This window comes from Hyla sarda, chromosome 7 (assembly GCF_029499605.1).
Source record: "Hyla sarda isolate aHylSar1 chromosome 7, aHylSar1.hap1, whole genome shotgun sequence".
Lineage (NCBI taxonomy): Eukaryota > Metazoa > Chordata > Amphibia > Anura > Hylidae > Hyla > Hyla sarda.
In genome coordinates this window covers 26,059,887-26,204,065 of record NC_079195.1, presented here as the reverse complement: position 1 = coordinate 26,204,065, position 144,179 = coordinate 26,059,887, and the positions used below count along the sequence as shown (strand labels likewise).

At 43.7% G+C, this 144,179-nt stretch overlaps 3 protein-coding genes and 1 long non-coding RNA gene across 4 annotated transcripts in view; 3 read left to right on the top strand and 1 right to left on the bottom strand.

The window, feature by feature from the left end:
* The first annotated feature begins 39,581 nt into the window (after positions 1–39,581).
* LOC130281614 (transient receptor potential cation channel subfamily V member 6-like) lies at positions 39,582–114,720 on the top strand. The gene is made up of 16 exons (XM_056529029.1): positions 39,582–39,703; positions 89,007–89,114; positions 90,432–90,529; positions 92,550–92,672; positions 93,806–93,946; positions 95,358–95,456; positions 95,543–95,715; positions 100,982–101,128; positions 101,541–101,753; positions 101,958–102,044; positions 104,566–104,642; positions 106,540–106,705; positions 108,008–108,074; positions 111,560–111,860; positions 112,803–112,909; positions 114,585–114,720. Exons 1-15 carry the CDS (start codon positions 39,693–39,695, stop codon positions 112,825–112,827), a joined length of 1,836 nt encoding a protein of 611 aa, XP_056385004.1. The 5' UTR covers positions 39,582–39,692; the 3' UTR covers positions 112,828–112,909; positions 114,585–114,720.
* LOC130282160 (olfactory receptor 5I1-like) lies at positions 65,899–66,840 on the top strand. The gene has a single exon (XM_056530123.1). The coding sequence runs from the start codon at positions 65,902–65,904 to the stop codon at positions 66,838–66,840; it is 939 nt and encodes a 312-aa protein (XP_056386098.1). The 5' UTR covers positions 65,899–65,901.
* Positions 114,721–120,969: 6,249 nt separating the features above from the next.
* Positions 120,970–144,179, bottom strand: part of LOC130281630 (transient receptor potential cation channel subfamily V member 6-like) — a 32,860-nt gene continuing 9,650 nt past the window's right edge. Inside the window, exons 3-13 of the mRNA XM_056529060.1 lie at positions 142,432–142,530; positions 142,077–142,249; positions 141,788–141,934; positions 140,918–141,130; positions 134,223–134,309; positions 133,994–134,070; positions 130,327–130,492; positions 128,395–128,461; positions 128,005–128,273; positions 123,302–123,408; positions 120,970–121,837 (exon numbers count right to left, since the gene is read on the bottom strand). Coding sequence (XP_056385035.1) covers positions 121,384–121,837; positions 123,302–123,408; positions 128,005–128,273; positions 128,395–128,461; positions 130,327–130,492; positions 133,994–134,070; positions 134,223–134,309; positions 140,918–141,130; positions 141,788–141,934; positions 142,077–142,249; positions 142,432–142,530 — 1,859 coding nt within the window. The 3' untranslated portion in view covers positions 120,970–121,383. The remainder of the gene's footprint in view (positions 121,838–123,301; positions 123,409–128,004; positions 128,274–128,394; positions 128,462–130,326; positions 130,493–133,993; positions 134,071–134,222; positions 134,310–140,917; positions 141,131–141,787; positions 141,935–142,076; positions 142,250–142,431; positions 142,531–144,179) is intronic.
* Positions 139,965–141,940, top strand: LOC130281631 (uncharacterized). Its single transcript, XR_008846062.1, has 3 exons — positions 139,965–140,102; positions 140,388–140,485; positions 141,805–141,940. It is a non-coding gene; the product is annotated as an uncharacterized LOC130281631 (long non-coding RNA).

Here is a 144,179-nt window from a genome sequence, read left to right as displayed (position 1 = left end):
CCATGTTGTTAGTCACAGTGAGCCCCATGATGATATACAAGCTGTGGTCCCATATTGTTAGTCACAGTGAGCCCCATGATGATATACAAGCTACGGTCCCATGTTGTTAGTCACAGTGAGCCCCATGATGATATACAAGCTGTGGTCCTATATTGTTAGTCACAGTGAGCCCCGTGATGATATACAAGCTGTGGTCCCATATTATTAGTCATAGTGAGCCCCATGATGATATACAAGCTACGGTCCCATATTATTAGTCACAGTGAGCCCCATGATGATATACAAGCTGCGGTTCCATATTGTTAGTCACAGTGAGCTCCATGATGATATACAAGCTGTGGTCCCATATTGTTAGTCACAGTGAGCCCCATGATGATATACAAGCTGTGGTCCCATATTGTTAGTCACAGTGAGCCCCGTGATGATATACAAGCTGTGGTCCCATATTGTTAGTCACAGTGAGCCCCATGATGATATACAAGCTGCGGTCCCATATTATTAGTCACAGTGAGCCCCATGATGATATACAAGCTGTGGTCCCATATTTTTAGTCACAGTGAGCCCCATGATGATATACAAGCTGTGGTCCCATATTGTTAGTCACAGTGAGCTCCATGATGATATACAAGCTGTGGTCCCATATTATTAGTCACAGTGAGCCCCATGATGATATACAAGCTGTGGTCCCATATTGTTAGTCACAGTGAGCTCCATGATGATATACAAACTGTGGTCCCATATTGTTAGTCACAGTGAGCTCCATGATAATATACAAGCTGTGGTCCCATATTATTAGTCACAGTGAGCCCCATGATGATATACAAGCTGTGGTCCCATATTATTAGTCACAGTGAGCCCCATGATGATATACAAGCTGCGGTCCCATATTATTAGTCACAGTGAGCCCCATGATGATATACAAGCTGTGGTCCCATATTTTTAGTCACAGTGAGCCCCGTGATGATATACTAGCTGTGGTCCCTTATTGTTGGTCACAGTGAGCCCCATGTTGATATACAAGCTGCGGTTCCATATTGTTAGTCACAGTGAGCCCCATGATAAAATACAAACTGTGGTCCCATATTATTAGTCACAGTGAGCCCCGTGATGATATACAAGCTGCTGTCCCATATTGTTAGTCACAGTGAGCCCCATGATGATATACAAGCTGTGGTCCCATATTGTTAGTCACAGTGAGCCCCATGATGATATACAAGCTGTGGTCCCATATTGTTAATCACAGTGAGCCCCATGATGATATACAAGCTGTGGTCCTATATTGTTAGTCACAGTGAGCCCTATGATGATATACAAGCTGTGGTCCTATATTGTTAGTCACAGTGAGCCCCATGATGATATACAAGCTGTGGTCCCATATTGTTAGTCACAGTGAGCCCCATGATAATATACAAGCTGTGGTCCCATATTGTTAGTCACAGTGAGCTCCATGATAATATACAAGCTGTGGTCCCATATTGTTAGTCACAGTGAGCTCCATGATGATATACAAGCTGCGGTCCCATATTGTTAGTCACAGTGAGCCCCATGATGATATACAAGCTGTGGTCCCATATTATTAGTCACAGTGAGCTCCATGATGATATACAAGCTGCGGTCCCATATTGTTAGTCACAGTGAGCCCCATGATGATATACAAGCTGCGGTCCCATATTATTAGTCACAGTGAGCCCCATGATGATATACAAGCTGTGGTCCTATATTGTTAGTCACAGTGAGCCCCGTGATGATATACAAGCTGTGGTCCTATATTGTTAGTCACAGTGAGCCCCATGATGATATACAAGCTGTGGTCCTATATTATTAGTCACAGTGAGCCCCATGATGATATACAAGCTGTGGTCCTATATTGTTAGTCACAGTGAGCCCCGTGATGATATACAAGCTGTGGTCCTATATTGTTAGTCACAGTGAGCCCCATGATGATATACAAGCTGTGGTCCTATATTGTTAGTCACAGTGAGCCCCATGATGATATACAAGCTGTGGTCCTATATTGTTAGTCACAGTGAACCCCATGATGATATACAAGCTGTGGTCCCATATTGTTAGTCACAGTGAGCCCTATGATGATATACAAGCTGTGGTCCTATATTGTTAGTCACAGTGAGCCCCATGATGATATACAAGCTGTGGTCCTATATTGTTAGTCACAGTGAGCCCCATGATGATATACAAGCTGTGGTCCTATATTGTTAGTCACAGTGAGCCCCATGATGATATACAAGCTGTGGTCCCATATTGTTAGTCACAGTGAACCCCATGATGATATACAAGCTGTGGTCCCATATTATTAGTCACAGTGAACCCCATGATGATATACAAGCTGTGGTCCCATATTATTAGTCACAGTGAGCCCCATGATGATATACAAGCTGTGGTCCTATATTGTTAGTCACAGTGAGCCCCGTGATGATATACAAGCTGTGGTCCTATATTGTTAGTCACAGTGAGCCCCGTGATGATATACAAGCTGTGGTCCTATATTGTTAGTCACAGTGAGCCCTATGATGATATACAAGCTGTGGTCCCATATTGTTAGTCACAGTGAGCCCTATGATGATATACAAGCTGTGGTCCCATATTATTAGTCACAGTGAGCTCCATGATGATATACAAGCTGTGGTCCTATATTGTTAGTCACAGTGAGCCCTATGATGATATACAAGCTGTGGTCCCATATTGTTAGTCACAGTGAGCCCTATGATGATATACAAGCTGTGGTCCTATATTGTTAGTCACAGTGAGCCCTATGATGATATACAAGCTGTGGTCCCATATTATTAGTCACAGTGAGCTCCATGATGATATACAAGCTGTGGTCCCATATTATTAGTCACAGTGAGCTCCACATCTCTATCACTGTGCGATCTCAGCATATACAAATGTGGTAGCCCTTGGGGGGTATTGGTAGTTGGGGTATTGTTTCGGTTGATGAGGGGTTAATGTTAACCCTATAGTTTGTGACGCCAGGCTGAGGGCTAGTATGCTGAGGTAATCCTCCGGCCTATCGCCGCCCTTCCCAGAAATGACAGGTGCATGTAATAAAATGACTGAAGGTCCACAATGTACTTGAACTTGAACTTGGGTAACTTTACTTAAAGGGGTGTTCCAGGCAAAAACTTTTTTTATATATATCAACTGGCTCCGGAAAGTTAACCTTCCTGGCGGTATGATTCTGTCTGGAAATGTGTACCAAAAGCGGTACAATTTTTTTTAACTGAATTTCACATCTCCCTCCGCCCATTTCACATCTCCCCCGTCACATTCCCCTCTCCCTTGTCACATCCCCCATCACATTCTCCCCCCCCCCCACCTTGTCACATCCCCCCTTCATGTCACATTCCCCTCCCCCCTGTCACATCCCCCCTTCATGTCACATTCCCCTCCCCCCTGTCACATCCCCCCTTCATGTCACATTCCCCCCTTGTCACATTCCCCTCCCCCCCTTGTCACATTCCCCCCTTGTCACATTCCCCCCAGTCACATTCCCCCCCTGTAACATTCCCCCCCCCCTTCATGTCACATTCCCCTCACCCCCCTTGTCACATTCCCCCCTTGTCACATTCCCCCCAGTCACATTCCCCCCCTGTAACATTCCCCCCCCCCTTCATGTCACATTCCCCTCACCCCCCTTGTCACATTCCCCCCTTGTCACATTCCCCCCTTGTCACATTCCCCCCCAGTCACATTTCCCCCCCCCCTTCATGTCACATTCCCCTCCCCTCCCTTGTCACATTCCCCCCTTGTCACATTCCCCTCCAGTCACATTCCCCTCCAGTCACATTCCCCCCCTGTCACATTCCCCCCCCTTCATGTCACATTCCCCTCCCCCCCCTTGTCACATTCCCCCCTTGTCACATTCCCCTCCAGTCACATTCCCCCCCTGTCACATTCCCCCCCCCTTCATGTCACATTCCCCTCTTGTCACATTCCCCCCCCCCTTGTCACATTCCCCCCAAGTCACATTCCCCCCCTGTCACATTTCCCCCCCCCTTCATGTCACATTCCCCCCTTGTCACATTCCCCCCCCCCCCCTGTCACATTCCCCCCTTTGTCACATTCCCCCCCCCTTGTCACATTCCCCCCCCCCCCCCCCCCTTGTCACATTCCCCCCTTTGTCACATTCTCCCCCCCCTTCTCACCTTGTTCTGCAGCAGGATACACTGGGTTTGCCGGCAGATTTCAAACCTAGTGTATTTCCTGCAGAACAAGCCCTTTCCCCTTCAGCCAATCACAGGCTTTACACCACTGCGGCCTGTGATTGGCTGAAAAGTGAAAGGTCCTAGAAGATGAATAGTGAAGAGAGGACACCCCGGACCGCACGGAGGGGAACGGCATCTGCAGGGACCGGGACTAGGTGAGCAAAAGTTTTTTTTATTTTACTACTTCTTCCTTTTACACTTAGCTCAGTGTTTTTCTACCAGGGGGCCTCCAGCTGTTGTGAAACTACTACTCCCAGCATGCCCGGACAGCCTTTGGCTGTTCGGGCATGCTGAGAGTTGTAGTTTTGCAACAGCTGGAGGCCCCCTGGTAGGGAAACACTGACTTTTAGTATTTTTCTTTACCTGCTCTGGCCGGCCCCCGCAACGGGAGCCGACCAGAGCAGGTAATCGCATGTTTTCCCGGGGGCTGCATCGCTATATCACATTGCTTTTGCGATATATCGTGCAGCCCGGCAGGGAACTCTGCAATTCTACCCCGAGCGTGACTCGGGGTTACCGATCCTGGCAGGGAAAATTAACCCCGAGTCACGCTCGGGAATACCGCTCAGGAGGTTAAACAGATTTGTAAATTACTTCTATTAAAAAATTTAATCCTTCCAATAGTTATTAGCTTCTGAAGTTTTCTGTCTAACTGCTCATTGATGATGTCACGTCCCGGGAGCTGTGCATGATGGGAGAATATCCCCATAGGAACTGCACAGCTCCCGAGACGTGAGTCATCAGAGAGCAGTTAGACAGAAAACAACAACTCAACTTCAGATGCTAGTAACTATTGGAAGGATTAAGATTTTTAATCAAAGTAATTTACAAATCTGTTTAACTTTCTGGAGCCAGTTGATATATAAAAAAAAGTTTTGGTCTGGAATACCCCTTTAAGTGCTTGCGATACATCCAATGAACAATGACAGTCTCAGGCAAACAGTCTCTATATATCTCAATGACTGACAATTGTTGCGGACCGTGAAATGAATTAAAGTCTCTGAATTTAGGGTAATTATTGCAGATCCATCCGGATTTAGGGGATAGATAAGCTCCGGTGATCCTGCAGAGTGCTTAGGGATTGATACACTCGTGATCCTAGATATATCAGCCGTTGCCGCAAGGCTCAGGCCTAACTCACTGCGATAGACAGCTGCGCAGATCCTGCTCGTTTGACAACCCGGGAACAAGAGAGAGAGCAATGGCCGCCACTCCCTTATATGGGCAGGGGGCGGGGCGGATCTGATTGGTCCGAACATCTGTCATTCACTGTTACACAGTGTGATGGGATTAACTATGTCACAGGGACCTCCAAAGGTCCTAAAGCAGAATTACCATAGAGTTCACTTAACCACGTGACCCGCAGGTCCTGCTACGCTACTAGACAGGTAATTAACTATTTATAAGGCACTGATATAATATTTACATGCTTCCTAAGTAAGCTATTGGAGCAATAACTATCTGGATGAGAGGTGACTAGGGGTGAACTAGACAATGGGGACCCCGACGTCCTAGGGACTCTGGCTAAGGGGACCCATAATAAAAGGTACTGGATAGGATACGGTACTGGGACACCACACAAAACATTGTCAGCTTGCAGATACTGGTAGATAGATATCCCTATTAGGGCTCATGCACACTACGGTTTTGCTATACAGTTCCCGTATCAAGTTTTTTAAGATTGACCAAAATCGGACTAAACCGTATAGAAACGTGTTCATCAAAATCAACCCGTATACGGTTTCAAACCGTATAATGTTAGAAAAATGAAGTGCGGTTTTATCAGGTTGCATCGTTTTTTTAAGAAAAAAAACCATAAACAATTAAACATTTTCTCCCTATTTTTGAATAAAGTTGTCCTTGAAAACCCTAGGAAAGGGTGTGGCTTGCCTATCTAGGCTGGAGTGAGAGAAGAGAGCAGTGTGTTTTTGTGACTCGTGCTTTTTCTGTGATTTTCTCTATTTCTACGATGATTATTACGTCAAATTTACGTATCCAGCTGCTGCAGTTGTGGGAGAGGGAGTGTAAAATACGGCGTTTGTCCCGTCATTACTGGGTTCACCCAGTTAATGACCTTAGGCCACGGCACGGAGCATTTCACATTTTGTATGCTCAGATACATGGGTATCCAGATAAATTCCAGGCCTACCTACGGATGTCTCCTCGGACCATTGATCTGCTCCTGGATCTAGATCGGACCATTGATCTGCTCCTGGATCTAGATCGGACCATTGATCTGCTCCTGGATCTAGTTCGGACCATTGATCTGCTCCTGGATCTAGTTCGGACCATTGATCTGCTCCTGGATCTAGTTCGGACCATTGATCTGCTCCTGGATCTAGTTCGGACCATTGATCTGCTCCTGGATCTAGTTCGGACCATTGATCTGCTCCTGGATCTAGTTCGGACCATTGATCTGCTCCTGGATCTAGTTCGGACCATTGATCTGCTCCTGGATCTAGTTCGGACCATTGATCTGCTCCTGGATCTAGATCGGACCATTGATCTGCTCCTGGATCTAGTTCGGACCATTGATCTGCTCCTGGATCTAGTTCGGACCATTGATCTGCTCCTGGATCTAGTTCGGACCATTGATCTGCTCCTGGATCTAGTTCGGACCATTGATCTGCTCCTGGATCTAGTTCGGACCATTGATCTGCTCCTGGATCTAGTTCGGACCATTGATCTGCTCCTGGATCTAGTTCGGACCATTGATCTGCTCCTGGATCTAGATCGGGACGATATTACATTTCAGGATATAAGGTTTCGACTAGCAGTGTCTCCGGAAAAACACCTGGTTGTTACCCCCAGGTAAATTTTGATTTGTTTAATGCAAATGCTGTAATTCCAATTTATCAATTTAGATTCTGTGTTCCTGATACTATGTTCCTCCAGCTGTTTGTTAAATGTATGGCTGTATGGGCACGCAGGTTCTGAAATTTAATCTCTAAAAGCATGCTTTTGAGCAATATAAACCTAAGTAGTATTATTGCATCCGATCTAGCAGATATGCATATCTATTTGGATCTTTTCACCCTTAAAGGGGTACTCTGGCCCTAAGACATCTTATCCCCTATCCAAAGGATAAGGGATAAAATGTCTGATCACAGGGCTCCCGCCGCTGGGGACCCCCGCAATCTTGCATTCAGCACTCACCTCAGGGAGCTGCACACCACGCTGCCAGCTCAGAATCTGCAGTGTGACAAACACGGGGCCAGAGTATTGTGACATCACGACTCCGCCCCCCGTGTGATGTAACGCCCCGCCTCTGCTATGCAAGTCTATGGGAGGGGGCGTGACGAAGACCATATAGTGGCTGCACTGGCATCTCAAGGGGGGGCAGAGGGGGCCATGGCAGCCCCTAGATCAGGCCGTTCCCCCCCCTTGTGCCCCCCAATTTAAAATAAACTAAGTTATATCCAGGGCCGGTTCATCATTGGTGCTCCTGGAGCGCCTGCTCCGGGCCCTGTGCCAGCAGGTGGCCCCCACCACTTTCGGGACATCCCTGTGTCCCGAAAAATCTTTTCAGGACCGGAGGAGCGGTGGTCGGAACACTGAAGTGGGGCAGTACACAGGCATACAGACTCCAGCCATACACTGTATATGGCTGAAGGCTGTATGTCTGTGAAGGAGCTATACTGCACCTAATGTGGAGGAGCTATACTGCACCTAATGTGGGGGAACTATACTGCACCTAATGTGGGGGAACTATACTGCACCTAATGTGGGGAACTATACTGCAACTAATGTGGGGAACTGTACTGCACCTAATGTGGGGGAACTATACTGCACCTAATGTGGGGGAACTGTACTGCACCTAATATGGGGGGAACTATACTGCACCTAATGTGGGGGACTATACTGCACCTAATGTGGGGGAACTGTACTGCACCTAAGGTGTGGGAGCTATACTGCACCTAATGTGGGGGACTATACTGCACTTAATGTGGGGGACTATACTGCCAACCTAATGTGGGGAACTATACTGCACCTAATGTGGGGGAACTGAACTGCAACTAATGTGGGGGAACTATACTGGACCTAATGTGGAAGAACTGTACTGCACCTAATATGGGGGAACTGTACTGCAGCTAATGTGAGGGAGCTATACTGCATCTAATGTGGGGGACTATACTGCACTGTGGTGAGGAACTGTGTGGAAAGCCTTGTGGGGTGTAGGTTAGTTGGGGTGTTGCTGTTCTAGATATTGAAAGGGCGCTGTTAACCCTTGTCACTCGTGACGCCAGGGTGTGGGTTAAAACTCTGTAGTGATGCTGGGCCTATCGCCACCCTTCCCAAGAGCGATAGGTGAGTGTGAAATGAATAGATTGTCCACAGCAGTGCTGAACTTAAAACTTGCGGAATCTTTACTAAAGATTTTCTGTATTTGTAATAACGGTAACAGTCCAGATAACAGAGTCTATTGAAACAGCACAGCAGTGATTGACAGATGCTTAGGACCGGAAAGTTCGCGTTAGCTTTAGAGGATTGTATTTGCATAGATCCGCCGGATTTAGGGGTTTGATTAGGTCCGGAGATCTTGCGGAGGTAACAGGGAATTGTATTAACTATCCATCTCTAACGCAGGCTTAGGCTTAGTATTTGTCTTGTAAGCTGCGGAGGTCCTACCTCATCCAGAGTCAGCAACCCAAGAGCGAAGAGAGCGATCAAGATGGTGCAGCTCCCTTATATGGGCAGGGGCTGGCCGGTTTGGATTGGTCCAATCAGCTGTCACTCACCGTTACATTGCATTGTGGGTGATCACATGTCATGAGAACCACCAAAGGTCCTTCAGCAAACCATAGAGCTCTGAAACCCGGTCACATGACCCACAGGTCCTGCGACGCAAACAAGGTAGGAATCTTTTATAGACATATTTACATGTTTATTTACATAAATATTAACTGTTGTGTCCCTACCCGTATTGCATACGTTACCTATATAGAGGTCCCCATAGTCAGAGTCCCTAGGACGTCGGGGTCCCTCTTTTGCAGTTTTCCCCTTGTCACCTCTCACTTAGTCAATGACTATATAGCAGTTCTAATTAATATTAAGTATAAGTATAAATATGTTTATATTTAGTTATCTACCTGTTCGGAGCGTAGCAGGACCTACGGGTCACGTGATTAGTTCAGAACTCTATGGTTTTTGCTACAGGACCTTTGTTCACCCACAATGCAGTGTAACGGTGAGTGACAGTCGTTACGGACCAATCCAAAACGTCCGGCCCCTGCCATCTTGATCCCTCTCTTGGGTTGCTGACTCTGGAAGAGGTAGGACCTCCGCAGCTTACAAGACAATTTACTAGGCCCAAAGCCTTGCAGCCTAGGCCTCTAACCTAGCAAATAGACTAAGCAATTCCCGGCTACTCATCGCAAGATCAATGGACCTAATTACTCCCCTAAATCCAGCGAATCTCTGCTATATAATCCTCCAGAAGCTAAATTTTATCTGATCCCAACCAACTGTCAATCGCTGCTCAAGCTATATGCATAGAGACTCTGTTATCTGGACTGTTACTATTACTACATGCACGGAAATTCCTCAGTAAAAGTTCTTGCAAGTTTCCAGTTAACAGTGGTTGTGGACAATCCTTTATTTCTGCATCACCTATTGCTCTTGGGAAGGGTGGCAATAGGCCTATCAAGAAACACAGCATTTAACCCTCACCCTGGTGTCACGAGTGACAAGGGTTAACAGCGCCCTTTACTATTCTGAACAGCAACACCCTAACTACCCTACATCCCCACAAGACTTAATCCTCTCATCCGCCACCACATAACTAACTATGGGGTGACGAGGGGCTAGCTAAGGTAGCGGACCCCACTGTTCCTAGGGACTCTGTCTTTGGGGACCTCACCACAAGATAACGTATAAAATACGGTACCTGGACACCACAGCACCTAATGTGGGGAGCTATACTGCACCTAATGTGGGGGAACTGTACTGCACCTAATATGGGGGAACTGTACTGCACCTAATGTGGGGGAACTATACTGCCAACCTAATGTGGGGGAACTATACTGCACCTAATGTGGGGGAACTATACTGCCAACCTAATGTGGAGGAACTACAATCTACTGTGGGGGAACTATACTGCCAACCTAATGTGGGGGAACTGGGGGTGAAGTTGTTGAAGGAAAGTGTAATGGAGAAGGATCAGGACGGCATGGGGGGCTGAAGTGAGGTTGTTGGGGGTGAGGTAAGGTAAGTGTGGGTTTGGTAAAGGTGGCAGAGGAGTGTGAAGGGGACTGAGGGGGGGGGGGGGGTAGGAGGTGCAGAAAAGTGGAATAGTGGAGAAGGACCAGGGGAGGACTAAGGCTATGTTTACAGAGAAGGCAAAAGCACAAGAGAAAAAAATGCCAAAGCATTACCATAACACAGGAAAAAGCAGTAGCAGTTTTCCTGTGTTTTTGCAGGTAAAAAGAGAGGGAAACCTAGCCTTAGAGGTCTCTGGGAGCAGGAGTCTGGAGGAGGACTTGGGGGTCAAGGAGAGCAGAGGGGTCTGGGGGAATTAGGGCTCGTCCACACTAAAAATTTCCGCCAGCAGAATTTCGCTTTTTTTCAATGGGATTCTGCTGCTCTGTGCACACTACGGAAGACACAGGCCCTCATTTACTTAGAAAATCGGGTTGTAAGTCAATCTTGCTTTCTTACCCGACTGCTTTTTTCCCCTGGTATTTATTATTATGTCGCATCCTGTTTGTCGCACGTGGGTTTTGTTGGTTTTGGTTTCCAACTCCTCTGAGCTGTCGGGAAAAAATCCACAACAATACAACAAATTCGGGTTGGAAACCTTTATAAATACGTGGGAAAGCTCAGAAATGTCGGGTTACGCTCCTTTTTCGGGTTTGGGAGAATCCACATCGGGTCCGTCGGGAAAAAATGTTGCATCGTGTCGCAGACTGGCGCTTGATGTCTGCGACATGGCGCAGACAAAGATGCGACAAAAAAACCCGACAAAAGAGGTCGGGTTTAGAATAGTAAATGAGGACCACAGTGTGTGGTAGTATTATTTTTAGAGGGCATAATGTTTGGCAGTATAATAAACAGGGTTTGGCAGTATTATATTTAGGAAGCACAGTCTCTTGAAGGGTTATATTGATTGTTGTCTTTATACAGAGGATGAGGATCGACTGGCAAAGTGAGGAACCAATGATGTCCAGATGTCAAACTTTACAGAGGAAGATGGAGCTGGAAGAAGTCCTGGCGTCTGGACCAGATGAAGAAGAAAAGAAAAGGAAAAACAACAGAGAAGACGTCTCCTGTGAGTAATTTTATGTTTGGAATGGATACATGATGGAGGGCTCTTAATGTTATATATTCAGTACGAGGCCTATTATAAAATTGTGATATTAAAGAATAAAAATCCATAAAAGTTTAACAAGTCTAGACCCCTAAAAGGAATTGGATAATCAAAAATTGTGAAATCTCCAATGGTATTAAATTAATAAAATAAAAAATGAAAAAATTATTAATAAATAAAAATAAATAAATAATAAATAAAATAAAAAAACAAACAAAAAAAAGAAAAGCAAAAACTAATTAAATAACATAATAAATTATTTAAAACATTTTTTTTTAGAAAACGATAAATAATGAAAACATAAAAAATACAAATAAATATAAATATTACACATGGGTTGTAGGACATAGCCCTAAGAGTGAACTTATACAGGTGGTGGCAGCCACTCTGTTGCCATTCTTGTACTAAAACCCTCTACACTGTAGGACACCCACTTCTCTGCATCTCTAGGATACACGACAACCGGGCGTCAAAGGGGGAGCAAAGGCAATCGGTCACCTTGGGTCACCTCATATGCCCAAAACATCCCCTATCCAATCATTTTTTACAGTTTCACAACAAAGACCCATTGGGGTTATTCTTTGCGGGGATTATGGTCATTAGACAAGAATGGCGGGGGTTCCTATATGTTACATATGTCAAAGGCCTAGAGCCAAAAGATTTTTGAATTTGACAGTATGGAGCCCAGAGGCCTCAATTCCAACTTAGAACTCTTTGGTTTATTTTCGGCTGTCTTCTGGTTCCCATATGCATTGATCCATATGTGCCTTTAGGGTCTCATCCTCTGTGTACTGCCTCTCCTTTTTCCAATTTCCAAAATTTCTTTTTTTTGGTTTCCTTTGGTCCCTATATTCCAGATCCTTTAAGGTCCCACCAACATCTGCCCACTGTCTTTCACTATTCTTCATTTTTACTTTTATTTTTATTTATTTTTAATTTTTATTATTTCTTTTTCCTGATCCATTTTATTTTTATTTATCTTTATATCTATTATTCATTGTTTCCCTATTTTTGTATTGGCATTTATAATCATATTTTATTTTATTTTATATTACTTTTATTTATTTTTATTTTTATCTGATTTTCACCATTTATGAAATAACTTCATGTCCTATACAGCACTTTACGATACCATTTTCTGTCCCATATATATTATATGATGTCCTGCTATCTCCCTTTGCCTTTTTGGCAAATATCCCACGGGGTTTTATATCCTTCCCGAATCCATACCATGTTTTATCCCAAACTTGGTAAGAACACAGCTGTTAGATTTCCAGACCATATATAAACCCAGCATATTTATTTCTCAAATACTACTGACCACTGAGGAAGGAGTTTTGAACGAGTTATGTTCAGCTATATACCCCCCGAAACGCGTTTGCGGCTTTTATACTTAAGTTCAGACCAATACTTTTTTAAACCCTGGAGAGACTTTTTTTTTCATATTCATCATTCACAAGTTTGTTGTAAGCCAAATGGTGGTAAACCTGGGAAAACCTACAAACTCATGGGAATATTGGACTTAATCCCAATTGCCGTATTATCGGAAATTCCGGATTATTGGATGTGTTGCAACATTGGAGCTACCGGATTACAGTGACTCCTTTATCTGTGCGAAAGTATCTATCTACAACACGAGTACCCAGATCATCCTTAACGTAGAGTTACCTTACAGAGACTGTGCATAAATCCCCCCCGATCAGCTGACTGGAAGCCAAGTCACGTGACCATCCACGACCCAGGTCACACGCCGGGAGCTTGTGGTAGCGGGCAATCGCACTTGATTGTGCTTTCGCCGCTTCCAGCTAGAGCAAGAAGTTAACATCACTGGGATTTACGTGGAGTGGGTGAGTGGCACATAGTGCCTGTGATATTTACTTTCAGGAACTGCTATACCGTCAATTTGCCAACAGCCGGACTTCATTCAGCCAGGCTCCCAGTGTGTTAACTCCGTTTACTGGAGTTCCCCTTGGATAGGGGATAAGATGTCTAGGGGAAGAGTACCCCTTTAAATTTGAGCTTTATAGGGAGAAGCTACACAAAGCTTTTGACACAGCTTTCCAATAGCAAACAACTGCAAAACAGTGGTTAAGTCTCTGATTTCTCAATCAACGATCCACTCAATCTGCCAGTGCTATCCCTTCAAGAAGCAGGAGAAACATGACATGAATTGTCAATAAAGAAATGAACTGCTACTACCAGACAGGCCTTCACATACACAACCTGCTATAGTTGCAAAAAAAGGGAAACATTTTCAACTTTTCAGTGTTTACACTGAACACTGTCACCAATCCTGTAGCAACTCCCAACAAGGGAGAATTTTTGGAACGCTTGGAAATTTCATTGGCAATGATTTACTATTGTAAATTGTCGGGTTGTGCTCCAGATTCTGGCGTATTGTGCCAGAAATTATGTCTGCACCAGAATCTGCTCCAGAATTTTCACCAGAATTGAAAAAACCCCAACCTACTCTCAATTTTATGGAGAAAACCCGAAAAAAGTGTATGACCGTCTGGAAAAGGGGGCATGGTTACTGAAAAGGGGCATGCCCCTGACATTTTCACACAAACCCAACATATTTACTAAGGTTTCCACAGAAAATGTTGTGGATTTGAGCTGAGGGAAACCCTACAGATCAGAGCATGTGTAGAAAAAAGCAAATGTAGGGAAAAGTGCAAAATGTAGGAAAATCTTAGTAGATACTGTGAAAAAAAATTGTAGGAAATTGAAACCCAAAAAGAAAACTACACAACACCGTTAATAAATCAGGGCCATTGTGTCTTCTGCTACCTCCGTGTGCATCAGTGTAACACTGACGGTAGTGTTAGTAGCGCTGCTGGATGTGGATCCTCCAACCTGTGTGGCCGAATCGGGGAGCGGAGTCTAAGGTGCCGCTGGTCCTCAACAGAGCCCACCGCAAGGCAGGATGGGCTTGCTGCGGCAGGTGACACCCAGTTCGCTACCCCCGATACGACTCAACCACACAGGTAACGGCAAGATGAGGTACAGAAGGATGAGGCACAGGCGTAGTCAGACTTAGCAGAAGGTCAGGCGGCAAAGGTGCGTAGTCAAATAATGTAGCAGAAGTGTCAAATACATGGGCAAGGCAACAGAAAATAGGAACGCTTAATCTCAGGCTAGGGGCACTGAAGATCCGGCAGGGAAGTGTGGGAGGGGCAGGGACTTATAGAGTAGTGTCAGGTTTTACACATAATTATGGGCATACTGGCCCTTTAAATTTTAGAGCTCCAGCACGCGTGCGCCCTAGGAGATGGTGACACACGCACCAGAGCTGAGACACAGTGGAGGAGGTGGCAGAGGACCGGGGTAAGTGATGGGCTGGGTTTCGCATGCGGGCCCGTGCCGCAATGCGAATCCCAGCCACGCTGGCAGCAGAGGAGAAGGGGAGCAATGCGCTCACGGCCAGCACAAGTGGCCGGAGCGCATTGTGTATTAGTACCCCCCTTTGGTCTCCCCCTCCTTTTGCTGTTCAAAAATTTACTGAGAAGGTCACGATCTAGGATATTATCTAGAGATGAGCGAACCGAAGTTGACAAACCCGAATTCGTTATGAATTTCATGAAAAATTGGATTAGCAACGAATGCGAATATCACCGCGATTTTATAGCGCAAATCGCTTCATTAAACTCCATTTTACAGCGTTCCAGGCTATTGGAGACCTAAAATGGCGGATCCACATGTCAGTACATAGGGCAGGGGATTATGGGAGGGCGGGAAACTGCGGCGGGAATGAAGGTAGGCGGGATGATCCTGAATCACATGTGAGATGCAGCCTATCAGCATTCATTGACCCCTGTGATGTCACAGCCCTATATAATCGGCAGCCATCTTGCCTCTCTTCATTTCATCTATGCAGTCAGATGGAGAGAATGGGACTGCGTGTGTGAATAGCTCATACCACAGGACAGGAGTGCAGGAGTGCAGAGTGCTTTGCCATTCACACTGAGAAGGATCATTGATAGCTAAACCTCCTATTCACGTTATTGAGCATAGCAGCAGAGAGGGGCAGATAGCTGCCAGATGCCTCATACAGATCTCCAAGCTGCCTGAACTTTATCAATCATCTTATCTCCTTTATTTTTTGCTTCACAAATCATCTGCTGCTCAGAATTGTGTGACAGAGTGCAATTTAGGGTTTAATCCCAGTTTTTTTTTTTTTTTGTGTCGTTCTGCACTGTTGGGTCCTGCTGCTGTTCACAAATACGTTATTTTTCAGCGGACTGTAGTGCATTTGTCTGCCCTCATAAGTGCATACCACATGCCTACATCAAAGCAGTCTACTATTCTGTATCTGTAACAAGTCTAGATACAGGGAAAGTCCTGACCCCTGTCAAAAGTAATTACCTGCTGGTGTTTTTAAAAAATACAGATTTTTTTTCTGCGTATTGTTGTGCATATTTCTGCCCACATCAGTGCATACCGCATACGTACATCCAAGTAGTGTACCATTTTGTACTTCTTAATCTGTCAAGGGCCTACATACTGTGAAAGTCCAAACACTAGTATTCACCGGCTGGTGTTTTGCAAAAATACTGATTTTTTTCTGCGTATTGCTGCACATATTTCTGCCCTCATCAGTGCATACGGCATAGGCACATCCAGGTATTGTACCATTTTGTACCTGTTAATCTGTCACGGGCCTACATACTGTGAAAGTCCAAACAATAGTATTCACCGCCTGGTGTTTTACAAAAATACAGATTTTTTTCTTCGTATTGTTGCGCATATTTTTGCCCTCATCAGTGCATGCCGCATATGTACATCCAAGTATTGTACCATTTTCTACCTGTTAATCTGTCAAGGGCCTACATACTGTGAAAGTCCAAACAATAGTATTCACCAGTGTAACGCCGAGCGCTCCGGGTCCCTGTCCCTCCCCGGAGCGCTCGCGGCGTCCTTCTGCCTGCAGCGCCCCGTGCAGTCTCACTGTCCCAGAGCGCTTCTCTGATGTCTCTGGCGGGGATGCGATCCGCGTGGCGGGACGTGCCCGCCACGGGTCGCATCCCGATCATCTCACCTGCCCCGGCCTCCTTTGGCTCCGTCCCGGCGCGCGCGGCCCGCTCTCTAGGGCGCGAGCGCACCGGCTCTATGAAATTTAAAGGGCCAGTGCACCACTAATTGGTGCCTGGCCCAATCAGTTCAAATCACTTCCACACTATATAATCCCACTTCCCCTTCCTGTCCGCCGGATCTTGTTGCCTTTGTGCCAGTGAAAGCGTTCCCGTGTGACTATCGCCTGTGTATCCAGACCCTTGACTTTGCCCCTGACTATGATCCGTTGCTGCCTGCCCAGACCTTCTGCTCTGTCCGATCTTGCCCTTGCCTTGTTCTTGTGTACCGCGCCTATCTCAGCAGTCAGTCGGGGTTGAGTCGCTATCAGGTGGCACGACCTTGGGGTTACCTGCCGCAGCAAGTCCATCCCGCTTTGCGGCGGGCTCTGTTGAAAACCAGTAACCCCTTAGATTCCGATCCCCTGGTGCGGCCCACGCCATCGCCTCACTGACACAGAGGATCCACTACCCATGTCCTATCCTGTCCAGTCCTGAAAGTGGATCCGGCCATGGATCCCGCTGAGGTGCCGCTGCCAAGTCTCACTGACCTCACCACCGTGGTCTCCCAGCAATCTCACCTGATAGCCCAACAAGGACAACAGCTGTCTCAGTTGACTGCCATGCTTCAGCAATCACCTCCTCCACAGCGAGCTGCCGCTTCCACGTCCAGAATCCGCCTGACTCTACCTGACAAGTTTTATGGGGATTCCAAGCTGTGCCGTGGATTCCTGACCCAGTGTTCGCTCCATCTGGAGATGATGTCGGACCAGTTTCCCACAGAGCGGTCTGTTTCATGGTCAGTTTGCTATCTGGAAAGGCCTTGTCCTGGGCCACACCGCTTTGGGACCGCAACGATCCTGCCACTGCTACTATTCAGTCCTTCTTCTCTGAAGTACGCAGTGTCTTTGAGGAACCTGCCCATGCATCATCTGCTGAAACAGCCTTGCTAAACCTCGTGCAAGGAGACTCTACAGTGGGTGAATATGCCATACAGTTCCACACGCTGGCCTCTCAGTTGGCCTGGAATAATGAGGCTCTCTGCGCGACCTTCAAGAAAGGCTTATCCAGCCACATCAAGGATTGTCTAGCCGCACGGGAGATACCCTGCTCCCTGACTGAACTTATCCAGTTGGCTACCCGCATTGATATGCGTTACATTGAAAGACGCCAGGAGCTTCGCCAGGAAAAGGATCTTGTTCGCCCCAGGCGTAATCTGCGCCTGGTCCCTCTCTCAAAGCATCCATTGCAACCTGTTTCTGTGCCTTCCGCCGAGGAGGCCATGCAAGTGGACCGGTCTTGCCTGACCCAACCAGAGAGGACTCAACGTAGTAACGAGAACTTGTGCCTATATTGTGCGAGCTCCAAACATTTCTTAAAGGACTGTCCTCTTCGTCCTAGTGAATGTGGGACAGGCGTTACTAGGTGTGAATACTCCCTCTCCACGCCTGACTATACCATTACGGATTTCCTTGCCCACTAAGTCTTCCTTCTCTGCTAAGGCTTTTCTGGACTCTGGTTCTACAGGAAATTTCATTGAAGCTTCATTGATCAATAAATTCAATATCCCTGTGACCCGTCTCCTCAAACCATTCTACATTACCTCCGTGAATGGTCAAAATCTGGACTGTACCGTGCGCTATCACACTCAACCCTTGCGCATGGGCGTTGGTGTTCTCCATCATGAGGACATAGAATTTTTTGTACTTCCTAACTGTACCTCGGAAGTCTTACTTGGTCTGCCCTGGCTGCAGCGCCATACACCTACCCTAGATTGGTCCTCAGGGGACGTTAAAAGTTGGGGTCCTTCCTGTCACAACCAATGCCTGAAGTCTCTACCCATTCGTCAAGTTTCCATCACTACACCTCTGCCAGGCTTGCCTAAGGCCTACCAGGACTTCTCTGATGTGTTCCGTAAAAAGCAAGCAGAAGCACTACCACCACACAGATCCTTTGACTGTCCCATTGACTTGCTTCCTGGCACTACTCCACCTCGTGGCAGGATTTTCCCTCTATCCGCTCCGGAAACGCAGGCTATGTCTGAATATATACAAGAAAACCTTTAAAAGGGTTTTATCAGAAAAGTTTAATCTCCTGCAGGAGCAGGCTTCTTTTTCGTTGCTAAAAAAGATGGATCCCTACGGCCTTGCATTAATTACCGCGGTCTTAACAAAATTACTGTAAAGAACCGTTATACTTTGCCTCTCATCTCAGAACTATTTGATCGCCTGCGGGGAGCAAAAATCTTTACCAAACTCGATCTCAGGGGTGCCTATAATCGCATCCGTATTAGAGAAGGTGAGGAATGGAAAACCGCGTTCAATACTATAGATGGACACTTTGAGTATCTTGTCATGCCTTTTGGGCTTTGCAACGCCCCTGCAGTCTTTCAGGACTTTGTTAATGAGATTTTTCGGGACTTGCTGTATTCCTGTGTGGTAGTCTATCTTGATGACATCCTCATTTTTTCCTCCAACCTAGAGGAACATCGCCTCCATGTCCGTCAAGTGCTCCTGCGTCTACGCGAAAACCTTCTTTATGCCAAGATTGAAAAATATCTCTTTGAGCGCAGCAGTCAACCCTTCCTGGGATACATAGTGTCTGGTCAGGGTCTTCAAATGGACCCTGACAAGCTATCTGCGGTTTTAGATTGGCCACGCCCCACTGGTCTACGAGCTATCCAATGCTTTCTCGGATTTGCAAATTATTACCGCCCTTTACAATTTATTCCCCACTTCTCCACCATCGTTGCTCCTATTGTAGCATTAACCAAGAAAAATGCTAATCCGAAATCTTGGCCACCGCAGGCGGAGGAAGCTTTTAACCACCTCAAAGCTGCCTTTGCCTCTGCGCCTGTACTTTCCAGGCCTGATCTATAGAAGCCATTTATCCTCGAAGTTGATGCCTCATCTGTCGGAGCTGGTGCTATCTTAATTTAAAAAAAAACATCAGGAAAGACCCTCACCTGCAGTTTTTTCTCCAAAACTTTTTCTCCCGCAGAGAAAAATTACTCGATTGGCGACCGAGAACTCTTGGCCATCAAGTTGGGACTTGAGGAGTGGAGACATCTCCTGGAAGGATCCGTTCACATCATCATCATCTATACGGACCATAAAAATGTGTCCTATCTTCAATATGCACAACAATTGAATCCACGCCAAGCTAGATGTTCATTGTTTTTTGTCCGCTTCAATTTTGAAATACATTTTCATCCTGCCAACAAAAATGTCAGGGCTGATGCTCTATCACGTTCCACCGATGTCTCCGAATCTGAAACTCTTCCTCAGCACATTATTCCTTCTGAGTGCCTTATCTCCTCAGCTCCTACCACCCTTGTTCAAATTCCTCCGGGAAAGACCTTCGAACCTCCACGCCTTTCGCTCAAAATCCTTAAATGGGCCAGACATGCTGGTGTCTAGAAGTCCGTGCAGTTAATTTCCAGACACTATTGGTGGTCTTCCCTGGAGTAGCACGTGATTGATTTCGTTCGGGCTTGTACTGTTTGTGCCCATGACAAAACCCTACGTCAGAAACCTGCAGGTCTTCTTCTTCCTCTGCCTGTGCCTGAACAGCCGTGGTCTCATATAGCCATGGACTTCATTACTTACCTTCCATTGTCTCACGGCAATACAGTAATTTGGGTGGTCGTTGATCGTTTTTCTAAAATGACTCACTTTGTCCCTCTGCCTGGTTTGCCTATTGCGCCTCAATTGCCTATTGCGCCTCAATTTTTTCTTCATATTTTTCGCCTCCATGGGCTTCCCACGTACATTGTCTCTGACGGAGGCATCCAATTTGTTTCCAAATTCTGGAGAGCGCTATGTAGTCAATTAAAAATCAAATTACATTTTTCTTCTGCTTACCACCCTCAATCCAACGGTCAAGTGGAAAGAGTAAATCAAATACTCGGTGACTACTTGCGTCATTTTGTCTCCTCCAGTCAAGATGACTGGGTGGACCTTTTGCCCTGGGCCGAATTTTCATACAATTTTAAAGTTTCGGAGTCTTCTTCCAAGTCCCCATTTTTTGTGGTGTACGGCCGTCACCCGATTCCCCCCTCCCTATTCCCTCTTCCTCTGGAGTTACGGCTGCAAATGAATTGACTCAAGATTTTTCCTCCATATGGAACGAGACTCGTAATTCTCTTTTGCAGGCCTCCTCTCGCATGAAGAAACATGCCGATAGAAAAAGAAGACCTCCTCCTGTTTTTGCCCCTGGTGACAAAGTGTGGCTTTCAGCTAGGTACATTCATTTCCGTGTGCCTAGCTGCAAGGTAGGTCCTCATTTTCTTTTAAAATTAAAAAACAAATCAATCCTGTCTCCTACCAATCAACATTCTTGACAAAGAGCTCATCTGCAGATTCCTGGGCTCCAAAAGGAGGGGGAGACCATAGGGGGGGGGGGGTACTGCAACGGGTCCCTGTCCCTCCCCGGAGCGCTCACGGCATCCTTCTGCCTGCAGCGCCCCGGGCAGTCTCGCTGTCCCGGAGCGCTGCTCTGGCGTCTCCGGCGGGGATGCGATCCGCGTGGCGGGACTTGCCCGCTTGCGGGTCGCATCCCGATCCTCTCACCTGCCTCGTCCTCCTTCGGCTCCCGACGTGCGCGGCCCTGCTCTCTAAGGCGCGCGCGTGCCGGCTCTATGAAATTTAAAGGGCCAGTGCACAACTAATTGGTGCCTGGCCCAATCGGTTCAAATCACTTCCACGTTATATAATCTCTCTTCCCCTTCCTGTCCTCGCCGGATCTTGTTGCCTTTGTGCCAGTGAAAGCATTCCCGTGTGCCTATTGCCTGTGTATCCAGACCCTTGCCGTTGCCCCTGACAACGATCCGTTGCTGCCTGCCCAGACCTTCTGCTCCGTCCGACCTTGCCCTTGCCTTGTCCTTGTGTACCGTACTTGTCTCAGCTGTCAGTGAGGTTGAGTCGTTATCGGGTGGAACGACCTGGGGGTTACCTGCCGCAGCAAGTCCATCCCACTTTGCAGCGGGCTCTGGTGAAAACCAGTAACCCCTTAGATTCCGTTCCCCTGGTACGGCCCAAGCCATCGCCTCACTGACACAGAGGATCCACTACCCGTGTCCTCCCCGCATACCAGTCCGGATCCTGACAACCGGCTGGTGTTTTACAAAAAAACTGATTTTTTTTCTGCGTATTGTTGTGCATATTTCTGCCCTCATCAGTGCATACCACATACGTACATCCAAGTGTTGTACAATTTTGTACCTGTTAATCTGTCAAGGTCCTACATACTGGGAAAGTCCAAACAATAGTACTCACCGGCTGGTGTTTTACAAAAAAACTGTTTTTTTTCTGCGTATTGTTGCGCATATTTCTGCCCTCATCAGTGCATACCGCATACGTACATCTAATTAGTGTACCATTTGGTACCTGTTAATCTGTCAAGGGCCTCCATACTGTGAAAGGACAGTCATAAATAATCACCTGCTGCTGTTCTAGACAAATACTGTTTAAAGAGTAGATAAGCGTAATGTAATACCCTCATCTACGCACGAAGTATGTCAGGCAGAGAAGTGCCAGGACGTGCACAGAGGAGTGGCAAAGGCCTAAATACTTCAGGACGAGTTGGCAGCAGACTAGGGGAGAGTGGAAGGCAGGAGTCGCAGCGAGAGGCCTGAGCTCCTGTTATCAGCCAGCGGTCGTGTCTCGACCAGCAACCCATCTGCCGTCGTGGATTGGTTAACACGCTCATCCACTTCATCACAAGTGACATCTGACACCCCCAGTCAACAGTCTGTGGTTTCCTCAGACACAACCCTCAGATGGCATGGCCCGGGAGCAGTCCCTGTTCTCCCATTGCCTTTGTCCTATGCTTTTCCCTCTCCTAGAGAAGTATCTTATGCTGTGGGTTCAGCTCCACTATTCACTGAGGACGATCAAATAGAGGACACTCAGCATCTACTGCTCAGCCAAGAAGGGGAGGAGACATGCGCCACTTGCTCCGCTAGGCGGCCAAGTAGTGATGCGGAGAGTGACGTGGGAGGCGGTGTTGCCAGGGTTCAGGGTCCTGAAGCAGACACTGTTGGGGAACCTGAGGAGGACATCAGTGACGTGATGACACTTGACGATGGTGATGAAGCCGATCGCAATTGGGAACCGGGTGCAGAAGGGGCTTCATCATCATCAGGAGAAGAGAATTGCAGGTTGCCCTCGAGGCAGCAGCTGAGCCAGCAAGGCGGTAGCATGTATGACAGTCAGCATGGTGGCAGGAGAGGCAATTCTGGAGCCAAACGTGCCAGGGGGAGACCACCTGCTTCGCGGCAGCCTACCTTTCCGGGAGGTAGTGGAACAGGGGTTCCTGGAGACGGTGCCAGTAGTAGTCAATTAGTGCGGACTGTAGGTGGGAAAATCAGTTTTTCATCAGGCATCCGGAGGAGGTTCACGTAGCCACATGCAAGATATATTGGCAGAAAGTGAAGCGTGGCCAGGGTCCCAATGTCGGCACCATGGCCCTGCGTCAACACATGCTTCGCCACCATAAAGCGGCCTGGGAGAACCGTGGCTCCAATGTCGTGGTCCAGCCTGCTGCATCACCCAGTGGCCATCCGCTCCCTCCTTCATCCAGCAAAGGCTCTAGCGCCTCAGCCGAAGGGAGCTGTGTGTCAAACCCTCCTTCTGTCGCTCCAGATGCTCCTGCTTCTCTCGCTTTTAGTCAGCCATTCCGCCAACAATCCATCGGCGAAGCCATATCCAAGAGAAAACAATATGCGCCCACTAGAGATGAGTGAACTTACAGTAAATTCGATTTGTCACGAACTTCTCGACTCGGCAGTTGATGACTTATCCTGCGTAAATTAGTTCAGCCTTCAGGTGCTCCGGTGGGCTGGAAAAGGTGGATACATTCCTAGGAAAGAGTCTCCTAGGACTGTATCCACCTTTTCCAGCCCACCGGAGCACCTGAAGGCTGAACTAATTTATGCAGGAAAAGTCATCAACTGCCGAGCCGAGAAGTTCGTGATGAATCGAATTTATCGTAAGTTCGCTCATCTCTAGCGCCCACTCATCCAACGGCGCAGAAGTTGAATGTGCTCCTGTCCAAGTTGTTGGTGCTGCAGTCCCTCCCTTTTCAAGTGGTGAACTCTGCACCTTTCAGAGAATTGATGGCTTGTGCCGAGCCGAGGTGGAGAGTCCCAAGCCGTCATTTCTTTGCAAATAAGGCAGTACCAGCCCTGCATAAGTTTGTACAAGAAAAGGTGGGCCAGTCTTTGAGCCTGTCGGTGTGTTCAAAAGTGCACGGCAGCGCCGACGTGTGGAGTTGTAACTACAGGCAGGGGCAATACTTGTCTTTTATGGCCCACTGGGTAAATGTGGTTCCTGCAAAGCCACAACAGCAACTTTTACAGGTCACACCACTTCCTCCTCCACACTCTCGCTCTCAGGCAGTTGGTCCTGTGTCAGTGTGCGACTCCGCCTCCTCATCCTTCACCATGTCCTCAGCCTCCACTGCACGTAGAAATCTCGGTGGCCCTTCATCGTACCATGCGTGTAGGGCACGGCGGTGTCAAGCTGTTCTTCACATGCTTTGCCTTGGTGAACAGAGTCACACAGGGGAGGAACTGCTAAAATTAATTCCTAAAGATATCCGAGTATGGCTTACTCCACAAAATCTGGAAATGGGAACCATGGTGACCGACAATGGGAAGAACATCGTATCCGCGCTGCCACAAGGAAGTGTGAAACATGCGCCCTGCATGGCACAAGTGTTGAATCTGGTTGTCAAGCACTTCCTCAAGTCTTCACCCCATTTGCAAAACATCCTGAAAATGGCAAGGAAACTGTGCATGCACTTCAGCCACTTGTACACCGCCAAGCACACCTTTCTTGAGCTGCAGCATAAGAGCGGTATCCCACAACATAGTCTTATTTGTGACATTGCCACACGTTGGAATTCCACCCTCCATATGTTGGACAGACTATACGAACAAAGAAAAGCCATCACCAATTTCTTGATGATCCAAGCAGATAGGAGTACTCCCCTGTGTAACTTCAATGTGAACCAGTGGCAGCTCATATGAGACACCTGCCCTTTGCTGAAGCCCTTTGAGGAAGCCACATTATTTGTAATTCGCCTGCATTACGCCATGAACGACGTAATTCCATTCCTACATTTCCTACAACAAATGATTGAAACGATGGCTGGTCACGGCAATGGAGACGTTGCGCCTTCATCTCAAGGCTACATGAGCGCTGTGGGGGCTGAACTGGAGGAGGAGGGGCAGAGTGGAGCACAGTTTAGGTTGGATGAGATGGCTGGTGTTTCTAGTCATTGGACAGGAGAGGAGGAGCAGGAGCAGCCAGAGGAGTTGGAGGGTTATGAGGAAGGCGAGACAGAGGACCCAGACACACCATGGCAGTATGCAGTGGAGATGGAGGCAGGTAGTCCCTCCGAGTCACTGGCGCAAATGGCACGATGCATGCTCAGTTGCTTGCGTAGTGACCCCCGAATAGTCAAAATTTTTCAGCGGGATGACTTCTGGATCTCCACCTTATTGGACCCTCGCTACCGTCCCAGAATGGGGGCCTTTTTTACACCCACTGAGAGGGAGGACAAGCTGACCTACTACAGAGAGATCCTACGAAGTCAGTTGGCCGATGTCTATCGGCAACATGGTCCATCCTCTTGCAGGTCTGACTCGGGGGGGCCCTCTGCGCTCACCTTCCACTGCCATGGCTGCTGGGGAGGAGAGGGGTGGCAGGAGCAGTACCAGCTCAATCAGCAGCAGCTGAGTCTACAGTCGCTGATGAGTAGCTTTCTTCACCCGCATAGTGAAGCAACTCATCAGCAGCAGGTAGACATGGAGCAGGACCTGAACCAGCAGGAGTTTGGATACCTTGACATGGCCATGTCAACAAACATTGAAGATACGCTGGACTTCTGGGCAGCCAAACTTGATTTATGGCCGCAACTAGCAGAGCTTGCCCTGGAAAAGCTGTCCTGCACGGCCAGTAGTGTGCCATCAGAGCGGGTGTTTAGTGCGGCCGGGGCCATAGTCACCCCAAGGCGAACTCATATGTCCACTAAAAATGTGGAGAGACTGACGTTTGTCAAGATGAATCAGGAATGGGTCAGCCAGGATTTCCAGCCACCATTACCAGATGCCCCAGAGTAGATTGACCATGCTGCTACACCAACACTTCCAAATTATGGTTTTGAAACCCTCTTGGGTTATCAATTAGGGTTATGAAACCCTCTTGGGTACTGCGAATGCCTGCTCCTGACTCATCCTGTGTCTTTCAGGAACTACTTGCCTCACTGACGCTTCTGGCCTTGGCCCTTTAATTTTTGGATGTTTAGCAGTAGCTAAATACATGCTTAATGCAAATTTCAACATTGATCTTTACATGTAAGGGGTTATGAAACCCTCTTGGGTACTGCTAATGCCTGCTCCTGACTCATCCTGTGTCTTTCAGGAACTACTTGCCTCACTAACGCTTCTGGCATTGGCCCTTTAATTTTTGGATGTTTAGCAGTAGCTAAATATATGCTTAATGCAAATTTCAACATTGATCTTTAGTGAAGGGGTTACGAAACCCTCTTGGGTATGGCGAATGCTTGCTCCTGACTCATCCTGTGTCTTTCAGGAACTTCTTGCTTCACTGATGCTTCTGGCCTTGGGCCTTTAATTTTTGGAAGTTTAGCAGTAGCTAATACATGTTTAATGCTAATTTCAACAATGATCTTTAAATTCTTGGCACCCTGCCAGGGCCGTCGCATACCCCGCCGGGCCGATCCGAGCACCTCACTAAACCATCCAATCAGTAGTAGAAACAGGCAGTGTGTACAAAGGGCAGGGACTTAATGAACCCGAGCTTATGACCCGCACTTAGTTGGAATTCTTCTTTCATGGCAAATAATTGCAATCCCCGATCCCTATCGCGAACGGGGTTGAGCCGGTTACCCACACTTGTCGGTGAAGAATAGACACACGCTGGTCCGTTCAGTGTAACGCGCGTGCAGCCCCGGACATCTGAGGGCATCACACACCTGTTATTGCTCGATCTGGCGATTGATCGTGCAATGTAAGGGGTTATGAAAGCCTCTTGGGTACTGCTGATGCCTACTCCTGACTGCTCCTGTGTCTTTGAGGAACTACTTGTCTTCATGATGCTTCTGGGCTTGGGCCTTTAATTTTAGGATTTGTGAAATAGATAGATACATGATTAATTAAAATTTCAACATTTATGGTGCAATTTATGGGGTTATTAAACCCTCTTGGGTACATTTTTTTTCAAATATTCTGATAATTTTCTCAGTAATAAACTTGAATTTTCCAGAATAATAACCATTACACCATTGAACGCTTGTTGTGTGTGATTTTTTAATTAAAATTTTCAAAAATAATATGGAGATGTGTTATGCCGAGCGCTCCGGGTCCCCGCTCCTCCCCGGAGCGCTCGCTACACTCTCGCTCCCGCAGCGCCCCGGTCAGATCCACTGACCGGGTGCGCTGCGATACCGGCTCCAGCCGGGATGCGATTCGCGATACGGGTGGTGCCCGCTCGCGATGCGCACCCCGGCTCCCGTACCTGACTCGCTCTCCGTCGGTCCTGTCCCGGCGCGCGCGGCCCCGCTCCCTAGGGCGCGCGCGCGCCGGGTCTCTATGATTTAAAGGGCCACTGCGCCGCTGATTGGCGCAGTGGTTCTAATCAGTGTGTTCACCTGTGCACTCCCTATGTATACCTCACTTCCCCTGCACTCCCTCGCCGGATCTTGTTGCCATTGTGCCAGTGAAAGCGTTCCCTTGTATGTTCCTAGCCTGTGTTCCAGACCTCCTGCCGTTGCCCCTGACTACGATCCTTGCTGCCTGCCCCGACCTTCTGCTACGTCCGACCTTGCTTCTGTCTACTCCCTTGTACCGCGCCTATCTTCAGCAGTCAGAGAGGTTGAGCCGTTGCTAGTGGATACGACCTGGTCACTACCGCCGCAGCAAGTCCATCCCGCTTTGCGGCGGGCTCTGGTGAACACCAGTAGTGACTTAAAACCGGTCCACTAGCACGGTCCACGCCAATCCCTCTCTGGCACAGAGGATCCACCTCCTGCCAGCCGGCATCGTGACAGTAGATCCGGCCATGGATCCCGCTGAAGTTCCTCTGCCAGTTGTCGCCGACCTCACCAGGGTGGTCGCCCAGCAGTCACAACAGATAGCGCAACAAGGCCACCAGCTGTCTCAACTGACCGTGATGCTACAGCAGCTACTACCTCAGCTTCAGCAATCATCTCCTCCGCCAGCTCCTGCACCTCCTCCGCAGCGAGTGGCCGCCTCAGGCCTACGACTATCCTTGCCGGATAAATTTGATGGGGACTCTAAGTTTTGCCGTGGCTTTCTTTCACAATGTTCCCTGCACTTGGAGATGATGTCGGACCAGTTTCCTACTGAAAGGTCTAAGGTGGCTTTCGTAGTCAGCCTTCTGTCTGGAAAAGCTCTGTCATGGGCCACACCGCTCTGGGACCGCAATGACCCCGTCACTGCCTCTGTACACTCCTTCTTCTCGGAAATTCGAAGTGTATTTGAGGAACCTGCCCGAGCCTCTTCTGCTGAGACTGCCCTGCTGAACCTGGTCCAGGGTAATTCTTCCGTTGGCGAGTACGCCGTGCAATTCCGTACTCTTGCTTCAGAACTTTCCTGGAATAATGAGGCCCTCTGCGCGACCTTTAAAAAAGGCCTATCCAGCAACATTAAAGATGTTCTGGCCGCACGAGAAATTCCTGCTAACCTACATGAACTCATTCATCTAGCCACTCGCATTGACATGCGTTTTTCCGAAAGGCGTCAGGAGCTCCGCCAGGATATGGACTTTGTTCGCACGAGGCGTTTTTTCTCCCCGGCTCCTCTCTCCTCTGGTCCTCTGCAATCCGTTCCTGTGCCTCCCGCCGTGGAGGCTATGCAAGTTGACCGGTCTCGCCTGACACCTCAAGAGAGGACACGACGCCGCATGGAGAATCTCTGCCTGTACTGTGCCGGTACCGAACACTTCCTGAAGGATTGTCCTATCCGTCCTCCCCGCCTGGAAAGACGTACGCAGACTCCGCACAAAAGTGAGACAGTCCTTGATGTCTACTCTGCTTCTCCACGTCTTACTGTGCCTGTGCGGATATCTGCATCTACCTTCTCCTTCTCTACTATGGCATTCTTGGATTCCAGATCTGCAGGAAACTTTATTTTGGCCTCTCTCATCAACAGGTTCAACATCCCAGTGACCAGTCTCGCCAGACCTCTTTACATCAATTGCGTTAACAATGAAAGATTGGACTGTGCCGTGCGTTACCGCACGGAACCCCTCCTAATGTGCATCGGACCTCATCACGAAAGAATTGAGTTTTTGGTCCTCTCCAATTGCACTTCCGAAATTCTCCTTGGACTACCCTGGCTTCAACACCATTCCCCAACCCTGGATTGGTCCACAGGGGAGATCAAGAGTTGGGGTACCTCTTGTTTCAAGGACTGCCTTAAACCGGTTACCAGTACTCCCTGCCGTGATCCTGTGGTTCCCCCTGTAACCGGTCTCCCTAAGGCCTATATGGACTTTGCTGATGTGTTTTGCAAAAAACAAGCTGAGACTCTTCCTCCTCACAGGCCTTATGACTGTCCTATTGACCTCCTCACGGGCACTACTCCACCCCGGGGCAGAATTTATCCTCTGTCCGCCCCAGAGACTCTTGCTATGTCTGAGTACATCCAGGAAAATTTAAAAAGGGCTTTATCCGCAAATCATCCTCTCCTGCCGGAGCCGGATTTTTCTTTGTGTCCAAAAAAGATGGCTCCCTACGCCCTTGCATTGACTACCGCGGTCTTAACAAAATCACGGTAAAGAACCACTACCCTCTACCTCTTATCTCTGAACTCTTTGCTCGCCTCCAAGGTGCCCACATCTTTACCAAACTGGACTTAAGAGGTGCTTATAATCTCATCCGCATCAGAGAGGGGGATGAATGGAAAACGGCATTTAACACTAGAGATGGACACTTTGAGTATCTGGTCATGCCCTTTGGCCTGTGCAACGCCCCTGCCGTCTTCCAAGACTTTGTTAATGAAATTTTTCGTGATCTCTTATATTCCTGTGTTGTTGTGTATCTGGACGATATCCTGATTTTTTCTGCCAACCTAGAAGAACACCGCCAGCATGTCCGCATGGTTCTTCAGAGACTTCGTGACAATCAACTTTATGCCAAGTTGGAGAAATGTCTGTTTGAATGTCAATCTCTTCCTTTCCTAGGATACTTGGTCTCTGGCCAGGGACTACAAATGGATCCAGACAAACTCTCTGCCATCTTAGATTGGCCACGCCCCTCCGGACTCCGTGCTATCCAACGTTTTTTGGGGTTCGCCAATTATTACAGACAATTTATTCCACATTTTTCCACCATTGTGGCTCCTATCGTGGCTTTAACCAAAAAGAATGCCAATCCTAAGTCATGGCCTCCTCAAGCGGAAGACGCCTTTAAACAGCTCAAGTCTGCCTTTTCTTCTGCTCCCGTGCTCTCCAGACCTGACCCATCTAAACCCTTCCTATTGGAGGTAGATGCCTCCTCAGTAGGAGCGGGAGCGGTCCTTCTACAAAAAAATTCTTCCGGGCATGCTGTTACTTGTGGTTTTTTTTCTAGGACCTTCTCTCCGGCGGAGAGGAACTACTCCATCGGGGATCGAGAGCTACTAGCCATTAAATTAGCACTTGAGGAATGGAGGCATCTGCTGGAGGGATCAAGATTTCCAGTTATTATTTACACCGATCACAAAAATCTCTCCTATCTCCAGTCTGCCCAACGGCTGAATCCTCGCCAGGCCAGGTGGTCTCTGTTCTTTGCCCGGTTTAATTTTGAAATTCACTTTCGGCCTGCCGATAAGAACATCAGGGCCGATGCTCTCTCTCGTTCCTCGGATGCCTCGGAAGTAGAGCTCTCTCCGCAACACATCATTCCTCCTGACTGCCTGATCTCCACTTCTCCAGCCTCCATCAGGCAAACTCCTCCAGGGAAGACCTTCGTCACTCCACGCCAACGCCTCGGAATCCTCAAATGGGGTCACTCCTCCCATCTCGCAGGCCATGCGGGCATCAAGAAATCCGTGCAACTCATCTCTCGTTTCTATTGGTGGCCGACTCTGGAGACGGATGTTGTTGATTTTGTGCGGGCCTGCACTGTCTGTGCCCGGGATAAGACTCCTCGCCAGAAGCCCGCTGGTCTTCTTCATCCTCTGCCTGTTCCCGAACAACCTTGGTCTCTGATTGGTATGGACTTTATTACAGACTTACCCTCATCCCGTGGCAACACTGTTGTTTGGGTGGTCGTTGATCGATTCTCCAAGATGGCACATTTCATCCCTCTTCCTGGTCTTCCTTCTGCGCCTCAGTTGGCAAAACAATTTTTTGTACACATTTTTCGTCTTCACGGGTTGCCCACGCAGATCGTCTCGGATAGAGGCGTCCAATTCGTGTCAAAATTCTGGAGGGCTCTCTGTAAACAACTCAAGATTAAATTAAACTTTTCTTCTGCTTATCATCCTCAATCCAATGGGCAAGTAGAAAGAATTAACCAGGTCCTGGGTGATTATTTACGGCATTTTGTTTCCTCCCGCCAGGATGACTGGGCAGATCTTCTACCATGGGCCGAATTCTCGTATAACTTCAGAGTTTCGGAATCTTCTTCCAAATCCCCATTTTTCGTGGTGTACGGCCGTCACCCTCTTCCCCCCTCCCTACTCCCTTGCCCTCTGGTTTGCCCGCTGTGGATGAAATAACTCGTGATCTTTCCACCATATGGAAAGAGACCCAAAATTCTCTCTTACAGGCTTCATCACGCATGAAGAAGTTTGCTGATAAGAAAAGAAGAGCTCCCCCCATTTTTTCTCCCGGAGACAAGGTATGGCTCTCCGCTAAATATGTCCGCTTCCGTGTTCCCAGCTACAAATTTGGACCACGCTATCTTGGTCCTTTCAAAATTTTGTGCCAGATTAATCCTGTCTCTTATAAACTTCTTCTCCCTCCTTCTCTTCGTATTCCTAATGCCTTTCACGTTTCTCTTCTTAAACCACTCATCATCAACCGTTTCTCTCCTAAACTTATCTCTCCCACTCCTGTCTCCGGTTCTTCAGACATCTTTCCTGTAAAGGAGATACTGGCCTCCAAAAAGGTCAGAGGAAAAACCTTCTTTTTGGTTGACTGGGAGGGCTGTGGTCCTGAAGAGAGATCCTGGGAACCTGAGGACAATATCCTAGATAAAAGTCTGGTCCTCAGGTTCTCAGGCTCCAAGAAGAGGGGGAGACCCAAGGGGGGGGGGTACTGTTACGCCGAGCGCTCCGGGTCCCCGCTCCTCCCCGGAGCGCTCGCTACACTCTCGCTCCCGCAGCGCCCCGGTCAGATCCACTGACCGGGTGCGCTGCGATACCGCCTCCAGTCGGGATGCGATTCGCGATACGGGTGGCGCCCGCTCGCGATGCGCACCCCGGCTCCCGTACCTGACTCGCTCTCCGTCGGTCCTGTCCCGGCGCGCGCGGCCCCGCTCCCTAGGGCGCGCGCGCGCCGGGTCTCTGCGATTTAAAGGGCCACTGCGCCGCTGATTGGCGCAGTGGTTCTAATCAGTGTGTTCACCTGTGCACTCCCTATGTATACCTCACTTCCCCTGCACTCCCTCGCCGGATCTTGTTGCCATTGTGCCAGTGAAAGCGTTCCCTTGTATGTTCCTAGCCTGTGTTCCAGACCTCCTGCCGTTGCCCCTGACTACGATCCTTGCTGCCTGCCCCGACCTTCTGCTACGTCCGACCTTGCTTCTGTCTACTCCCTTGTACCGCGCCTATCTTCAGCAGTCAGAGAGGTTGAGCCGTTGCTAGTGGATACGACCTGGTCACTACCGCCGCAGCAAGTCCATCCCGCTTTGCGGCGGGCTCTGGTGAACACCAGTAGTGACTTAGAACCGGTCCACTAGCACGGTCCACGCCAATCCCTCTCTGGCACAGAGGATCCACCTCCTGCCAGCCGGCATCGTGACAAGATGGATGAACTCTGCTTCTTTATTTCAGAAAACATTACTTTAGAGAAGAATGTCTTTTTGTGGTCCACCGTCCTGCATTATAGAGTCTTCTGGTCTCTTGGATATGCGCTTGTTCTTAAACAAAAGTACAAATTAAAAAAAAAGGCCCGGTCAGGGCAATGGAGACGTTGCGCCTAAATCTCACGGCCACATGAGCCCTGTGGGGGCTTGTTGGATTTGGTCCTTTGTACCCACACGCTGGGGTCCGGGACACTCAAAGTTTGTTTTAAATTTCAAAACAAAGAATGATGGTGCTGCTGGGCCTGGGTTTGGAATTTCAAATTTTCTCATAGGTATCACCCGCTATCCAAAATCTTTTTCAAAAATTTCTAAAATTGTGGTGTTTTTTGGGGAGCGGATTGTGAAGCCCTGCTGTGTACTCGTGCATCAGCCAACTCCAGGCTGTGTCATTCAGGCAATATATGGTTTACTGATGGTGCTGCTGGGCCTGGGTCTGGGAATTAAAAATGTTATCATAGGTAACACCCGCTATCCAAAATCTTTTTAAAAAATGTTGAATATTGTTGTGTTTTTTGGCGGGGATTGTGAAGCCCTGGTGTGTACTCATGCAGCAGCCAACTCCAGGCTGTGTCATTCAGGCAATATATGGTTAACTGATGGCGCTGCTGGGCCTGGGTCTGGGAATTTCAAATTTTCTCATAGGTAGCACCCACAATCCAAAATCTTTTTCAAACATTTCTAAAATTGTTGTGTTTTTTGGGGGGGAATTGTGAAGCCCTGGTGTGTACTCATGCATCAGCCAACTCCAGGCTGTGTCATTCAGGCAATATATGGTTTACTGATGGCGCTGCTGGATCTGGGAACTTCAAATTTTCTCATAGGTAGCACACGCTATCCAAAATATTTTCAAAAAATTTCGAAAATTGTTGCGTTTTTTGGGGGAATTGTGAAGCCCTGGTGTGTACTCATGCATCAGCCAACTCCAGGCTGTGTTATTCAGGCAATATATGGTTTACTGATGGCGCTGCTGGATTTGGGAATTTCAAATTTTCTCATAGGTAGCACCCGCTATCCAAAATCTTTTTCAAAAATTTCTAAAATTGTTGTGTTTTTTGGGGGGGATTGTGAAGCCCTGGTGTGTACTCATGCATCAGCCAACTCTAGACTGTGTCATTCAGGCAATATAAGGTTTACTGATGGTGCTGCTGGGCCTGGGTCTGGAAATTTCAAATTTTCTCATAGGTAGCACCCGCTATCCAAAATCTTTTCCAAAAATTTCTAAAATTGTTGTGTTTTTTGGGGGGGATTGTGAAGCCCTGGTGTGTACTCATGCATCAGCCAACTCCAGCCTGTGTCATTCAGGCAATATATGGTTTACTGATGGCACTGCTGGGCCTGGGTTTGGGAATTTCAAATTTTCTCATAGGTAGCACCCGCTATCCAAAATCTTCTTAAAAAATTGTTGTGTTTTTTGGGGGTGATTGTGAAGCCCTGGTGTTTACTCATGTATGAGCCAACTCCAGGCTGTGTCATTAAGGCAATGTATGGTTTACTGATGCCGTTGCTGGGCCAGGGTCTGGGATAATCGAATTTTATCATAGGTAGCACCCACTATGCAAAATCTTCGGTTTAAATTTCTGAATTCATCTTTAAATCTTAGGGATTGGTAAGACCTAGGGCCTATTCATGCTGCTGGCAACTCCAGGCTGTGCCATTCATCCACTATATGGTCTCCTTATGCTGCCAACACCTCCACGCTGTGTCATTCAGCCACTACATGGTCTCCTCATGCTGCCAACACCTCCATGCTCTGTCAATCAGCCACTATATGGTGTCCTCATGCTTCAGCCTCATCCAAGCTGTGCCATTCAGCCACTATATGGTATCCTCATGCTGCCAACACCTCCACGCTGTGCCATTCAGTCACTATATTGTCTCCTGACACTGATGCCACCACCAGGCTCTGTCATTGTGCTGCTCTGCAGCAGTGATTCCAAAAGCGATGCCGGTAATCTGCATGTTATTCTGAATAACAGTATTATTTCACTACCCCAGCACATTCCATATGCGTTTTAGAACACAGCAAAGTGTTCTATACCCCTATTGAGGCTGTCTGTAGGCTAGAAATAGCCTTTTTTAATATAGATTCACCGCGAAAAAATTTGGATCGAAAACAAACTTTTTCGGAAAATTCGGCGAATTGGCCGAATCAAATTTTTCTATCCTCTAGCTCCCAAGATCTCTCCTATGGACCGAATCCTTCCCAGTCTACAAGAAAAAAGCATTTTCCTCTGATAAACTTGTAGTGCAAAATTCCTTCAACCTGTTGGGGACGAAGGGCGTATGCCTACGCCCTTGCGTCCTGGTACTTAAAGATGAAGGGCGTATCCATACGCCCGTGGGAATTGCGGTCCCCGCCGCTCGCCGGGCAGGGATCGGACCGGGGTGACTGCTGATATCGATCAGCAGGCACCGCGCGCAAATACCCAGGGGGGTCATCAGACCCCCCATGTCGGCGATCGGCGCAAATCGTAAGTGAATTCACACTTGCGATTTGCGCCGATTCCTGGTCATACGGGTCTATGGTGACCCAGTGACCTGGAATATAAGGGGGATCGCAGTTGTCCATGACACCCACGATCCCCCTGAAGGGATAGGAGTGAAGTGGCAGGGGTGCCACCCCTTCTATCCCTGCTATTGGTCATCAGAAGCGACGACCAATAGCAGATCGGGGGTGGGGGGGTTAACTTTAGTTTTCCCCGTCCTGCCCACCCACAATAGGCGAGGCAGAACGGGGAAACAACAGGGGACCGAACGCCGAAGTCCACTTACCCGTCCGGAGGCAGCGGGCAATGGTGATCGGCATGTCGTGCGGCAGAAGAGATCGGCTCCCTGGATCCTACGGAAGCCAGTAAGTTGCCTAGCAACATCTGGAGGGCCACAGTCTGAGACCACAATACAGTGGTCTCTAACCTGTAGCCCTCCAGATGTTGCAAAACTACAACTCCCAGCATGCCCAGACAGCTGTTTGTGCATGCTGGAATATGTAGTTTTGTAACAGCTGGAGGGTTACAGTTTGAGACCACTATAGTATACAGTAGTCTCTAAACTGTATCCCTCCAGATCTTTCAAAACTATAACTCCTAGCATGCCCAAACAGCTGTTTGCTGTCTGGGGATGCTGGGATTTGTAGTTTTGCAACATCTGGAGGTCCACAGTTTGGAGATCACTGTGCAGCCCTCTAGATGTTGTAAAACTGCAAATCCCAGCATGCCCAAACAGCAAACAGCTGTCTCAGCATGCTGGGAGTTGTAGTTGCGTACCTCCAGCTGTTGCATAACTTCATCTCCTTCGGCGATCAGTACATGCTGGGAGTTGTAGTTTTGCAACAGCTGGAGGCACACTGGTTGGAAAATACTGAGTTAGGTAACAGAACCTAACTGAAGGTTTTCTAACCAGTGTGCCTCCAGCTGTTGCAAAAGTACAACTCCCAGCATGCACGGTCTGTCAGCACATGCAGGAGTTGTAGTTTTGAAACAGCTGAAGGCACACTGGTTGGAAAATACTGAGTTAGGTAACAGAACCTAACTGAACGTTTTCAAACCAGTGTGCCTCCAGCTGTTGCAAATGTACAACTCCCAGCATGCACGGTTGTTTGCCCCCCCCCCCCCATGTGAACGTACAGGGTACATTCACACAGGTAGATTTACAGTAAGTTTCCTGCTTCAAGTTTGGGCTGCGGCAAGTTTTTCGCCGCAGTGCAAACTCCTCCAGCGGGAAACTCACCGTAACACGCCAGTGCGAATGTACCCTAAAAACACTAAACTAACACATAATAAAGGGTAAAACACTACATATACACCCCCTTACACTTCCCCCCCCCCCAATATAAATGAAAAACATATTGTACGACAGTGTTTCCAAAATGGAGCCTCCAGCTGTTGCAAAACAACAACTCCCAGCATTTCTGGACAGCCACTGACTGTCCAGGCATGTTGGGAGTTTAGCAACAGCTGGAGGCACCCTGTTTGGGAATCACTGACGTAGAATACCCCTATGTCCACCCCTATGCAATCCCTAATTTAGTCCTCAAATGCTCATGGCACTCTCTTATTTCGGAGCCCTGTTGTATTTTAAGGAAACAGTTTAGGGCTACATATGGGGTATTTACGTAATTGGGAGAAATTGCACTACAAATTTTGGGGGGCTTTTTCTCCTTTTACCCCTTATGAAAAGGAAAAGTTGGGGGCTACTCCAGCCTGTTAGTGTAAAAAAATTGAAAAAATTTACACTAGCATGCTGGTGTTGCCCCATACTTTTTATTTTCACATGCAGTAAAATTTCTAACGCAATTTCTCCTGGGTACGGAAATACCCATATGTGGATGCAAAATGCTCTGCGGGCGCACAACAAGGCTCAGGAGTGAGAGCGCACCATGTACATTTGAGGCCTAAATTGGTGATTTGCACAGGGGTGGCTGATTTTACAGCCGTTCTGACATAAACATAAAAACATAAATACCCACATGTGAACCCATATTGGAAACTGCACACCTCACGGAACGGGACAAGGGGTATAGTGAGCCTTAACACCCCACAGGTGTTTGACGAACTTTCATTAAATTTTGATGGGAAAATGAAAAAAAAAATGTTTTCACTAAAAGGGTAATTTTCACAAGGGAAAATAGGAAAAAAGCCCCCCAAAATTTGTAACCCCATCTCTTCTGAGTAAGAACATACCCCATATGTGGATGTAAAGTGCTCTTCTGGCACACTACAATGCTCAGAAGAGAAGGAGCGCCATTGGGATTTTTAAGAGAAAATTTGTCCGGAATTGAAGGCCACGTGTGTTTACAAAGCCCCCATAGTGCCAGAACAATGGACCCCCCCACATGGGACCCCATTTTGGAAACTACACCCCTCATGTAATGTAATAAGGGGTACAGTGAGCATTTACGCCCTACAGGTGTCTGACAGATTTTTTGAACAGTGGTCCGTAAAAATGAAAAATTAAATTTTTCTTTTGCACAGCCCACTGTTCCAAAGATCTGTCAAACGCCAGTGGGGTGTAAATACTCACTGCACCCCTTATTAAATTCTGTGAGGGGTGTAGTTTCCAAAATGGGGTCACATGTGGGGGGGTCCACTGTTCTGGCACCACAGGGGGCTTTGTAAAAGCACATGGCCCCTGACTACCATTCCAAACAAATTATCTTTCCAAAATCTCAATCGCGCTCCTTCTCTTCTGAGCATTGTAGTTCACCCGCAGAGCATTTTACGTCCTAACATGGGGTATTTCCATACTCAGAAGAGATGGGGTTACAAATTTTGGGGGGCATTTTCCCCCATTACCTTTTGTAAAAATTGTAAATTTGGGGAAAAACCTGCACTTTAGTGAAAAATAATTTTTTTTCATTTACACATCCGACACAACGAAAAGTCGTCAAACACATGCGGGGTGTTGAGGCTCACTGGACCCCTTGTTACATGCCTTGAGGGGTGTAGTTTCCAAAATGGCATGCCATGTGGGGTTTTCTGCTGTTCTGGCACCATAGGGGCTTTCTAAATGTGACATGCCCCCCCAAAACCATTTCAGCAAAACTCACTCTCCAAAATCCCATTGTTGCTCCTTCCTTTCTGAGCCCTCTACTGCGCCTGCCGAACACTTGACATACACATATGAGGTATTTCTTCACTTAGGAGAAATTGGGTTACAAATTATGGGGGTCTTTTTCTCCTATTACCACTTGTAAAAATGCAAAAACTGGGTCTACAAGAACATGCGAGTGTAAAAATGAAGATTTTGAATTTTCTCCTTCACTTTGCTGCTATTCCTGAGAAACACCTAAAGGGTTAACAAACTTACTGAATGTCATTTTGCATACTTTGAGGGGTGCAGTTTTTATAATTGGGTCATTTGTGGGGTATTTCTAATTTGAAGGCCCTTCAAATCTACTTCAAAACTGAACTGGTCCCTGAAAAATTCTGATTTTGCAAACATTTTTGAAAAATTGGAAAATTGCTGCTGAACTTTGAAGCCCTCCGATGTCTTCCAAAAGTAAAAAAAAACATGTCAACTTTATGATGCAAACATAAAGTAGACATATTGTATATGTGAATCAATATATAATTTATTTGGAATGTCTATTTTCCTTACAAGCAGAGAGCTTCAAAGTTGGAAAAATGCTAAATTATAGACGAAAATTTACCGCCACCTTAAGGTGGAATATGTCACGAGAAAACTATCTTGGAATAAAATTTATAAGTAAAAGCATCCCAGAGTTATTAATGCTTAAAGTGACTGTGGTCAGATTTGCAAAAAATGCTCCCATCCTTAGGGTCATAATTGGCTCCGTCCCCAAGGAGTTAACAACATAAACATCAGAGGTACCGGAGATGGGAGTTGGTGAGATGTCTTTTTTAGAAAAGCAGTTGTGGATGACAGACTTCAAGAGGGAAACATGAAAGGAATTTGGGATCCGGAGAGATGATGGCAGATGGAGAGAATAGGCCACAGGATTTAACTGTTTCTTTATTTTATAGGGACCTAGAGAGCGAGGGCCCACTTTATGACTGGGTACTTTGAAGCAAATATACTTGGAAGACAACCAGACTTTGTCACCAGTAGAGAACTCAGGAGGGGAACGACTTTTCTTGTCCGCTTGAGACTTCATTCGACTCGTAGCATGCTGAAGAGAGGAACGTGTGTTCTGCCAGATGGTGGAAAAATTCTGCACTTGCTCGTCAACAGAAGGAACTACAGAAGAAGAGGACAAGGGAAGAGGAGGATGAGGATGAAGTCCATAAACTTTGAAGAAAGGTGAAGTTTCAGTGGATTCAGAATCTTTAAGGTTGTATGAGAACTCTGCCAAGGAAACAAATCCACCCAGTCGTCTTGACGAGCAGAAGTAAAATGACAGAGACGAACAAGACATGATTCACCCTCTCAACCTGTTCATTGGATCGAGGGTGGTAGGTTTAGGAAAAGTCCAGCTTGACTCGGAGACGTAAGCAGAGAGCCTACCAGAACTTAGAGACTAACTGGACTCTACGGTCAGATACAATATGTGAAGGCAAACCATGTAAACGGAAGATGTGGCAAAGGTAAAGTTTAGCAAGCTGTGGTGCAGATTGAAGTCCAGGCAGCGGCATAAAATGAGAATAGAGGAATGGCCCCATTTCAAGACTCAGAGTCTTAAACCGTGAGATACGTCTGTCTTCCCAGGAGGCAGGTGATGAAGACTAGTGTTTAGCGGCATAGGCCATATTCGAATTCGCGATATTTCGCGAATATATGGACGAATATTCGTCATATATTCGCTAAATTCGCATATTCATAATTTCCGCGTTATATTTTGGCATATACGATAATTTACATATGCAAAAATTAGCCTAAACGAAAATCTGCATATGCGAAAATTAGCATATGTGAAAATTTGCATAAGCGAAAACTCGCATATGCGAAAATTAGCACATGCACATTCGTATGCCAGTCTCACACAGTAGTATTAGAGTCTTCTTTACACCACACAAGCTGGAAGCAGAGAGAGATGATCACTGTGATGTGTACTGGGAAAAAAAAAATGAATATTCGTCATTGCAAATATATAGTGCTATATTCGCGAATATGCGATATTTGCGAATAAAATTCGCATTGCGAATATTCGCGAGCAACACTATATATCAACTGGCTCCAAAAAGTTAAACAGATTTGTAAATTACTTCTATTAAAAAATCTTAATCCTTTCAGTACTTATGAGCTTCTGAAGTTAAGGTTGTTTTTTCTGTCTAAGTGTTCCCTGATGACAAGTGTTTCGGGAACTGCCCAGTTTAGAAGAGGTTTGCTATGGGGATTTGCTTCTAAACTGGGCGGTTCCCGAGACACGTGTCATCAGAGAGAACAACCTTAACTTCAGAAGCTCATAAGTACTGAAAGGATTAAGATTTTTTAATAGAAGTAATTTACAAATATGTTTAACTTTCTGGAGCCAGTTGATATGTGAAAAAAAAGTTTTTTCCTGGATAACCCCTTTAACCCCTTAACCCCTTAAGGACCGGGGTTTTTTCCGTTTTTGCATTTTCATTTTTTGCTCCTTGCCTTTAAAAAATCATAACTCTTTCAAATTTACACCTAAAAATCCATATGATGGCTTATTTTTTGCGCCACCAATTCTACTTTGTAATGACATCATTCATTGTGCCCAAAAATCTATGGTGAAGCGGGAAAAAAAATCATTGTGCTACAAAATTGAAAAAAAACCGCTGTTTTGTAACTTTTGGGGGCTTTCGTTTCTACGTAGTACATTTTTCGGTAAAAATAACACCAGATATGTATTTTGTAGGTCCATACGATTAAAATGATACCCTACTTATATAGTTTTGATTTTGTCGGACTTCTGGAAAAAATCATAACTACATGCAGGAAAATTAATACGTTTAAAATTGTCATCTTCTGACCCCTATAACTTTTTTATTTTTCCGTGTATGGGGCGGTGTGAAGGCTAATTTTTTGCGCCGTGATCTGAAGTTTTTAACGGTACCATTTTTGCATTGATAGGACTTATTGATCACTTTTTATTCATTTTTAAATGATATAAAAAGTGACCAAAAATGCACTATTTTGGACTTTGGAATTTTTTTGCGTGCACGCCATTGACCAAGCGGTTTAATTAATGATATATTTTTATAATTCGGACATTTCCGCACGCGGTGATACCACATGTGTTTATTTTTATTTACACTGTGTTTTTTTTTTATTGGAAAAGGGGGGTGATTCAAACTTTTAATAGGGGAGGAGTTAAATGATCTTTATTCACTTTTTTTTTTCACTTTTTTTTTGCAGTGTTATAGGTCCCATAGGGACCTATAACACTGCACACACTGATCTTCTATGTTGATCACTGGTTTCTCATAAGAAACCAGTGATCAACGATTCTGCCGCATGACTGCTCATGCCTACATCTCAGGCACTGAGCAGTCATTCGGCGATCGGACAGCGAGGAGGCAGGAAGGGACCCTCCCGCTGTCCTGTCAGCTGTTGGGGATGCCGCGATTAGCCGCGGCTATCCCAAACAGCTCGACTGAGCTAGTCGGGAACTTTCACTTTCACTTTTAGCCGCGCGGCTCAGCTCTGAGCGCGCGGCTAAAGGGTTACTAGCGCGCGGCGCCGCGATCGGCGCTGCGCGCTATTAGAGGCAGGTCCCGGCTTCATTATGACGCCGGGCCCGCCGTGATATGACGCGGGGTTACTGTGTAACCCCGCGTTATATCAGAAGAGCAGGACCAAGGACGTACCGGTACGTCCTTGGTCCTTAAGGGGTTAAGGACACAGGACGTAAATGTACGTCCTGTTGCGGTGGTACTTAACGCACCAGGACGTACATTTACGTACTGTGCATAACCGCGGGCATCAGAGCGATTTCGCGGGCGTCCGCCATTGACCCCTCAGATGCCGGGATCAATACAGATCCCGGCATCTGCGGCATTACGCGATTTCAATGAATGATCGGATTGCCCGCAGCGCTGCTGCGGGGATCCGATCATTTAGAACGCCGCACGGAGGTCCCCTCACCTGCCTCTGTCCGGCTCCCACCGTCTTCTGCTCTGGTCTGAGATCGAGCAGACCAGAGCAGAAGATGACCGATAACACTGATAACAAGATTGTAGATGTGCACCATGTCTGTTTTCTACCTGAATTCACACTGTGTTTTCTATCCCCTCCTTTTTTTTTTGTTTGAACATGTGCTGCACTCTTCCACACCCCCTCAGCCCAACCCTATATAAGTAGTAGTTAGCTACACAAGGGCCATTTCTTTTCTAGCTGCCTCCCAGTCTGACTGGGAGAGCATGGTAAGTGAGCTATTACACCTTGTTCACACTGGTGTGGTGCTGTGCGGTGTCCGTTGCTGCCGTAGCGCCGTGTCTGTGGGGAGGTGCGACCCAATGACTGGTTTGAGTGGCATTGGGGCCGCTCTGCCAGTGGGTCGTTTCCCCCCCATGGGCACTGGTGTCGCGGTGGTGGTGGTCGCCGCCCAGTGCTACGGTATTTTATGCTAGGGACGTTAGGGACCCACTCTAAATAAGTGGCCTTGACGTGGCGAGTGGGCTTGTACTTTTTGATCAAAAATGTATACTAACAACCTGTTAGTTTTTGATATTATGCTGAGAAGCAATCAGATCATTATACAAGATTGTAGATGTGCACCATGTCTGTTTTCTACCTGAATTCACACTGTGATTGCTATCCCCTCCTTTTTTTTTGTTTGAACATGTGCTGCACTCTTCTCCACCCCCTCAGCCCAACCCTATATAAGTAGTAGTTAGCTACACAAGGGCCATTTCTTTTCTAGCAGCCTCCCAGTCTGACTGGGAGAGCATGGTAAGTGAGCTATTACACCTTGTTCACACTGGTGTGGTGCTGTGCGGCGTCCGTTGCTGCCGTGGCGCCGTGTCTGCGGGGAGGTGCAACCCAATGACTGGTTTGAGTGGCATTGGGGCCGCTCTGCCAGTGGGTCGTTTCCCCCCCATGGGCACTGGTGTCGCAGCGGTGGTGGTCGCCGCCCAGTGCTACGTTATCTTATGCTAGGGACGTTAGGGACCCACTCTAAATAAGTGGCCTTGACGTGGCGAGTGGGCTTGTACTTTTTGATCAAAAATGTATACTAACAACCTGTTAGTTTTTGATATTATGCTGAGAAGCAATCAGATCATTATACAAGATTGTAGATGTGCACCATGTCTGTTTTCTACCTGAATTCACACTGTGATTTCTATCCCCTCCTTTTTTTTTGTTTGAACATGTGCTGCACTCTTCTCCACCCCCTCAGCCCAACCCTATATAAGTAGTAGTTAGCTACACAAGGGCCATTTCTTTTCTAGCAGCCTCCAAGTCTGACTGGGAGAGCATGGTAAGTGAGCTATTACATCTTGTTCACACTGGTGTGGTGCTGTGCGGCGTCCGTTGCTGCCGTAGCGCCGTGTCTGTGGGGAGGTGCGACCCAATGACTGGTTTGAGTGGCATTGGGGCCGCTCTGCCAGTGGGTCGTTTTCCCCCCCTTGGGCACTGGTGTCGCGGCGGTGGTGGTCGCCGCCCAGTGCTACGCCATTTTATGCTAGGGACGTTAGGAACCCACTCTAAATAGGTGGCCTTGACGTGGCGAGTGGGCTTGTACTTTTTGATCAAAAATGTATACTAACAACCTGTTAGTTTTTGATATTATGCTGAGAAGTAATCAGATCATTATACAAGATTGTAGATGTGCACCATGTCTGTTTTCTACCTGAATTCAGATTTGTAAATTACTTCTATTAAAAAATCTTAATCCTTTCAGTACTTATGAGCTTCTGAAGTTAAGGTTGTTTTTTCTGTCTAAGTGTTCCCTGATGACACGTGTCTCGGGAACTGCCCAGTTTAGAAGAGGTTTGCTATGGGGATTTGCTTCTAAACTGGGCGGTTCCCGAGACACGTGTCATCAGAGAGAACAACCTTAACTTCAGAAGCTCATAAGTACTGAAAGGATTAAGATTTTTTAATAGAAGTAATTTACAAATATGTTTAACTTTCTGGAGCCAGTTGACATGTAAAAAAAAGTTTTTCCTGGATAACCCCTTTAACCCCTTAAGGACGCAGGACGTAAATGTACATCCTGTTGCGGTGGTACTTAACGCACCAGGACGTACATTTACGATGCCCGTGTCATGCGCGGCTGATACCGGCTGCTGATCGCAGCCAGGGACCCGCTGGCAATGGCCGATGCCTGCGATTTCACGGGAGTCCGCCATTGACCCCTCAGATGCCGGGATCAATACAGATCCCGGCATCTGCGGCATTACACAATTTCAATGAATGATCAGATCGCCCGCAGCCCTTCTGCGGGGATCCGATCATTCAGAATGCCGCACGGAGGTCCCCTCACCTGCCTCTGTCTGGCTCCCGGCGTCTTCTGCTCTGGTCTGAGATCGAGCAGACCAGAGCAGAAGATGACCGATAACACTGATCTGTTCTATGTCCTATACATAGAACAGATCAGTATTAGCAATCATGGTATTGCTATGAATAGTCCCCTATGGGGACTATTCAAGTGTAAAAAAAAATGTAAAAAAATTTAAACGTAAAAGTAAAAAAAAGTGAAAAATCCCCTCCCCCAATAAAAAAGTAAAACGTCATTTTTTTCCTATTTTACCCCCAAAAAGCGTAAAAAGTAAATTTAATAGACATATTTGGTATCGCCGCGTGCGTAAATGTCCGAACTATTAAAATAAAATGTTAATGATCCCGTACGGTGAACGGCGTGAACGTAAAAAAAAAAGTCCAAAATTGATACTTTTTTAATACATTTTATTTTTAAAAAATTATAAAAAAATTTATTAAAACCTTTTTTATATGCAAATGTGGTATCAAAAAAAATTACAGATCATAGCGCAAAAAATGAGTCCTCATACCGCCGCTTATACGGAAAACTAAAAAAGTTAGAGGTCATCAAAATAAAGGGATTATAAACGTACTAATTTGGTTAAAAAGTTTGTGATTTTTTTTAAGCACAACAATAATATAAAAGTATGTAATAATGGGTATCATTTTAATCGTATTGACCCTCAGAATAAAGAACACATGTCATTGTTACCGTAAATTGTACGGCGTGAAAACGAAACCTTCCAAAATTAGCAAAATTGCGTTTTTCTTTTTAATTTCCCCACAAAAATAGTGTTTTTTTGGTTGCGCCATACATTTTATGATATAATGAGTGATGTCATTACAAAGTACAACTGGTCATGCAAAAAACAAGCCCTCGTACTAGTCTGGCGATGAAAATATAAAAGAGTTATGATTTTTAGAAGGTGAGGAGGAAAAAACGAAAACGTAAAAATTAAATTGTCTGAGTCCTTAAGGCCAAAATGGGCTGAGTCCTTAAGGGGTTAAAGGGCCAGGAGAAAGACCTAAATCACACTGACATAACAGCATGGGCACCAGACTCCCCCTAAGCCTTCTTTAGATCTTCTTCCAAATAGCGCAGGTATTGCCTACTCTAACCATAATTTGGTAGGAGTCATTTTTTCGGACCCTGCACTTTTAACTCATATCAATCTAATATTATCAGTTAAATAGTAAATAGAAAATAATCCTTACATTTACTACGTTCCTTACACTTGCCATAAATTCAGCTAGCTATCTCTCCCGATCCCCACATATACGGTATATGAAAGTCGCCTTTGCCTAACCAAATATGCTCAACATTTCTCTACTTCCAACATCTGCTATTGTCTGGAGGCCACCATAAATATTAGATAGTTGGCCTATCCTACTAAAATTGGCAAGTTAGGCTGACCTTTGAAAATGTTCAAAAACAAGTTGAACGACAAAAGAAAAGACCAAAAGGATGCAAAGAATAATACTGTGTTTCTCCGAAAATAAGACTGGGTCTTATATTAATTTTAATCCGAAAAAACACACTAGGGCTTATTTTCAGGGTAGTGCTTATTTATTTATGGGGGGCTGCAGGAGTGTGGAGGATGGGGGGCTGTGGGAGGATGGGGGCTGTTGCAGTGTGGAGGAAGGGGGACTGTGGGAGGATGGGGGCTGTAGCAGTGTGGATAATGGGGGGCTGTGGGAGGATGGGGGCTGTAGCAGTGTGGAGAATGGGGGGCTGTGGGAGGATGGGGGCTGTAGCAGTGTGGAGGATGGGGGGCTGTAACAATGTGGAGGATGCGGGTCTGCGGGCATTACTGGCATCCGCGGTCCAGATCTGGAGTAATTTACAATTCTGTATAACTTTCTGGCACCAGTTGATTTAAAAAAAATTTTTTTTCACAGGAGTACCCCTTTAAGCTGCCTTGCCAGGTATATTGTGATTGGCTCCTGTTATTTGCTGGGAATTCTACCCTCCTGTTTAGTTTTCTATGGTTATGGTCTTCTGTATCACTGATAATGCTTGTAGTACAGTTGTAATTTAGTCGTTCCCATGACTTTGCTTTACTCCTCGCTCGAACATATACTGTTCTGCATATTTGCTGTGTAGTTTATGAGTGACCTTTGCTTGTGTGATTCCTTTAGCCTTTCATTATTTTGTGTTTTTTTATAATTATATGAAAATTCCTTAATTAAATACACAGTTTTAAAAAATGGGGTAACAGGAGTCCCCTTGGTGATGCCCAGTATACATGGGTAGCAATGGCAATAAAGGCAGTCAAGGTATATTAAGACCTAAAGCGACCAGGATTACGTGGAACACAAACAGAAGACACAGACACAAGGGGAGACAGAGAAACAGAAAAAGGAGAGGGGGAGGGGAATAAGGACATAGGGACAATCCCACCATATGTGATGCATAGTTCTTCTATTCTAACATCTGGGAAAGCATAGAGGAGAGGCGTACGGAAACTCCTCGCTACTCTGACAGGGACCAGGTACAATCTTAGCAAGACCTTCCAGCCTTTTTGCAAGGCTACTTTAACTTTGGAAGTAACAAGAGCTATCTGTGCCCATTTGGTTTGGCTGACTTTAATGTGTATGGCCAGCTTCAGACTAAAGAGAGAGACGCCTGAAGACAATGGCTGAATCGAGATGAGTGAATCTAACCCTTTTGGGATTAGTTTCAGGAAAATCCTAAAGATGTCAGTGACATCTTAGCTGATGTCTGGTGTATGTATGGTTAATACAGTATGTACAGGAGCAGGAACTCCTATGAAAGACAGGAGTCCCTGCTCCTGTATACTGAGCAGCTGGAGGTAAGCAATGATGCTGTTATCATTGCTGCTTACATTCCCAAAATTTGCTGGGCTGGGCACTCTGCACCTTGCCTATCAAATGTGTAAATAGCTAAAAACGACAAAAAAACTAAGCGCTCCATGGTGTATTAAAAGAGTAACTTGTCAGGCAATTTATGAGGCTCACCTGGAAGTGTTGTGTACCCACATTCACAACAATGGTGAGCGCATGTAGTGTCTGCAGCCAGCCGGCTGAGCAGGAGGTGTATGGAGGCAGACTTCAGACAGAGGTGCCGGCTTTCAATGGCGCAGGTCACAGAAAAAGCATGGATAGGTAAAAGCAAGGGTAATTTATTCTCCCAGCATGCAACGCGTTTCACTGCAACAGCAGCTTCATCAGGCATGAATGCCTGATGAAGCTGCTGTTGCAGTGAAACGCGTTGCATGCTGGGAGAATAAACTACCCTTGCTTTTACCTATCCATGCTTCTTCTGTGACCTGCGCCATTGAAAGCCGGCATCTCTGTCTGAAGTCTGCCTCCATATATCAAATGTGTAAGGCCACTTAGTGAACATGTACAGGAACAGGGGACTCCTGTCTTTGTCTGGTATCCCTGTTCCGGCACTGGCTTTGTAAAATCCAGATCGGAATCTAAATTGGATTTTAATCCGAATATCGATTAAAGAGAACTGGAATCAATTGGCTAGATCAGTGTTTTCCAACCAGCATACCTCCAGCTGTGGCAAAACTAAAACTCCCAGCATGCCCGAACAGCCAAAGGCTGGAGGCAAACAAGCTGGGAAACCCTGAGCTAGATGGTGAATTGCAGTAAACAAGATTCAGGATGACCTCCGACTGGCATAGGATTTACCTCTCAGTAACCTATTGGTACTGGCATAGCGTTCACCTATCAGGCCCATGGGGAAGTCTTGTAGAAGAGCTTTAAAGCTGAACAATATTTTACTGTCTTTTCATTTATTATACTTTATCATTTTAATAAGAGGAGATTTTAACATGCACAAGCCGCACCTTATAAATGTGCTCTTTAAAGTTTTTAATCCGCATTTTTACATACCAGTCATTGTTAGCTGATAGGTTCAGTGCAAAACATGTGCGATTTATGACTGTTTTGAAAACCGCAGAACAAAGTTCTGTTCTCATTATCTATATCTCTACATGTTTAGGGGATTATACCAATTTTACCTGTTACTGAATAGACATGTGGGATTCTTATGTGATTTTTTTTCTTTTTTGGGAGAATGGTATTATATTGTCATGCCACCCTATGGTGAAGAAATATCTGTTATCTGACTAGTATAACACTCATTTTTTATGACTCCTTGCTATGGGCCCATAGACACTAAAGGGGGAATTATTTCATAGGCCAGTCTTAAAGGGGTACTCCACTGAAAAAAAAAATGTTTGAATGTTATATACTTATACCATACCACTACTACCATACACCCCCCAAGGGCTACCACAAAGCCTTTTTGGCATTGCAGGAACAGGATTCGGGTGTGTGCCTACCATTGCCACTAGTGAAAGTGTACTCCCCCCTAAGAAGTAAACTTTATTCATGTGTTGCTGTGTACAAGAACGGTGCTTGTGGTGCACCATACAAGGGGGACAAGAGAAAAGTAAGGGGGGAGGCGAATATCTGCTTGCAACTACAATGTGTAAACTGCGCAACAAATTTATGCTGCGATCCTCTGGTCCAGTCAGCAAGGGCGGACCTCAACTGTTACCAGAAAAGCGCGAGAAGAAAGCCTGCGCCACGCCCCGCCCCTGGGCGTGGCCACCAAGTTGCTGTGTCGCAGCCGAAGGGGAACTCAGAGATGCAGGAATCGTTTCTGGAGGGACCGGAAGTCGGGGCTGCACCGATAGTGTCCTTCCTGCCCAGCGCCATTTTAGAGAAGCCCACTATAAAAGACGCCACAGAGAGCTACCTCTCCAGTCTGCAGAAAGACCCAGAGAATACAGACATGGCGGAGAGCAGCGTTCTACGTGGTCAAGTTGGCAAAATGGTGCCGGAAACACGGAAAGTTGTGGCAGTCACAGACCAACTTTTTCAAGAGCTTGCTGACCGTCTGCAGCGGTTGTCATTGGACAAAGAGGGGGCCTGCAATCTTCCCCCACTGCCTGAAGATGACGACAATTGGCAAGAGACACCTCCAGTGAACAGTGCAGGGACACCTCGAGGTGCGTCACCGGTGAGATTGTCCCCTCACCACAGGACCTGGGGCTCGTGGGCCGAGATCCAGTCGGAGGAGTCTGCCGTGAGTACCCCGCCAGAGGTGGCCTATTCTTCCTCCTCCAGCCTTGAGGTCATTCCTCGATCAAGCTTGCCAAGTGCACGACCGTGCTCACCAAAATTACCGCAATGGGTGTTCGGAGATGAGCCAGAGCTGATCGAGTACATGCAGCTCATGTACTTCAACCGTTACCTGGGAAGACACTCCCACCAATCCCAACTGCATAAAGGGAAAGGGCCCGTCAAGAAGCCGAGCTGGCTGAATTGATGGAAAAGCTAAAGGCCCGATACAAGGAACTCTATGCTCCAAAGCACGTACACTTGCCTCATAAAGAAAGAGTGCGGTATCAAGTAAATACCAAAGAAATGGAGGCATTGTACATCCGTAAATGGGATCACCCACGAGAAGGGGAGGAGCCATTAGAAAGGAGAAGAGCAACTGTGGCCAAGTTCGAAAAGGTCAGAGGTTATGGGACACTCTTTGACTGCCACACTGGGCAGACCATCCTCGTAAACTGGCGAGCAGTGCAAAGGCCATATCTCCATAAGAAGTTCAACACCTTGGAGGTGGGTGAAATTATGGAGTACACCCCGGTCCAGAGCCTTCGTGGAGAATGGGCTGCAGCGGTCACCAGATCAACAGCCCCAACACAGCTTCCTTTCAAATTTTTCCCGTCCACAGATTGGGAGTCTGATCCTTTCAACTTGAGGCCAACAAGGTCTGCTCCTAAAGCCTCCACCAGCGTACCCAAGGAGGAGGAGCCTAAAGAGTCAAGTTCTTCATTTTCTGTGTACAGCAAAGAGTCAAGTGCATCATCTTCTACGTACAGCAAAGAGTCAAGTTCTTCATCTTCTTCATACCGTCGAAAGTCAAGTTCTGCACATGGTGAAGAAAACAGGCCAAAGTTGCGGCCACCCAAGTCGGTACTTAGATCCTCTCGAAGCAGTGAGAGTTTGTCTAACCCTGGGGTACCCACAGATGTACCAAGGCCCTCTCGGAGCAGTGAGAGTTTGCCAATTCCTCAGATACCAACGAAAGGATCATGGGTTGCTCCTAATTTGGAGATGGTGCTCAAGCCCTATTGTCCCACTGTGATCCCGGCTAGTAAGCCTATAACCTCTTCTCAAGCTGCCTTCCACAACTCCATTCTCACCAATGTGGTGTGGCAAAGCTATGTCAAGTATGATCCTGCCCTTGATGTTGGAAGATATAGGGGAACCAAGAGAGGCACTACAAGAGTAAAGAAGAACATCTTCTAAAGAGACTCTAAAGTAATGTCTTATTGTTTTTTTCTCTGTCTAACCATTTTGTCTTACAGGAATCAAGTTCAAGAAAAGTGCCTAGCAGGACTGTGCTAAGTTTGTTTCAGTTTACAGTTCAGCAACATAACCACTAAGCTTGTGCCTGACTATTAAGTCAAGAGACTCCTAGCCTGTAGGAGATTTATCAAGGACTGTACCCGGCTGAGTTGTGGTTAAGGCCGTGTTCACTTTTCAATTGAACTCCTAGTGTAGGTGGACTGCTGATCCTTACATGCCAATTTTTATATTGTCTTGGACTCCTAATGTAGGTGGACTGCTGATCCTTACACGCCTGCTTCATGTTTATGCCACCAACTTCATAAGAACTCTTATGACAAATGTTGCACTTATCGGGTGAATGCACCTGAAATATGTTGGAGTGTTGATAAGTGTATAGTAAATTTGTATATGGTTTTGTACACAGAAAGATGTCCCTGTGTCTGAGTACATAAATAGTAAGTAAGGTCTGTACATAGAAAATATAGTCAAATGTCTTTGTGCATTAAAATAACTTAGAGTTGTACATGGAAAATATCGACGTACAGCACGTGTACACTCAATACTAAAAATATATATACATTTTTGTACATACAAATGATCATAGAACAAAAGGTGTTTAGTAGTAACTCAATAGGGGACACCTCGGCTCCTCCGAGGGTAGTATTATTGCTGTCACCCATCGCTAGCACCTATCTCAACAAAAATAGTAGGGAGAATTCCCTTTCAAATAGTACTTGCACATAGTACCCTAGATTATTCACTTAATGTACTATCTCAAAATTTCACTAGTACATACACAAAAATAAAAAGATATCTCACTTAAGAAAACACTTAAGAAGTTATAGCATATTTATACCCAATGCCTGCCACTGTTAGGTACACTTCTTCTTGTCTTTATTCATTGCGTGTGTGAGATGCTCTGCCTAGCCAGTAGATGCTCTTGCAAGTACAAAAATAAACACGTAATTCTTGGAATAACCTGGATAGGTTGTTTTGAAAGTGCTCTAGGGGTTAGTAGCGTGTAGTCGATAGACCCTAGCAGCCACCCTTACTGTGACCTAGTTACCGGCTAGCCAGTATACCTTTTGTGTACTAACTAACAGATAGCTTATTGTTTGGCCTATAGAATATGTGAGCTAATAACAAAATGTCTAGTCAGCTTGATGCAAAAGGTAAATAGAGCTGTACTGATGTCTAGCTAGCCTTATGTATAGAGGTATATGCTAATGTTCAGTTTAGCCTCAAAATGTATCAGAAGTTTTATAAAGTTATATAGGAAGCTAGAAACTAAAGGATAGATAGCTTCTTCAACTGTCTAAATAGCATTCAAATGCCTAGATAGCATTCAAATGTATAGTTAGCATTCAAATGTCTAGATAGCATCAAAAATGTGTTTAGACTACTGAGGATGTATAGCAAAAGTACAAATCATCCTGTTCTATAGCATGCTGTTCTAATGCTAGTCCTAGTCCCTCTGTCTCAGGGGACAGACGTCGAGGACGACTTACCGTATCTTTAGTAACGAGTGTGTGGTGCCCCAGTACCGCATTTCATACAGTACTTTTCTATTTTTGGGTCCCCATAGCCAGAGTCCCTAGGACATAGGGATCCCTGTAATCTAGTATGCCCCTAGTCGCCTCTATCCTAATGTATAATTAGTAATTTATGCATAGATAATATAAATAGTATAGTATAAATGTAAATAAATGGTTAAATACTTGTTTCCATGGTATCGCAGGGCCTTCAGGTCATGTGATGCGTTCCAAGCCTTACTCTGGATGCGTTCCAGGCCTCAATTTGGTATCTCTAGCCTCGTTTTTGTTTTATAATGTATATAGATCCTGTGACGTAAGCAATCCCATCACACCATGTAAGGTGAATGGCAGACGTCCGGACCAATCAGATTCGCCACGCCCCCTTCCCATATAAGGGAGCGGCGGCCATGTTTCGCTCTCTTGTTCCTGGGTTGCTAAGCTAGCAACACATCTCTTACCTCGTGGGCAGTCAAGCAAGCAAGACCTGTACAACAGTAATCGCAGTGAGTTAGGCCCGAGCCTTGCAGCAACGGCTGAACGATTATAATTATAGAGTGTATAACCTCCCAAACACTCTGCAGCATCTCCGGACCTAATACCTCCCCTAAATCCGGACGGATCTGAAAATCTCTTCCTAAATTAAGAGACTTATTGTCTAGCTCAAGGTCCGCAACTACTGCCAGTCGCTAAGTAACCAAAGGACTGTTTGTATGAGACTGTGACTGTACCGTGAATATTGCAAGCACTTCAGTAAACTTTATTCAAGTTCAAGTTCAAATCTCCTTGTGGACCTTCAGTTATTTTATGCACCTATCATTACTGGGAAGGGCGGCGATAGGCCAGAACACTGATTCAGCATACCAGCCCTCAGCCTGGCGTCACAAATTCTTCTAGGGTTGACATTAACCCCTTATATACCTATACCATACCACCACTACCATACACCCCCCAAGGGCTACTATATATATATATATATATATATATATATATATATATATATGCAAATCAAAAAATGCTGCGGTATCTTGGAATTCCTTTTTTATTGGACTAACAGAATTTTGTAGAGACAAGCTTTCGGGATTCCTCCCTTTTTCAAGTCCAAAGCAAATCTAAGCTCACAAGCAGAAGACACAGGTTACATCTCACAAATGTAACCTGTGTCTTCTGCTTGTGAGCTTAGATTTGTTTTGGACTTGATAAAGGGAAGAATCCCGAAAGCTTGTCTCTACAGAATTCTGTTAGTCCAATAAAAAAGGTATTACAAGATACTGCAATTTTTTTGATTTGCATCTGTATTACTGGACTAATATGGCTACTCAAATTTACCATATATATATATATATATATATATATATATATATATATATATATATATATATATATCTCCTAAATGTAGAGAAGAATTATGATCCAAATTTGCGCTATATGGTGCATCTCAGAGGTCCCCAAACCAGTTCTCATGGATCGCCACCTTTCCAGGATTTAAATTATTTTCTGTTATGTAGATAACATATAAACAACAAATAAACTAGTCATATTATAAAAGGCATTTGTCCAGTTACAGGCAATGACAAGTAGCAAATATTCAGTTTAAGAGCATAAAATTAACCTGTAGCTACATTACAAATGGATACTGCTAGACTGGTAATATAGCTATAGCTAGCGAACCACTAACCTCCCCATTGTAAGTAGGAAAATCACAGCCTGAATATTGGCCAAAAACAGTGTGAACAATTTTTATAAATCACTCAGATTCTGAAAAATGTAAAAGCCACACCCACTTTTACAGGAAAAAGTACAGGCATCTTTTCAATGATCTTTTTATACCTAGGCCTTTACTTATGTAACATGGCTTTTGGAGTGTCCACCTATATCCCTGTGGTCCCTTACCCTAGTCACCTCTTTGCACTGGGTGGGTCAATTCTGAGCCTCTTCGATCTGGAATCTGGTATACATATCTGCGGCAATGCCATCACCCAAAGAAGCATCCAGGGTATGGGTGTGGGATCCCATTGGGAACATCTCTGAATAATTAATAAGACTGAAACAAAGCTAACTTGAAACTAACTTTGAATTGCATAACGGTAAACAACCATTCATAACAATAAGTTATAGTATAGCACAGAATCAGGCAAATATGAGTATATACAATTCAGTTACCCATAAGCACACCTGGGGTCCACCCTAATCTTTGCCTTAGCTGCTGTTGGGTAGCTTCTGTTGGTGCACATTAAAGAGATGGGGCCCTTACAAAGTCCTGCTCCACAGTGCTACTTAGAGTAGGCTGTTCACAAACGGATCTCAAGGTCTTTTTTATCTGTATGTGAATTCAGGGTGCCTTATTGTGGGGCAGGGAAGAAGGGCTTCAGGCTTACCCTTACACAAGGATAAGCTTTTACTTTCTCTCCTTTATTCACAGAAGGCTTCCTGTAACCAGATCTGGATCTCTCCAACTTGCCAGTAGCTTCCCCTCAGCTGCAGCACTCTTGGGCCAAATCCTAGTGAGCTGCTTCCTGACTCTACTGGCACTAAAGAAAAATCCAAGATGCCAATGAGCACATGTGTACAAAACTCCTTCTTCCCCAGCTTTAGTCACTGCTCAGTTCATTTGCTTGTGCAGTCTGCCATCTACTCGACACTTCATGTAATTTCAAGATACACAGAAATAATCTCAGGGGGTTACACCTACTGTATAACATGGGGTCCTCTATGCCTAGAAAAAAGACTTCAGCTTCATCACAGATGATTCTTTACTGTAAGAGCAGTGAGACTATAGCACTCTCTGCCACTTGAAGGTATGATGATGTATTAATTGAATATATTTAAGAGTGACCTTGAAAACATTTATTATTACAAGATATGAGTATCATATTTCTAAAGCTAGATCATTGATATAGGGATTTATTCTGTGCCATAAGCAATTTTCTGTTTTAAGTTGAACATGATGGACTCTTTTTTTCACCACTGTCAACTATTTCTATGCAACTGCTTGGAGGAGCTCGGTTGGAAAACTCTAGTATAGTATATGGTGCAACATTCCGGGAGTTGGAGGATTGGTTGGGAACTCGCCGGTATTTTTAATATTAAAACACCATCAGGGTGGCCAAAATACCAGCTGGTACAGTAAAAAACCTGGCCAGGTGGCAATCCTAGTATGTACAGTGACCCCTCGACCTACGATGGCCTACGATAATTTCAACATGCGATGGCCTCTCAGAGGCCATCACATGTTGAAGGCAGCATCAACATATGATGCTTTTGTATGTGGGGGCCATCACATAAACAGCTATCCGGCAGCGCTGCACGCTGCACACGCCGTCCCGACATCCAATAGGAGGGGCGTGCGTAGCGATGTGATGGCGGCGACGGAGAGTGCGGATGCCGGGGAAGCAGAGGCCTTGCTGGAGCATCAGGGACACCTCGGGGACAAGGTGACAGCGATGGACGGCGACTTCCCGGGCAGCGGTGACAAGCGGTGATGGTCCAGAGCGGCGGGGACAGGTGAGTACAACTTCCTCTAACAATGGTCTTCAACCTGCGGACCTCCAGATGTTGCAAAACTACAACACCCAGCATGCCCGGACAGCCAACGGCTGTAGACCACTGTCCTATACTTTACGTTGCAGGGATCCCTCAACATGCGATGGTTTCAACAAACCATGGTCTGTTTGGAACAGATTACCATCGTATGTTGAGGGACCACTGTACACTGATATGTTTGTATACTTTTATTTCTTGTGTGTACATTATGATGTGTTGAGCAGCATAGGCCATATTCGAATTCGCAATATTTCGCGAATATATGGACGAATATTCATCATATATTTGCTAAATTCGCATATTCGTAATATTCGTGTTTTATTTTCGCATGTACGAACATTTGCATATGCCCAAATTTGCATATGCGAAAATTTGCATATGCTATTTTTCGCATAAGCGAAAATTCGCATTTGAAAATTTTCGCATATGCAAAACTTCGCACGCCAGTCTCACACAGTAGTATTAGAGCCTTCTTTACACCACACAAGCTGGAAGCAGAGAGGGATGATCACTGTGATGTGTACTGTGAAAAAAAAAAAAAAGAATATTCGTAATTGCGAATATAGCGCTATATTCGCGAATATTCATGAATTCGTGAATATGCGATATTCGCGAATAAAATTCGCATTGCGAATATTCGTGAGCAACACTATGAAGACTTGCTGGTGCTGCAGAGATGAGACGTTCAGGAGGAATAACATGTTAAGGATGGGATTCTTGGTCTTGAACATCAGAGGATCTGGATAGAGCGTCAGCTCGTAAATTCTTCTCTGCTGGACGGAAGTGAATGAAGAAGTCAAATCTGGAGAATAACAGAGACCATCGAGCCTGCCTAGGGTTGAGACGATGGACAGTCTGTAGATAGAGCAAGTTTTTGTGATCAAAAGAAATAATAACCGGATGTACCGAGCTCTCCAAGAGATGACACCATTCTTCGAAAGCCAGCATTATTGCCAAGAGCTTGCGATCTCCAATGGAATAATTTTTCTCCACAGGAGAGAAGGTCTTAGAAAAAAAAAACGCAAGTTACAACTTTTCCATTAGAGGACTTTTGTGTTAAAATTGCACCAGCTCCAGCAGAGGAAGCATTGACTTCCAAAAGAAATGGCTTGCTTGGATTGGGTCTTGACAAAACCGGAGCAGAAGCAAAGGCAGATTTTAACAGTTTGAAAACTTCTTCAGCCTTTGGAGTCCGAACCTTCGCATTAGCAGTCTTCTTGGTGAGAGAAATGATCGGGACTACCAATGTGGAGTAATGAGGAATAAATTGCCGATAGTAATTGGCAAAGCCGAGAAAGCGCTGAATAGCTTTCAGGCCAGAAGGACGAGTCAAGTCCAGTACAGCGGACAACTTGTTAGGGTCCATTTGAAGACCTAGACTGGTGATGATTTACCCCAGGAATGGAAGGCTGGCTTTCTCAAAAGTACACTTTTCCAGATTAGCATAGAGATGGTTGTCTCGGAGATGTTGTAAAACTTGGCGGAAGTGGGAACGATGAGTCTGAACATTAGGTGAGTAGATGAGAATGTCATCCAAGTAGACAACGACACAGGAGTATATAAGATCACGAAAAATATAATTGACAAACTCCTGGAAGACTGCTGGAGCATTACAAAGTCCAAATGGCATTACAAGATACTCGAAATGGCCATCACAAGTATTAAACCCAGTCTTCCATTTGTCTCCTTCTTGTATGCAAATCAAATTATAGGCCCCAATAAGGTAAAGTTTGGAGAAGATCCTCGCTCCACGCAGATGATCAAATAATTTCGAGATAAAAGGAAGTGGGTAGTGGTTCTTGACAGTAATCTTGTTCAAGCCACAGTAGTCGATGCAAGATCGCAAAGATCCATCCTTTTTTTCCAGAAGAAGAATCCTGCACAGGCAGGGGAGGACAACTTTCTAATGAATCCTTTCTGTAGATTTTCTTGGATATAATAAGACATGACCTGGGTTTCGGGTACAGACAAAGGGTACATCCTGCCCCGAGGAGGTGTGGTCCCGGGCAATAAGTGGATAGGACAATCGTAGGGACGATGTGGTGGTAAAACTTCAGCTTGTTTCTAACTGAAGACGTCAGCAAAGTCCTGAAGGAACAATGGCAGACCGGGCAAAAGGAGACACCAACTTGGACGGAAGAGTATGAATAAAGTTGCTCTAGCAGTAGCTTCCCCAACAAAATACTTCTCTAGTCTTCCAATCATGATGCGGGGCATGTAGTTGTAACCAGGGAAGGCCAAGAAGAAGAGTGGAGGTACAATGTGGAAGTACATAGGACAATGGACGCAGAGGAAGCAGGAGACAATGTGACTGTGGACGCAGAGGACAATCTCTGAGGAAATGATCTGCACCAGTGCAGTAAAGGTAAAGATTCTCAGCTCGTTGGCGGGTTCTTTCCTGCAAGGTCAGGTGAGACCGATCCACCTGCATAGCCTCCACAGTGGGAGGCAACATAGAAGGTTGCGGTGGTTGCTGGAAGAGGTGTGCCAGGCGAGGAAAGCGCCAAGGTAGTGCAGACTCCCTTTCTTGACGTAGTTACTCACGTCGTTCAGAGAAATGAATATCAATCCAAGATGCCAACTGTATGAGTTCATTCAGGGTGGTGGGCAATTCCCGGGCAGCAAGAACATCCTTGATATGGGTAGAAAGTTCTCTCTTGAAAGTGGCACAAAGAGCTTCATTGTTCCAGGATAACTCTGATGCCAGGGTACGGAATTAGATGGCATACTTGCCCACAGAGGAGTTGCCCTGAGAAAGACTCAGCAAAGCCGTCTCAGCGGAGGAAGCCCGTGCAGGTTCTTCAAAGACTCCTTGGAATTCTGACAGAAAAGCCCGGAGATTAGTAGTGAGTGGATCACTGCGATCCCATAGCGGGGTTGCCCAGGCCAGGGCCCTTCCAGTTAAGAGACTGAGGACAAAGGCCACCTTTTCTCATTCCGTAGGGAACTGTTCCGCCATTAGTTCTATGTGCATGGAGCACTGTGTCACAAATCCACGGCAAGACCTGGGATTCCCTCATACTTCTCAGGAAGAGACAGGCGGAGCTTAGAGAGGCGACACTGGGACAGGATGAGGCTGTGGCTGCTGTGGCTGTTGTTGAGCAGATAGCAACTGTTGTATCATGGCGGAAAATTGGTTTAACTGTTGTGCCTGCTGGGCCAAATGCTGCAACTGGTGAGCCACAATAGAGGCGAGATACAGATTATCGGGCAGCAGAACCCCAGTGGGATCCATGGCCGGATCTTGCTGTAAGACTCATGGTAGTGGTAGTAGCACTGCTGGATGTGGATCCTCCAACCTGTGTGGCAGATGACACGGGCCGTATCGGGGAGTAGAGTCTAAGGTGCCGCTGGTCTTCACCAGAGCCTGCCACAAGGCAGGATGGGCTTGCTGCGGGAGGCGACACCCAGGTCACTACCCCCGATACGACTCGACCACACAGATAACTGGGCAAAACGAGGTACAGAAGGATGAGGCACAGGCATAGTCAGACTTAGCAGAAGGTCAGGGCAGGAAGCAAAGGTTTGTAGTCAAATAATGTAGCAGAAGGGTCAAATACACGGGCAAGGCAACAGACAATTGGAACGCTTAATCTCAGGCTAGGGGCACTGAAGATCTGGCAAGGAAGTGTGGGAGGTGCAGGGATTTTATAATGTAGTGTCAGGTGTTACACATAATATGGGCGTGGTGGTCCTTTAAATTTCAGAGCTCCGGAGCGCGCGTGTCCTAGGAGACAGGGACGCGCGCTGGAGCTGAGACACAGTGGAGGAGGTGGTAGAGGACTGTGGTAAGTGACAGGCTGGGATTCACATGCGGGTGCGTCCCGCGATGAGAATCCCAGCCCCACCGGCAGCAGGGGAGAGGGGAGCAATGCACTGACAGCCAGCGCAAGTGGCCGGAGCGCATTGTGTAACAATCAGGTATCTATCAACAAAAGGGGATACTTCATGCGCCTCTATTTTATTGTAAAAAGCATACAAAAGCCGCTAGCATAGTGGGAAGGGGGGCCCAATGAGAGAGGGAGAACTTAATAAGGGACATGTAACTGGGGAAAGGGGGCTCAGCCGTCAAACGTTACTGTGCTCTATCAAGTGGGCTGGATACTAGCATGGTGCTCTACATGTCATCATTGTTACTGGCAGCCTTTGTTACTGGCAGCCTTTGTATTCCTTATCTACGGTATGTGCAGTTATAATACTAACCAGTTGTCCCCTTCTCATTAATAGTTGGTGTGTGCGACCTTCCCTACATAGCATTGAGGCTGGTCTACATCATAGTGGGAATAGGTTTTTAACCTGCCCTCATACCAGTTACCAGTAAGTTTGGACTTTTTTCTGTGATCTTAAATCATTTTGATCCCATTTTCTGGTAGTGGTCCATGAGCTATGTCCTGTCCTTTATGAAGGCTTGCTAACATTTGGTAATCAAGACCCCATGTTTACATGATCAATGCTGGCCTACTAACATGAGTATGAAATACAGTCTACAAAAACGTTTTGATTTTATCCATTGCACTAATGAAGCTATGAGTTAAAGGGGTATTCCAGGCAAAACCTTTTTTTATATATATCAACTGGCTCCGGAAAGTTAAACAGATTTGTAAATTACTTCTATTAAAAAATCTTAATCCTTCCAATAGTTATTAGCTTCTGAAGTTTTCTGTCTAACTGCTCAATGATGACGTCACGTCCCGGGAGCTGTGCATGATGGGAGAATATCCCCATAGGAACTGCACAGCTTCTGGGACGTGAGTCATCAGAGAGCAGTCAGACAGAAAACAACAACTCAACTTCAGAAGCTAATAACTATTGGAAGGATTAAGATTTTTTAATAGAAGTAATTTACAAATCTGTTTAACTTTCCGGAGCCAGTTGATATATAAAAAAAGTTTTGGCATCGGAATACCCCTTTAACACGTGTGGAATTATATACATAACAAAAAAGTGTGAAAATATGTCATATTCTAGGTTCTAGCCACTTTTGGTTTGATTACTGCTTTGCACACTCGGCATTCTCTTGATGAGCTTCAAGAGGTAGTCACCTTAAATGGTCTTCCAACAGTCTTGAAGGAGTTCCCAGAGATGCTTAGCACTTGTTGGCCCTTTTTGCCTTCACTCTGTGGTCAGGCTCACCCCCAAACCATCTCGATTGGGTTCAGGTCACCCCCACACCATCACACCTCCTCCACACCAGCACACCTGTGAAGTGAAAACCATTTCAGGTGACTACCTCTTGAATCTCATCATGAGAATGCCAAGAGTGTGCAAAGCAGTAATCAAAGCAAAAGGTGGCTACTTTGAAGAACCTAGAATATGACATATTTTCAGTTGTTTCACACTTTTTTGTTATGTATATAATTCCACATGTTAATTCATAGTTTTGATGCCTTCAATGTGAATCTACAATTTTCATAGTCATGAAAATAAAGAAAACTCTGAATGAGAAGGTGTGTCCAAACTTTTGGTCTGTACTGTATATATATATATATCTATATATATATATATATATATATATATATATATATACATATGCATGTGCGCGGTGTGAGTTTGTGCTTTAGGGTGCACACCCTAATGCAAAAGGCTGCGCACGCCTATGAATTCAAGAAGCAGCATTATCCTAAATAAAATTAAAAAAATGTTAATTTGAGAAACCTCTTCATCCCATGAACTGCAACAAATCCATTGTTTTCGGACCATATTTCATGAATTGTAAAGAATTATAATTACTCCCAAAGACGATGGAGAAACAGAGGGAATTGTTTATAACTCAGGTGATATTGTTAATGTGTTTGTTTAATTAAAAAATCCCAATGGAATTTTTGTATTATTATTATTAACCAAGATAGATCTCTACAGATCGGTGGGGAATAAATCACAAAGGAGACAAAAGACATTAAATATTGTGACGCCTGTTCATATTACCGAACTGCAAATGAGTAAGTAAAATGCTTTACTGTATTATAGACAATTTTTGTATTATAAAATGAGAGTTAGAAATTTTTGGGGGTTGATTTATTATTGTCGTTAGAAGCTTTTTTATTTATTTATTTTTTTTGCACATGTGTGACATATTTATCTTACTATCAAAGGGGGGGGGGGGCTTAAAAAATTTGGTGCACATAGCAAAAAACAATAAATCACCTCAGAAAACCATTTTGTGAGATTTCTTCTATTCACTGTGACCTTTCTGCACGAAAAGTAGCAGTTGTTACTTGTGCTAAAATTTCCGCCGCTGAAAGTGTTCCGCGCAAAGAAAGAACATGTTCATTCTTTGCGCGGATTCCGCGGGCGGACCATAGCCGTCAATGGTGACGGCTCAGTGCACCGCGGCCCTAGCGCCGAAGCACCCTCGGCGGCGGCCACTAGGCGGAATCTCTGCTCGCGGAACTCAGCCGCGAGAATTCCGTAGTGTAAAAGAAGTCTGCAAACTGTATTCAATTAAGATTATAGGTGGCTGTACAGTGGTCCCTCAAGTTACAATGTTAATTGGTTCCAGGACGACCATTGTATGTTGAGACCAGAACTCTATGGAAACCTGGTAATTGGTTCTGAAGCCACCAAAATGTCATCCAAAAATAGGAAAAGGGAGGATTAAAGAAAAATAAGTAGATAACTACAGATAAAGCAAATCCTTACATATAAAAGTAATAAAGATCTGCTGGGAGCTGTAATCACTGTCTATGTCAGTATTTCCCAACCAGGGTGCCTCCAGCTGTTGCAAAACTACAACTTCCAGTATGCCCGGACAGCCGTTGGCTGTCCGGGCATGCTAGGAGTTATAGTTTTGCAACAGCTGGAGGCACCCTGGTTGGGAAACAATGGTTTATGTAGAGGACGGGAGCTTCTTCAGGGTCCTATATTGTACACACAGTGTCCCAAATGGAGCCGCCCTTACTTGGTGTCCAAAGGAGCAGCTAAGCCTGGCACAGGCAAGGAGTAGTACAGAACTTGTAGTTCTTCCCTGTACTGTAGGGGGCGCTACCAGACATCCAGTCAGTGCAGGCACTTCAGTAATAGAGGTGATTTACCAGTAAAATGCCCATTCTGATTGGTCAGTTCCTCCAGTTGTGACACGTTTCCCAGATCTGGACTGTCCGTACATTGTATGTTGAGTCTGGTTTCAAGTTACAATGGTCCAGAAAAGACCATTGTATGTTGAAACTATTGTATGTTGAGGCCATTGTAAGCTGAGGGATCACTGTATATGGACTAATATTGACATTCTATACGGTCATACTGTTTCATATATATATTTTATTAATCTAATTTCATTGTATTATTGTACTATTACAAGATCCTCTAAATGACAATATTTTTTTTTATGTTGTTAGTAGTTTATTGAACCAAACTGTTCATTTAACTCAAACACATAATTCTAAATAGTAAAACTAGAGAAACTAAATTTTCAAGAGCTGCATATAAAAAAAAACTCAGTTCCATTTTATCTTTCCAGAATAAAATCTCACACATCGTAGTGTATTAGTGTTCCCTAAAGGTTCTGCTGCATGGAGCTGTAATATGACGATAATTGTCTCCTAAGGAGGATTTCTATACTTTCGTATGTTTAGATGTAGGTATTTTGTATGCCAGAAGTCAACCCGAGTGTCTCATGCTATAATCCATTTTATATGGTGCTAACTTCATCTAAAGTCCATCTCCTGTGATATTGGCTCATACTAGTCTTTCTCATCCTATAGTCAATCCTCTGTGATGGTCATGACTTGTCTCATAGTCTACCTCCTGTGGAGATGGCTCATTCTATAACCCTTCTTTTGTGGCTAAAGCTCATTCTATGACCCTTCTCTTGTGGCTGTGACTCAACTTTTAGTTAATCTTCTGTGGTTGTAGCTCATTTTATAACCCTTTTCTAGTGTCTCATCCTATAGTCCATAGTCTGTTGTGGTGTCTTGTCCTATAGTAAATCTCCTGTGGTGGTGGCTCATCCTATAGTCCTTCTCCAAGTCCATCTCCTGTGGTGGTCGTTGGTGACAGTCTATCTCCTATGGTGGAAACTCATCGTATAGTCCATCTCCTGTGGTGGTCGTTGGTGACAGTCTATCTCCTATGGTGGGAACTCATCGTATAGTCCATCTCCTGTGGTGGTGGCTCATCTCCTGTGAAGATATCTTGTTTTATAGTCCATCTCCTGTGTTGGTGGTGGTGGTTCATACTATAGTTCTTCTCCTGTGGTGATGTCTTGTCCTATAGGCCATCTCCTGTGGTGGTGGTGGCTCATTCTATAGTTCTTCTCCTGTAGTGGTGTCTCATCCTATAGACCATCCTTTTTGTTGGCAGCTCATCCTTGGTCAATCTCCTTTGGTGGTAGCACATCCTATAGTCCTTTTCCAGTGGTGATGGCTCATTTTATAGTCCATCTTCTGTGGTCAACCCTGCTCCACCACGTGATGCTAGTTTTCAACACAGAAGTCAATGAACACTTTCTATGCATACAGAGCCATGTGAAATCTTACATACAAGTTGCATTTTCACCCTTAACTTGTTTAAAAGGGTGACTAACTTAGGATAGGCTTAGGATAGAAATCATATGACGCATAGGATACCCATACATAAACTACATGAGGTTAAACAGAAATATCATAAACCAGAAAGAGGAGCCACGGGTGTCTCATGCTATAATCCATTTTATATTGTGCTAACTTCATCTAAAGTCCATCTCCTGTGATATTGGCTCATACTAGTCTTTCTCATCCTATAGTCCATCCTCTGTGATGGTCGTGACTTGTCTCATAGTCTACCTCCTGTGGAGATGGCTCATTCTATAACCCTTTTTTTGTGGCTAAAGCTCATTCTATAACCCTTCTCTTGTGGCTGTGACTCAACTTTTAGTTAATCTTCTGTGGTTGTAGCTCATTTTATAACCCTTTTCTAGTGTCTCATCCTATAGTCCATAGTCTGTTGTGGTGTCTTGTCCTATAGTAAATCTCCTGTGGTGGTGGCTCATTCTATAGTCCTTCTCCAAGTCCATCTCCTGTGGTGGTCGTTGGTGACAGTCTATCTCCTATGGTGGAAACTCATCGTATAGTCCATCTCCTGTGGTGGTCGTTGGTGACAGTCTATCTCCTATGGTGGGGACTCATCGTATAGTCCATCTCCTGTGGTGGTGGCTCATCTACTGTGAAGATATCTTGTTTTATAGTCCATCTCCTGTGGTGGTGGTGGTGGTTCATCCTATAGTTCTTCTCCTGTGGTGATGTCTTGTCCTATAGGCCATCTCCTGTGTAGTGTTGAGCGGCATAGGCCATTTTCGAATTCGCGAATATTCGCGAATATATGGATGAATATTCGTCATATATTCGCGAATATTCGCATATTCGTAATATTCTCATTTTATTTTTACATATGCGAAAATTCGCGTATGCGAAAATAACATATGCGATAATTAGCATATTCAAAAATTAGTATACGTGAACATTTGCATATGCAAAATTTTCGCATATGCAAATATTCGCACACCAGTCTCACACAGTAGTATTAGAGCCTTCTTTACACCACACAAGCTGGAAGCAGAGAGGGATGATCACTGTGATGTGTACTGTGGAAAAACAAAACAAAAAAAAAAAAAAAACGAATATTCGTAATTACGAATATATACCGCTATATTCGCGAATATTCGCGAATTCACGAATATGCGATATTCGCAAATAAAATTCGTATTGTGAATATTCGCGAGCAACACTACTCCTGTGGTGGTGGTGGCTCATTCTATAGTTCTTCTCCTGTAGTGGTGTCTCATCCTATAGACCATCCTTTTTGTTGGCAGCTCATCCTTGGTCAATCTCCTTTGGTGGTGGCACATCCTATAGTCCTTTTCCAGTGGTGATGGCTCATTTTATAGTCCATCTTCTGTGGTGTTGGCTGATGACATAGTCTATATCCTGTGGTGGTGGCTAGTCTTCTGTTTAGCATGTTTTCTTCTATTTTCTATAGATAATACACTGTTACTGAAGATGAACACAAGTTTGGTAAAGGAATTCCGTTTCATGGGCCTCACAGACAGACATGAACTTTACATTCCTCTATTCATCCTTTTCCTTTTTGTTTATATCATTACTGTACTGGGCAATGTTGGGATCATTGGTTTGATTAAGATGAACAAGCATCTCCAGAAGCCTATGTACTTATTCTTAAGCAACCTTTCATTTGTAGACCTTACATACTCCTCATCTGTCACTCCTAAGATGCTACAAGACTTGTTATCTGAGTCCAGGACCATCTCATACATCGGCTGTTCGCTGCAGATGTACATATTTGTTTCGTTTGCAACCATTGAATGCCTCCTTCTGGGTGTTATGGCCTATGACCGCTATGTAGCTGTCTGCAGACCTCTGTTATATGGTGTTATCATGAGTAGCATTGTGTGTCTTCAGTTGGTGACTTCTGCTTATCTGGGAGGCTTCCTGACTGCGTTGGTGCACACTAGTTTTGTGTTTCACGTGAATTTCTGTAAATCGAACGTCATCAGCCATTACTTCTGTGACTTGTTGCCACTTTTCAAGCTGTCTTGCTCTGATATATCTGTCAATATCGCTGTGATGTTCATTTTGGGTGGTTTGGTAACTATGACATGTCTGATCATTATCATTGTGTCCTATACTAATGTAGTCCTGGCCATAGTGAGAATTCGATCTGCTCAGGGCAGATATAAGGCATTAAGCACCTGTACCTCTCATATGACTGCTGTCACCATCTTTTATGGCACGGTGCTATTTATGTATTTCCGTCCATCCAACAGCTATGCTCTACAGCAGGACAAAGTAGTGTCAGTCTTCTATAGCATACTTATACCAATGTTAAACCCATTGATTTATAGTCTGAGGAATACGGAGGTTAAAGAAGCTTTAAAGGGACTGGTAAAAAAAATAGTTCAAAACAAATGTATTGATTAGCTTCATCATACTGTTAAAGGGGTATTCGTATCTCATAAAGTATTGACATATTACCTGGATTTACCTTCATTACAATTATGACTGCTGGGGGGTCTGACCTCTGAGACCACTACTCTGATCCTGACAATGAAGGCATCAAAATGCTGTGGCCCTACACTGCAGTATCCCTTGTGGCTGGTCCCTAGGGTGGCTTGTTTTTCCACTTTATTCTCTGATCCAATCCTTACACGAAGCAAAAGATGGTTTTGATTGGACAATATCTTCTGACTCCACTATGAGCTTCATCTTTTGTGTGTCTTAAATTGTGTGGATGATCGTTCTTATGCAGCTTTTCACGCACGTGATGATGTAGTGTATCAAGGGACTTAGTGCCAACCATATGGAAGTGGCTGCATTTCAGGCTCCTCACAAGCCCCTACCCAACCAACCAACCATATGAAGAGCTTGTGCAACCTAATCTTTCATCTGCAGCAGGAAAGATGGTAACAAATTATAGTCAAATTTGGGCAGATAAGAGAGTAGATATAATTTGGCAAAGACATGCCTCTGGACCACACACTCTTGCGGACATTTCTGTTTCACAGTCCTCTCGCCTGCATGGCATGGGTATGGTTACTTAGTGAAATACCACCCTGGCATGGAGTTATCAGGTAGGGAAAAGCTTGTCTGAATTTTTTTTATTTTTTTCATATTTCAATTTTTATCAATTTTCAAGTTTAACCCCTTAACGACAACAGATGTAAATGTACCTCCTGATGCGGTCGTACTTAACGCACCAGGACGTAAATTGACGTCATGTACATGAAGCGAGCACCAGACAATGGCAGACATCAGCGATCATGCTGATGTCTGCCATTAACCCTTCAGATGCAGTGATCAATACAGATCACAGCATCTGCTGCAATGCAGTGGTTTAAGTGAATGATCAGATCACCCGTGGCGCTGCCGCTCCGATCATCCAACATGGCGGCCGGAGGTCCCCTCACCTGCTCCGGCTGTCATCCCAGGGTCTTCACCTCTGGTCTGAGATTGAGGAGACCAGAGAAGAAGATCGCCAATAAGATCGCCAATAATACTGATCAGTGATATGCCTTTGCATAGCACTGTTCAGTATATGCAATCTAATGTTTGCTATAAATAGTTCCCTATAGGGACTATAAAAGTGTAGGAAAAAATTGTTAAAAATGTAAAAAAAATATGTGAAAAAGCCACTCCCCCAATAATAAATTAAATGGGCCTTTTTTCCTATTTTATCCCCAATAAGCGTAAAAAATAAATAAACATATTTGGTATCACCACGTGTGTAAATGTCCGAACTATCAAAATGTAATGTAAAATATCCCGTACAGTGAACGGTGTAAACGTAAAAAAAAAAAAAAAGTCCAAAATTGATGCTTTTCTTGTCACATTTTATAAAAAAAAATTAAAAGTGATCAAAAAGTTAAACATAAGCAAAAGTGGTACCAATAAAAACTACAGATCATGACACAAAAAAATGAGCCCTCATATTGTCCCATATATGGAAATGAGAAAGTTATAGGTGGTCAAAATAGGGCAATTTTAACTACTTAGGGACCAAGGGCGATAGGGACCGAAATTCCCACAGTTGTACAGGTACGCCCTTGGTCCTTAAGTACCAGGAAGCGAAGGCGTACCTGTACAATCATGGGAATTTCGGTCCCGGCAGGCACCCCGTGCATATATCCAGGGGGGTTCTGATATCTCCCCATGTCAGTGATCGCCGAAAATCGCGGATGAATTCACACCGGCAGCGTTTCCGGGTCATACAGGTCTCCGGTGACCCGGAAAATAAGGGGGATCAGGGTTGTCCGAGACAACCACAATCTTCCTGAAGGGATAGGAGTGAGGTGGCAGGGGTGCCACTCCTCCTATCCCTGCTATTTGTCGGTAAGAAGTGATCGACCAATAGCAGATCGGGGGCGGGGGGGGGGTTAAAGTTCAGTTCCCCCATTCTGCCCACCCACAGTAGTCCGGGCAGAACGGGGGAAACCGACGGGGACCATCGGCGATCGACGGCAGGCGGCAGAGGATGGCGATTCAGCTCCCTGGTGCGGCTCCCTGGTCCGACGATCCTATGGAAGCCAGTGAGTACTTGCTTAGCAACTTCTGGAGGGCTACAGTTTGGAGACCACTATACAGTGGTCTCTAAACTGTAGCCCTCCAGACAGCTGTTTGCTGTTTGGGCATGCTGGAATTTGTAGTTTTGAAACAGCGGGAGGGTCACAGTTTGGAGATCACTGTGCAGTGGTCTCTAAACTGTGGCCCTCTAGATCTTGCAAAACTACAACTACCAGCATGCCCACACAGCAATTTGCTGTCTGGGCATGCTGGGATTTGTAGTTTTGCAACTTCTGGAGGGCCACAGTTTGGAGATCACTGTGCAGTGGTCTCTAAACTGTGGCCCTTCAGATCTTGCAAAACTACAACTCCCAGCATGCATAAACAGCAAACAGCTGTCTCATCATGCTGGGAGTTGTAGTTGCGTACCTCCAGCTGTTGTATGACTACATCTCCCAGCATGTCCTTCCACGATCAGTACATGCTGGAAGTTGTGTTTTTGCAACAGCTGGATGCACACTGGTTGGAAAATACTGAGTTAGGTAACAGAACCTAACTGAAGGTTTTCCAACCAGTGTGCCTCCAGCTGTTGCAAAAGTACAACTCCCAGCATGCACGGTCTGTCAGTTCATGCTGGGAGTTGTAGTTTTGCAACAGCTGAAGGTTTGCCCTCCCCCCATTGAATGTTCAGGGTACATTCACACGGGCGGGTTTACAGTGAGTTTCCTGGTTCGGTAAATTTTCCACTGCAGCGCAAACTCCTAGCGATAAACTTTACGTAAACCCCGGTGCGAATGTACCCTAAAAACACTACACTACACTAACACATCATAAAGGGTAAAACACTACATATACACCCCCTTGCACTGCCCCCCCACCAATAAAAATGAAAGCGTATCGTACAGCAGTGTTTCCAAAATGGAGCCTCCAGCTGTTGCAAAACAACAACTCCCAGCATTTCCGGAAAGCCACTGACTGTCCAGGCATGCTGGGAGATTAGCAACAGCTGGAGGCACCCTGTTTGGGAATCACTGGCGTAGAATACCCCTAGGTCCACTCCTATGCGAGCCCTGTCGTATTTCAAGGAAACAGTTTAGGACCACATATGGGGCATTTCCGTACTCAGGAGAAATTGCACTACAAATTTTGGGGGGCTTTTTCTCCTTTTACCCCTTATGAAAAGGAAAAGTTGGGGTCTACACCAGCCTGTTAGTGTAAAAAAATTATACTAACATGCTGGTGTTGCCCCATACTTTTTATTTTTACAAGAGGTAAAAGGAAAAAAAGACCCTAAAAATTTGTAACACAATATCTCCTGAGTATGGAAACACCCCATATGTGGTCGTAAAATGCTCTGCGGGCATACAACAAGGCTCAGGAGTGAGAGCGCACTATGTACATTTGAGGCTTAAATTGGTGATTTGCACAGGGGTGGCTGATTTTACAGCGGTTCTGACATAAACGCAAAAAATAAATAAATGAATACCCATGTGTGACCCCATTTTGGAAACTACACCCCTCACGGAATTTAACAAGGGGTATAGTGAACCTTAACACCCCACAGGTGTTTGACAATTTTTCGTTAAAGTTGGATGGGAAAATGAAAAAAAAAATTTTTTTTCACTAAAATGCTGGTGTTACCCGAAATATTTCATTTCCTCAAGAGAATATAGGGAAAAAGCCCCCCAAAATTTGTAGCCCAATTTCTTCTGAATAAGAACATACCCCATATGTGGATGTAAAGTGCTCTGCTGGTGCACTACAATGCTCAGAAGAGAGGGAGCGACTTTGGGCTTTTGGAAAGACTATTTGTCCGGAATTAAAAGCCCCCATAGTGCCAGAACAATGGACCCCCCCCCCCCCCACCACATGTGACCCCATTTTGGAAACTACACCCTTCACTTAATGTAAGAAGAGATTCTGTGAGCATTTACGCCCCACAGATGTCTGACAGATTTTTGAAACAGTGGTCTGTGAAAATGAAAAAGGTAAGTTTTCATTTGCACAGCCCACTGTTTCAAAGATCTGTCAAATGCCAGTGGGGTGTAAATACACACTGCACCCCTTATTAAATTCTGTGAGGGGTGTAGTTTCCAAAATGGGGTCACATGTGGGGGGGTCCACTGTTCTGGCACCACGGGGGGGAATGGTAAACTCACATAGCCCCTGACTTCCATTCCAAACAAATTCTCTCTCCTAAAGCTCAATGGCGCTCCTTCTCTTCTGAGCATTGTAGTGCACCAACTGAGCACCTGTTGTCCACACATGGGGTATTTCCATATTGGTTTTTTTACACATCCGACTTTCACAAAAAGTCGTCACCTGTGGGGTGTTAAAGGGGTACTCCGGTGGAAAACAAAGCTCTCTGCTGACATCTCTGTCCATTTTAGGAACTGTCCAGAGCAGCATATGTTTGCCTGGGGGGCCCTACTCTGGACAGTTCTTAAAATGGACAGAGATGTCTGCAGAGAGCACTGTGGTCATGATGTCAGAAGGATTAAGATTTTTTAATAGAAGTAATATACAAATTTGTTAAACTTTCCGGCACCAGTTGATAAAATAAAAAAAAATTTAAAAAAATTTCCACCTGAGTACCCCTTTAACCCCTTAAGGACTGAGCCCTTTTTCACCTTAAGGACATTTTTTGCACATCTGACCACTGTCACTTTAAACATTAATAACTCTGGAATGCTTTTACTTATCATTCTGATTCCAAGATTGTTTTTGCGTGACATATTCTACTTTAACATAGTGGTAACATTTTTTGGTAACTTGCTTCCTTTCTTGGTGAAAAATCCCAAAATTTGATGAAAAATTTGAAAATTTTGCATTTTTCTAACTTTGAAGCTCTCTGCTTGTAAGGAAAATGGATATTCCAAATCATTTTTTTTATTCACATATACAATATGTCTACTTTATGTTTGCATCATAAAATTGACGAGTTTTTACTTTTGGAAGACACCAGAGGGCAAATTTTTACAAGGGGTAAAAAAGAGAAAATTTTAACTTGTATTTGAAACCCAATTTCTCTCGACATACCTCATATGTCTATGTTAATTGTTCGGCGGGCGAAGTAGAGGGCTCAGAAGGGAAGGAGCGACAAATGGTTTTTGGGGGGCATGTCACCTTTAGGAAGCCCCTATGGTGCCAGAACAGCAAAAAAAAGAATGGCATACCATTTTGGAAACTAGACCCCTCGGGGAACATAGTAAGGGGTAAAGTAAACCTTAATACCCCACAGGTGATTCACGACTTTTGCATATGTAAAAAAATAAAAAATAAATGTTTCTCTAAAATGCTTGGTTTCCCAAAAGTTTTACATTTTTAAAAAGGGTAATAGCAGAAAATACCCCCAAAAATTTTAAGACCAATTTCTCCCGATTCAGAAAACACCCCATATGGGGGTGAAAAGAGCTTTGCTGGCGCACTACAGGTCTCAGAAGAGAAGGGGTCACATTTGGCTTTTTTGAAGAACATTTTGCTCTGGGGGCATGCCGCATTTAGGAAGCCCCTATGGTGCCAGAACAGCAAACAAAAACCACATGGCATACTATTTTGGAAACTAGACCCCTCGGGGAACGTAACAAGGGGTTAAGTGAACCTTAATACCCCACAGGTGTTTCACGACTTTTGCATATGTAAAAAAATTTTTATTTTTTTTACCTAAAATGCTTCTTTTCCCAAAAATTTTACATTTTTAAAAAGGGTAAAAGCAGAAAATACCCCCCATAATTTGTAACACAATTTCTCCCGAGTACGGCAATACCCCATATGTGGCCCTAAACTGTTGCCTTGAAATATGACAGGGCTCCAAAGTGAGAGCGCCATGCGCATTTGAGGCCTAGATTAGGGACTTGCATAGGGGTGGACATGGGGGTATTCTACACCAGTGATTCCCAAACAGGGGGCCTCCAGCTGTTGTAAAACTTCCAGCATGCCTGGACAGTCAGTGGCTGTCTGGTAATACTGGGAGTAGTTGTTTTGCAACAGCTGGAGGCTCCGTTTTGGAAACCGTGGCGTACCAGACGTTTTTCATTTTTATTGGGAAGGGGAGGGGGGTTGTGTAGGGGTATGTGTATATGTAGTGTTTTTTACTTTTATTTTATTGTGTGTTAGTGTAGTGTAGTGTTTTTAGGGTACAGTCGCACGGGTTCACAGTAGTTTCTCTCTGGCAGTTTGAGCTGCGGCAGAAAATTTGCCGCAGCTTAAACTTGCAGCCGGATACTTACTGTAAACCTCCGCCCATGTGAGTGTACCCTGTACATTCACATTGGGGGGGGGGAACATCCAGCTGTTGCAAAACTACAACTCCCAGCATGTACGGTCTATCAGTGCATGCTGGGAGTTGTAGTTTTGCAACAGCTGGAGGCACACTGGTTGTGAAACACCGAGTTTGGTAACAAACTCAGTGTTTTGCAACCAGTGTGCCTTCAGCTGTTGCAAAAGCTACAACTCCCAGCATGTACGGACAGCGGAAGGGCATGCTGGGTGTTGTAGTTATGAAACAGCTGGAGGCATACTACTTTGGCTGGGGATGCTGGGGATTGTAGTTATGCAACAGCTGGAGACACACTGGTTTGCTACTTAACTCAGTGTGCCTTCAGCTGTTGAAAAACTACAACTCTCAGCAGTCACCGACAGCCAACGGGCATGCTGAGAGTTGTAGTTATGCAACCACCAGATGCACCACTACAACTCCCAGCATGCACTTTAGCTGATTGTGCAAGCTGGGAGTTGTAGTTACACAACAGCTGAAGGTACACTTTTCCATAGAAAGAATGTGCCTCCAGCTGTTGCAAAACTACAAGTCCCAGCATGCCCATAAGGGCATGCTGGGAGTTGTGGTGGTCTGCCTCCTGCTGTTGCATAACTACAGCTCCCAGCATGCCCTTTTTGCATGCTGGGAGCTGTTGCTAAGCAACAGCAGGAGGCTGTCACTCACCTCCAACGATCCAGCCGCACAGGTCAGTCCCTCGTCGTCTCCGCCGCCGCCGCTGCTTCTGGGGCCCCGATCCCAACAGGGGCGCCGGGGATCGGGGTCCCCAGCACCCGGGGTGCACGTCCCGCACCCGCTCACGTCCTCCAGAAGAGGGGCGGAGCGGGTTGCGGGAGTGACACCCGCAGCAGGCGCCCTGATTGGTTGGCCGGTAATCCGGCCGACGAATCAGGGCGATCGTGAGGTGGCACCAGTGCCACCTCACCCCTGCTGGCTCTGGCTGTTCGGGGCCGTCTCTGACGGCCCCGATCAGCCAATAATTCCGGGTCACCAGGTCACTGGAGACCCGATTGACCCGGAATCCGCCGCAGATCGCTGGACTGAATTGTCATAATGACCCCCCTGGGCGATATGCCCCGATGCCTGCTGAACGATTTCAGCAGGCATCGGGGACCGGCTCCGCTCCAGATGGTTGCGGGGGGCCGGTAAAACACATGACGTTCTCATACGTCATGTGTCCTTAAGGACTCGGAAATGGAGACGTATGAGAACGTCATGTGTCCTTAAGGGGTTAAGGTGAAAATGGGCTTGGTCCATAAGGGGTTAAACATACTAATTTTCCTAAAAAGTTTGATATAAGTGGTACAATAATAGATGGTACAATAATAGAAAATTATGTAACCATGGATATCATTTTAATCGCATTGACCCACAGAATAATGGAAACATGTCATTTTTACCATAAAGTGTACAGCATGAAAACTGAACCTTCCAAAATTAGCTAAATTGTGCATTTATATTTTAGGGTAAAATGAGTAATGTTCTTACAAAGTAAAATTGGTCTTGCAAAAAACAAACCCTCATAGGTTTGTAGATGGAAATATACAAGAGTTATGAATTTTAGAAGGCGAGGAGGAAAAAACAAAAATGCAAAAATAAAATTGGTCTGGTCCTTAAGGGGTTAAACAAAGAAGAATGACAAAATGGTACAAGCCAGCAGAGGTAAAACATAAGGTACCACTGGAATGCGATGGCATAAGGAATAATGGTTGTACAAAAGGTCAGACATGACTAAGACAACCGCTCTTTGGTTGTCACTTACATGCATGAAGTGAGGGAATGACATAATCCAGCCATCCACTCTGTCTCTGTCCAAATCCATCTCTAAAAGCAGCTACCACCCTCTTGAGAGAGACAGACTATGTGGTTTCTACCTTGCAATGATGAGTGATTCCCCCTTTAATGTTGAGAACTGGGAGGTGTGTGCAGCCTCAGCCAATTAGACACTGAACCTCTCTCTGCTGCTTAGAGCAGTAGAGTGGAGGCTGGCAGAGAATATCAAGGAGCCAGAGAAGACAACAGAGGCCAAAGGAGCCATGCATATCAGGAAGAATGATGGTTGACAGGGAAAATATCCAGGAAGCGTGGTGGCCTTGGAACAATTTTTTTTAATAATTCCCTGGAGTACTCCTTTAATGTTCTTGCAGACCTGAAACATGTTGCTGTTAGGTGTCTTATGATGTCTGTCATTTGTTGGATGAAGTAAAAAAGTATTCCTTTTAACCAAACCGAGGAGCTGGACTTCCCTTCTTGTATGTGCACTTGATGTGTGTTGGAGACCCTGCTGCCCTTTCCGAGCTCAGGTGATTGATGAGTGGAGGAGGGAGATGTTATCTTGTGACTTATATTATTTACAATACAAGGCACATGAAGTTCTTACTGGAGAAAGAAGATATTGGCCCTCATTTACTTAGAAAGTCGGGTTTCTGGTTGTATTTGAACCCGACGCCTTAGTTTCCTTGCTTATTTATTATTGTGTCGCAGGCATGTCGCAAGTAATTTTTTTGGGGTGTCGCATGCTCGTATTTGTGTTGCATTTTTTTAAGTAAAAAAAAAAAAAAACATTAGAAACAATCACATAAAAAGAAGCAGTCACTCATTTATGAGAAAAAAACATCACACCAAAAAATTCAACACATCAGGCTTTCCATAGGTTAGATAGGGCTATTTGCAACAGGTCAGAGCTGTGGGGGGAGAAAAAAAACAAAAAACGACAATTCGGGTGCTTCACAATGATAAATATGTGTGAAACGGTTAGATAGGGCTAGTTGCAACAGGTCAGAGCTGTGGGGAAAAAAAAGAAGAAAAACCAGACAATTCGGGTGCTTTACAATGATAAATATGTGAGAAAGGGCCTTCTTTGTCGGGACACGCCCCTTTTTCGGGTACCAGCCTACCCGAGTCGGATGACTCGGGAAGAACTGTCACGCACTGGCGCATGATATCTGCGACATGTCTGCGCCATGTCGCAGAAAAAATGCGACAAAAAACCCCCACAAAAGTTGTCGGGTTGTGAATAGTAAATGAGGGCCATTGTCCGATCTGGACCAAATTTTCATGTGAGTTGCCCTTATAAATGCCCTTTTGCCAGATATAAAGATTGGATCAGAGAAAAAAGTGGAAAAATGAGCCACCCTACTGGCACCTCTCTACTTGGAAAGAGTGTGAAGAGCCTGCAGTGCTGTGGCCCCTTCCTTCTTATGGTCAGTGGGGATCCCAGAGGTCAGATTCCCTATTGATCACATGAAAGATTTTCCTCTTTAACCCCTTAAGGACTCAGGGTTTTTCTGTTTTTGCACTTTCGTTTTTTCCTCCTTACCTTTTAAAAATCTTAACCCTTTCAATTTTCCACCTAAAAATCCATATTATGGCTTATTTTTTGCGTCACAAATTCTAATTTGCAGTGACATTAGTCATTTTACCCAAAAATGCACGGCGAAACGGAAAAAAAAATAATTGTGCGACAAAATCGAAGAAAAAACGCCATTTTGTAACTTTTGGGGGCTTCCGTTTCTACGCAGTGCATATTTCAGTAAAAATTACACCTTATCATTATTTTGTAGGTCCATACGGTTAAAATGATACCCTACTTATATAGGTTTGATGTTTTCGCACTTCTGGAAAAAATCATAACTACATGCAGGAAAATTTATACATTTAAAAATGTCATCTTCTGACCCCTATAACTTTTTTATTTTTCCACGTACAGGGCGGTAGGAGGACTCATTTTTTGCGCCGTGTTCTGAAGTTTTTATCGCTATGATTATTGTTTTGATCAGACTTTTTGATCACTTTTTATTCATTTTTTAATGGTTTAAAAAGTGACCAAAAATGCGCTCATTTGGACTTTGGAATTTTTTTGCGCGTACGCCATTGACCGTGCGGTTTAATTAATGATATATTTTTATAGTTCGGACATTTACGCACGCGGCGATACCACATATGTTTATTTATTTTATTTTTTGACACTGTTTTTTTTTATGGGAAAAGGGGGGTGATTCAAACTTTTATTAGGGAAGAGGTTAAATGACCTTTATTAACACTTTTTTTTTAACTTTTTTTTTGCAGTGTTATAGTTCCCATAGGGACCTATAACACTGCACATACTGATCTCTCATGCTGATCATTGTTATCCCATAGGGACCTATAACACTGCACATACTGATCTCTCATGCTGATCATTGTTATCCCATAGGGACCTATAACACTGCACACACTGATCTTCTACACAGATCACAGGTGTGTATTAACACGCCTGTGATCAGTGTTATCGGCGCTTGACTGCCGATCGGACACCGAGGAGGCAGGTAAGGGCCCTCCCGGTGTCCTGCAAGCTGTTTGGGAAATCGCGGCGGTCCCGAACAGCCCGACTGAGCAGCCGGGTCACTTTCACTTTCACTTTAGAAGCGGCGGTCAAAGGGTTAATACTGCACATCGCCACGAACGGCGATGTGTGGTATTAGCCGCGGGTCCCGGCCGTTGATGAGCGCCGGGACCGACGCGATATGATGCGGGATTGCGGCGCGATCCCGCTTCATATCACGGGAGCCGGCGCAGGACGTAAATATACGTCCTGCGTCGTTAAGGGGTTAAAGGGGTACTCCGGTCCTAATACATCTTATCCCCTATCCAAAGGATAGGGGATAAGATGTATGATTGTGAGGGGTCCCGCCGCTGGGGACCCCCACTATCTGTCATCACCCACCCACCTGTGTGAGCTCTCCACAGCACGGGAGGCTCCAAGTGTGAAGCGTGACGACCACGGAGCCGGAGTATCGTGACGTTACAACTCTAACCCCGTGTGACATCACGCCACACTTGGAGCCTCCAGCGCTGCTGGTGGGTGCGGAATGACAGACAGCGGGGGTCCCCAGAGGCGGGGATCATATCTCTTATCCCCTATACTTTGGATAGGGGCAAAGATGTATTAGGGCTGGAGTACCCCTTTAAAGGGGTACTCCAGGTGAGTATGTATATATGTACATATATATATATATATATAGATATATATATATATATATATATATATATATATATATCTATATATATATATATACTGCTCACTGCTCAAAAAAATAAAGGGAACACTTAAACAACACAATGTAACTCCAAGTCAATCACACTTCTGTGAAATCACACTGTCCACTCAGGAAGCAACACTGATTGACAATTGCAGGTGGTGACCACAGATCATTCTTGGCTGATGTTTTGGTAACTTTGGAATGCTGGCGGTGCTTTCATTCTAGTGGTAGCATGAGACGAAGTCTACAATCTACACAAGTGGCTGAGGTAGTGCAGCTCATCCAGGATGGCACATCAATGCGAGCTGTGGCAAGAAGTTTTGCTATGTCTGTCAGCGTAGTGTCTAGAGCATGGAGGCGCTACCAGGAGACAGACCAGTACATCAGGAGACGTGGAGAAGGCCGTAGGAGGGCAACAACCCAGCAGCAGGACCGCTACCTCCGCCTTTGTGCAAGGAGGAGCAGGAGGAGCACTGCCAGAGCCCTGCAAAATGATCTCCAGCAGACCACAAATGTGCATGTGTCCACTCAAACGGTCAGAAACAGACTCCATGAAGGTGGTATGAGGGCCCGACGTCCACAGGTGGGAGTTGTGCTTACAGCCCAACACCGTGCAGGACGTTTGGCATTTGCCAGAGAACACCAAGATTGGCAAATTTGCCACTGGCGCCACGGTGCTCTTCACAGATATAAGCAGGTTCACACTGAGCACATGTGACAGATGTGACAGATCTGAGTCTGGAGTTGCCATGGAGAATGTTCTGCTGCCTGCAAAATTCTCCAGCATCACCGGTTTGGCGGTGGGTCAGTAATGGTGTGGGGTGGCATTTCTTTAGGGGGGCTGCACAGCCCTCCATGTGCTTGCCAGAGGTAGCCTGACTGCCATTAGGTACCGAGATGAGATCCTCAGACCCCTTGTGAGACCATATGCTGGTGCGGTTGGCCCTGGGTTCCTCCTAATGCAAGGCAATGCTAGACCTCATGTGGCTGGAGTGTGTCAGCAGTTCCTGCAAGAGGAAGACATTGATGCTATGGACTGGCCGCCCGTTCCCCCAGACCTGAATCCGATTGACCACATCTGGGACATCATGTCTCGCTCCATCCACCAACGCCATGTTGTACCACAGACTGTCCAGGAGTTGGCGGATGCTTTAGTCAGGTCTGGGAGTACATCCCTCAGGAGACCATCCTCCACCTCATCAGGATCATGCCCAGGTGTTGTAGGGAGGTCATATGGGCACGTGGAGACCACACACACTACTGAGCCTCATTTTGACTTGTTTTAAGGACATTACATCAAAGTTGGATCAGCCTGTAATGGGGTTTTCCACTTTGATTTTGAGTGTGACACCATATCCAGCTCAAAAGTCACCACACTATTTGAGTATGTTCCCTGAAAACTATCTTGCCTGTTATGCATGGCTCCTGTATTCTTCTCTGGCCATTTGATATTATTTGCCATACTTCCCTCCCATTGCCTCAGCAATGATTACAGATCTGCTCTACCAGCACTCACCCTCCTGCTCTGAGCAGCAGAGAGAGGTTCAGTGCTTGATTGTCTGATTCTGCAAACACCTCCCAGTTCTCAGCACTAAAGGGAGAATGACTCATCAGTGCAGGACAGAAACCACATGGTCTGTGTCTCTCAGGACATGGTCTGTGTCTCTCAGGACATGGTCTGTGTCTCAGTTGCAACGGGGCCCCATAGTAGACCAGTATTATAATTGGCACATGGGGCCTTGTTGAAGATTTAGCATCAGGGCCTAGAAGCTACAAGTTACACTGGGTTTATGTACTGGACGACATCGGCTGCTACCCTGCACCCCTTGTTGTTGTGCCCCTGCTTATTCTTCCATGTAGAACAATGGCTGTCCGGGCATGCTGGGAGTTGAAGTTATGCATCATCTGGAAGGCCACAGTTTGAGACCACTGTTGAAGAACAATTTAAGAATATACATAGGGCTGCATGTATTCTGCATTTGTGCATTTCTCATGTTGCGACCCATGCGTTTCGGTGGCCCAACAGTCCCCAGAAATCCCTGTTATTTACCATCTCAGTTGCGGTAACTCTTAATGTGGACATAATGTTAACACAACTGAGAGGGTGACTAACCACATTAGAGGAGGTGATTTAAAACACAAGTTATTTAATAGAGAATCCTATTGGATATTTAGATACAAGGGAACCGAATGGTATGAATCAGAGACATGATTGGATACTGACATATTAAATATAGGTGCTTTTATAAAATAAACCACATTTGCCCTACATAGATATTTAAAGGTTTCCTTGTATCTTTTCTATCATATTATAGGGTTCCACATGTATTTTATATATTTATATTATCCTCCTATTGCTAATTTCCCATTGTTGTAACCTGTTTGAGATATATATATATATATATATATATATATATATATATATATATATGTCTCAATCTTTAGATACTTTTGATACTCTAACCCAGGTTTCTGATATCTTAATCCAGTCTCCAGTTTTTATATGTGTCTTTTACTAGTGTGTTGTCACTTGCACGTGACTGTTGTAGATTATATAAACTCTTCACTTTTATATGTATGTTATTCCATGATCAAGGATCTAGTTTGATTAAGGATCTAGTAATGTCCTGCGTATTTTCATTGATCCGTGAATAAAGAGTAGTGTTGCTCATGAATATTCGCAATTCAAATATTCGTTGCGAAGATCGCATATTTGCGAATTCACGAATATTACAAATTTTGCGATTAAAATTCTCTATTACGAATATTCGTCTTTTTTTCAAACTGTTTTAAAAACTGAGCACATTGTAGGGATCTCCTTCGACTGATAAATGCAATGCTTGTATCATTAGAGACCCAGGGATGAGACTGTGAGGCGAAAGGTTTATGCATGAGAATATTCGCAATACGAATATTCTCAATGCGAATATTCGTGGAAATTCCACCCTACTTATGCCTGAGAGCCAATGGGAGTTCTGCAAGCACAGCGCACATGCGCAGATGAGCGAAATTTCACTATTAATTTCACATTCGCAATAGCGAAATTTCGCAATTCAAAAAAAGTCACGAATATAAAGAATATTCAAATTTCACGAATATGGGGAGAATATTCATCCTCATATTTGCGAAATTTCGAATATGGCATATGCCTGATAAAGAGTTCCTGATTTGCTTCATACACCCCACTGGATATTCTTTTTTGTATATCTACTATCCGGTCTGGGAGCGCTGCCGGCCAGTCTGAGCGCAGGTGGTTCGGAGCCTGCAGTAGCGAGCTCTTGATTGCATTTACTTCTAAGAAATCCCATTTAGTTGCAGGAATTGTGCATCTCAACGTGACTTCATTTCTATTCTTTAGCTGAGAAGCAGATATACAACACAGCAATCTATGGTTGTGCGACCTTTGTAGTACTCAATGGAGCCCTAGCCTATAGATGACCTCAGCATATTTAGAGGATCTATTCACATTTTAGTTTTTAATTATATATAAGGAAAGGGATAGTGTTCAGGATCTACAACCCTTGTTCTTTAGAAGTCTTTACCGCTATTGGGAAATCCATGTGGCCAGTGTTTAATGCCCATACATGACCCTACAGATCATGGATAAGTCTTTGGACATACATCAAAATATGTGGACAAGTCTGGTCCCCCAGAGGGACACTGTTTGTATGGTTTCTTTCTTTTAGGTATTAGGGTAAGATAATAAATGATATACCTAGGCGCTTGTCAGATGGAGAGTGCTTTGCTCACTTAGCTGCTCAATCCTGTATGTTTCCCCAAAAACCATGCAGTATTATTAGTGATAGAAAAATTGCCCACTTATAAAACACTTAGAAGTACAGTATGGATGAGCACACTCACGGATCTGCACACACTGGCGGGAACCAGTGAGGTAGAGACGCCACCGGCCGGGGCTCTCTCCCTATTTTCTCTGGGTCCCCCCTTGCAATCGATCTATCCATCGGCATATCCACAAGGTAGATTATACTGCATCACCATCCTACCGGACTACTATACTATCATCCTCCCGGACTTCTGCAGAACGTTGCACCCGGACACTGCAGAGCAGCGAATCCTGCAGAAAAACCCGAGGAAACATCAGCAGAGCCGCGGACTTCAACAATTTCATTCATGAAGATACAGGTATCAATGTGAGTTAAACACAGAGGATACTTAGTAACTGTGTTGCCAATAATAAGTTATATATTGTTGCAATATTCTGATACAACATAACATCACATAGTCTCACTATGCGCTCATCCATACTGTACTTCTAAAGGTATTAGAAGTAGTTGAAAACTGAAGCCTGTTCGGAATTGGCATGGTACTGAGGATTTTGCTGCAGGGGTGCTGGTATCATCATAATGGGTTGGAGAATGTCAAAAGGTCCAATATGAATATTGCTACAAGCTCTACCTATACATGCTCCCAGGACTATATTGCACAATAAAGCCTTGTACCTTTTCATACTATAACCTGTTTAGTCTAGAAATGATCCATGACAATTGGGTGATGCTTTCTCTTCAAGATCCTGACCACCCACTGTCTATGTAGACTAGATTGTTGTGCATACAGTTACAGTCATCTACTGTACTCAATTCCCTTTTACCTGTTCCCCAACAGGTTTTACCACATTCCGACTCATGGTTCGGAGATTTAACAATTCTCCTCCCCCCCAACGCAAAATATTATGTACTCAGACAGATGAGTCTGTTGCAGGAGGTGACCAGGGTTATCGGCGCTGGCCACATGGCTCAGGACCTGAAGTGACAATGTCTACGCAAAACCTGGAATCTATGGTTAATTGGACACTATCACTAACCAAACTCACCCCACTTGGGTAAAGGTCAATGGCATATAAAAGCTAACAGATCAGCTGAGGACTCAAAGGTAAGCAAAATAATAGTTACAAAGCTAGTATGGTTCAAAAAAGACGTATGTTCATTAACTTCAACCAATGAGATGAAGGGGAGGGGATTCTATAATTCTGCATATGCATTAATGTTATTTTGTTCTAGGAATGAATCCAACCCTGTTTTGAAGCTCTATTAAAAAAATAATAATAAAAATAACAATAATAATAGTTATTATTATTATGATTACTATTATATATATATATATATATATATATATATATATATATATATATATATATATATATATTTATTTATTTTTTATTTTTTATTTTCTTTAAATTGTTGTCAACTTTTGGATGATCTATGATGGCTTTAAAGCCAAATAAAGACATCACTAATGTAAATCCAAAATATTTTTTTTGTTTGCTCCTACTTTTGTAAATTAATACTTTACTTTTTATTTTCAATTGCAGCATATTTTTTAGTTTTGATCAAAAAGTTCGCTAAGAGCCTCCATTTTTTAGTTAGTAGTGCTAGCTATTTTTCTTTCTTTTTCTTTCTTTCCTTTTCTTTTTTAAGTTTACCCAATACTTACAATAATTTCTTTGTTCTGTAGACCTAATAACATACTTAAAGATATGGGAAGTAATGAGATTTCATAAAATATATTTATTTATTATAACATAAAATCGTTTTATTGGAATGATTAAAAATATTAACTGATTCATTGATATAAAGGCGGGCTTTTTCTTCAATACAGAAAAGTTTAATACATTTTACAAACCTATAAATTTGAGCGAAACGGGCCATTTGCGGCCTGCGGAACGAAATTTTGCGGCCCACACCAGATACAGAATTTGTGTCACCGAGGCCCGGGACATACAGTTCACGTACACTTTGGGAAAGCAGGGCTAAATGCTGGAAGACTTCACACACTTCGGCATACACTGCTACATGGGACCCGGTGCACCTATGGCAGGGCAACCAGTCTTGCTCCATCACTAAACTGCTACTTACATCTGCCTGCAGGGACTTCCTGGCGGAGTTGCGTAGTGAGCGACATCATAGCAAGCACCGCGCAGGGATGCTGACAGCCTGCGCAGTGCGTGCGATGACGTCACTTATAGCTTGCACCACCGCCAAGCAGTCCCCACAGGCAGATGTAAGTAGCGCAGTCTAGGTGGGGAATCTGTGCTACAGCTACCTAATGTGGGGCTAAGGCTTCCTAATGTAGGGAATCTGTGCTAAGGCTACCTAATGTGGGGAAACTGTGCCACAGCTACCCAATGTGGGGAATCTGTGCTAAGGCTACCTAATGTCAGGAACCTGTGCTGCTCTACTTGATGTGGGGAAACAGTGCTGCATTACCTAATGTGGGGAAGCTGTGCTGCACTACCAAATGTGGGGAAACTGTGCTGCGCTACCAAATGTGGGGCAACTGTGCTGCGCTACCAAATGTGGGGAAACAGTGCTGTGCTACCTAATGTGGAGAAACTGTGCTGCGCTACCTAATGTGAGGAATTTATGCTAAGGCTACCTAATGTGTGGAATCTGTGCTGCGCTACCTAATGTTGGGATACTGTGGTGCGCTACCTAATGTGGGGAAGCTTTGCTACGGCTACCTAATGTGGGGAATCTGTGCTAAGGCTACCTAATGTGGGTGAACTGTGCTGTGCTACCTAATGTGGGGAAACTGTGCTGCACTACCTAATGTGAAGAATCTATGCTAAGGCTACCTAATGTGGGGAATCTATGCTAAGGCTACCTAATGTGGGGAATATGTGCTGCTTTACCTAATGTGTGGAATCTGTGCTGCGCTACCTGATGTGGAGAAACTGCTGTGCTACCTAATGTGGGGAAACTGTGGTGCGCTACCTAATGTGAGGAATATTTGCTAAGGCTACCTAATGTGGGGAAACTGTGCTACAGCTTCCTAATGTGGGGAATCTGTGCTAAGACTACCTAATGTGGGGAAACTGCTGCGCTACCTAATGTGGGGAAACTGTGCTGCGCTACCTAATGTGGGGAATCTCTGCTACGGCTACCTAATGTGGGGAAACTGGGGGTGTTGCTGGTGAATGATGAGGGGCGCATGATGGGGCCATTATATGTGAGGGGCGCATGATGGGGCCATTTTATGTGAGGAGCACATCATGGGGGGGATTATATGTGAGGGGTGCATGTGGCCCAGCCTCACCCAGCCGCTACCTCCAGTGGCCCCCAGATAATTTGAGTTTGAGACCCCTGATGCTGCTCTACCTAATGTGAGGAAACTGTGCTACGGCTACCTAATGTGTGGAATCTGTGCTGCGCTACCTGATGTGGGGAAACTGTGCTGTGCTACCTAATGTGGGGAAACTGTGGTGCGCTACCTAATGTGAGGAATCTTTGCTAAGGCTACCTAATGTGGGGAAACTGTGGTGCACTACCTAAAGTGAGGAATCTTTGCTAAGGCTACCTAATGTGGGGAAACTGTGCTACGGCTTCCTAATGTGGGGAATCAGTGCTAAGGCTACCTAATGTGGGGAAACTGCGCTGCACTACCTAATGTGGGGAAGCTGTGCTGCGCTACCTAATGTGGGGAATCTCTGTTACAGCTACCTAATGAGGGGAACTGGGGGGTGTTGCTGGTGAATGATGAGGGGGCATGATGGGGCCATTACATGTGAGGGGCGCATGATGGGGCCATTTTATGTGAGGAGCGCAGCATGGGGGGATTATATGTGAGGGGTGCATGTGGCCCAGCCTCATCCAGCCGCTACCTCTAGTGGCCCCCAGATAATTTGAGTTTGAGACCCCTGATGTAGATGGTCAAATGCACCACTTAAAACGGTCCAGTTAAACATGGTCGGGTGGATATTTAAAGAAAAACGGTGTAATTTATGTTCTAGTAATTTTAATCACACCTGTTTATTTCTCACATCACATTTTCATAGCTCACTTGTGTTGCTTGAAAAATATGTGAGGTTTCTGTTTCGCACTACTTTTTTCCATTTCAAGCTACTTTTTTCCATTTCATGCCAAAATAAAAAATAAAAAGTGCCAATTAAACCCCTTAAGGATACAGGGATTTTTCCTTTTTTTGCACTTTCGTTTTTTCCTCCTCACCTTCCTATAGCAATAACATTTTCAATTTTACACTTATGAGGTCTTTTATTTTACGCTACAATTGTACTGTGAAATGGCATCACTTCATTTACCACCAAATCTACGGTGAAACAAAAAATAATAATAATTGTGGGCTAAAATTGAAAAAACAAAATGCCATTTTGTAACATTTGGGGGCTTCAATTTCTATGCAGTCTACATTTAATTAAAAATCAAATTTTTTTTGTAGGTCCATGTGATGACAAGGACACCCAATTTATATAGGTTTAGTTTTAATACCTTCATGTATAACATTTTGTACAAAAATGAATAAACTTAAAATTGTCCTCTTCTGACCCCTATAACACTTTTATTTTTCCATATACGGGGCTGTATAGGGGCTAATTTTTGCACCGCGATCTGTAGTTTTTATCTGTATAATTTTTTATTTGATGGGACTTTTTGATCCCTTTTTATAATTTTTTTCTGGAATATAAAGTGAACCCAAATATGCAATTCTCGACTTTGGCATTTTTTTTTTTTTTTTTTTTGCATTTACACCATTGACCATGGGGTTCAATTAACATTATGGTCCTCATTTACTAAGAGTGTTGTGTAGGTTTCTTTGTGGGTTTTAATTCCCTACAATTTATTTTCCACAGTATTTACTAAGGTTTCCCTACATTTTCCACTTTCCCTACGTTTTGCTTTTTTTTACACATGTTCTGATCTGTCGGGTTTTCCTCAGCTCAAATCCACCACATTTTCTGTGGAATCCTTAGTAAATATGTTGTTTTTTCTGTTTAAATGTCGGGAACATGCCCCCTTTCAGAGACCACACCCCTTCTCCCGGCGACCACGCCCCTTTTTAAAATTCCATTTAAATTCTGGCACAAATTCTGGTGCAAAAAGAATTTCTGGCGCAATGCGACAGAATCTGGTGCACAACCCGACAAAACATGTCGGATTTGCAATAGTAAATGAGGGCCTATGTGTTAATAGTTTGGACATTTTTGCATGTGGCGATACCAAATATGTTTATGTTTATTTTTGTTTACATAATTTTATTTTAAAAATGGTATTAGGGAAGAGGCTTATTAACCTTTTTTTTTTTATTTAATTTTTTTTACATTTTATTCACTTTTTTTTTTTTTTTTAGTCCCCATGGGTAATATTCCCCATATGTAATATTTAAATTGCATACACTGAAAATAGCATAGCACAGCATTTGTCATTGTTACCGGCGCTCCATTACTTCAGACTGTTAAAGGGTTACTCTGCTCCTTAACATCTTATCCCCTATCCAAAGGATCTCCGGAGTGGCACCCCAGTCATCAGGAGCACAGAGAGGAGTTTGCCAAATGACCACAGCTGTCATGCCCCCTTCATTCATGTCTATGGGAGGAGGTGTGACGGCAATGTACTCGCGGCCACGCCTCTCCCATAGACATGAATGGAGGAGGTGTGGCGAGAGCTCCAAGCTTCCGTGTTAAAAACGCTGCAGCGCAGGCCCAGAGATCAGACATCTTAACCCTTATTTGAATAGGGGATAAGATGTTTAGGGGTGGAGTACCTCTTTAAGGGTTTCTTTGGGATTGCAGCCACAATTGGACAGAATGTAGGCAGGCAGGGACCATCTGCCCATCCTTTGAGCTGATCAGGACACTGATAAGCCACAGTGAACAAAAATCTAAAGTTTTTTTGCATTTTCACACGATTACAAAGGTTGTGTAAACTTTCCGCCAAAGTTAAAGGGGTACTCCGGTGAAAACCTTTTTTCTTTTCAATCAACTGGTGCCAGAAAGTTAAACATATTTGTAAGTTACTTCTATTAAAAAATCTTAATCCTTCCAGTACTTATTAGCTGCTGAATGCTACAGAGGAAATTCCTTTCTTTTTGGAACACTGATGACATCACGAGCACAGTGCTCTCTGCTGACATCTCTGTCCATTTTAGCAACCGTGCATAGCAGATTTATGCGAAGGGCAGCATGGTGGCTCAGTGGTTAGCACTGCTGCCCTGCAGTGCTGGGGCCTTGGGTTCAAATCCCACTAAGGACAACAATAAATAAAGAGTTATTATTATTATAATGATGTCAGCAAAGAGCACTGTGCTCGTGATGTCATCAGAGAGAATTCCAAAAAGAAAATAATTTCCTCTGTAGTATTCAGCAGCTAATAAGTACAGGAAGGATTAAGATTTTTTAATAGAAGTAATTTACAAATCTGTTTAACTTTCTGGCACCAGGTGATTTAAAAAAAAAAAAAAAAAAAAAAGGTTCTTACCGGAGTACCCCTTTAAAGAGAGTATGAGCCTTTCCAAATGTCCAGTAATCTAGACTAAATCTGACACCACGCCAACTTTCACAAATTTGGCGTGCATTATGTAAACTTTTGCATGTAGTGATGTAAACTCCTTGGAAAATGTAGTGCAATTTTTTTGCACCAAATATTTGGAGATAAACTTGTAAAAAGTAGCGAGAAAATCAAACTTAGTTTTAAATATGTCCCCAGGTGTGTGAATTTAGTCTATTTTCAATTTTTTATTATTATTAATGATAATAATAATTATTAGTAATAATATTATTATTAGCAATGTTTATTATTATGTTTTTAGCAAAGTTGTTACATTTTTCATGATTTTGTATTATTAATATGAATACCATAAATATCCATTACTATTTGTAATTTTTCCTCTTTTGCTTTTCTTTCCCCGGCCTTATTTTGAATAGTTTTTTGCCACTTTGTAGCCATTTTCCTTTTACACTTAATGCAATATGTAACTGGTTTCTTAGAAATACAAATCAAAGTTTTATAATGTTGTTATTTTATTGTACATTATTTCAGATACAACATGAAAATGAAATGGAAATCCACCCAAGGTTTCTGCCTCCATTTTGGCTGCTTAGACATGACGGATGAAGATGTTAACACAGACTTGCTACAACGAAGAAGGTATCAAAGTAGAGGTTGGGTGGACATTCTGACAGTGTTCTCTGATTATAAAGTAAAACTTCACTTAAAATTATGTTCTTTTCTATAGAGGATATAAAATCTTTTTAGTAGGAACAGTAATGTTTTTTTTTTCCATCAAAAGTCGAAAGATGGATCTAAGGTCTAAACAATGGACACACAATATGTAAACCTGAAGTGTTTGGGGGAAGTTATCACCTTCCCTTCATTCTTATTGTCTCTTTTTTTGTTTAGTTTTTCCACCCAAATTTGAAGATATTGTTATAAGGTTGTAGGAGTACATGGGCTCACTACATTTATTATGTATTTTAAGTTACAAGATGGAAGGATGAGGCTAAATCGAGTAATAAAATCCATAAAATATATTAGGTGCTCTATCTTTTGTACTTGTACTTAATGGCTGTGATTCCTGGTTGAGCAGTTGCTCAGTACTACAATTCCCAGAATGTATCGATTTCCCTCAACTCTTTATCACAGCCCTCCAACCCTGTCTATTCCTCTTCCATATCAATCCTGCCATTTCCTGGCCCAGCTTTGCCCTGCTGTATTTATTCCCTGTCTGCTTCTCTGCCTGTAGCATTGTTCATCACAGGGCAGCATGCTTTAACCAATCATTATTCTCTATCAGGGAGATGGTGATGTGGCTGTAGGAGTCCTCACTTCTTTGAAAAAGCCAGGGTACACTGGCGAAACATCAGCAGGAGGGGCTATAATGTTTTTATAAATCGGCATCCTAGTGACACAATAGCAAGATTCGAACAGGGTGGGGGTTTTCTCTAGTCAGCGGTGGCGACACTGTCTGGCTTAACTAGACCTTTCCACTGTGACACTGATCACAAGACAGATGGGCAATTTTGACCTATGTTGTAGTCACACTGTGGATGACCGGACTTTTTAAAATTTTTTCACTATGGCACCAAAAGCACAATTTATAATTAAGTGGTTGTAATAAAAGTTAAGTTTTAATAATTTAGTTAAGTAGTCTCTAGTTTAGGGCAGTCCTTGGGGACGTGTCCCTAAAATTGTAATTTTCGCTGTAGGAGCTGGTCAGAGGTGGTGACATCACTTATTGGGTGGCACCACTGTGGGAGAGACGGAGGAGCCAGAAAGCTGCTGATGCTGAGACAACACCACACTGACAAAGAGAGGACTACACATCCTCCTGTCAGGCATGAATCCTGCAAAAACACACTGGAGCCAGTATAATTTGTGATAACACAATATTAGTAGTTATAGAGGGAGATTTAAATATGATTTTCTGATACGGAAATACATCGTTAACATATTTTGTCATTTTAGGATCAAGGAGATGCCTATTCTTCAAGCTGCAAAAGAGAACAATGTGGAGCTTCTGAGAGACATTCTGTCATCAGACAAATGTGACCCCTTCCAGAGAGGCAAGCTTCATTACATAATACAGTATTGGTTTCAGGACAACCATTGTATGTTGAAACCATTGTATGTTGAGACCATAACTCTATGGAAACCTGGTAATCGGTTCTGAAGCCACCAAAATGTCATCCAAAAATAGGAAAAAGTGATAAGTGGATATCTAATATAGATAAAGTAAGTCCTTACATATAAAAGTAAGAAAGATCTGCTGGGAGCTGTAATCACTGTCTATGTAAAGGACAGGAGCTGCTTAAGGGGCCTGTACAGTACACAGTGTCCTAAAAAAGTAACATGGAGCTGCCCTCACCTGGTGTCCAAAAGGAACAGCTAACCATGGCACAGGTTAAGATTAGTACAGAACATGTAGTACCACCCGATACTGTAGGGAGGCGCTGCCAGCCAGCCAGTCAGTGCATGTACTTCAGTAGTACAGGTTTTTTACCAGTAAAATGCCCATTCTGATTGGTAATTTCTTCCAGCGATTGACACGTTTCACAGATCTGGATTGTCTGTAGCATTGTATGTTAAAGGGGTATTCTGCCCCTAGACATCTTATCCCCTATCCAAAGGATAGGGGATAAGATGTCAGATCGCCGGGGTCCCGCTGCCCCTCCCATATACTTGCATTGAGGGGCAGGGTGTGATGTCACATGGGGGTGGAGTCGTGACACCATGATCTTCCGTCCCGGTGGTCGAGATGGACTCAGCCTGAGGACCTCCAGCGGTTCTGGAAGCCGCTACAGGTGGGTGCTGCATGGTAGATCCCGGGGGTCCGCAGCAGCGGGACCCCGGCGATCTGACATCTTATCCCCTATCCAAGGAGTACCCCTTTAAGTCTGGTTTCAAGTTACAATGGTCCAGAAAAGACCATTGTATGTTGAAACTATTGTAAGTTGAGGGATCAATGTACAGCTAATAACCTGAACATTAACTAGTCATATTCTAGCTTTTTCAATTCTTAGTATGCAATGTAATAAAAGAGCACCCGTCCTAATATAAAATTACCTAACATATACCAGTCTTATCAGTCTATAGGAAAAATGTCAATGCCGCCGATATGGTCGCCTTACAGATCTCATACCTAGTTATGCAGTGATAGATTCCTACTACTATTTTACTCAAGAACTTCAAGAGTCTAGGAAAGCTGTGTAGCTATGTATGAGAATGTGGACATCATTTACACATGCACTAGAAGGGTACTTTAACACAGTTATTCAGTGAAAAATCCACATCATTCTGGCATGTAAATTTGCAGAGACATATCTGCACTAAATTATGTAGATTTAAGTGCAAATTTGCTGCATGAAGGTTCACATTATATATAGGATTTCCTAAAGTCGTATTCACAGCGCTCACAAATCATCCACAGCATATGTTTGAAAGTAGCCCTAAAGGGAATGTACTTGTGGTACCACTGAACCGGTCCAGATGGAGAGAAAATCTCAGGTTGGACGCTGATAGCAGAAAACCAGCTCTGCACAATGGAGGTGGGGCATTAGCTCACCCAGCTCCCCTGCCTCCTCCATATTCCCGCTCCAGCCTGCTCCCGTAATAAATATTCAAAACTATTCACTCACGTTCTGGAGACATGAAAGCGGCTATTTTGCATATTCATGCCTGGGGTGGACCAGAGCGGGCACTATGGAGGAGGCAGGGGAGGGTAGCAAGTCAGCTCCCTGCCTCCATTGCACAGAATTGCTTAATTCTGTGCAATGCAGCTGGTAGATTAAATACCACTAACTTCAGCAATTCTTCATTATTTCATGTAAGTGACCCCGCAATTTACTGTTGTTTATCCACTTTATAACCCAGTATTCTCAGTTTAGTGCGGGTGAACTAGCTGTCAGTTTCCCTCTATGCCTAATTGTGGTGAAGCAGGATGTCAATGTGGTTTAGGCTGCATCACAGTCATACCCCAGGCCTCCTCTACCTCTTATGTTTGTGTGTCTCTACCCTAACCAACACAACACATGAGTGATTTACCATGATTGCACTTACTACTTTTATGTCTTCTCTTTTTATCAGGTGCTTTAGGTGAAACAGCTCTGCACATGGCGGCCCTATATGACAACCTGGAGGTAGCAGAAATTCTCCTGACAGAGGCGCCATATCTGCTGAACCTTCCCATGACCTCTGAGATCTACCAAGGTCACTTATATTATAATTATAATATTCATTACTTTACTGATATAACGACTTAGAGTACACAAACAGAGAACAGGGATGCTTCCGTATGCAATATTGCCTGGCAACAAATAGGAAAAATGGGGGACATTTAGAAAAATCTGTGTAAAGGAAAAGTTGACTAGTTGCTCATGGCAACCAATCAGATCACTTAATTTATTTTTACAGAGGCCTGTAAATGGAATAAGCAAACTGATTGGCTATTAAAGGGGGGGCTGCTGTCTACTATGGGAGAACTGCTGTATACTATTGGGAAACTGCTGCCTAATATTGGGGGAATCTGCTGCCTACTCTGGTGTACTGTTATATCTTGCCCTGGGGACAGTGCACCCTGTCTGGACCCCCCCCCCCCTGCCAGACAACCAAGACTTTGACATTTTTCATTTTGCCTCTGGAGGGCCCAGGGCACCTCTAGATGACCTCTAGGATGTAAGACAAAACTTCTATATAGGCCAGGACCAAGCCAAAAATCAAGAGACCTCCACAATGCAGGGCACGGCCAATCCAGATTACATTAGTGATAATGTAGAATGTAAATGGACCAATTTAGTATGTACAAGTCTCGGCTTATTAGCAGCAACGCAAATCGCGCTGCTGCTAATAAACCGAGATTGGTACATTCTATATTGGTCCATTTTCATCCTGTAACATCACGGTTATCATCTACATCGGTCACATTGTGGAGATCTCTTGCTCTTTGTCCTGGCCCAATTGAAGTTTTGGTAAAAGGCCATGGCTCCCTTATTGCAATGATATTTATTGAATTATAACATAACATTCTTCCAGGATGATGTTCTACATATAATCCCTTTGAAAGGCTGGAGCATTGGAGAGTCATCATGCTACCCGTGATTCGTACAGCATAAAAATTTTATGTCGGGTTGACCTTTAATGTAGTTAGGTAAATTTTCTAGCCAAAATATCTGTTTTGTCCAAACATTCCCAAATCTTCTTACTTTTTGTGCCATTCTCAGGATTTTTGTAAAATATGGGCTTGGTTTTGCAGCAGGGGCATGACCTATTACAATATGGATTCAGTAAAATAACAATATTGAGCTCCAGTCTCATTTTCCTTCATCTCTGCTTGCTGTCCACAGGACAGACGGCTCTTCACATCGCCGCCGTCAACCAAAACATGAATTTCGTCAAGATGCTCATACAGAGAGGAGCTGATGTCTCTTCGCCAAAAGCGACCGGCAGCTTCTTCACCCAGAAACCTCTGGGCCTCTTCTACTTTGGTAGGATTGTTCACCCACTTATAGTCTCTACAATAGTATCATATCTCTGGCCTGAGTCGGACTATCTGACTACCTGGTCTGCCAGGCAGGAGAAGAGATGGAAGAGCTGTGCACACTACTTAGCTACAGTAGCTAGCTAGATAAAGACTAAACTGCCCTCTGGGAAGAAAAAGGCTAGAGTAGGGAGCTCCTCCATGAGCCTTTTCCAGAAGTTTCTACATGGAAACTGACTGGGGAGTGTCATGTGACCACTCATCATTTACAAAATAATCCATCATTGGTGGCACAAAAAGTGCATCTCAGTGTAACATCTAAGTGCAACTTTAAAGGGGTATTCCAGGATTTTTTTTTATTTGTCTATGCTACAGGGGCTGTTAAGTTAATGTAGTTCATAATATAGTGTCTGTACCTGTGTTTGATAGCTGGTCTCGCAATTCTTGTGTGATGTTTGCCCCAATATTTATTTTTAGCAGCATGCATAATTAGTCTAGTCTCAGGTTTTCACAGGTCGCAGTGCGGCCCGAGATATTACATAACTAGTCAGGTGTTTAGAGGGGGCCTGTCTGCTTCAATGGGTGGAGCGACTGCTGGGTGGGAGGGAGATCATTCTCCAAAGGGGTACAGGGCATTGTAATTTCATTAACACGCATAGCTCAGCTGTGCTGCAAAAAGGTTGGGGTGACTTGTGTGGGAGGGAGAAAAGTGAACTCATACTTACAAACATGGGATCCTGGGACTTGTAGTTGGAGGGAGGGAACTCCAACAGAAAATAGCCAGTTCACAAAAAGAAAGCAGCAGCGTAATGGTTGAAGTACAACACAGCCATGTAGCCCCAAGACAAGGCATCCTTCTTAAGTATGTCCATTACTGTCTGGCAGGTACAGTAAGTACTAAAGTCAGGTTAACCCCTTTAACTCTTCAGTCACGCAACAACTGTACTCTGTAGGAGCTTGGAGACGATACCGTTACAAGCTAAGGGGCATCTTTATTATTACATTAATAACTAATTTCAAATATTAACCTCCCGAATACCATGATTAAGAATGCATCTCTGGAGTGACGTTAGAACACAATATATTTATAATGTGTAACATCAGATCCAATGTTTGGTCTTGAATGTTACATTACTGACCTAGACATCCCTAACTAGACATGTTTGTCATTGATGATTAAAAAAAATATATGGATGACAGGCCCCATATGAACATATTGGAAGCCATGGTTTCTGGCACCAAATTTTTCCCACAAAGTAAATAAAAACAAAACTATAAAACCTTGCATGTGTTAGAGAAAATGTCAACTTTTTTCTCTTTTTGAAAATCACAGATTTACCAAATTTTATTACAAATGACAGGAAACTTTGCCACTCATTTGCCCTTAATCTGCTTCTACATTGCATTCTTCTTCTTAGGGGAACATATTTTAAGCTTTGCTGCTTGTGTTGGAAACATAGAAATCGTCAAGTTACTTGTAGAGAATGGGGCAAACCTTCGCGCTCAGGACTGCTGGGGTGAGAATCCATTTAAGTGCTCAACAACCGTCCAGCGCTAAAACTTGTGTTGATGTTCTCCCTAACTGACTGGTTCCTCTTTACAGGAAACACTGTCCTCCATATTCTGACCCTCCAGCCCAACATGTCCAGGTCCTGCCAGATGTATGACCTCCTTCTCTCTCTTGACACTAAGCTGAGTGTCCCATATTTGGACCAAATCACAAATTATCAGGGTCTCACTCCATTCAAGATGGCTGCGGCTGAAGGAAACGTGGTCGTAAGTCATTATAATTCCCTCCATTTTGGGAAAGGTAGATAATTATGCTGAAGGGCACTATTGGTCCTGATATTGGGGATGTTCCCATCTGGGCTGAGGCTTCTGTTTATAATGTGATCCTTCATTTAATATACACCAGATGCCAATGGTGCTCGACAGACCCCATTGACTTGCAAATAAGTTCCATCATGGTCTTCATAGTTTAACCCCTTAAGGACAAAGGGTGTACAGGTACGCCTTTGCTCCCTGGTACTTAAGGACCAAGGGCGTACCTGTACGCCCGTGGGAATTTCGGTCCCTGCCGCGCACCGGGCGGGGATCGGACTGGGGTGACTGCTGATATCTATCAGCAGGCACCCCGCGCAAATGCCCAGGGGGGTCTGATGACCCCCCCCCCATGTCGGCGATCGCCGCAAATCGCAAGTGAATTCACACTTGCGATTTGCGGCTATTCCGGGTCATACGGGTCTATGGTGACCCGGAATATAATGGAGATCGTGGTTGTCCAAGACACCCATGATCCCCCTGAAGGCATAGGAGTGAGGTGGCAGGGGTGCCACCCCTCCTATCACTGCTATTGGTGGTCTAGACATGACTGAACTGACAGAGGACCGGCACCGACGTCCGCTTACCCCGCGGGAGAGGCTGCGGGTGACCATCGGTGGAGGAGATCGGAGTCCGGCGATGTCATGCGGCTGGCTCCCTGGATCCGACAGAAGCCAGTAAGTTGCCTAGCAACATCTGGAGGGTACAGTTTGAGACCGCTATACAGTGGTCTCTAAACTGTAACCCTCCAGATGTTGCAAAACTACAACTCCCAGCATGCCCAGACAGCTGTTAGGGCATGCAGGGATTTGTAGTTTTGCAACAGCTGGAGGGCCCCAGTTTGGAGATCACTGGCAGTGATCTCTAACTGTGGCCCTCCAGATGTTGCAAAACTGCAACTCCTAGCATGCCCAAACAGCAGTTTGCTGTCAGGGCATGCTGGGATTTGTAGTTTTGCAACAGCTGGAGGTCCACAGTTTGGAGATCTCTAAATTGTAGCCCTCCAGATGTTGCAAAACTGCAAATCCCTGCATGCCCTAACAGCAAACAGCTGTCTCGGCATGCTGGGAGTTGTAGTTGTGTACCTTCAGCTGTTGCATAACTACATCTCCCAGTATGCCCTTCGGCGATCAGTACATGCTGGGAGTTGTTGTTTTGCAACAGCTGGAGGCACACTGGTTGGTAAATACTGAGTTAGGTAACAGAACCTAACTGAAGGTTTTCCAACCAGTGTGCCTCCAGCTGTTGCAAAGTACAACTCCCAGCATGCACTGTCTGTCAGTGCATGCTGTGAGTTGTAGTTTTGAAACATCTGGAGGTTTGCCCCCCTCCCCATGTGAATGTACAGGATACATTCACACAGGCAGATTTACAGTAAGTTTCTTGCTTCAAGTATGAGCTGCGCCAAATTTTTCACCGCAGCGCATACTCCTAGCGATAAGCTCTCTGTAAATCTCTGCCAGTGCGAATGTACCCTAAAAACACTACACTACACTACCACATAATAAAGGGTAAAACACTACATATACACCCCTTACACTGTCCCCCCAATTAAAATGAAAAACGTGTTGTACGGCAGTGTTTCCAAAACGGAGCCTCCAGCTGTTGCAAAACAACAACTCCCAGCATTTCCGGACAGCCACTGACTGTCCAGGCATGCCGGGAGTTTAGCAACAGCTGGAGGCACCCTGTTTGGGAATCACTGGCATAGAATACCCCTATGTCCACCCCTATGCAATCCCTAATTTAGTCCTCAAATGCGCATGGCGCTCTCTCACTTCGGAGCCCTGTCGTATTTCAAGGAAACAGTTTAGGGCCACATATGGGGTATTTCCGTACTCGGGAGAAATTGCACTACAAATTTTGGGGGGATTTTTCTCCTTTTACCCCTTATGAAAAAGAAAAGTTGGGGTCTACACCAGCCTGTTAGTGTTAAAAAAAAAAAATAAAATTACATTAACATGCTGGTGTTGTCCTTTACTTTTTATTTTCACAAGAGGTAAAAGGGAAAAAAAGACCCCCAAAATTTGTAACGCAATTTCTCCTGAGTACGGAAATACCCCATATGTGGGCGTAAAATGCTTGGCGGGGGCACAACAAGGCTCAGGAGTGAGAGCGCACTTTGTACATTTGAGGCCTAAATTGGTGATTTGCACAGGGGTGGCTGATATTACAGCGGTTCTGACATAAATGCAAAAAAATAAATACCCACATGTGACCCTATTTTGGAAACTACACCCCTCATGTAATGTAATAAGGGGTACAGTCAGCATTTACGCCCCACAGGGGTCTGACAGATTTTTGGAACAGTGGTCCCTGAAAATGAAAATTTTAATTTTTCATTTGCACAGCCCACTGTTCCAAAGATCTGTCAAACGCCAGTGGGGTGTTTATGCTCACTGCACCCCTTATTAAATTCTGTGAGGGGTGTAGTTTCCAAAATGGGGTCACAAGTGGGGGGGGGTCCACTGTTCTGGCACCACGGGGGGCTTTGTAAACGCACATGGCCCCTGACTTCCAATCCAAACAAATTCCCTTTTCAAAAGCTTAATGGCACTCCTTCTCTTCTGAGCATTGTAGTTCACCAGCAGAGCACTTGACACCCACACATGGGGTATTTCCATACTCAGGAGAAATTACTCCCAAAATTTGTAACCCCATTTCTTCTATTACCCCTTGTAAAAATGTAAAATTTGGAGAAAAACCAGCATTTTAGTGAAAAAAATTTTTTTTTTCATTTACACATCTGACTTTAACAAAAAGTCGTGAAATACCTGTGAAGTGTTAAGGCTCCCTGTACCACTCATTACATTCCTTAAGGGGTGTAGTTTCCAAAATAGTATGCCATGTGTTTTTTTTTTTTTTTGCTGTTCTGGCACCATAGCGGCTTCCTAAATGTAACATTCCCCCCAAAAACCATTTCAGAAAAACTCACTCTCCAAAATCCCATTGGCGCTCCCTCCCTTCTGAGCCCTCTACAGCACCCGCCGAACACTTGACATACACATATGAGGTATTTTCTTACTCGAGAGAAATTGGGTTACAAATTTTGAGAGGATCTTTTTCCTTTTACCTCTTGCAAAAATTCAAAAACTGTATCTACAAGAACATGCGAGTGTAAAAAATGAAGATTTTGAATTTTCTCCTTCACTTTGCTGCTATTCCTGTGAAACACCTAAAGGGTTAACACACTTACTGAATGTAATTTTGAATACTTTGAGGGGTACAATTTTTGTAATCGGGTCATTTATTGGGTATTTCTAATATGAAGGCCCTTCAAATCCACTTCAAACCTGAACTGGGCCATGAAAAATTCCGATTTTGAAAATTTGGTGAAAAATTGGAAAATTGCTGCTAAACTTTGAAGCCCTCTGGTGTGTTCCAAAAGTAAAAACATGTCAATTTTATGATGCAAACATAAAGTAGACATATTGTATATGTGAATCAAAATATTATTTATTTAGAATGTTTATTTTCCTTACAAACAGAGAGCTTCAAAGTTAGAAAAATCAAATTGTGGGATTTTTCACCAAGAAATGATGCAAGTATCGACAAAATTTTACCAATAACATAAAGTAGAATATGTCAAGAAAAAACTGTCTCTGAATCAGTATGATAGGTAAAAGCCTCCCAGAGTTATTAATGTTTAAAGTGACAGTGGTCAGATGTGCAAAAAACGCTCTGGTCCTACAGTGAAAATTGGTCTGGTCCTTAAGGGGTTAAATAAATAGAATATTGCAACATGCTTCACTATTATTCCTGTCAAATCTAACAAAATTTGCAAAGGAGGCCAGGAATGTCAGAATTGTGACATCAGGTAAAAAAAAATCTGCCTAATTTTAAAACTTGTTTTGGGGGTCTTAGTCCTATACTTCCTGGTTGAGCAGTTGCTCAGTACTAAAATTCTAAGAATACATTGTTTCCCCTCAACTCTTCATCCCCCTGCCTATTTCTCTCACAATACTGCTGCCAGTTCCCTACCCAAAGCTATTGCAGAACATTTAATTTGCCAACAGATTATAATACCATCAGTGAGGTTGCAGCACCTGCTGTAATCTTTCCCTGTCTGCTCCTCAACCTGTGGTACTGTTCAGCACAATGGTATAAACACACCTCATTCTCTCTAAATGTCCAAACACAAATATATTTGTATAATAGAATATGACCGGGAGATTGTGATCTAGCTGTAAGGAGATGATCCGAGGCGATGACATCACTCAGCTGGCAGGGTTAGAGCTCCGAAACAAGATCTAGCCACTCCTCCAAAAACAGTAGAGGATGGTGCGTTGTCTTGGGAGAGAGGGAGGAGCCAGGAAGCTGTTAAGACAACAGTGACACAGTGACAATGAGAGGACCATACAACTTACACCTACCAGGTGTATTTCGAGCAAAATCATGCTGGAAAATCATAACCAGTACTATATTAGTAAGTAATATCTTGGGGTAATGGTTTCTTCTAAATACAATTTTCAATATGGTGCATGGTATATTCTGCTTTGTGTGGATGGCAACATGGATTCCAGTTTTAAGTATTTGAGTAAAGTCCTCTTCTTTCTTCTTGGTTTTTCTTACTTATTTTCTCTTCTTTCTTTTTATGCCTTCTTCTTTTTCCTTCTTTCTTCTTATGTCTTCTTCTTCCTTCTCCTTCTTCTTCCATCTTCTTGTTACATCTTATTCCTACATCTCATAAACGAAACAGGTTTCTGACTATAACTAAAGACAATTATCTGTCCCAAATGGTGCAGAGCCCGACCAGAGGGGGCGCCCTACTAGACTTAATATTAACCAACAGACCTGACAGAGTAACTAATGTGCAGGTAAAGGACACCTGGGCAATAGACAGACAGGGTAACGCAGCTAGCTGTCCGGCGTCCAAAAACAATGCTGGATGCCATACAACTGATGACAGTTGATGCACATTGCCATCAGTTATGGCATCAGTTGTGTTTAGATCTAGGGTGAGTTCCCCTATGCCGGATATATGTGAACCCAGCCTTACATCTTCTTCCTCCTCCTTCTTCTTTTTACATCTTTTTTTTAACCAAATTATCAGAAATGGCACATTCAACTTTTTTCTTCTTTTTCGTTCTTTTTCCACACTATCCGGAAGTAAAATGTAGTTACCTACAATGTCTTTATTTACCTGTCAATCCAGCATTGGGGACATGACTTGGTGTTGGTTTTGGATTTTACTTACTATTGACATTACTACTGACTGTAGATGTTCCAGCATCTCCTCAAAAAGGGAACGAAGACAGTACAGCTAATGGGTCCAACAACTTACACCCTGTATGATCTGACTGAGATTGACTCCTGGGGGACTCCATGTTCGGTTCTCCATCTTATCGTCACCTCTCGGAAGGCTGAGGTATGTTCTCTGGAGAAAAAAAGAAACCGTTCTATGTGATTTTCTTTTAACTTTTTTCTTTCTATGTTAGATTTTTTATTGTTAGATATTCCTACTATAAATTTGGAAAATATCTTGTAACAACATAAAGACAAGGTAGGGGGGATTTATCAAAAACTGTCCAGAGAAAAAGTTGCTGAGTTGCCCATAGCAACCAATCAGATCGCTTCTTTCATTTTTTAGAAGCCTTTTCAAAAATGAAAGATCTGATTGGTTGCTATGGACCACCCATCAAATTTTCCTCTGGACAGGTTTTGATAAATCTCCACTAAGATGTGTAGATATCTTCTGATCACTTTATCTCTGAACATCATGTTTTGGGTATTTTTTATTTTATTTAATTATTATTATAATAATTTTTTTTTTTTGGTAGGCACGCCGGATCCTGGACATCACTCCAGTGAAGGAGCTTATTGATGAGAAGTGGAAGAGGTTTGGGCGGCCATATTTCTGGGTTCTGGCTGCAATCTATATGTTGTATATGACCTGCGTCTCTCTGTGCTGTGCAAATCGACCTCTGACGCCTCTACAAAACCGCTCATCAAACCCCCGGGATATTACTATTCTACGAGAAGTCAACCTTCTGGTAAGAAAAGTCATTTTTTTTTTTTTGTTAAAGTTTCATGCAAAAAAAAATCTAAAAACCAAACAAAGAAAAAGAAAACAAAACAATAGAGGATAGGTGGGGGCAACTGGGCAATGGGTGGGAGGGATGGGGGGGCAGATTTTCTCTCAACTCTGGTACTTTAAAAATAATTAGTTTTTTTCTTCTATCTTTATCTTCTTTCAGGACTCTTATAACACTCCGATGGATGTGCTACGATTAGTGGGTGAAATCATCTCAGTTATTGGGGCGCTGGTGATGTTACTTCTAGAGGTGATTATGTCTTAGCTAAAATTGCATTTATTTTCTTTTTCTGCCCACTATCATTAAAGAACTGGCTTCATATTTTTTTCTTCATGTCAGTTCCAGGTCCAAAGTCCTGTGATGATTTATTTATAAGGCATTCGGAAAGTTTTCAGACTCTTTTTTTTTTTTTTTTTTTTAACATTTTGTTATGTTGTGGCCTTGTGCTATAATAAACGACAAAAGGAAAACAGCATGTTACAAACCTTAGCAAAGTTATTAAAAAGAAAAAACACATGCGCCCGCCTCACACTTGGATGCCCCCGTATGCACCCGCCTCACACTTGGAAGCCCTGTAGGGTTGGCAGGTTCCCTATGGTGCATGTTTGTGCCGTGTTCACACAATCTATAGTGAATAACGGCTCTCTGTTTAGTTTTGCAGTTATTGTGTATTTATGAAACTTGTCCATGAACATTAAGTGACAAAAAAAAGTCAAGAAATTTTGGCGGTCCGCACTACGCATAACAAGGATACTTAGATGCATTTCTATTTATGAAGAATGTGTGCAAAGCCCCTTTGCTAAATGTGGGGGTACTAAGGGCAAACGGCCAGCTAAAAGGCCCCGATTTACAGGGACAATGAGACCTCCTACCAGGGAAGACACACACACACACACACATATATATATATATATATATATATATATATATATATATATATATCTATCTATCATAAAAAAAAAAAAAAAAATTGGCCTTAATGCCCTTACTTTGGGGAATAAATTGTTCTTATTTTAACTCAATTTTACAAAACTAAAAGTCTTATATTACAATGTGAAAAAAATGTCTGGTTTTACAAAAACAGTGGTATTGTATACGTATTTTTTTGGGCATTGACCTTCCACTATTGCAAAACTACAACTCCCGGCATGCCTGGAGAGCAGAAAACTTCAGGGTTCAGCTGTTATCTAGGCAGGTATCAGCCCCCCACACTTTTAAGCCCCTCACTGAATCTAGGCAGGTATCAGCCCTTGTATAAAGACCCTCACTGTTTGTATCTAGGTATAAAGATCATCTTATAGATCTAAGCAAGTATATATATCCCCTCACCCTCTGTATCTAGGAAAAAAGAAAAAAAAAACATTTTATGTGGATATAAGTATTCAGACCCTTCAGCAAACATTTTTTTTATGTATTGCTCACCTCTCCCGTGCATGTGAATACGGTCCTCTTCAACTGTTCACAGGCAGAAACCAAATCAGAAAGGGGACATTACAGCACTGGCACAAAATCATGATTTAAGATCAAAGTGTGGAGCAGCAAACACAGGGCAAGACCATGGTGAGTTGCTCCTACTACTGATCTGACCTAACGGCAGAAACATATCAGATCAGTAGGAGAAACAACTCCCAATGGTCTTGCCCTGTGTTTTCTGCACCTCACTTTGATTTTATATCATGATTTTATTCAGACACTTTACTATGACACTTAAAATTTAGCTCTGGCTCCTCCCACAGCCGAGACAACACAGGAGCGGCTTAGGGCCAACTCTGTGAATGTCCTTGAGTGGCCCGGCCAGAGCCCGAACCCAGTGGAACTTCTCTGAGACCTGAAAATGGTTTCTACCGACAGCCTCCATTAAAGGGGTACTCCAGTGGAAAACAAGTGTTTTCAAACCAACTGGTGCCAGAAAGTTAAACAGATTTGTAAATTTATTCTATTTAAAAATCTTAATTTTTCCAGTACTTATCAGCTGCTGTATACTACAGAGGAAGTTGTGTTGTTCTTTACTGTCTGACCACAGTGCTCTCTGCTGACACCTCTGTCCGTGTCAGGAACTGTCCAGAGCAGGAGAGGTTTGCAATGGGGATTTGCTCCTACTCTGGACAGTTCCTGACAGGGGCAGAGGTGTCATCAGAGAGCACTGTGGTCAGATTGGAAAGAACTACACAACTTCCTCTGTAGTATACAGCAACTGATAAGTACTGGACAGATTAAGATTATTAAATATAAATAATTTATTTAACTTTTTGCCACCAGTTGATAAAAAATAATAATAATGATAATGATAATGATAATAGATATAGATATAGATATAGATAATTTGTTTTTAACTTGACAGAGCAGAGAATTCCCAAATCTAGGTGTGTAAACCTTGTGGCCACTTATACTTTTGTCACTGCAAGTTTTTAGTTTTTCCTTTTTTAAAAATTATCAAAAATTTCTAACATTCTGTTCTCACTTTGTCAGTATGGGGTATTGAAGGCAAAATGATGGTTGTGGGGGACTTTTATTTTGTTCAATGAGCAACATAATAAAATATGAAAAATGTTAAACATTTTATAGACTTTCCTTATGTAATTTAGTTTTATACTTATTTATAGTTATTGCAGTTTTGTTTTGTTTTGATGAAGAGCTCCAAATCGCCTACATTCCCCCTAGCCACCACTAGGGGGAATCTCAGGCACTTACTGCTTACTGGTTTATTATAGGTCAATGATCAAACAATGGACATTATTAGATCAAACTTAAATGATTTTACTGTTCTTAGATCCCTGTGCTAGTGAGAACACAGAGTATTGTCTTACTCAAGGACACCGTTTCAGGGGGAATATTCAATTTTATTCTGTAAGTATTTATATGTATGTGTATGTATTTATATGTATGTTTATGTGTATTTATATGTATGCGTATTTATATGTATGTGTATTTATATGTATATGTGTATTTATATATACAGTACAGACCAAAAGTTTGGACACACCTTCTCATTCAGAGTTTTCTTTATTTTCATGACTATGATAATTATAGATTCACATTGAAGGCATCAAAACTATGAATTAACACATGTGGAATTATATACATAACAAAAAAGTGTGAAACAACTGAAAATATGTCATATTCTAGGTTCTTCAAAGTAGCCACCTTTTGCTTTGATTACTGCTTTGCACATTCATTCTCTTGATGAGCTTCAAGAGGTAGTCACCTGAAATGGTTTTCACTTCACAGGTGTGCTGGTGTGGGGGAGGAGGTGTGATGGTGTGGGGGGGGGGGGGGGGAGCTTTGCTGGTGACACTGTTGGGGATTTATTCAAAATTGAAGGCATACTGAACCAGCATGGCTACCACAGCATCTTGCAGCGGCATGCTATTCCATCCGGTTTGTGTTTAGTTGGACCATCATTTATTTTTCAACAGAACAATGACCCCAAACACCTCCAGGCTGTGTAAGGACTATGTGACCAAGAAGGAGAGTGATGGGGTGCTGCGCCAGATGACCTGGCCTCCACAGTCACCGGACCTGAACCCAATCGAGATGGTTTGGGGTGAGCTGGACCGCAGAGTGAAGGCAAAAAGGGCCAACAAGTGCTAAGCACCTCTGGGAACTCCTTCAAGACTGTTGGAAGACCATTTCAGGTGACTACCTCTTGAAGCTCATCAAGAGAATGCCAAGAGTGTGCAAAGCAGTAATCAAAGCAAAAGGTGGCTAGAACCTAGAATATGACATATTTTCACACTATTTTTTGTCATGTATATAATTCCACATGTGTTAATTCATAGTTTTGATGCCTTCAGTGTGAATCTACAATATTCATAGTCATGAAAATAAAGAAAATTCTGAATGAGAAGGTGTCCAAACTTTTGGTCTGTACTGTATGTGTATTTTCCTTTTTTATAATTCCCATCAATCAAAATAGGAGGGTTTTAGTGGCACCCCCTTTCCCCATACTCCTTTTAGGCCAGTTAAAGATAGTGGCCCTGATTTACTAAGAGTGTTGTGTAGGTTTCTTTGTGGGTTTTAATTCCCTACAATTATTTTCCCCGGTATTTACTAAGGTTTCCCTAAATTTCGCTTTTTTTCCACATTCTCTGTCTGGTTTTCCTCAGCTCAATTCCACTAAATTTTCTGTGTAAACCTTAATAAATATGTTGGGTTTTTGTGAAAATGTCGGGGACCTGCCCCTTTCCGATGAACATGCCCCTTTTTCGGCTTCTCTCAGTAAAATAGTCGTTTGTTTTTTTAATCTGGCATAAATTCTGGCACACATTCTGGTGCAGACAGAATTTCTGGTGCACAATCCGACAAAACATGGGTTTATAATACTAAATCAGGGCCAGTATGGGGGAGGGATGTTTAAAGTGGTACTCCGCTGCTCAGCGTTTGAATAACATGGTTGTCACGCCTCCTCCCATAGACTTGCATTGAGGGGGTGTGGTGTGACTCCATGAGGGGGCGGGGCTATGATGTCATGAGTTTGTTCCAAATGCTGAGCAGCGGAGTACCCCTTTAAATGGATTTTGGGCATTGCCCCTTTAAGAAGGGTTTTGCAGAGTAGTGAACGTTTTGTGCCTAGCACCCTCTCTTCTTCAGCATGTCTTTGGGAGTCTGTTGTGGTTACTGGCAGGTAAAAAGCTCATTGGAGGTCGTGGTTTTTCATGATTAGGGCGACTTCCTATATAGACAGATACATATTTCTCTGATGATCTATATTCTATTAATTTGTCAATTTATTTGGTCAATGTAGAGTTTTTTTCTCCTGCTCGGTTCTTCTTACACTGGCCCTGAGACTCACAAACTCTAAGGGAGAAGTCATTCCCATGTCCCTGGCTTTGGTGTTTGGTTGGTGCTATGCTATGTACTTTGCACGTGGATTCCAGATGCTTGGACCGTTCACTGTCATGATACACAAGGTAAGTGGTTATGATACAGACAATGGACCTACAGGAAGTTTTCTGTTAAAGGGATTTACCCATGAATCCCATATTCTGATTGTCCGGTGGATCCGACTGCTGGGACCTCCTGCAATCTCCACAACAAGGAATAGAGTCTCTTGAGAACAGGAAACTAAGTCTTCCCATAGTGGTGGTGGTGTATATGGACTGCCACTCCATTTATTCAATATGGAAGCCACTGAGGACAGCTTAAATGATGTACACAGCTGCTTAGAGAATGAATGGAGCAGGATGCACATGTATGACCGCCTAGAGATCAGGGAGGTCCCAGCAGCCTGACCAGACGTGACCAGATAGTTATGCCCAAATCTGAGGATAATCTGTATTCCTGGACAAACCTCTTTAAAAACCTTGACTTTCAAGTATGAGAAATATGGAATATAATGACTAAGCATTAAAGAACAATTGCAGAATTGATCAAATTCATTCTGATCCATATTTCTGTCCATAGAGAATACTTTTCTGACATGGCCCGTTCCCATTACAGAATTCCGCTTACAGCAACCTCCTCCAAAAACAGTGCTTAAAGGGGTATTCCGGCTTTATACTTCTTATACCCTATCCAAAGGATAGTGAAAAAGATGTATTATTTATTATTGCAGGGGTCCCGCTGCTGGGGACCCCCACGATCTTGGTGCCAGAATACCCCTTTAATTTCCAGTGCAGTAAGCGCCGTCCTGTTTACTTAAGGGCAGTGCTAAGACTTCTCCATGGGACGTTTAAAGGAGATCTCCGGCGAGCATTAACTTATCCCCTATCCAAAGGATAGAAAATAAGCAGATGATCGCGGGGGGGGCGGGGGGGTTTGGGGCGTCCGACCGCTGGGACCCTCCGCGATCTCCAGGATGGGGCTCTGTGCACAGTGAGGAGCACGTGCTGCAGCCGGCACATGCTCCATTCATTTCTTTGGTATGGGGGGGGAGTTAATTTTCGGCAGAGTTCTCCTTTAATCTCACTGTGGAATCCAAAACTGCATTGAAAGTTTTGATGTGAGAATTCTGTTATGAGAACTGGGCCTTATAGTCTAGATCTGTCTGATTCAGAAAAATTCATGGCGTGGACATTCCCTGACAACCATGAGGTGGATATAAGCTCTGGCCTGATCCCCCCCCCCCCCTCCCCCCCGCCCGGTCTTCTTCATTTCTTTTGGCAGGGGGTAAGATTAATGGCGAAACAAAATTATGTTATATTCCTGTATTTAGTCTTTGGTAAATACAGTTCCAAAACAAATTGATTTATTTATATTCATTTTTATTTTAGATAATGTATGGAGATCTCCTGAGGTTTTTCTGGCTTATGATGGTTGTTATTATTGGATTTGGCACAGGTATAACAATTTATTAAAGAATTATCTCAAAATATTTCACAATCTTTTTATATTATAATAATGTAGATGTTCCATACAAAAGTAGTTTACAGGACTCTAATAATGTATAATAATTTATACAGACTCATTTTCATTGACCCCAAGCGACAGCCAGGCCATGGACTGCTCAACAGAAGCAATTGCTTTGAATGTAACTTGGTTTAAAGGGGTGTTTCTGGTAATAACACTCATTGTTCAGTGGGCCACTGTAGCCAGATCTATGTCTTGAATGGGGCAAGAAGCAGTTGGCTCCATGCTTGGATACTGCAGCTCAGCTCCCGTTCACTTAAAGTGTACATGTCGTTTAAGGTGACTTTTCAAGATAAGCTTCTATGTGTGTACATAAGAAGTAGTACTATTCCTGGCCATAGAATACTACAGTGCAGGCTTCATCTATAATTATCTGTTCTCCCAGAGCTGGTGGTCAGAGCCTAATTCCTATTGTGTCTGCTATACACTGCACACACATAGTAGGAGTTCCTGCACTTCTATGTCTCTAGACACTTATACACAGGAGGAGTTCCTGCACTTCTATGTCTCTAGACACTGTACACAGAGAAGGAGATCCTGCACTTCTATATCTATATACACTGTACACAGAGGAGGAGATTCTGCACTTCTATGTCTCTAGACACTGTACACACAGAGGAGGAAATCCTGCACTTTTATGTCACTATACACTTTACACACAGAGGAGGAGATCCTGTATTTCAATGTCACTATACACAGTAAACACAGATGAGGAGATCCTGTACTTCTATGTCTCTATACACTGTATACACAGAGGAGGAGATCCTGCACTTCTATGTCTCTAGACACTGTACACAGAGAAGGAGATCCTGCACTTCTATATCTATATACACTGTACACAGAGGAGGAGATTCTGCGCTTCTATGTCTCTAGACCCTGTACACACAGAGGAGGAGATCCTGCACTTTTATGTCACTATACACTGTATACACAGAGGAGGAGATACTGCACTTCTATGTCTCTATACACTGTATACACAGAGGAGGAGATACTGCACTTCTATGTCTATATACACTGTATACACAGAGTAGGAGATCCTGTACTTATAGGTCACTATACACTGTACACAAAGAGGAGGAGATCCTGCATTTCTATGTCTCTATACACTGTAAACACAGATGAGGAGATCCTGTACTTCTATGTCTATACACTGTACACAGAGGAGGAGATCCTGCACTTCTATGTCTCTATACACTGTATACACGGAGGAGATCCTGCACTTCTATGTCTCCATACACTGTACACACAGAGGAGGAGATCCTGCACTTCTATATCTCTATACACTGAACACACAGAGGAGGAGATACTGTACTTCTATGTCTGTATACACTGTACACAGAGGAGGAGGTCCTGCACTTCTATGTCTCTATACACTATATACACAGAGGAGGAGATACTGCACTTCTATGTCTCTATACACTGTACACAGAGGAGGACATCCTGCACTTCTATGTCTCTATACACTGTACACAAAGAGGCAGAGATCCTGCACTTCTATATCTCTTTACACTGTACACAGAGGAGGAGATCCTGCACTTCTATATCTCTATACACTGTGCACAAAGGAGGAGATCTTGCACTTCTACGTCTCTATACACAGTCTTAATGCAGCAGCATAAAAGGCATTATAAAGCAGTAATGAACATTCTAGACTGTGTATAAAGCCCCTGGTTGAGCTATTGTACTTACAGAGTTGTCTCTTTACTATTTCTCTACATCTTGTGTGTGTGCCCAGGCACCTGTCCCACCCCCACCCCCTCCATCTTTACAGAGTTGAAGACAGTTTAGAGGGGAGAGTGAGGCTGGGAGGGAAGAAGCTTGATAACAGGAGGAAGAAGGATTTTTGTCTAATAAGATATATTACAAAGTTCCTTATATTGGCTTCTATTACTGACTTAAGTTTGTGGAAACAATAGCACCTATGTTACTCCTTTAACCTAAAGACAGGTGTATATGTATATGTATATAATATATAGATATATATATATATATATATATATATTATATATTTATAAATATATTATATTATATATTTATAAATATATTATATTATATATTTATAAATATATTATATTATATATTTATAAATATATTATATTATATATTTATAAATAAATTATATTATATATTTATAAATATATTATATATTTATAAATATATTTTATATTTATAAATATATTTTATATTTATAAATATATTTTATATTTATAAATATATTTTATATTTATAAATATATTTTATATTTATAAATATATTTTATATTTATAAATATATTTTATATTTATAAATATATTTTATATTTATAAATATATTTATAAATATATTTGAATATGCAAAGCAGCTCATTACGCCACCTTTTCAGGTAATGTTCCCTGGTATCAGCTTGGTTCCTGTTAAGGAATATAAAAGGAAAGTACTGACACGTGGCAATATTTATTGCATCATTCCAGTGTACAGAGAGCAACGTTTCCGCGCCCTCTCGCCGCCATTCTCAAGCCCCAAGCTTGAGAATGGCGGCGAGAGGCCGCGGAAACGTTGTTCTCTGAACACTGGAATGATGCAATACATTTTGCCACGTTATTTTTACCTACCACTTGTGTGCTGCTGCCTATTTGGAGATATTTATGTTGGGATCCCCTCGCCAAGGCTCCGACACAGCTTGCACCATTTACTTATAGCCTCATTTTGGTTGTGCTGCTCTCCTGTGAAATATATATATATATATATATATATATATATATATAAATATATATATATATATATATATATATATATATATAAATATAATATCTCCAAGGAGGAAGACAGCACTAGTCCCTGCTCTTATGCCCGTGACCATCCGGATAACCAGTCCAGATACAGAACATCCAATTGGTATAGGTCACAGCAAAAAGTATGCAGACTCCCAATTTCAAAAAAGGCTGTGGTCTTTATTTAGGTCATCAGCAGTGCAACGTTTCGGCTATAGTGTAGCCGAAACGTTGCACTGCTGATGACCTAAATAAAGACCACAGCCTTTTTTGAAATTGGGAGTCTGCATACTTTTTGCTGTGACCTATACCAATTATATATATATATATATATATATATATATATATATATATATATATGTGTATATATATATGTGTATATATATATATATATATATGTGTATATATATATATATATATATATATATATATATATATATATATATATTACATACTTAAGATTTTGCTTGAGGCCCTGGAGCGTCAAAGGTACACCTTGACCACGGTCGATATATTAAATTCTTCATCCATTTAAGATCAGCAGGACCTATGATGATCATTGATGGAAGGTAACAGAGAACTAAACATTTGGTACTTTAGCCTTAGGTTACATATTTCAGTGCTTATCCTAATAATTTTGTGTCTTTTTTTTTTTTCTCATTGTAGCTTTCTACATAGAATTTCAGACCCAGGACCCGGCCCAGTTGGGAGTATTTTACAGCTATGCCATGTCTATTTACAGCACCTATCAGCTTTTCATCAATGTCATAAACTCCCCGGCCAATTATTCCGTTGACTTCCCGTTTATTTTTGACATTGTTTATTTCTTCTTCACTTTAATTTCCAACCTCTTGATGATGAGTCTATTGATTGCGATGATGGCCGACACACACTGGAGGGTGGCACAGGAGAGGGACGAGCTGTGGAGGACTCAGGTCAGTGGAGATCATAGCTGTGGAGGACTCAGGTCAGTAGAGATCATAGACTGTGGAGGGCTCAGGTCAGTGGAGATCTTAGCTGTGGAGGGCTCAGGTCAGTGGAGATCATAGCTGTGGAGGACTCAGGTCAGTGGAGATCTTAGCTGTGGAGGACTCTGGTCAGTGGAGATCATAGCTGTGGAGGGCTCAGGTCAGTGGAGATCATAGTTGTGGAGGACTCAGATCAGTGGAGATCATAGTTGTGGAGGACTCAGGTCAGTGGAGATCATAGTTGTGGAGGACTCAGGTCAGTGGAGATCATAGTTGTGGAGGGCTCAAGTCAGTGGAGATCATAGCTGTGGAGGACTCAAGTCAGTAGAGATCATAGACTGTGGAGGACACAGGTCAGTGGAGATCATAGCTGTGGTGGACTCAGGTCAGTAGAGATCATAGACTGTGGAGAACTCAGGTCAGTTGAGATCATAGCTGTGGAGGACTCAGGTCAGTAGAGATCATAGACTGTGGAGGACACAGGTCAGTGGAGATCATAGCTGTGGAGTACTCAGGTCAGTGGAGATCATAGTTGTGGAGGGCTCAGGTCAGTGGAGATCATAGTTGTGGAGGACTCAGATCAGAGGAGATCATAGTTGTGGAGCACTCAGGTCAGTGGAGATCATAGCTGTGAAGAACTCAGGTCAATAGAGATCATAGACTGTGGAGGACTCAGATCAGGGGAGATCATAGTTGTGGAGGACTCAGATCAGAGGAGATCATAGTTGTGGAGCACTCAGGTCAGGGAAGATCATAGTTGTGGAGGGCTCAGGTCAGTGGAGATCATAGTTGTGGAGGACTCAGGTCAGTGGAGATCATAAACGGTCGTGAACTGAGATTGATCATTGCTGATGACAATTAGCTAGTGTAACTCTTTACATGTTTTACTCCCAGTCATTGATAACATCCGCCATTGACTGATCTGTTTTTATCCATTGCAGGTGGCAGCAACTACAGTTATGTTAGAAAGTAAGTTACCTCGCTGCTTCTGGCCTCGCCTCGGCATTTGTGGAGCTGAATATGGACTTGGAAACCGATGGTATTTATGGTGAGTCTGTTCATACAATGAATATATACATCCTCTATACTACACCACACAGGAGAGATCCTCTATACTACACCGCACAGGACAGATCCTCTATACTACACCGCACAGGAGAGATCCTCTATACTACACCACACAGGAGAGATCCTCTATACTACACCACACAGGAGAGATCCTCTATACCACACCACACAGGAGAGATCCTCTATACCACACCACACAGGAGAGATCCTCTATACTACACCACACAGGACAGATCCTCTATACTACACCACACAGGACAGATCCTCTATACTACACCACACAGGACAGATCCTCTATACTACACCACACAGGACAGATCCTCTATACTACACCACACAGGACAGATCCTCTATACCACACCACACAGGAGAGATCCTCTATACCACACCACACAGGACAGATCATCTATACTACACCACACAGGACAGATCCTCTATACTACACAACACAGGACAGATCCTCTATACTACACCACACAGGACAGATCCTCTATACCACACCACACAGGAGAGATCCTCTATACCACACCACACAGGACAGATCATCTATACTACACCACACAGGACAGATCCTCTATACTACACCACACAGGAGAGATCCTCTATACTACACCACACAGGAGAGATCCTCTATACTACACCACACAGGAGAGATCATCTATACTACACCACACAGGAGAGATCCTCTATACCACACCACACAGGACAGATCCTCTATACCACACCACACAGGACAGATCCTCTATACTACAGTACACAGGGCAGATCCTCTATACTACACCACACAGGAGAGATCCTATATACTACACCACACAGGAGAGCAAATATGGCTGTATACAGGGTTGACTCTGCCTTTAAGCAAAATAGGTAGCTGCCTAGAGAGCACTCTTGAAGGGGGGGGGGGGGGGGGCACATTTGTCCCGCAAAAATAAAGATAGCTAGCATTTGAAGCACCTGCCCAAACACAAAAACCTTGCCACGCTATCCCCATTGTGTCATCCCAGTAATAAGATGTGTGTTAAAGGAGGGAGCGAATGAGCAAGGTCAAGGGGCGGCAAAATGAGCCTTCGCCTAGGGTGGCAAAAATCCTTGCACCAGACCTGGCTGTATAGGGCTTTTGTCCCCGAATTTGTATGTACCTTTCATTTGTCAATTGACCAAGATGTCAAAGTTGAATAAAATATGAAAATAAAGCTTTGAAGCACACTGGGTGTTCCCCTTAACCACTACAGCCCAACACAGTTTGAGCCTTTCATCAGGTAGAAACTCCCATTTGTGCTTTGGTCACCTCTTCTACCCTTCCAGATGTACAGACACTAGGCTGTACTACAATCCCTATATTTTCCCTGTAATATAGCTTGGGGATTGCCCCGTGTTCTCCAAAGCCTAATGGTGGAGCCCAGTGGGCATCCCCCAAGCAATTTTTCAACTCTGATATCTTGGCACTGAAGAGATCTATTAACTAATAAGATATATGTCTATATTAGAGGTCAAAAGACCTATGAAGCATTGCTCTTACTTTATATGCTGAAAAACTGCAGAGACGTCAACTTTGTGTTCATTATACATTTTACGTAATCTTACCTACAGTTATTCATGCTGGAGTAGATTTTGGCATTGGCAACCCACTCAGAAATAAAATCTTTTCATTTTAGTATACAGAAAGAACACCAGGAAGAACCAGGTATCATGGTAATGTCCCCGCAGATCTACAAATCCCAGGACACACAGAATGTACGGCAGAATTCCACATCTTCAACCAATGGAGACAACAGAGAAGATGGAAACACCACATCTCATAGAAGAAGTAGCCAAGGATGGCAGATCCTCCGCAGGGCAACGATTCAACAGCTACAGGGGGACGCAGAACTGGAAGTTTATTTTATTTAATAATAAATGATATATTGAAAAATGATGATGCAGATTTTACGAAACGAGACACAACACAATATTTCAGCATCATGTCTACCAAATACCATATCATGGAACTTGGAGGATATGGCTTCATGCCAGGGCTTATATGGAATGGTATAGACACAATTTATACCAAAATATTGTAACACCAATATAAACTATGGTTTCCATGACTCCCCCCCCCCCCTTCTCCTTTTTATATGACTGTAGTTTTTTTACTAGCGGGAATCAACTAATGGGGAACCCCCCATTAAAGTTTATGTATTGGCTGTATTCCCAGGTATAGAGTTTTGGTTTGGTGAGTGTACAGAGTGGGTGGACCTTTCCTCTCACTTATCTCTACCTTCATGATGGGGCTGAGGTGGGCTGCCTAAATCTGGGCAACACATGAAGGTTCTAGAAATGTAGCCATGTCCTGCACCCAATAACTCATTAGGGTAAAATGCCACCTAAAGAATGACAGTTCTTACGTCCAACTTTGTTTTAACCAAAAACAAAGAACACGCATCAAAGCACACAACTCAGTCCTACGCCCGAGTAGGCAGCCCGGTAGCTTTAAAGGTTACAATGAACAACACTTTTTGCTGGTGGTTGTGACCTTCATGCTTTCTCCTGCCCTGGTGCTTGCTTTCTCTCTTTTTTTTCTTCTGCCCCAATGTCCACTTCTACATAGAACTATACTGTCCTGTCTTGCCCTCTATAATGAAGTCATATCCTCTGGTCACATTGAACCTGTGTTCGGCTCCACATTGGGGCAAGATCTTGACTAAGTTCTCCAAGTTCTCTGATGGTGTTTTTTCCCCGCAAGGAAGGGTCTAGTTTCATGTTTCTCAGCCCACTCTTCGTCATCATAGGTAAGTAGTTTGAGCTTGTCAACCCAAAAGCAAGCAGATTACTCCTCATTGGAACTGCTTTTAGGGGGTACCGACCTGCTATGAGTGCTGCTATTGCTCGCCATCTTGTTCAACCTCACTTACTGTGATGGATGGCATTTAAACAGACCAACAAGTTTGTGACACCATTTGTGAAGTCTGACATTCGGCAGCCATAGAGTTTAGGAGGGTCTTCTTTCGTCTTTCATCTACACCTCCTCAAAGGCTAAGAAGGACTGCCTTCATCTGGGCCATACCCTGCATCCAGTTAACCAAGTATGGTAAATGGCACTAACAGAATGATGTTCTAAACAGGCAAATTTGTTTTAACCAAATGAGGAAAAAAAATGTACTCTGAAGACAATGGGGGATATTTATCAAAACCTGTGCAAAGCAAGATTGGTGCAGTTGCCCTTAGCAACCAATCAGTTCGTTTCTTTCATTTGTAAAGAAGCAATCTGATTGGTTGCTATGGGCAACTGCACCACTCTACACAGGTTTTGATAAATCTCCCTCAATATTCTTCTATCTGAGTAGGAATTAAAATTGCTTAACTTCTTCCAAAAGGCTGGAGCTCTCCTTTCTCTCCTCCCACACCAGATTAGGACGGGATTAAATTCTTAGCAGGACCGGTTTATCAGAGGCCTCTCAGCAGACACTCCATTAGAAATCAATATATGTGGCTCATTTGAGGACTGATACCTTTTTCCAAAACTGATGCATAAAATACATTCATATCTTATTTTGTTTTACCACCAATCTGATTGCTAAAAATCACACTTTGCAGATCTCATTGATCAGACTGTATTCAACCTTACAATCCACGCTTCTCTTCTAACTGTTATATACACTACTAAACCAAACCTTGTCAGAGGTTGGGATTTTAGGAGGTTTTGAGGTCTGATACCTTTTCATTTTTTAAATGTTCGTTCTGTGGTGTCCCAGCACAGGATATTGTCCTGTGGGCTAAAGATTTCCTCGAGCATCCCTGCTGTCCCTGTTCTGGGCCCACTGCTCCATAGTATATTCTGTTACACTGTGACATATTTCTATGTTATGTTATAATTAATTGTGTACTGTCTTCTTATGGAATTGGGGCAGAGTGGACCAGGTGATCCTGACGCTCCCAATGGGATTCCCCTAAGACACCCCTTAAAGAGTACCTGTCATCAGACCATATTTTCTAAACTAACTCAGATTATATTCCCTAACTACTCCTAACACCCCAACTGCCCATAAAAAAAAAAAAAAATCGGAGCTTTAAAAAGCTCTGTATACCTTTCCCTTTGCTGACATTGTGTGAACTCCCGGCAGAAGAATGTGGTTGTTCCGTGCCCCGCCATGCCCCGCACGCACTTGCTTGGCGTTGGTGTGCGGGCTCAGGTATGTTCTTCATAGAAGGATATACTGGCTAATGTCTCAATTTTAACATCAGTTTGAGGGTTAGTCATATGTCACTGCTTACAGCTACCACAGTAGTGCACCTACATTTATGGAACAGCGCAGCAGCCTTCAAAAGTAAGTACCTGGCTGTTCTAAATAATTATTTTATTTTGTGCTTTTTTAATTTATACATTTTTTAAACAGGGCATAGGATATAAGGGGGGCAGGGTCCGTCCGTCTAATTATGGAATAAAGAGAGAGGGTCTGATTAATGGGGACAGAGAAGTGGACTGGTGAAGGGGGGGGTCTGAGTCTGATTAAGGGGGACTGGTGAAGGAGGGAGGGTCTGATTAAGGGATAAAGGGGGGAGATGGTCTGATTATGAGTGAGGCTGGGTTCACACTACGTTTTTCCACTACGGTTCCCGCATACGTTTTCTATCAAAAACCATATGGGGAAAAAACGGATGGAACAGTATGGGAAAAAGTCAACCGTATGCGTTTTTAAACAGTATACTGTTTTTAAAAGTGCATACTGTTCCGCCCGTTTTTATAGAAAAAAAAAACATACGTTTTTGAAAATTTTGTCCATTTTTAATGGGAGGGGTCTAGGGTGGGGACTTTAGGATTCAAATGCGCATGTGCAAAGTAAAATCGTATACGTTTTTCCCGTATGGAACCGGATACATGTGCGTTTCCCATTGCCGTCCATGTTAAAAAAAAACATATGCGGTTGCAGTACGTTTTTTAAACCGGAGACAAAATCGTGGTCAACCACGGTTTTGACTTTGGTTTAAAAACCATACTGCAAGCGCATACGTTTTTTTTTAACATGGACGTCAATGGGAAACGCACATGTAAACGGTTCCATATGGGAAAAACGTATACGTTTTTACTTTGCACATGCGCATTTGAATCCTGAAGTCCCCACCCAAGACCCCTCCCATTAAAAATGGTCAAAATTTTCATAAACGTTTTTTTTTTCTATAAAAACTGACCGAATTGTATGCACTGTTTAAAAACGCATACGGTTTACTTTTTCCCATACTGTTCCATCTGTTTTTTTCCCATACGGTTTTTGAGAGAAAATGTATGCGAGAACCGTAGTTGAAAAACGTAGTGTGAACCCAGCCTGACAGGGGACTGAGTAATAAGAAAAGGGGTCTGATGAAGTGGGGGGTCTGAGTCTGCTTAAGGGGGACTGGTGAAGGGGGAGGGCCTAATTAAGGGGGTCTGCATCTGATTAAGGGGGCAGGGGACTGGCGAAGAGGGACATGGGACTGGTGAAGGGGGACATGGGACTAATTAAGGTGGACATGGGACTGATTAAGGGGGGCAGGGGACTGATTAAGGGGGACTGATTAAGGGGAGGCAAGGGTTTTATTGAACGGGTGGCCAAGGGTTTTAGTGATGGGAATGAAGGTGGCATATTGTGTGCTTCAAATTGTCTAGAGGGTGCAAAACAAAAACATTGGTTGAAGAAATGTGGTAGAGTCTATGCATGCTTAGTGTTGTAATATAGTTAGATATAGTGGTCTGACAACATAGCTGTTGTTTCTACAATACATAAACTTATGTATAACTTATGTATACATTGATATACATGTTGGGCGAGGGGGGGGGGGGGTTATAATCTAAGTTGGAGTCTGGTCTGGGCTAGTGTTAGGTTCAGATTTGTGAAAGCTGACGTAGTCAGGGGAGAAGCGGCAGCCTGCACCACGCCAATCTCGGGACGTCCCATCGCTCAGGTAAAAGTCAAAGCCTGGCGGTAAGCACACAGCTCCAGAGGAAAACATTTTCTTCAGTCAGTCATTCAGGCTAAAACCTTCAAGTCAGCATGGGCTCCTATTTCATTTCAAATCTGCAGTAACAGCAACTACAAATCCCAGCAAGGTGACGGGCTTCCCCAGGTAAATCTGCACTTCCCTCTATACCAAAGTTTGTTCTGAGACAGATTTAACAATTCCTTCCTCAGTAATGATAATTATCTGTAACCTTGCATTGGTGTCATCATTGTCCCCGCGCTTGGCCCAGGAGAAGCTATCTCATCCTCAGAACGCGTAGCTTGCCCTGGCATCACAAACTATACATTTCACCCACATTGCACCCGTAGCATCACGATGCTGGGATGTGGCTTAACCAACAGTTTTTCACAGTTTTAAAATGGATGCTAATTTCTGTAACTTTTATCTTCTGTCATTTACCGTTTATAACTGTATAAACATTAAATAGTACCTGTCATTAAACCGTATTTTCTAAACTAACTCAGATTATATTCCCTAACTACTCCTATCACTCCTTCTGCCCTTAAAAAAATGCTTTAAAAATCTCTGTATCATACCTTTCCCCTTGCTCACATTGTGTGAGCTCTAGGCAGGAGAAAGTGGGCGTTCCCCAGCAGGCACAACATCATTGAAGCCTGTGAGAGTTGTGCCTCGCCATGCACTTCCTGAGTTTGGTCTCCTGCCAGCCGGGGGGGGGAGACCAAAACTAACTGTTTGGCTTGCGGCAGGGAACAGAACCGAGCCACCTAGTGGCCATTTTTTCAATCACATTAAAAACATATAAAGGTTGAGAATTTTAACATCAAGCAAATAGGAAATTGTTCTATAATTACATAAGGAGCAATATATTTAAAGTTTAGTTTGGTGACAGGTACTCTTTAAAGGAGTACTCCGGTGGAAAACTATTATTTCTTTTTTTTTTTTTTTTTATTAACTGGTGCCAGAAAGTTAAACAGATTTGTAAATGACTTCTATTAAAACAATCTTAATCCTTCCAGTACTTATCAGCTGCTGTATACTACAGAAGAAGTTCTTTTCTTTCTGAATTTATTTTCTGTCTGACCACAGTGCTCTTTGCTGACACCTCTGTCCATGTCAGGAACTGTCCAGAGCAGGAGAAAATCCCCATAGCAAACCTCTCCTGCTCTGGACAGTTCCTTACATGGACAGAGGTGTCAGCAGAAAGCACTGTGGTCAGAAAGAAAATACATTTTAAAAGAAAAGAACTTCCTTTGGAGCATACAGCAGCTAAGCACTGGATGGGGTAAGATTTTTTAACATAAGTAATTTACAAATCTGTTTTAAAAATAGTTTTTCACTGAAGTACCCCTTTAAGGAGGCCAAAGGCCTCACCGCCACCTAAGCAGCATGGGTGTCCATGTCGAACATACCATCACAAATTTTTCCTCCATGGCTCCTCTTTCCTCATACAGACCGGGAGCAAGGAGCCATCAGAAGCTCTTAACTGACAGCAGTGATGGCTCATCCTTCTCCCTGTGTAGGCTCCTGTGACAGGAAGCAGTAATGGCTTTCTCTCACATGGTCCTGCTGGGAGCAAAGAGGACTGCTACAAGTTCACTGGGGGAACATTTTAGGTGCAGCACCTCCTGATGAGAAGATCTTGGTGACAATCTTCATATGATGCAACTCCTGATGAGAAGACTCTGGTGCCGGTCCTCACATGCTGCACCTCCCCTCCTGTGCTTCCATTAATCTGTGACAGACAGGTAGGTGATTGTTTATCTCAATCAATCTATCCATCCATCTATATTTATCCACTGTCTGTACATGAGATACCGCTTATGCACTGAGTATATTGCCCAAGCATCACCGGCTCTCCCGTAGAGAATGCATGGATCATGTTGTTGACATGCCGCACAGGGAGAGACCTTGTTTTGGAGATGGGGTGATGGATGGGGTGTAAGTTTAACAGCAGTGAAGAACCCCATTAAATTATACCCCCCTCCCCCTCTTCTGCGGATGCCCATGCTAAGCTGGAGAGGACCTGGGGTAAACTGTGATCAGGCCCTAAGATTTTCAGGCCGACCATCTTGGCAACATTGCTTGTGCCCATTTAGCAGTTTGTAAATTTCATTTATTATAAAATAAATTTCATTTTTGTTAAGGTTAATTTTTGCAATTCCTATTAGCAAGTTGACAATCCTTCATCTGTTAATAAGCAGTGATACACAACTTTATAACAGGGCAATGTGGTTATCATATCACAGCTTTCCAAGGATTAATACATACTTAAAAAAAAAGAAGTTTTAATACTGGCTTCTAAGACAGATATCCGTTTCTTCATCATTAGCTTCTTGTCCAAAGTTTCTCCCATGACCAATAGTCGTGAACAGCTACAAAATATGTAGAAAAGCAAAAAGTCTTTGTATTAAGACCAAGATTTAACTCCTTGAGTTAAGTTTTTCCTTAGGGAAAAAGGTTTGAACTCGTGTCTCCAGAAACGGTTCAAAAGAGACCACCACAAATGTTTAGGCCGAGTGTTCAGACATGGAGTATTTGTTCCTCTCCATCATGACTGGCTTGTACTTGTACTTGTACCTGTAGTTTGTGTAAAGGAACTGATCTCAATATTTGCCACCCACGGCCGCTAGCTGTCCGTACTCTTGATGCTGTTTCATGATTGGGACTTGGAAATTGTGATCTTTGTGGTTCTACATGTATTTGTGGTATCTCAAGATAGGTCTTTTGTGTACTGGGCTTGGAAGTTGTGTCCTCATGTACTTGTGGGTTTCGTATTGGTGAAGTCTTTGGCTCATGTGCATTCCCTTGTGTGACCTTTATGATGGGAAGATTAGGCTTTATGGTTGAGGAAAATGTTTTGTCCGATTTTAGGCTATCGTGAGTGTTCTTCTCAAGGTGCTCCCCTTCAGGTCCTTGGAATGCTTCAACATATCGGCGGATCTTCTGTTCACTTAGGTCCTTCCTCACCACCACACTGTAACAAAATCAGAAGTTACTTAAATGGGAACCATCAGATTCAAAAACTTTTTATATGTTGTACATTTTGGCAAAACATTAACTTTTCTAATATACTTCATAAGAAAATGTTATTTCATTTGTATAGAAATCATGACTTATAAAGAAGACCACTAGGTGTCCCCATACCATCCAGAACATAATCCTGTAAGACTGCAGCATCATCTTTGTCCCAGCTAAAGCAAAGGCAGGGAAAAGGTGCAGTAAGTGAGGGCGGGACCAACACTCCCCTGTGCTCCCTCCTGTCCTATCAGACTGCAGCATGAAAACCGAGAGGAGGGGTTACAGAGCATTCTGCAGTGATTAAATGAATAGATCAGCACAGCACAGAAGACTCAGGGAGGAAGATGAGTCATGCAGAGTGAGGTCACGCTCTCTCCAGAGCACAGGATGAAAAACCAAGTGAGCAATAGGTAGAAGGTATTTATGAGAGAAATATTGTTGCTAGACACATAAGTTATGTGTACATGGTCAGAATTAGGTACTGAATGACATAACATTGACAGGTACTCTTTAAAGGGGTACTCCGCTGCTCAGCGTTTGGAACAAACTGTTAGGAACGCTGGAGCCAATGCCGGGAGCTTGTGACATCATAGCCCCACCCCCTAATGATGTCACGCTCCACCCCCTCAATGCAAGCCTATGGGAGGGGGCATCATGCCCCCTCCCATAGACTTGCATTGAGGGGGTGGGACATGATTTCACGAGGGGGAGGGGCTATGAGGTCACAAGCTCCCGGTGCCGGCTCCAGCGTTCTGAGCAGTTTGTTCCAAATGCCGAGCAGCGGACTACCCCTTTAAGGTAAAGATCAAACAGTGTTTTCATCTGAACACCATAAAAGTTATAGCTCCTCATGTTACAATAATGATTTATTCAAAAACTCTAAAATATTAGAAAATTTGAAAATAAGTAACTTAAAATAAGTGCCTAAAGGAGCAGCTCATCCTGGTAAAGAGTAATTCAGAACATTTAGTACTGGACTGTACCATAGAGAAGCGCTACAAGACAGCCAAAGAGTGGATGCACTTTACTAATACTAGTGTAACAAACAATATTGCATCGTCTGTATCTTACAGTACGACACCAATTATGGACTATTTATGTATGTTATTGATGTAGTTTTAGGTTACTATGTCTCGGTACAGAGTATTGTATGTTGCAAACATAGTAACCTGAGGCTATTGAGGGACGTCTTTGAAATACAAGGTTTTACCTTTACTTTGTTCGCCTTGGCCAAGTACCAACACATATCAGCCATCCTCTATCCCCTAAAATTTTTGCAATATTTACCGAAATGTCCATTAAATAGATATAGAAATATCGCTTTTATCTGACCCTTAATATGGTCAAATTTTCATTATTGTAAAACATTCAATTTTGGGAAGGCTGAGGTTTCTGCAAATAGGTTTCGGCTCAAACTCACCGAAGATACCAATGATCCCCTAGGCCATACTCAGTGCCGCACACTCCGGTTCGAGGCCAGAGACATCGTGGGAGCTTCCTCTCTAACATAACAGTGGTAGCGGCAACCTAAGGTGAGAAAGGAAAAGCAAATTATGAAATAATATTCGGAAATTACAAAGCCCATCTTAATGGGGTACTCCTCCCCTGGACATCTTATCCCCTATCCAAAGTATAGGGGATAAGATGTCTGATCGCGGTGATCCCGCCACTGGACCTGATGTCCGTTTACAGTATTGAATGCAGTGGCAGAGGCTCATCAAGGCCACGCCCCCTCAATGCTAGTCTATGGGAGGGGGTGTGACGGCCATCACGCCCTCACCCATAGACTAGCATTGAGGGGGCATGGCCTTGACATCACATGCGGGGCGTGGCCGTGATGTCACAAGCTTCCACCCCACATCACCAGTCATCCGGCACTAAAAATGTTTTACTTTTTGGAAAACAATACATTTTAGGTGTGCATCCATTTTATAGTGTGCTTCTTTTCTTTCTTGGTTATACATAATGGATAATGGGCATCATGACACCAAAGACAGGGGTGTGTAATAAAGAAGAGGGGGGGTGAAGAGACAGGGGTGTGTAATAAAGAAGGAGGGGGGGATGAAGAGACAGGGGTGTGTAATAAAGTAGAGGGGGGATGAAGAGACAGGGGTGTGTAATAAAGAAAGAGGGGGGATGAAGAGACAGGGGTGTGTAAAAAAGAAGGGGGATTAAGAGATAGGGGTGTGTAATAATAAAGAAGGGGGAGTAATAAAGAGACGGGTGTGTAATAAAGAAGGAGGGGGGATGAAGAGACAGGGGTGTGTAATAAAGAAAGAGGGGGGATGAAGAGATAGGGTGTGTAATAAAGAAGGACGGGGGGATAAAGAGACAGGTGTGTGTAATAATAAAGAAGGGGGGTTTAAGAGATAGCGGTGTGTAATAATAAAGAAGGGGGAGTAATAAAGAGACGGGTGTGTAATAAAGAAGGAGGGGTGATGAAGAGACATAGTGTTTAATAAAGAAGGAGGGGGGAATGAAGAGACAGGGGTGTGTAATAAAGAAGGGGGGAGCAATGAACAGACGGGGTGTAATAGAGAAGGGGGGGAGTAATGAAGAGAGGGGATGTGTAATAAAGAAGGGGGAGTAATGAAGAGACCGGGGTGTAATAAAGAAGGGGGGAGTAATGAAGAGACGGGGGTGTAATAAAGAAGGGGGGAGTAATGAAGAGACGGGGTGTAATAAAGAAGGGGGGAGTAATGAAGAGACAGGGGTGTGTAATAAAGAAGGGGGAGTAATGAAGAGACGGGGGTGTAATAAAGAAGGAGGAATGAAGAGACAGGGGTGTGTAATAAAGAAGGGGGAAGTAATGAAGAGACGGGGTGTAATAAAGAAGGGGGGAGTAATGAAGAGACAGGGGTGTAATAAAGAAGGGGTAGTAATGAAGAGACGGGGGTGTAATAAAGAAGGGGGGAGTAATGAAGAGACAGGGGTGTAGTAAAGAAGGGGGAGTAATGAAGAGACAGGGGTGTAATAAAGAAGGGGGAGTAATGAAGAGACAGGGGTGTAATAAAGAAGGGGATGTAAGGAAGAGACGGGGTGTAATAAAGAAGGGGGGTAATGAAGAAGGGGGGAGTAATGAAGAGACGGGTGTGTAATAAAGAAGGGGGAGAAATGAAGAGACGGGATGTGTAATAAAGAAGGGGGAGTAATGAAGAGACGAGGGTGTAATAAAGAAGGGGGGAGTAATGAAGAGACAGGGGTGTAATAAAGAAGGGGGAGTAATGAAGAGACAGGGGTGTAATAAAGAAGGGGATGTAAGGAAGAGACGGGGTGTAATAAAGAAGGGGGGTAATGAAGAAGGGGGGAGTAATGAAGAGACGGGTGTGTAATAAAGAAGGGGGGAGAAATGAAGAGACGGGATGTGTAATAAAGAAGGGGGAGTAATGAAGAGACGGGGGTGTAATAAAGAAGGGGGGAGAAATGAAGAGACGGGATGTGTAATAAAGAAGGGGGAGTAATGAAGAGATGGGTGTGTAATAAAGAAGGGGGGAGTAATGAAGAGACAGGGGTGTAATAAAGAAGGGGGGAGTAATGAAGAGATGGGTGTGTAATAAAGAAGGGGGGAGTAATGAAGAGACGGGTGTATAATAAAGAAGCGGGGAGTAATGAAGAGACGGGTGTGTAATGAAGAGACAGGGGTGTGTAATAAAGAAGGGGGGAGTAATGAAGAGACGGGGGTGTAATAAAGAAGGGGGAGTAATGAAGAGATGGGTGTATAATAAAGAAGGGGGGAGTAATGAAGAGACGGGTGTGTAAGAAAGAAGGGGGAGTAATGAAGAGACGGGGTGTAATAAAGAAGGGGGAGTAATGAAGAGACGGGTGTATAATAAAGAAGGGGGGAGTAATGAAGAGACGGGTGTGTAAGAAAGAAGGGGGAGTAATGAAGAGACGGGTGTGCAATAAAGAAGGGGGAGTAATGAAGAGACGGGGGTGTGTAATAAAGAAGGGGGAGTAATGAAGAGATGGGTGTGTAATAAAGAAGGGGGAGTAATGAAGAGATGGGGTGTAATAAAGAAGGGGGGAGTAATGAAGAGACGGGGTGTAATAAAGAAGGGGGAATAATGAAGAGACCGGGGTGTAATAAAGAAGGGGGGTAAAGAAGGGGGGGGTAATGAAGAGACGGGGTGTAATAAAGAAGGGGGAGTAATGAAGAGACGGGTGTATAATAAAGAAGGGGGAGTAATGAAGAGACGGGTGTATAATAAAGAAGGGGGAGTAATGAAGAGACGGGTGTGTAATAAAGAAGGGGAGTAATGAAGAGACGGGTGTATAATAAAGAAGGGGGGAGTAATGAAGAGACGGGTGTGTAATGAAGAAGGGGGGAGTAATGAAGAGACGGGTGTATAATAAAGAAGGGGGGAGTAATGAAGAGACGGGTGTGTAATGAAGAAGGGGGGGAGTAATGAAGAGACGGGTGTGCAATAAAGAAGGGGGAGTAATGAAGAGACGGGTGTGCAATAAAGAAGGGGGAGTAATGAAGAGACGGGTGTATAATAAAGAAGGAGGAGTAATGAAGAGACAGGGTGTAATGAAGAAGGGGGAGTAATGAAGAGACAGGGGTGTGTAATAAAGAAGGGGGGAGTAATGAAGAGATGGGTGTATAATAAAGAAGGGGGAGTAGTGAAGAGACGGGTGTGTAATAAAGAAGGGGAGTAATGAAGAGACGGGTGTGCAATAAAGAAGGGGGGAGTAATGAAGAGACGGGTGTGTAATAAAGAAGGGGGGAGTAATGAAGAGACAGGGGTGTATAATAAAGAAGGGGGAGTAATGAAGAGACGGGTGTATAATAAAGAAGGGGGGAGTAATGAAGAGACGGGTGTGTAATAAAGAAGGGGAGTAATGAAGAGACGGGTGTATAATAAAGAAGGGGGGAGTAATGAAGAGACGGGTGTGTAATGAAGAAGGGGGGAGTAATGAAGAGACGGGTGTATAATAAAGAAGGGGGGAGTAATGAAGAGACGGGTGTGTAATGAAGAAGGGGGGGAGTAATGAAGAGACGGGTGTGCAATAAAGAAGGGGGAGTAATGAAGAGACGGGTGTATAATAAAGAAGGAGGAGTAATGAAGAGACAGGGTGTAATGAAGAAGGGGGAGTAATGAAGAGACAGGGGTGTGTAATAAAGAAGGGGGGAGTAATGAAGAGATGGGTGTATAATAAAGAAGGGGGAGTAGTGAAGAGACGGGTGTGTAATAAAGAAGGGGAGTAATGAAGAGACGGGTGTGCAATAAAGAAGGGGGGAGTAATGAAGAGACGGGTGTGTAATAAAGAAGGGGGGAGTAATGAAGAGACAGGGGTGTGTAATAAAGAAGCAGGGAGGAGAGTTAATGAAGAGACAGGGGTGTGTAGTGTAATGAAGTGGTCACTTGTGTCTGGATAGTTGGCAAGGAAACTTTTGAGCTACTCTTGCGTGTCAGTAGATCAACCAATCCTCCCTACTGGTGAGGATTAGTTGTTGGTCTGGGCTGTTAGGAGGTGTTATGAGCAGTATTTATTTAAGGGCACATACACACAATGATCAGGCTCCTAACAGCTGGGACAGAACGGTCTAGGTGGTGGCAGTCCTCCATCAAACCGTCCATCCAGCTTCCCTCAGTCTAAGGACATGCCCCTTCTCAAAGTCTGTCAATAGCAAAAAATGTCTTTGAGTTCATCATAGAGGCAAGTCTCATAGTCAATGATCTCTCACCAAAGGTACACTACCAAAAAGTAGCCTTTGAGATACACTTTTATAGGTCAGCAGAGAAATAACTTCTATGACCACTTAACAAGACTCAGTGCCTAATAAGACCCATCTGGAATGCCGACTTTTGCAGCAATTTGACATTTCTAGCTGGGTGCATATTTTTTGTTTTCCTGAATGATTAATCATAATTTATTTAGCTTGGTCATCGTGAATATTATTCACTTCCAGGGAATTCACCATCCGACTCGATCAATTACAAGTACTTTTAAATGCCATATTAACTGAGAAATTATGGTGGCCATACACAAAAGATGGTCAAAGGCCAAACCCAATGGGACCGACAAACAATCTAATATGGGGTGTTCTGACTGTTCCTCCGCCTGTAGATGTCTGGAGAAAAAAGGGTCATGCATCTAGAATGTCAACATTTACTGTACCTGAGCTCTCCATAGCTCGTCTCTGTCCTGCGCCACCCTCCAGTGAGTATCCCCCATCATGGCTATCAAGAGGTTTAACATGAGAAGATTGGCAATGATGGTGAAGCTGAAGTAGACAACGTGGAACATATAGGGGAGGTCCACATTGTAGTTTGTTGGAGAGTTGATGACGTTAAGGAAGAGTTCAAAGGTGCTGAACATGGCCATAGGGTAATCATAGAAGTGTCCAAGCTGGTTGGAGTCCTCGGTCTGGAATATGATGTAAAAGGCTGGAAAGAGGAGAAACACAAAAACTTTTGTTCCTACAACTCCTGAAATTTGTTCCTATTCTGAAGAAATAGTTTTAGGATATAACCGTGATTGTGAAATTGTTCTGTGGATTGTACTTACCAGTGGTATATCCAAAAATGACCACAACCATCAGCCAACAGAAGCGCAACAGGTCCCCAAAAATCATCTAAAAAATAATAATTTCCAAACACTTTATTACCATTGCACTAAATTGTGATTTACTAAACAATTTGCGAACTTGCAATGTTACACAAGTATAACAATTACGAGGCAGCGGCTTTGGAGGAATTTTTTTGGGGATTACTAAAGACATTGATATCAAGGTGACTGTATGGTGACACCTACATGACTTCTGTAATGCCCCACGGGTGTGAACCCACTGTGCCACATGAGGCAGCCGGCCAGGCGTGCAGAATACAACCAGACGCAGCAGGGCTGATTAACCCCTTAAGGCCACAGCCCATTTTGGCCTTAAAGGGGTACTCTGGCCATAAGACATCTTATCCCCCTATCCAAAGGATAGGGGATAAGATGTCTGATCGCGGGGGTCCCCCCACAATCTGTCATGCAGCACCCACCTGTCTCTGCTGCACGAAGCGTTACTCCTGAACCCTGACAGGGCCAGAGTTTCGTGACGTCACAACTCCACCCCATTGTGACATCATACTCCACCCCCTCAATGCAACAAAAACAAACTTTTGTTTACAAAACATTATGTTTAAAACTGCCCTATTTTGACCACCTATAGTTTTTTAAAATTTTTTGTATACGGAGATGTATGAGGGCTAATTTTTTGAGCCATGATTTTTTGTTTTTTTCAGTACCAAGATTGAGTATATGTGATATATATTATTAGTTTTATTTTATTTTTTTTTTGGGGGGGGAGGGGGATATGATGTGACAAAAAAGCAGCAATTTTGTACTTTTTTTTAAACATTTACGCCGTTCACCGTACGAGATCATTATCATTGTATTTTGATAGTTCGGACAGTTATGCACGCGGTTATACTGAATATGTTTATTAATCTTTTTTTAACGCTTTTTGAGGGTAAAATGGAAAAAAACCTTTTTGGTTAAGGGAGGGGATTTTTCATATTTTTAAAAATTTCTTTTTTTTTTTTTTTACTTTTTATGTCCCCATAGAGGACTATTTATAGCAATCATTAGATTGTTAATACTGTTCAATGCTATGCATAGGCATAGCACTGATCAGTGTTATGTCTTCTGCTCTGGTTTGCACGCTCTCAGACCAGAGCAGAAGACCCCAGGAAATGGACAGAGGCAGGTGAGGGGACCTCCATCCACCATGCTGGATGATCCCATAGACTTGCATTGAGGGGGCATGGCCGTGATGTAACAAGGGGTGTGGCCAACCCCCACAGTGCGAAAACAGCATTCAGAACATTTACTTTCGAATGCTGGCCAGTGGATTAACCCTTTAAGTACCAGGGCACCAGGAGGTACAATTACGTCCTTTGTCGTTAAGGGGTTAAGGTGTTTATTAACAGAGCAGGTACTAACAACGGCAAGCCAAAATGGCTACTGGTGAAGGCTGGCTGAAACAAGCTGCACGTAGACAGGAATCAAGGTGGACAGTCAAAGTTCAAAATAGGAGAGACAGGCCAGGGTCCAGGTGATAACACAGAAGCAAAGTCCAGTATACAGGTAGGACCAGCAGACAGGATTAGTAGGCAAATAGAGACATTAGCAGTTCAGGATACATAACTTTCCTGTGGCCACTGCCAACAGGTAAGGGATGTTTATATAGGGAGTGCCAGCCAGGGATAGGAGGAGGATCCACTAGAGAGTTTAAGCTGGCTTTATAAAACACAGCCAGTGCACGTGCATAGCCCCTGTGGGCAGAACGGAAACTGCAGCAACAGATACACCAGAATAGGAAAACCAGGAAACACAGCAGACACATGGTACCGAGAATGTTGCACGACGCTGGTAAGAAAAAGAACACATGGTACGCTGGTAGTTGCCAACCAGCAGCATTACAACTTCTTATCTACAATGGGATCAACTTACCTTATGTATCATAATGGTAAAGGGTCCAAGCATCTGGAATCCACGGGCAAAATACATGATGTAGCACCAGCCCAGCACTAAGAGTATAGACATCGGGATGACCTCTCCATCGGTGTTGGTTAGTCTTAGAATAAGTGTCACCACAACCAGACATGGGTAAGAGATGCTGTTGGTCCATAAATTATATTTAGAGTTAAATAAATGTAAAAAATAAATTAAAAAAAAGTCTACATTAGTGGTTTCCAAACAGTGGCCCTCAAGTTTTTGCAAAACTACAACACCCAACATGCCCGGACAGCCAATGGCTGTCCGGGCAAGTTGGGAGTTGTAGTTTTGCAACATCTTAAAGGCCACTGTATGAAGACCACTGGTCTACTTGGTAGACTGACATACAAAAGTGAGAATGACATTGGAACATACAAACTAACATAAAAACCAAATACCGTGACCCCTATTCTGCCAGGTGAGGTGGTCAGGAAAGGCCATATTCAAAAGGGATATAAATGGGGAGGTGGCAGGATATATTTATGGATCTATATTAAATGGGCACTTTTTAAAAACTTTTGACGTTGTAGAGACCTGTCAAAAGTTTTGATCGGTCAGGGTCTGAGTGTTAAGATAGCAACCTAGCTAGAAGGAGCCGGGAGAAGATCGTACTAAGAGAGACAAACTTACCATGGGATTGTCTCGGTCAGCCGCACTTTTCCCCCCACTCATTCTAACAATTGGTCAAGAGTCTGAACACTCAGACCCTGACCGATCAAAACTTTTCACATGCCTCATGTACATGTTAAAAAAAAAGTTTTTAAGCGAAATATTCAAAAAAATAAATCTATAATTCTATAAGAAATCTATAAGAAATGGATGGTCAAATAGATGGTCAAACGGAAGTTGGGGATCCCCAAAAAGAGGTCAATAACTAGTCCAAAAGAATTGACACTTTTTAATATCCAATTCCATTTAGAGCAATGGAAACATTTCTGGAAACTTCCATTGAGTAAAGTTTAATGGGTGTAATTTTACAGCCATAAAATTAAGCGCAAAGGCTCTTTTTTCAGCTACTTACTGCTGAAATAAATTACTGTTTTGGCCCCTTTTCTTCCCGTAAAAGTCAGATTTGCAAATTGTATAATAGCATCTTATGTAGCAAAAGAGAAAGATAAAAGAAGACAAAAATTCATCTGAAAAAGATCATTTCGAAAACATAATGCCTGAAAAAACATACAGTCATGGTCGTAGATGTTGGCACACCTGAAATTTTTCAAGAAAATGAAGTATTTCTCACAGAAAAGGATGTAACACATGTTTTACTATACACATGTTTATTCCCTTTGTGTGTATTGGAACTAAACCAAAAAAGGGAGGAAAAAAAGCAAATTGCACGTAATGTCACCAAACTCCAAAAATGGTCTGGACAAAATTATTGGCACCCTTAACTTAATATTTGGTTGCACACCCTTTGGAAAGAATAACTGAAATCAGACGCTTCCTATAACCATCAATAAGCTTCTTACACCTCTCAGCCGGAATATTGGACCTCTCTTCCTTAGTAAACTGCTCCAGGTCTCTCTTATTGGAAGGGCGCTTTACCCAAAATCAATTTTAAGATCTCACCACAGGTTTTCAATGGGATTTAGATCTGGACTCATTGCTGGCCACTTCGGAACTCTCCAGCGCTTTGCTGCCATCCATTTCTGGGGGCTTTTTGACGTATGTTTGGGGTCATTGCTCTGCTGGAAGACCCAAGATCTCGGAAGCAAACCCAGGTTTCTGACACTGGGCTGTACAGTGCAACCCAAAATCCATTGGTAATCCTCAGATTTCATGATGCCTTGCACATATTCAAGGCACCCAGTGCCAGAGGCAGCAAAACAACCCCAAAACATCATTGACCTCCACCATATTTCACTGTAGGTACTGTGTTCTTTTCTTTGTAGGCCTCATTCCATTTTCGGTAAACAGTAGAATGATGTTCTTTACCAAAAAGCTCTTTCTTGGTCTCATCTGTCCACAAGAAGTTTTCCAAGAAGAATTTTGGCTTACTCAAGTTCATTTTGGGAAAATGTAGTCTTGCTTTTTTATGTCTCTGTGTCAGCAGTGGGGTCCTCCTGGGACTCTTGCCATAGTATTTCATTTAATTTAAATGTCGACGGATAGTTGGTGATGACACTGATGCTCCCTGAGCCTGCAGGACAGCTTGAATATATTTGGTACTTGTTTGGGGCTGCTTATCGACCATCCAAACTATCCTGCGTTGACACCTTTCATCTATTTTTCTCTTCCATCCACGCCCAGGGAGATTCGCTACAGTGTCATGGGTTGCAAACTTCTTGATAATGTTGCGCACTGTGGACAAAGGCAAATCTAGATCTCTGGAGATGGACTTGTAACCTTGAGATTGTTGATATTTTTCCACAATTTTGGTTCTCAAGTCCTCAGACAGTTCTCTTCTCCTCTTTCTGTTGTCCATGATTAGTGTGGCACACCTTTTTATCTGCTTTCAGGTGTGATTTTTATGTTGCCCACACCTGTTACTTGCCCCAAGGAGCATCACATGCTTGAAACAATCAAATTTTTCCACAATTTTCAAAGGGTACCGATAATTTTGTCTAGCCCACTTTTGGAGTTTGGTGTGACATTATGTCCAATTTGCTTTTTTTCCTCCCTTTTTTGGTTTAGTTCCAATACATATGTGGTAGCTGGGTGTGATGAGGGCAGATGTTGTTACCCTAGGGGCAGATGGCATTAACCCCTTGTATTCATGACGCCAGGGCATGGTTTAGCCTATCACCACCCGAAGGTATACCACTGGATCCTGGGCTAGGCACAGGGATAATAAAGACTCTGATGCCAAGATATGGACAACGGTAGCTTTACTGAGGGTAGACAGTTGGTAAATTCTATACAGTTCAGCCAGGGTCCAAGGAGGGGACCAGTGACGCAGAGGCCTTAAGGGCTTGCTGGGATTTGTAGTAGGACTGGACAATTGAATGCAGACCATGCTGACTTGATAGATGACAGGAACTGTCTTGACTTGACTCATAAAGCTGTGACTTTAGCTTACTTGACTTGATGGTGGCTGCAGGACTGGACTTTGAGACCTCCAACACTCTGGACACACACACTAGGCGACTGCACTGGACCTCAGCAGAAGAGCAGAGCTCAAAGAGAGAGAGAAGCTCCACCCAGGGCTTATATGGGGGAGAATAGCAGGGAGCCCATAGGTCACACTTGGGATCACCTGGTCACTGGTACCTCCTGGGTAACAATCACATGACATGTCACATGGTATAACTCCTAAAGCAACATTACATTTTATAACACTTTACATGGTAAAACATATTTACAATGGGGAAACAAGTGCTGGGGCCTTGGGGACACTAAAGGAGGATGCCTGAATGGACAGCAGAAGCATGGGGTAATACCTCCCCTTCTGGGCCACCACACACACACAAAGGGAATAAACATGTATAGCAAAACATGTGTTACTACAATAATTTTCTGTGAGAAATACTTAATTTTCTAGAAAAATTTCAAGGGTGCCATCATTTACGGCCATGACTATGTGACCGTTTTAGCTGTTTTTTGCCTTAAAAATTGCCTTTTTATGCTAAAATAACTTATGTGAATATCTATTATATTATACATAGTATACTGAGAACCTTACATAATAAGAGTAAATGGTCCTCCTTGTACTGCTTGGGTCAGAAATCTTGCTTCCCGTATACGTAACAGGTCCGGAATCTACAGAAATATTTGAGACACTATTAGCTACACGGTGTTCAGTATACGGCAATGTCCATAGGTGTAACAACACATAGTCGTGTAGAATGGAAACCATCATCAGGTGGAAAATGTGAGTCATGAAATAGCTTTGTGAGTACTTAAGTCCTTACCTTTAGTAATAGAATTAATATAGCTCCTATGACGCTAATGATTTCTCCCGCTAGACGTATGTAATCTTCAGATGTGACATACGCCTCCTAGAAGATAAAAGATCACAATTGCTGTTAAAGCTAAGTTATATGAAATCTTTTCCATATGATCTTTTGCATTATCCATTACTTAGAATTAGGAAGGTACAAGGGTGCTGATAAGTAAAGGGGTGCTGATCAGTATTTTGAAATTCAGCCTTACCCCTAAAAAATTTAGCTAGAAAGCTGTAAATTGAAGGTTGTACATGGCCAATGGTAAAAAAAAAAAAAAAAAAGGTATCGGTCCAAAGTGAACATGGCAGAACCTCCAGAAAAGTTAAAGGGGTATTCCAGGCCAAAACTTTTTTTTATATATCAACTGGATCCGGAAAGTTAAACAGATTTGTAAATTACTTCTATTAAAAAATCTTAATCCTTCCAATAGTTTTTAGCTTCTGAAGTTGAGTTGTTGTTTTCTGTCTAACTGCTCTCTGATGACTCACGTCCCGGGACGTGACATCATCATTGAGCAGTTAGACAGAAAACTTCAGAAGCTAATAACTATTGGAAGGATTAAGATTTTTTAATAGAAGTAATTTACAAATCTGTTTAACTTTCCGGAGCCAGTTGATATATATATAAAAAAAAGGTTTTGCCTGGAATACCCCTTTAAATGTGAAAGAGCATAGGATCATAATCAGGTTCCTGTTTCTCCAAGAGAAAGATGTAAAGGAGGTCCATGATAAAATGTCACAATTTTTTGGGTGACACTGTCCATTCATATGCAACAGTTAAACCTTAGGTTGTCAATTTTAAAACTGGCTGTTTGGGTGTTAAAAGGGGTTGTCCAGGAATAGAAAAACACAGGTAATTTATTTCCAAAACCTCTCCCTGTCTGTCTCTTAAGGTTGTGTGTGGTATTATAACATGGCTCCATTCACTTCAATGAAACTGAGCTGCCGAACCACACCCAACCTGGAGACAGATAGGGAGCAGTTTTGGAAAGAAATTGCCAGTGTTTTTCTATTTCTATTGGATAACCCCTTTAAAAGTGGGAAGCTCTGTTCCTTTCTCTGTGCCTGCAAATGTGAAAGCCACGAGTGATGAGCGGCAGGGGCCGTATTCGAATTTGCAATTTTGCGAATATATTGATGATCATTCATCCTATGTTCGCAAAATTCGCATATTCGCTATGTTCGTTCACTTTTTTTTTCCATGCAAAAATTAACATAAAAATTTGCATAAAAATTTGCATGTGAAAAAAATACAAGTAAGAAACGAATATTGGAGGTAATTGAAATAAAGTGAACCAGTCCTCAAAGGTACATTGGGAGAAACTAATATTGGTCATTACAAATATATAGCACTATATTCTAAATATTCACGAAATTGCGAAGTGCCAATATTCGCAATAAAAATTCTCATTACAAATATTCGTGCTCAACACTAAAAGCCACTCATGATCGTGGAGGACCACTGAATATCAGCCAAAAGTATTGCTACATATCTTGGAATATCATGTAAGAGAGTTGGTGGCATTATCCACAAGGACTTGGAAATAAGAAAGCTCTCAGAAAAGTGGATCCCAAAACTTTTGACAACCGAACAAAAGAAGACAACAACTCATCACACACTGCAGGGGAAACAACGACAAAACTGACCTCCTTAGGATTTCAAGTGATGTCCTATCTACCCTATTCTCCTGGCCTGGCTCCTTCTGGATCATCTGTTCCCCAATCTCAAAAAACACCTAAAGTGACGATGATCTGAGAGTGTTCTGGGGGCAACTAGTGCTGCGAATGAGTGGTTACACCAGAAGTCAGGAGAAGTTTATTTGCAAGGACAAGTTGAAGGAGAAAGTATATTGACTTCCTGGGGGAATATATAGAACAGTGAGGCTGTTACAGCTTTCTCGGGGCACCCCATAATCTGCATGAACGGAGTGAACTCCACTCCATGCTGGATTACAAGCAACCACAGCCTTCATGCCCCTGCCACAGACATTAAAGAGTACCTCTCATCAAACCATATTTTCTAAACTAACTCAGATTATATTTCCTAATTACTCCTAACACCCCTCCTGCCCTTAAAAAAATGCAGAGCTTTAAAAATCTCCTTATCCTTGCTCACATTGTGTGAGCTCCCGGCAGGAGAAAGTGGGCGTTCCCCAGCAGGCACAACGTCACTGAAGCCTGTGAGAGTTGTGCCTCACCATGCCCCGTGCACAATTCCTGAGTTTGGTCACCTGCCAGGCTGGGAGGAGACCACACTAACTGTTTGATTTGCTCAGGAAACAGAACAGAGCCACCTAGTGGCTGTTTTTTCAATCACATTAAAAACATATAAAGGTTGAGAATTTTAACAGCAAGTAAATAGCAAAGTGTCTTATAATTACACAAGGAACAATATATTAAAAGTTTAGTTTGGTGACAGGTACTCTTTAATGGAAGGGGGCGTGATGACCAGGGCTGCCACAGCTTATCAGCCTACTGCAAGTCTTGTCACTTTCTATTACCAAACAAGTGAAATCTTACCCTTCCCACCTATACAAAAAATTTAAATTTTCAATAAATATAAATAAGGGATTAATCAAATGCCTAAAATAGATATGACTAAGGAATGGCCTTATAACTTGACAACATGATTGATGGTATTTAGGGGAAATACTGTATACCAGTAAGCACAACTTGTTTATAATAACCAAGGAGTACATGGTGAACTCCCTTGGTTATTGCAGGCCTCAGGAGTACGGACTGTGCGTGTTTAAAATAAACTTCTAAATCTGTTGTCACTTTAAACATGAAGTGATTGTACTCTTGTTGTCTCCAGTAAACGTGTCAGTCACCAAAGAGTTTATAGACATCAATATGTACACACCGACCGGAGTCATGGGTCCCGAGACTGTGCTGGAGATCTGCATTGTGACCTTCAAGCTAAAGACAAAAGTTTTCCTAAAGCTAGGATCCTCTTTAGTCCTGCCGTGTATTATACCTGGACAATGACAGCTTTACCCCACATAATATTCCATTTATATTTACCTAAAAACTAAGTTTGATTGTAAATCCTTTGCTTTATACATCTTGTATAGTGTTGAGCGCGAATATTCGAAATGCAAATTATTACCGCGAATATTTCGAATATAGTGATGTATATTCGTAATGACAACTATTATTATTTTTTTAATATATTTTTTCGAATATGTGAATATATGCGAATATGCAAATATTAGCGAAGATCGGCACTTCCAGTCAGAGGACACTAATCCCTCCCTTCTTTTAGGTGAAAGAGATAATCGCGCATGCGCACTATGTGAATTTCATTCTGAATTTTCACATGAAAAAAATAAAAGAGAATGCACATAGCGAATATGTGAATTTCACGAACATAGGAGGAATATTCGTCTATATATTTGTGAAATATCGCAAATTCGAATATGGCCCCTGCAGTTTGTGTCTAATTTTTTTTCCTGCTTCATTTACATTCAAATCAAAAGTAAGTATTCTGCTATTTGTTACTTTGAGATTGTGGAATCACATGACCTATGCAATGGCAGGATTAGTGGAACCGCTGTACCACTGTGGGAGATGGTGAAAGTTACACCAGGGAGCAGAGTCTAAGGAGCCGCTGGAGTTCACCAGAGCCTGCCGCAGAGATGGACTTGCTGCGGACTTGCTGCGGACTTGCTGCGGCAGGCGAACTCCCAGGTCGCTACTCCTAGCGCGAGTTGCTCACAATGGCGGCCGAGGTAAAGCGTGACACAGAGTCGTAAGTCAAAACTTGGAGTCGGGGACAGGCAGGAAGGACAGGGCAGGCGGCAAGGTACAGTGGTTAGGAAATGAAGCAAACGGTACTGATACACAGTATGGCAGAAGACTACTAGGAAACACTTTCTCTAAGGCAGCGAGGCACAAAGATTAGGCAGGGATCAAGGGGAAGTGAGGAAATCTTATAAGGTCAGCGCCGACAGAGACAAATTATCGGTGCGCTGGCCGTTTAAATTTCAGAGAGCCGACACACGCAGGTATGTGCACACTGGCTGTGAGAGAGAACAGAAGAACCAGGAACGCAGTGGAGGGAGTGTCCAGCGGCCGGCAGAGTGTGACCGCAGGCTGATACATGGGTTGCAGTGCTGCCCGTCCCGGACACAGTACAGGGAGACAGGTAAGGAGTGTGCCTGTGGCCAGCATGTCTGGCCACGGAACATTTCATTAAAATCTAAACGCTTAATGGAGTATTCTAATTTATTTAAAATTCATACTGCTGGTTGGGGTGGGGTGTTGGTGCTGTAGTGCTCCCCAGTCCCAGGACCATGGACATATTTACTATAGTGGCAGGAGATGCTCTGCTATTGGGCCCTTTGAAAATGGAGGGCCCCATCCTGGTTGTTCCCATTTCCTTTTCTGTTAGTAAGAAACTGTGCAGAACTCCTCTTCAGGGAACTGCATTGCTCCATGTGTCATGGAAAGTAAAGGAGAAATAAACACCAGACCTTTATTTCCTGGGAGGGAAAAACCGGTTGCCATAATAGGAGGCCTATAACGATATCTGCTATGGGGCCCCCTCTCTTCTATGTAGGGTCCTTTTACATGGGCCAACTTGCGTACCGATCTTGGTGAGCCTTCACAAGGCTGGATCAATAGTACAGCTGGGCCACATGAACAATCGATCATGGCTAATCGCTGGCCTTTTTACACGGGCGATTATCAGGAATGATTGTTCCTAGGAAAGCTCATTCATGCAATAATGTAAAAGGGAATGATATAGCGCTGTCCCGGCTCTTCTGCATACAATGCAACCTCAGTGATTGGGGTCCAGGATACAGTACCACAGCAGCGTGGGTGAGACATTACTTTTTATTATCTATGCACTTTAGGATATATGGGAGTAGCTCTGAATTAATTTAGGTTATTTGCTATATGGTGATGCCTATTAGGGAAATATATTTGTGCCATATATACCTGTTGCTCCATACACTTTAGTGTGAATACATTCCCAGTTTGGGACTATTTTATATTACTATTGTGCTGCTAGTTAATACAATTGTTGTGGTTATCGCTTAAGGGGGTATTGCACTAGCTTGTCTTGTCTGTATTTGTGTGAACATCTTGTATTGATTGTGTGTATTTTTTTTTTTTTTTTTTTACTTTTATTGGTTTTCCAATAAGAAAAAACATTTCACAATGCAATAGACAGCGCAAGTATGTGTGTATTTTTTTTAATATACCGTGTTTCTCCGAAAATAGGACCGGGTCTTATATAAATTTTAGCCCCAAAAAACACACTAGGGCTCATTTTCAGGGTAGGGCTTATTTATATGCACATTGAACAACATGGCGGTTCCACGGTATTTACCCCCCCCCCCCATTATCATCATATGACATGCGCGAGCTGCGCATATCACATGATGATAATGGGGGGGGTGTAAATGCCCCCCAACGTCCCTAACCCCCCCCGCCGGTTTATCAGCCCAGCGCTGCACCCCACAATCCCCACATCGGGGTACTGATCATTTGTCACCCGCGAGCACAGCTTCTCTCCCCCCCCCCCTGCCAAATAATTATCAGCCATTGCGCTGTATCTATTCCTGTGCCCGGGCTGCAAATATTAAAAAGCAATTTTTAACTTACCTCCGTCCTCCGTTCCTCCGTTGCTAAGGCACCGGCCTCATGGTCCCTCCGCTGTTCTTCCTGCTTCCTGGTGTTGTGACGTCTCAGAGCCTTCAGCCTATCACCGGCCGCAGCGATGTCCCGCCTCTGCCGATGATAGGCTGAGCCGACTGTCATGTAAGAAGCCGGCCGGTGAGCGAGAACAGCGGAGGACAGCGAGGCCGCTTCCTTAGCAACGGGGGAATGGAGGACGAAGGTAAGTTAAAGATTGCTTTTTAATATTTGCAGCCCGGGCATTGTCTAGTTCAGTGGTATTCAACCTGCGGACCTCCAGATGTTGCAAACATTTGCAACATCTGGAGGTCCGCAGGTTGGAGACCACTGGTCTAGGTCTTATTATCGGGGTAGGGCTTATATTGCAGCCCACCCCGATAATCCGGCTAGGGCCTATTTTCGGGGTAGGTACTATTTTCGGGGAAACACGGTATTATTATAAAGGACAATTTTTAATAGAAGATATAACAACTTGTTTGGTCTTTAGTGTAAAAACCTCAGTGACTGGCTGCAGTGGGTTCAGGACATCAACATGGTATGCATAGGACCAAGGTGGACTAGAGCACCGCCACTGAATCAGGCAAGGTGAGTATGAAATAGTTGGTTATTTTACACCTCACGAAGGCTGCAGTATAATTTTTACATAAATTGTTTACTCCCTTTTCTTCCTTTTACTCTTATGTATAACTAAACCAATGGCTATCGATGTGAATGGAGAGAAAAACATACCGGGGAGAGATTTATCAAAACCTGTTGAGAGGAAAAGTTGCTGAGTTGCCCATAGCAACCAATCAGATCGCTTCTTTCATTTTTGAAAAGGCCTCTGAGAAATGAAAGCAGCGATCTGATTGGTTGCTATGGGCAACTCAGCAACTTTTCCTCTGGACAGGATTTGATAAATCTCCCCCAATGTACAATCACCTTATAATCTATACAGGATTTTACCATAGAAGGACATTTTTATAGTATTTTAGAAGAAAATCTCTAGGAAATTCTCAAAAGTTTAAAGGTTCTCACTTTTAGGGTCTTCTGCACCATAATAGTGATATCCCTGGGATTTGTAGCGTTGTCTGTTCTCGGTTTGAGAGGTCGGCTTACGCAAACTAGAGACACAATGATCATGTAGGCAATATAAAGTGCACCCAAGGTCCAGAAATATGGCCGGCCAAACCTCTGCCACTTCCTGTTGACCAGCTCCTTCACGGGAGATAAGTCCAATATCCTCCGTGCCTGGAAAGAAATAAAGATATTTGTTAAAAACAGTAATAAATGCTCAGGTTAATGAATATTATATGTCCCTGCTGCACCCAGCGTTTGTTTAGAGCATCGGATGCCGCGCCAGAGGCTTGTGTCGTCACGGCAATGCACCCTCAATGCAAGTCTATGGGAGTTGGCTTGACGGCTGTCATGCCCCCCCATAGACTTGCATTGAGGGGGCATGGCCCTGACGACATGAGCAGGGTGTGACCGTGACGGCACAAGCCTCTGCCCTGTATCGCCAGTCATCCGGCATGGAGCGAAGTTTGCTCCGTGCACCGGATCTCTGGGGTGCTGCTGGGATGCCGCCGAGATCGCAGTGGTCCCCAGACCTTTGGGTAGGTGATAAGATGTCTAGGGGTTGAGTACCCCTTTAACAATGAGAGGGTCATGTTTGAAGGCTCAAGGCCCCCTTCTGCAGGTGGCACCAGAGAGCTATTCTGGAGGAGAATTGTTTTGCATACTTTTTCCCCAGGTAGCCTTGCAGGATGTATATGACCCTTACATTCACCTAAGGAGACACATTGCCCCTCAGACTATTACCAACTAAGGGCAAAAACCCATTAGAGATGGAGTTGCCCTTTTAGGCATCTACGACACAACCTATAGATACATGATTACATGACATACCTCTCTTTTTTTCCCAGAAACTACCAAATCCAGTACAGACTGAGGATCATCCCAGGAGTCAATCTCAGTTAGGTCATAGAGATAGCAGCTTATGGGGCCGAATGTCCACTGTAGTTGTCTTCTCTTCTGGACTATGTGCTGAAACATCTGGGAAATGAAAAAAACACACAAAATGCATCGTCAAAATGTGGAATTGCGGTCTGAATAGTGACTTGTAAAGTGATTTGCACACTACACAATTTTACTTTTATTGTACGGCTGATGGTAAAACCCATATATGGATACATACCACAGCGTTACCTTCCAGAGCGGCCATCTTTAATGGGGTAAGGTAATTGTGGTTGTATATCTCTTCTAGCCCTGGTCCATGTTTCTCCTTGTGGTAGCCGACTATAAGGTCATAGATCTGACAGGCGGACATCTTGTTGGGCTGTAGGGTCAGGATGTGGAGGGCGGTATTTCCTGGAGGGAGTTAACAATCGGAATTTATTGGTCATAGTAAAAAATGTGTCAAAGTCAAAACCCATGAAATCATGGCACATAATGGTGTGGCCTAGGAAATAACTTGAATTCCAAGATAATAAAACGTTGACTTGTGCATTAACGTAATGCAAAAGAAATAGGAAATATGTAGGATTTTTTACCATGGGAATCTTTCGCCTGAGCATCGGCTCCATGTAGCAGCAATAAGCGCACCAGCTCGGCATTACCGACACATGCGGCAAAGGAAAGAATGTGCTCCCCTGCAACAAGAAAAGAGGTCATATTTTACTCCACGTACTGAGCCTTTTTAAAAGGACTACCAGAACGAAAAATGCATGCTGCTCCTGATCAAAGGTTTTTGAGCTGTCCATGTATTACAAGAGTGGCCGTATGCTGCCTTGTGCAGAACAATGCCAGAGGCAGAGGAGTAGACAGGAAATGAATACAGCAGCTACTATAGACCCTTCTGCTGTGTTGTGCAATATTCTGCAGCAGTTCTGGGTGGGGAACTGCCATGAGTGTTGTGGGAGAGGGGTAGGCTGGGCAGGACCACTGTAATGAAGAGCTGACGGAAAGGAGTGCATTCTGGAAATTGTAGTACTGAGCAACTGATCAACCAGAAAATATTGTTACTAACTGACATACGTAGAGAAGCTACAGACTTTTCAAAACAGATGTTTTAAAACGATATATATATATATATATATATATATATATATATATATATATATATATATATTAGTCACTACAGGAACTTCAGCACAGGACTGCTCAGGTGTGGTGCAACGTAACCCCCAGTGTGCCACATTGGATCCAAATAAATCTTCCTCCACAAGGAAACAGCACCCAACACAAGGTCCAGATAAAGTGCAAGCTACAGGTTCTTTATTACATGAAGAGAGACAATGCAACGTTTCGGCTAGCAAGCCTTTTTCAAGCATGATGAAAAAGGCTTGCTAGCCGAAACTTTGCATTGTCTCTCTTGATGCAATAAAGACCCTGTAGCTTGCACTTTATCTGGACCTCGTGTTGGGTGCTGTTTCCTTATGGAGCAAGATATATATATATACTGCACTATTATTTATTTTTTACCTAACTTCAGAGTACTCCTTTAACCCATTGAAAACACGCTGCTATCATTTTGACTGTGTTTCTGCAGTTAAAGGGGTACTCCACTGGAAAACATTTTTTAAAATCAACTGATGCCAGAAAGTTAAACAGATTTGTAAATTACTTCTATTTAAAAATCTTAACCCTTCCAGTACTTCTCAGTTGCTGAATGCTCCAGGAATTTATTTTCTTTTTAAATTTCCTTTCTGTCTGACCACAGTGCTCTCTGCTGACACCTCTGTCCATTTTAGGAACTGTCTATGGTAGGAGCGAATCCCTATAGGGAACCTGACTTGCTCTGGACAGTTCCTAAAATCGACAGAGTTGTCAGCAGAGAGCACTGTGGTCAGACAGAAAGGAAATTCAAAAAGAACTTCCTGTGGCGTATACAGCAGCTGATAAGTACTGGGAAAGATTAATATTTTTTAATAGAAGTAATTTACAAATTTGTTTAACTTTCTGGCACCAGTTGATTTAAAAAAAAATATATATATTCCACCGGAGTACCCCTTTAAGGGAAGTTTGTGGCTTCCTGTCTGCATCTGCTTTAAGAAGGGGCTGGAAGAGCAGTAAAGCAGAGACTTGGGAAACCTCTGGTCTTAGAAGTTTAACCATTTAATTGTCGCAGTTAGAGATGAGCGAATTTTTTTCAAATTTATTTGCAGCAAATTTCTTTTAAAAATGGCTTTCTGCTGGCCTACAGAGAGCCTCAATGGGCATGTAGAATGCTTCGCCTTGTCCTAACATGCATAGGGAGTGTGCTGTGTTAGTGAAATAATATTGTTATTCAGTATGACAT

Coding starts and splice junctions, on each gene's coding strand:
- LOC130281614 (XM_056529029.1), top strand. Junction 89,115..90,431: donor GACTTGCTACAACGAAGAAG/GTATCAAAGTAG, acceptor TTGTCATTTTAG/GATCAAGGAGATGCCTATTC. Junction 92,673..93,805: donor GACCTCTGAGATCTACCAAG/GTCACTTATATT, acceptor TGCTGTCCACAG/GACAGACGGCTCTTCACATC.
- LOC130282160 (XM_056530123.1), top strand. CDS start 65,902: ATGAACACAAGTTTGGTAAAGGAATTCCGTTTCATGGGCCTCACAGAC.